Genomic DNA, 144,179 nt, shown 5'->3' on the forward strand with positions numbered 1-144,179 from the left:
TATATCACAGTAATGATGTATTTTATTATCTCTCATGTAATTTACAAACTTAAAAATGGAAGGTGAAAGGGCCTCATAAGTGGAATAGCCTAGGGCCTCTTTTCATATAAATCCGGCCCTGACTGTAAATGTGTTCAAATTTGGTATTCCATGTTTATACATAGTAGTAATACAGGAAATTGTTAAATAAAACATTTCATCTCGCAGTATTAAGATTGGTAAAGTAATGCAAAAGCAAACGATTAAATGTCAGCCTCTTAAAATGACAACGTTCTAAGCAGCAGAACCTCCATCATGTTACCTCTCGTTAAGAGTATTAACTAACTGCACATTTTAAACTCCCTGCAACCCTCTAATAGGATTAAGTGGGTTTGAAAATGCATGGATGGATGGACATCACCCAGCTTAGTTGTACTATAAAGAGGAATGAATACGTTTAGGAGTGTTTTATTACGAGCCATTCTGGATGTAATAAATGTAAACTCAGAAATACTACATTTTACGTTGCTCGTGGGCCCCCTAGCGTTAGATGGGATATAGAACAGGGTCAAAGTTAGGGTTGTTTAATTCATCTAGTAACATTTCCTACCAATTCCACTGTCTTTTCATAGATAGATAGATAGATAGATAGATAGATAGATAGATAGATAGATAGATATGCAATGTCCGATCGCATCCTATTTTCTTTAACTCCAGTCACGCTGGTCAACGTTAAAGTGGCAATAAAGACACATCAAATTCCCAGTCCTATAGGCTGATAACCATTTGAAAGACAAGTGAAGTGATCGTTTTAAGGGTTCAACCTACATCCTCATTCACACCTAAGGACGCGCACTTTGCCACGGTTCTTCAGGAGCGCTGACATCGGACATTCTCCGTTACGGACCGACAAGCGCGACGTTTATGTAGGATCTTAGCGGCACTTAGGTGTCAGCTCGTTGCGTCGGATCAATCCCTGTCCCTGGCTGATTGATCTTAGGATAGTTCTGCTGATTTGTTTTAATGTATAAATTAATATTTTTAAAATTACAATGCAACTTACCTTGGATAAATTATCTGCCGGACATATATATACAGTACAATGAAAAAATATATATCATTAAAAAAATGTTTGGACAACCAGTATATTAAGGATAGCCACGGGGCACCACCCTCGGGAAGTGAACAAGACAGCGCAGGCTGAGAGGTGCACCTCCTGCCGCTCTGTCGCAGCGGCTCAGCGTTTCACAGATCCTTCGTAGTTGCACTGTTCAGCACAATGGCCGAGATACTTAAACTCTTCTACCTCCTCTGAAGAGAGCAACACACTATTTTCCAGAGAAGGGTTCGGAGTTAGCAATTTTCATCTCGATGACTTCATGACCCCCTAACTGACAGACATTGAATGGGTAAAAATACAGTAATACTGACTGTTATATCTATGGACAATAATATTGTACCAATAAAAAGGAAGAAGACGGAGACAGGTTCAAGGTAATAAACTTTAACAGGTCCTTTTTTTAGATTATACGTTGCACAGTCTTATATTTTATGTCACTTCCTTTAAGCTCCCCAATACCCATAATTCCATATCACTATGGAATCTCCAAAGGTCCAGACTACAATATACTACACTGACAATGTGGACCTACCTGAGAATATCAATTCCCAGCCTTCTCTTAAAGACATCTTATCGAACAGCCAAGTCTTTAAGTGATTTGTCACAATTTAACTGAGACCATCCAAAAGTTACTCCTCTATGACTTTGCCAGACTGCAGGTCTTTGGTACCGCTACTGCTGCGCTTCATTCTTAAATGCGACAGGTTACTTTGGCATCTGTGTCTACAAACAGGACATAGGATTACTTCAATGACAGCAGCCTGATGTAAAAGTGAAGTCTTTAAACAGGATCTATTTAAACTCCATCTCCTTGAGGATCATCTGCCAAGGTGCACAGGACTCTCCTATGAAGATGAGAGTTGTACTCATCTTAAACAGAGTCACCCATAAGTACTCTTACTACTCATTTGCATCTCATGAGTCTATCCACCTGATGCTGCAATGATCTAGCTCAGCTGAAAAACAAGATCAACAAGGAACCACACAACCTATAGTAAAGAACCATAAATTGCAATTAAAGAACCAGCATTTTTAAGAGTATAGAACAGAGTGCATTGTGTTAGATGATAAGAAGAAGGATCTTTAAGACATGCAAGCCCATGTTAAAGGTGTTAAATAGAAAAGTTCTGGACACATCATTAGATGTTTTATGAAAAGATAGATAGATAGATAGATAGATAGATAGATAGATAGATAGATAGATAGATAGATAGATAGATAGATAGATAGATAGATAGATAGATAGATAGATAGATAGATAGATAGATAGATATGAAGGCACTACACACACTTATAAATAACAGGTCTTTAATGGCACTTTACTAGGTTGTATGTTTCCTTGTAGAACCATCTCTTTGTATATGAAATTGATTCTTTCAGATTTGAAAAAGCTCATTATGGTCAAAACAGTAATCTTTAATGCATAGTAAGTCACCTATAGGAATGCTAACAGATCAAGAAAACCTGAACTTAGTCTGAGTTATTGTATGTAGCAAGAGTCCTTTGAAAATCAGGGAGCAAGTGCTATTCCAAAATTTTGTTATCATCTATCTATTCAAGGAGCTACGCTAGATAGACATTTGAATAGAAACACACAAGATCACAGTTAAATATTTACAGCATTTATCTTTAGTAACTTCAAAATATCATTTGCTTGTTTCTTAATTTACTATTCCTGTTAGTCCTCCATTTGCTGGTAATAATTAGATATTTTTAAAAAAATTCTACATTTATTTGCTTAGCAGATGATTTTATCCAAATCTACTTACAAAAGAAATCAACATAATTGAACAAACCATCAGTCTTGGGGACTGTTTGGGGACAAGTCTTACAGGGCAAATTTACAAAATTGATAACTGATTTATATTTCTGTATATAAATTGTAATAATGGCATACACTAGTCCAGGGTTTCTTTTTAATTTGAGGTCCGTGGATCCTTAGGGAGTCTATGGATGGGTTTCAGGGGGTCTGTGAGGGTCAGAAAAAAAAATAACATTATATTCACTATACAGTTGGGTACTGTTGATTTAGAGTAGATGTAATAGTAGTAGTAGTAATGGTAGTAGAAAACGTGGCAGTAGCAGATCTGTTTTAATTTGCGCAAGAGGATTGTATTTCATAATTAAAATGAGCGGCCATTACTTTTTGCATAAAAGAGGTGTTTTTTTTTTTTAGACTGTTTACTTTAAAGTTTAACAATACTTTGTGTATGTCGTATATGTATGAGACAATCAAATTTCAATAAATAAAGCACATTATATTCATTGCATGCAAAGTTGTGTTTATGTGAATATTTCCAAGGAAGGGGAGGTCCATAGCTTTAATTAGATTCTTAAAGGAGTCCGTGACTCAAAAAAGGTTAAAAATCACTGCACTAGTCAATGCTGTTCTGATACCCCAGGTCCTTTCCTAACTGACACTTACAAATAAAATGCAAGCTTCAGGGCAGATGCGGATCATCAAATCCTGCTTTTAAGGTAATACTTTTCCTAAAAAAAATATGACCAAATTAAACAAATGCAGAGCAGGGTCACTATTAGCTAGGTGTTAATGTAAGTTTGCCATGTAACGGGGCTGGCGTCCAGTCCGGGTGTGATTTCTTGTCTTGCGCGTAATTCGTTCAGAAGAGGATGGGCACTGACTGCAACAACCAAACGTTTCAACAAGCAGGTTCATAAATCTAGTCGAAGGATTACTACATCTCGCGTACTTGCTAGCCTTTAAACCTGACCCGTGGTGCATTGCGTCAGTTTGCCCTGTGTTTTTAGACACTAAAAGCAGCCCTAGAGGTCACGTGCCGCGATCTATTTTAAACTGAAGGGCACGGAGTGCTTGACAGACTCACTCGACTGGTGGCAAGTGAGAGCAATCCGGCTAAAAAATCCTGACCTCCTCCTCAGATCTGGCGAGAATAAATCGAAGAAGGTCAGTCGATCTGTTTGTTTGTGCATTTTATGTACACGACAAGAAAGCTTAAAGGCACATGCTTTAAGTATCCAGAATTTAAATGTGCAAACACATTATACTAGTGTAGCTCCCGAAGACCGTTACTTTGGTAATATTTGGCATATGAGTTGCTGATTCATCCCCACGCTCATCACTGAGTTGACTCAGTTAAATGTCTTCAAGGTGGTTTAGATTTTTTTCAGATAAAGGCCAAAATTAAAAGTGGACATAAGTACTCACGTGTGCATGTGCGCGCTGAGGGGATGCATTTTAATATTAATATATGTAGTCATATCATTTTTGAGAAATTAGGTGAATAGGATTGGCGATCTTGTTGGGCTGAATAGCCTGTTCTCGTCACACTTGTTTTTGTGTTCCTCATGATGGGGATTCCACTTTGTAAAACTGCTTTCAACTGGCTAATTTACCTACGGAATCTAGAACTACAAAAAACTTGAACATTTATAAAGTGTTATGTTTAAGACAGTGTTCAGAGTTAGGAGTAAATGGATATGTATGCAGTGTATATTATACACACACACAGTAAGACATACAAATAAGAATTTCACATCACTCTGAACACATGATAATAATGACCCTATAAGTCTCTATACATTATATGCATTTATTCATTCTCAAATCCACCTAATCTGTTTTATGGTTTCTTGGAAACACACAGTTCTAGGTGCAGTTTCTGGGTGGTTGTTATCTATGTTAACCAACCTTTTTTTGGTTGCGATGTTTCTGTTCTATCTATCTATCTATCTATCTATCTATCTATCTATCTATCTATCTATCTATCTATCTATCTATCTATCTATCTATCTATCTATGTAATAATTATATATTGAATATTGAAATATAAGGAATCTGTAGTTAGATACAGTACTGTATATACCAAAATAAAGCTAATTCTGACAATCTAAAATCAGTTCTGATGTGTATATATATATATATACATATAGTCACACATTTTCCCATAAGGCTACCTTCAAGACTCAGTTGAGGTGAGCTGTTCCACCGTGGGTGAAAGGGTGCACTGTCACTGCCCACCATTTTCTAACCCCCTTAGTCCTGAACAGGTGTGTGCTGGAACCTATCCCTGTTAGCATAGGGTGCAAGGCAGGAACAAACCATGGACAGGGCACCAGTCCTTCACAGGGTGAACCCAGACACACACACACACACTGGGGCCAATTCAGTATTCATGTCTTTGGACTGTGGGAGGAAACTGGAGAACCCGGGGAAACCCCCACACAGACATGCAAGGGGGTCCTGGGATGTGAACTCTGGTCTCCTTATTGCGAGGCAGCGGCACTACCACTGTGCCACTATGCCACCTTCCCTGTATATTCCAAAATGTATTTTCATTTTTTACTGTGTATTATATACTGTATGTACATATCCTTGGTAAAAATGTTGAACTATTCATTTACAGGTGGTACTAATGTTCGCCTGTAATTAAAGAAGCATTTATCCATTACTTTAAAAATAATTTGGCTGATAATAATATGTTATGGACAGCTTAAATTACACTGTTCAAATGCCATAGTTATATAATTCCATTTGATTTTTGTCATTATATTCTGGGGCATCAGCAATGTTATAAGGAAAGAACAAACAAAAAAAAAATTGTAGGTGATAAATCTGTCTGACATTGCCCACCACTTGCATAACCATCAAAGACTCCAGACGCTGTTTGCGGTCACAGGTCATAAATTATGCTGCCTTCTCTGTGCTTCTTAAGTTATTGGTGTGTATACACAAGGTGAAAATTATTACTGTGGTCAATGTAAGTATATAATCTTTGGAATATATGAAAAAGAACAATATGAAAATGGAGTATAAAATAATGCTGAGGATGTGCATACAGGATGTACAGTAATGAGCATAGATAGAGTATGAAATGATAAATGTGTGGGCAGTTCCTGCTCAGAACTGATGCTTGACGATCAAGTGTTAGAAGTGCTTGTCTACACAGAGTGCTTGCTAATTTGCATCCTCAGTGCGGACCACCTAACCTTTTTTCTTGGCCTCTCTTTAATGATTACAAAGTGTTTCTGCACAACTTGTCTCCCGGGGCTTAGCTTCTTTTTTTGGATACATTTAAGCAATTGAAGGCATGAAAAAAAAATACTTACTGAGTGTTTCTAAGGGTAATTGCCTTTTGCCATTTTTATGTTTCTTTCAACCATTTCAGTCAGAATAAAACCGATCTAATAGAAATTCCGCATGATGGTTAAGGTAGGGCTTTCTTATCTACAGTAGTTGACATATACTGTAAATTTAATTCTAAATAATGGATCATAGTATTTTGAATTTTGCTCCTGGGAAACTTTCTGGCAAAACAATAAAGTGAAGCACACCTCAAAAATCAACAAAAAGGTGGCTGGATCTGCAGCTGTTTTTTGCTTTTACTATGTAAATCTCTGGATGTAATCATAATTGAAAACCTGTTGTCTAAATTGAACAAATATGAATCAATGCACAGGATTTGGAAGATTTATATATACAGGGAAGGTCTAAGATCTCTTCCACCGTGTGTTCCAACCTGGTTAAACATCAGAGAAAAAGCCAGAAGTCGTTGCACCAGATAGTAGACATAGGCAAGCCAACGATAACAGTGTACCCACCAGTGGTCAAGGGTCTGCTAGCATCCTCTCAGACAATAGTGGCACTTCTCTACTCCAGTGAAGGAAAATGCAATCATGGGGAAAACTCAAAGCAAGAAACTTCAGCCCAATCACTGTGTGAATGAAGTTTGCATGTTTTCCTTGCATCTGTGTGGGTTTTGCTTTCCACTTACCAGTGACCTGCATATTAGTTTCATAGTCGATTCTAAATTTATTTTGTGTGGGTGAGTGTGACAGTGGGCTCTGCTTAATTAAGTCCTGTCTTGTGCCCTGCTTCTGGATGAGCTCTGGCTCCAGCAACCCTGAATTGTATTAAGCAGTTTGGAAAACGTTATTTTCATTTGAGGTCTGCCATGGTGAGGTAGTGGATGGTGCTGCTGCCTCACAGTGCCAGAGTGCTAGATTCTTATCCAGCCTTTATTTTCTTTACATGTTAAGTCTGCATGTTCTCCCCATTGTTTCATTACATTTTCTGCATGGTACCCCAAAGTTTTCCTCCCACCACTCCAAAGACATTCTGGTTAAATTGACAGGGGATTCCAAATTGGCAGTCAAGGCTACTGAAGCCTGACATGGACTAGGAGTCAGTTTGGAGTTTTCTTTCCTACCCTATGGCCAAGTAGAAAGCATAAATACTCTACACAGACAATGATGGGTGCAAGATTCAAGCCCAAGATGCTGGATCTGTGAGCTGTGGCGCTACCCACTGCACCGTTACACCACCCCGTAACATAACATAGCAATCACAAACCAAGTAAGACAATTTGGGGTCTTGGGGAGTTGAAGTACAAGGCAGAAAGCTGCCCTGGATGGGATATCAGTCTATTGCTGGACCCATTTCCGCACACTGTCTTACTCTCACATTAGCAATTTAGAGAAACCAGTTACACTAACTCACACATTTTTTGAGGATATGGGAGAAAAACCATTACACTTGTAGAAAAACTCAAAAAGACATGAAGATAACCTGCAATCTCCAGATAGATAATGACTGGGCATGTTAATGGAACCCAAGATGCTGAAGCCATACGATTGCCCATAATACATATGTACAGTATATGATGTGTAAGTTTTGTTGTAGTTTGAGTGCAATGAAATGGAACACATTTGGAAATTGAAATCACTTGTTTGAGGAAATTCTGCTGCTAATGCCATCTTGATTTCTTGCAGAATATGAATTTCTCCATGGATTCCAGTTCCCTAAGCAGTATGTAACTTCTAATGGTGGACACCTGTCGCAGACTGCAAACCAGATCACCATGGATTGCAAGGTGAAGCACAGCCTGAAATTACTGGATGAAATCAACATGATGAAGCAAATGGACCAACTCACCGATGTGGTCCTATTGGCAGGAGGGACACGGTTTCCCTGTCATAGAATTGTCTTATCTGTATTCAGCCCATACTTTCTGGCAATGTTCACATGTGGGCTTGAGGAGTGCCGGACAAAGGAGGTACAATTAGTTGATACCTCAGCAGAGAGTTTGACGGTAATCTTAAATTTTATGTACAATTCTGAGCTGGAACTCACCAACTCCAATATCCAGGATGTCACCACAACTGCCTTTGTATTCCAGATGGAAGAAGTTTTAAAATCTTGTGAGAAGTACATGCTAGATCATATGGATGCCTCCAACTGTCTTGGCATCTACCATTTTGCCAAACAGATAGTTGCAGAGGAGATGTCACATCAGGCCAAGAAGTACCTTTATCAACATTTTGCTGAAGTCTGCTTGCATGACGAAATATTGGAAATTGAAGTCCATCAACTGTTATCCCTGATCAGTTCTGATGACCTTAATGTTTCACGTGAAGAGAGTATCCTGGATTTAGTCTTACGGTGGGTGAATCACAGTCGGGATACTCGCTCATGCCAACTGTCGCAGCTTCTGAGGCAAGTTCGGCTGATTCTCGTGAACCCCACTTTCCTCAGAGAAGCCCTCAGGAGAAACACGGCCTTGTTATGTAACTCAGTGTGCTATGAAATCATTACAAGTGCGCTGGATGCCATAGACAAGAAAAATCACCTTGGTACGCTACAGTTGCGATATGGGATGGAAACAACAGCACTCCTTCTTTGCATTGGCAACAATGGCTATGGGATTAAATCTAGACATGGAAGTTTTGCAGATGCTAGCTTTTGTTATGCACCCATCACCAAAAGAACATACTTTATATCATCTCCTCGGTATGGAGAAGCCTTGGGATATGTTTCCACTGGAGTAGTGACTGAGGATAATGATATTTTGGTTGCTGGTGAGGCAGGTGCACTTAAGCTTTCAAGACAGAAGGCCAAAAATGTGGAAATTTATAGGTATGTAGTCAAATAGAAAACAAGGCAAAGCAAGTTTAACAAGTTTTATCTATGATGCCATGGTGTTTTGAATTGTTAATTTCAAGCACACAGACATAGTTTTATCATTAGATGCTGGTCTGTCTCACTTGTAGCATTAGATTTACAGTCACAAAAAGAACAATGCAGGCCATTAACAGTCTTGAGTTGTCATAATGCTCCACATTTGCATTTCACTCATTCAGATTGCTAAAGCTATCAGGAACAGGTTTTTATTTTAATTGTTCCTTCTCAATAAGAGTAGCTGATCTGGAAAAAAATCAGGCGAAACAACAGTTTGGGCTGTCATTGTACAGTATTCTGAATCCCTTATTTCATTTTTTTGTAAATCAGTGATGTTATCATACTTTGATTTTATTATTGGCTGCACATCTCTGTCAGATCAGAAGGTGTTATGATCAAGCCAGAGCAGAGTATAACAGGCCATCTTTAATAATCTGGGCCATTACAATGCTGTCAATCTTTAGTTAAATTTACTGAGACCACTGATGCTATCAAACATTGATTTGAAAATTAAGTGTTGATCTTTGTCAAGACAGTAGTTCTCCCTAACACCCTCAATACGTGTAAGAACGTACTCCTTGTTCACTCCCCTAGATGACTTCATACTGTGCTGTTTTCCGAATTGGCTTCCAAACAGAATGTCTCTTAGTAATTCTTTCCTGTTGTTTTTTGACCTGTACTAGCAACCACTAGGTGGTGTCAGGTGTTTTTCCATTATAAGCAAAAACTCTAAAGACAGCCTTACATATGCAATGATTACTTCAAACATTAGCTATACCAATTTATACTTTTTATTATTGAATTTTCTCTTTTCAGCAATATTTTACGATGTGCTGACATCCTGTGACCTGTGGTTAACATAAGGTCAATGTCCCTCTTGCATGTTGCAAAAGGCAACTACAGGATGCTGGTGTCAGGGGAAGTATCTCGTTATAACAATTCCTGCCCCAATACCCCCAAAATTTGAGGGATAACTAGCAAATCTTAGTAAACGCAGGAAAAAAATCATTAAACTGGGAAAAAGTTATTTTTACAATGTGCTATAAATAGACAGCAACCTCCACAGAATCCACTTCCCACTCCAAAAAATGTACATGTTTACTTATTTTTTATTGACAATGTGCCATTCTCATTTTGTGTACTTAAAAGAAAACTTAACAAATAATACAAACAATAGGAAAATGATATGTCTAGGTTCAGTAGCATGTTCTGACAACATTAGTGTTGTGCAATAAGACTGTTCCCATTACAAGTCATAGCATATGGAATATTCATTTCACTAAAACTGAACTAAAACTGAACTGAACTGAACTATGACATTTAAGGGGATGAATTATTAATGGAAATTTTACTTTTAGTGCATATTTTTGTTTCTTTTTCATAGGTACCGTACAGAAGGTAGAGGCTGCTGGGATCATCTGTGCTCAACTGATTATAGAGAGATGTATGCCTTGGGAGCTGTGGGAAATACTTTGTACATTTTGGGAGGGCAAATGAAAATGAAGAATCAGTATCTGATCACCAACTCTGTGGCCAAGTTCTCAATGGAGAAAAATCAATGGAGGACTGCCTCGCCTCTGCCTGTCCCATTAGCCTGCCATTCTGTGGTGACTCTCAATAACAGACTCTACGTTTTTGGAGGATGGATGCCACAGGTGAAACAAGGCTTAGTTTGCACGTGAGTTTTGATCTAAATGGGACAAAAGAAAATGTGTTAGTCCGTAATTAGCATTGCATTTCTTTACAAAATAGAAAAATGCTAGAACATATTAACAATATAAGGGAAGAAGTTAGAAACTAGGAAAAACATTCACCTTACATTACAGCTCATCTGTTGTGTCATACTCTATAGACAGCCTGATAGCTAAATCCTGTGGCTAGGAGCGATGCAGCAGGGACAAGGGCAGGGCATAAGTCACTCATAAAAGTGCCAAAGCCACCACAAATACCCCCCATGACCAGGTATAATATTATTAACTTACCACAGGCACACTTAAATGTGATTTTCACATATTTTAAGGGAAAATTTGTTTGATCTAGATTAAATATAGCAAATATTTAACTTCAAACACCTAGTCTAGAGTGCATCCTTTGTCCCTATCCATTTTTCTCAGCCTCACTTATAAGTATTTCTGGTCCCCACAGCCAGTGATGCCACTGCCTGTGAAGGTCACTAACCAGGTTTTAGATACAGTAGATAGATAGATAGATAGATAGATAGATAGATAGATAGATAGATAGATAGATAGATAGATAGACAGACAGACAGACAGACAGACAGACAGACAGACAGACAGACAGACAGACAGACAGACAGACAGATAGATAGATAGATAGATAGATAGATAGATAGATAGATAGATAGATAGATAGTATCATTGACTAAGGAAACACACACCTCCACCAGAGAAATTTTGGGACACCAGCTGGGTTGCTCCTTTTAATAAATAAGAAGTCCAACAAAATAAACAGGCATATGGTGGCACAAACGTTGTAAAACAAAAAAAAAGGTAGCATCACCTGGTATGGCTTATTGTGGATGGAAAAAGAGCCAATACCACCAGCTCCCCCTTTTGTCCCATAGTGGTAGTGTGTACCACTATGAGCCCATTAGGTGACCCTTTGACACATGTGTGACAGTTGATATTGTAAAGAAAGCAAAGGGACAAAGATAAAGATTTTGGGAGTCCACCCCGTATAATGTAATAACAGCAAAAAAAAAAAAAAATCAACTTCAAGAGAGTAATCACGAAGGACGGAGTCAAACATCGACTGACTAACAGAGTGAAGGCTTAGGGTTTTATAGGTGAAGGACAGGAAGGGGTGGGATGTCTGTAGGAAGGCGTAATGTAGTAGTGGAAGTGGGTGGAGTCTTAGCTGGGTTTTTCTTCTAGTGGTCTATTGAGAGGGAGAAAAGGCATTAGTACCGTTCATCAACCCCTGGCTCTGCATCTTACTCCCAGTTAAGCTGTTAGACTGCCTCCCATGTGCATGTGTGTGACAATAGATAGATAGATAGATAGATAGATAGATAGATAGATAGATAGATAGATAGATAGATAGATAGATAGATAGATAGATAGATAGATAGATAGATAGATAGGGCACTATATAATAGATAGATAGATAGATAGATAGATAGATAGATAGATAGATAGATAGATAGATAGATAGATAGATAGATAGATAGATAGATAGATAGATAGATAGATAGATAGATAGATAGATAGATAGATAGATAGATAGATAGGGCACTATATAATAGATAGATAGATAGATAGATAGATAGATAGATAGATAGATAGATAGATAGATAGATAGATAGATAGATAGATAGATAGATAGATAGATAGATAGATAGATAGATAGATAGATAGATAGATAGAGATCTTGCTAAGGTCTCAAACAAGTTCTCAGACAGATGGAGTGATCCTGTGGGTGTCTCTGACGAGCCCTCAGACAGATAGAAGATAGATAAAGTGGTACTAGGAAAATACATTAAAGGAAAAGATAGTTGTCTTCCCAAAAGCACATAATTTATCTAAAGTTACTTTAGATGTTGGCTCTGAGTGCTATTTAAATTCATTTTCATCATCCAGTATGTGAGGAAGCAAATGTTGTAATATGTTCTCCATCACATACTTTGAATGTGTGACTTGGTGTATGTTCACAGAGATGATGTGCATTATTTCACTTCTCACCATCTCAGCACAACATCCGAATATCCAGGTTTATTCGAATACACTGTCTACTTATCCATCGTAATATCTCTACTAATGTCACTAAAGGACAGATGGCTATAGCAGCTGGCTATAGGTTAGGTGAGAGAAGTGTGCAACTAGCATTTACTAGCAGAGTGGTATCTGCTCTTGGGATGAATGAAGTCTGTTACTTCTATAGGTGTCTCCTTTATTAATATAGCCTGCCACCTACATGTCCTTCAAAGCCTTTGTAGAGATTTCACAGACTCTGTAGCCATGGAGTTAAAGGAATACTCTACCCAAAATGATATATTTTTTACATGTTCCATCATGTGTTTTGTAGAATAATGATTAATCTCATGTTTTCATGGAGAACGGAGATAAAAAAAAAAAAAAAGTTGATTACAGAATTGTGGTCTAAAGTAACCAAAGCTGAACCACGGCAGGCAATATTAAAAAGATCACAAAACTTTACTTGTGCCACATAATGCACATGTCAGTTATCCAGTTGTATGCTCACAATGTTCAAAATGCATGCATTGTTTTCCTGTAAACTTGTTAAATAAACACTTCCAGAAAAGTCAGCTCTAGGCATGAACAGGAATGGCAGTTCACATGGAATTGAGCTTTTGAATTGAAACTCCACCTCTCCCCCTCATTCATTAGTCAAGAGTGCTGATTTTTTTTATCATTTTATGATGGAGTTTTCCTTTAAGTAGTTTTTACACATTGAAAACAAAAAAGTGAAGAAAATGGATGGATTTTGCTGGGCAGTGGGCTTTTTGAACACACTACTTGCACTCTTTTCCCATCGATTGTGCACTTGATGAGCTTTTCTGAATCTTACAGCCTTATATATCATTCTTCCTTAGGGAATTTTAGGAACAAAATGGTCATCCAATAATAATATATAGTATAATCACACAAAGAAGGGCTGAATGGAAAGTTATAGATGCCCACTTTTTACAATGTTGTTGCAGAATACTTCTCTGAATATCTCCCGTGTGTCTATTCCTGCATTTGTTACGCCCATAGTTGTGCCATGTAACATCTTAATTGCTTCCAATTACTCCTATGTCCATCACAATGATTGGCTTGTTGCAATTATGTTCCTAGTTTAGATTTGAGAGACAGGTTGCTTAACCCTACTTTGTTCCTATCTCTTGGGATGTGAAACGGTTCTGTATCCTCCAGAGTACCAGTGAGACAGCTCTGTTAAAATACAGATTGCAGCAGAAATCCAAAGTGTCAGGAAATCCGTAGGGATCACTGTGTCTCGGTGAGAATGATGAATGTGCTCGTTTACCCCAAGTTCCTCTTCTCTGCTTTCTTTGTAATAAATTGCATGGTTGTGAGTGAAGAAAGCCCACTTCCCTAGCCCTCTTACACTCCACGTTATTTCTCTTTGCACAGATGGATCACCCCGATGATGAACCAGACCGTCTGAACAATCGCATGTTTCAGTTTGACCCTGGAAAAGACAAGTGGACAGAGTGTAGCCCCATGAAATTTTCCAAGTACCGCTTCAGCACTGCAGTGATCAACCGTGAGATTTACGTCTTGGGTAAGCAGACATACCCTTAGTGCCCTTTCATCTCCCCAGATTCTGTTGAATGTCTTTCTGAGGCAATAGAAAATAGTTTACGAAATATTCTTACATGCTAGAAATGCTCATAAAAATAGTCCTGGGTCTGTTTTTCACTCACATTTCCCTAGAGGAAATATCACACCAATTACTCTTTCAGCCTTGTTTGAAGCCAAGAGGATAAATTCAATTTAAGTGCTGCTTCTCAATGTGAAATTTTTCTTACTAATCATTTAATCTGTTTATTTTCTTTACCTGTTTTATCCTGATGGAGGTCTTCAGGGAGCTGGAGCCTAATAAAAGAATAATACACAAAAGCATTATTCAACGTCACTTACTTACGTTATTTATTATACCTGCTATGAGTGTCTGAAAAAGTCCGCAGAATGGTGAGTGTGAGGAATCATAAAAGTGGCACAGTGAAGGTTATGTTATATAGGTAGGACCTTTGTACTTTGACTTTTAAGAGGGACATATTCCTTGATCATATCAACTCCTGAAATACTTGTCATTTTCACAAGAGACCCAATACAATATTTTTGTTATGATTCTAACATCTTTTTAACACAAGGTAGCAAGATACAGTAGCTATCTATCATGAACCGTATAGGTTACTGCATTTCATGTGAAAAAATCAGAATGAGGAGCAGACATTCAGTGCTTTACGAATTTGTAAAAATGGAATGCTGCAGTTTCATTTTCCTAAAAGTCATGACTATATAGTTTTGCACTAGAGGTGTTTCAGAGTACTGATTTTAGCCACTCAGTTTGTAAAAATATGTTTAAGAAGCATGTGAAGACTCTGGTTTGGTGAATTTCTGGCTTACTGATGTTAGCTTGTAACTTATTCTGAGCTCTCCAGTTGTAATGATCAATTTGTAACCTGTTCTGTAAGTTTGTCCCCCAGACTGATATTTACTCAGTTATATTGACCTATTTAATAATAATAATGCATTTTATTTATAGGGCACTTTACATTAGCAGTAAATCTCAAAGTGCTACATAAAAAGATTAAACAAAGGTAAAGCAAGATAAAAACAGAGATAAAACAATAATTATAACATTCTTGTTAATAAGCTTTCCTAAATAGAAAAGTCTTTAGCTGTTTTTTAAAACAGCCCACAATCTGCAGTGTTCTTAGGCTCTCTGGTAGGGCATTCCAGAGTCGTGGAGCAGCGGCCTCAAAGGCTCGGTCTCCCATTGTACGAAGTTTGGTCACAGGGGGGCGAAGGCGATAGGTATTTGCAAAATGGAGGTTTCTTGTAGTGGATTGTAATATAAGGAGTTCCTTGAGATATTGTGGAGCATTTCCATGGATACACTGATGAGTGAGTAAACAGAGTTTGTATTCGATATGGAGATGGATAGGGAGCCAATGAAGTGACCGAAGGATTGGTGAAATGTGTTCATATTTCCGCACCCTCATCAGGATTCTTGCAGTACTATTTTGAATTTGTTGGAGCTTTTGAAGGCTCTTGTTGCGTATCCCGATGAGGAGTGCATTACAATAGTCCAGTCTGGAGGAGACAAAGGCATGAACCAGCTTTCAGCATCACAGAGAAAGAGGTAGGGACGGAGTTTGGCTATGTTTCGGAGATGAAGGAACGCAATTTTACAAAGGTGATGGACATGTGTATCAAATGATAGATGGGAGTCTAACTTGTCACCCAGATTTGTAACAGAAGGGTAGAGGGTAATGGTACAGTCAAAAAAGGAAATACAATTATATTTGTCTCTTTGGTTAAAAGCATCTGCTAAGCAAATACATATAAAAGGAAATGAGTATTAAGAGATACTAAAATGGCTCAGACCTGCACATTTCAATAAAGAGATCTTCATCCAAAAGTTCCCACCATGGAAGCATTCCAGTATGTCCAACACAATTTAGAGTTTGTTTCATCCATTACACTTATAAAAATAACTAAAGAACTTGGGATGTATATGCAGACATTTAGGAGATGACTATTTTGTCTCTTGCACTTCTATTAGGGTATTAAAATAGGAAAAGTGTGAGGAGTAGTTTTCACAGTCCTGCTGAAATCACAACTGCACTCACAACCAAAATCTAAAACCTAATCTAAAATTGATCACAGACCCACATCCACTCATAAATTTGTTTAAGGGCTTCCCTATGCTATTATAATTCCCAGATGTAAGACAGTTGCCGTGATCCTTATGATTTTCTACACTTTTTGTCCAGAAAGATGAAGAGGGATCCCAGCTCTCTAGTGACTGCACATGTGAAGTGCATTGTGCAAGAATACAAAGTAGTAGCAAACATTACAGTGGAGTGTGGAGTTGTGGACAGGTCTGAACTTCTGGTGTCCACCTGGACTTCCCCATGATGCAGAGAACTGTGAAGGTAGATGGAGGTCTGGATTGTAATTAGTCTTATAATAGTGAAATACATGCAGGTGGTCTGAAACAAGGAGGGCTGACTCCAAGATTGGTGCTGTAGGCTTTCATAAAAGAAGATGAAAAGCCGGAGCTTAGACTGACAGGCAAAAAAACAAAGAATGCGAAAAATCTTCATCTGGGTAAAATGACTTTAAAATTGTAAATTTGGCAAGAGTCAGAAATGCATTGAATTACAAACTAAGAAAAATACCGAAATCCAGAAAAAACAAAGTTTCAGGTTCAGATATAAGTTCAAGTTTAGGCCCAGTTCACATGGACATCGGAACTAAGCGTTTTTCTGCCATTGCTATGTGTACAGAGTACAGTGAACTTCTTATGTACATGTCTACCTCAGAGTATACAGTAGGACAATACCAAAAAGTGGACAGATAAAAAGACTGAGCAAAGTCTGGATGTGGACTCCTCTCCTGAAGACTTATCAAAAAATCCAGTGTCAAAGGGCCACTGCAAGGAAACAAAGATCCCTACTCAGCAACATAATATTACAAATTAAATTAAATTATATTAAAAATATTTAAAAATGCATGTCTGGGAAATTTTGTATGACATTATGCCTCACTTATAATTTTGTCAGTTAATCAGATGTATCAGAAATACTATGTAACTATGTATTTTCTTATATGCAATATACACACTTATGTTTAACTAGGGGCTAATATTAGTAGTTCACTGGAGCGCCTTATCTTTGCGTATGCTACATATATTTGCACCTGAGTACAACATCTGTACCGTAAATCAATTCTTGCTAGTCTTACTGACCGACTTTGGTTTTTGTTGATGGTCATTGCAAAACACAATTTTACACGAAACTGTATTCTTTTGAATTGATGACTCTGTGACCCTGAACAGGATTAAGCAGGTTTGATGATGGAAGGATAGATGGTTGGGTTCAGGAAAAGTAAGATTTACTGCCAGGCCAATCAGCTCTGGACATCGAGCTGTAGTATCTTAACAGAAATGATCAGATCTACCATCAAGGCATCCTGGGTGCACTCCCAGAGGCCATGAAGACAGTGGGGTCTTTTCACCATTCTCTCCTTCCCCCTGCTCGAAGAAACGATAGAATCTCTGCACTGAAATGACGAAGGAGAACTCTTCCTCAGCTTGATGAAATGATTGGGTCTTTGCATGCCAAAAGCAAGAGTGGGGAAAACACTGTATTAAATGACTGAATGTCCATGTGCTGCATTGTTACAAATATGATCAACTTTCTGTTAAGGAGCTAAGTCACCCAGGGGCTTGTGGGGGTCTCAATTGGGGACTGTATCTAAAGCAACTTTCTCAGTAAAATTAGGCATGTTATTGCATTTATCAGTGCTAAGTAATGTGCACACATTTTAGTTAAGTCTGTAAACGTGTTCATACTGATTTGGAGCTGGTGCCATGTCTGTGGTTGTTTTTGCTTTGTACCCAGACCTACTGGGACAGACCTTTGCTCCCTGTAACCCTGAACTGAGCAAGTTAGTTAGAAAAAATAGATATATTTCATACTGATAAATGTATGATCATATCTTGGAGATAAAACCTGCTGGTCTGCCCTTCCATACCCAATATTTACTTTTTTACCATTATGTAACCCTTTTATTCTGTTTTGTGCCTTACAGGTATAAAATCATAAGGCTCATTATCTAAAAATGTTTACTCAGGAGAATTTCAAACACTGCATTAGTGTAATATACAGGAGTGTTAACTTTATATGTCAAAAAGGTAATATTTATTTAACATAGCAGAATTTAGATTACTCAAGATCTTGTGAAAAACACATATCATAAAATAACAAACAGATTTTGCCATTTAGGGCCTCTTTTCTAGTCCTTTTCTTTGTTTTCATTGATTTCTCTGTCTGAAAGGAGTACCTCAGTTGTCTTTTATTGTTGGTTAGCTCCCTGCCAACAACCACCTTATCTGTACCTTCATGTTAGAAGAATCAGAGGACTAAGAGTGAAAACTAGAATGTGTAGATGAAGCTTACAGCAGGGAGACGCTGCACACTCCTCACAGTCTGCCCAGAAAACAAACCTGGGGCATAATAGTTATAAAAAGATATGCTATGCTGTCTGCAATACGCAGTATCATGAATTATAATGCTACTAGTCATTAAGCCCGTTACAATAACGGGCGCTAGAACAGTAGTGCATGCATAAACATTAGTAGGAACAGTCTATATTAAATGGCAAGGGACTTTGACCTCATTCTGTTTGTTGGTCGTATTTTTCTTTGTCTTTCAGCCTTTCTTTTGTTGATGTTTACTTGCTGAGCTGACCGTTCTTCGTGGGCTGCCGCCGTGTATTGTGTGTCTTTAATTTTCTGTGACAGTAATACAGTAATCCCTCGCTACTTCGCAGTTCACTTTTCGCAGATTCACGACTTCGCGGATTTTATATGTAAGCATATCTAAATACATAACGTGGATTTTTCACTGCTTCGCGGGTTTCTGCGGACAATGGGTCTTTTTACTTGCTTCCTCAGTTGGTTTGCCCAGTTGATTTCATACAAGAGATGCTATTGGCGGATGGCTGAGAAGCTACCCAATCAGAGCACGCAATTAAGTTCCTGTGTGCTACTGATTGGCTCAGCGACGGAGTGTTGCATTAACCAGGAAGTCTCATCTCACTCATTCATCATTAACGTGCTAATGCTTCAGGGGCCGTGTCCAAGCACCAACAGAAGATGCAAATGATTACAGAAAAGGTAAAAGTTTTGGATATGCTGAAGGAAGGGAACAGCTACACCGCTGCAGGACATCGATTCTTTTTATTTAAAAAGGAGGAAAAGCATATAAGATCTACGGCCGCAGTGTCCTTTAACCAGGGTGCAAAACGAGTTGCAAGTGGACGTGATAAGGCAGTAGTCTGGATGGAATCTGCTTTAGGAATCTTTGCAACAAGGTCGACGACGTCATGACCGCCTACAAGCTGCTAGGTGTACTTCGCTATACAGTAAGTGTAAACTTATCTACCGATTTCATTTTGCTCAGCAGTTGTCCCTGTTTTTAATAGAGTAAATGGTGGGTTATAAACAATACAGGGAGGGTTTAAAAACGTCCAAATACACGTTAAATAATTAAATAAATATAGTGTCCCTACTTCGCGGAAATTCAGTTATCGCAGTCGGCCTTGGAACCTATCTCCCACGATAAGTGAGGGATTACTGTACTATCTTGTACGTCCGCTGGCTTGTACGTCCGTAATATTCCTTTAATTTTTTCTGGCGGTAATACAGGTGTGCGCATCGGTAATATGCCTTTAACTTTCTCTGACAGTAATATCGCGCATCGCACCGTGCCCCGCGCATGCGCACTTCACCAGAAGACACACACACGGACACCTGGACGCACACAGAGATTTTATTAAAGAGGATTATTATTAGTGTAGTGACTAACAACTTTATCCAAGGCAACTTACAATAAAATAATAATAATAATTCATTTTATTTATAAGGCACTTTACATTTGTAGTAAATCTCAAAGTGCTACATAAAAAAAAAAATTAACAAAGACAAAACAAGATAAAAACAGAGATAAAACAACAATAATTAGTGGCATTCCTGTTAATAAGCTTTCCTAAATAGAAAAGTCTTTGACTGTTTTTTAAAACAGCCCACAATCTGCCGTGTTCTCAGGCTCTCTGGTAGGGTATTCCAGAGCAGCGGCTGCAAAGGCTCGGTCTCCCATTTTACGAAGTTTGGTCACAGGGGGGCGAAGGCAGTAGGTATTTGTAAAATGGAGGTTTCTTGTAGTGGATTGTAATATAAGGAGTTCCTTGAGATATTGTGGAGCATTTCCATGAATACACTGATGAGTAAGCAAATAGAGTTTGTACTCAATACGGAAATGGATAGGGAGCCAATGAAGTGACCAAAGGATTGGTGAAATGTGTTCATATTTCCGCACCCTCATCAGGATTCTTGCAGCACTATTTTGAATTTTTTGGAGCTTCTGAAGGCTCTTGTTGGGTATCCCGATGAGGAGTGCATTACAATAGTCCAGTCTGGCTGAGAGAAAGGCATGAACCAGCTTTTCAGCATCACAGAGGGAGAGGTAGGGACGGAGTTTGGCTATGTTTTGGAGATGAAGGAACGCAATTTTACAGAGGTGATGGACATGTGTATCAAATGACAGATGGGAGTCTAATTTGACACCCAAATTTGTAACAGAGGGGGAGAAAGTAATGGTATGACCAGAAAAGAAAATACAATTTACGGAGGAAAAAAGTTGATGGGGGATACCAATTAAAAGAGCTTCAGTTTTGGTGCTGTTCAGCTTGAGTAAGTTCTTGGACATCCAGGCCTCAATCTCATCCAAGCAGGACGAAAGGGTTGATGGAGGTGTAAGAGTAGCCGAATCCAGTCTCACATAGAGCTGCGTATCATCGGCATAGCAATGGAATGAAACTCCATGCTTGCCGATGATGTGACTCGGTGGTAGCATATTGTATAGATGTTAAAAAGGGTTTGCCAAAGGAATGGTCCTTGTGGGACCCCACAGGTGACAGTGTGGGTACGAGATTTAAGATCCCCAAGGGCCACATACTCAATATTAGTATGTATTGTGATTACCTAACTATCCATGCAGTATTTTACATTCAGAACAATAGATGGTTTACGTGACTTACTTAGAGTCATATGGGATGCTGGAGTTGGGAAAGAACCATCAGGTTTGTAGATTACAGTCCAAAGCCTTAACCACTGCACCACACCTTGTTAGTCTGTAACAAAAGAGCCATTCTAACTAAATGCATTTTATTGATACACAAACTTTATTTAGTTTCATTATTTTTTTATTTACTGGTCATGTTTCTTTTATGAATGATTGCACGAAGGCTGAGTTATTGTTAGCAGGTTTTTAGGAAAGGCTTAAGCCATAGAAAGCCATACCCAAGCGCCGCTGCAGTTTCTTACATGAAGCCAGCTCTGAGCAGCATAAAGGAAGCATTAACTGGGTCAAGTTGCAGTTTAAATTATTCATATACCATTGTACTGTATGCAAACACAGTTTTATCCCAAACAACGTGAAGAAAATAACATGCTGTTTTGTATTTAAATACATTATACATTATTACCACTAAAAACACATTTTCACACATACAACAGTAACACTGTATACTGAATGTGGTTGGACCCCATTTTTACTTCATAATTCATGTATGTCCACTTGAGTTTCAATTCTATTTCGTTTATTTGTCTATAGTGCTCTTCACAGAGTGTAGGCTCAGAATGCTGTAACAAGTTTACAAGTAAAATACTCATTTCACACTTTACAAATTACATGATGCATACACATAGAGACAGACACAATAAAATAAAACATTTCAGAACTAATTAAAATAATCCTAATTGAATGTTACATGATTAATCTTGCGATATGCTGAGATACTGTACATCATCCATGATGTTTCCCAGGGTCATAGGGTGTTTTGGGTCTTTTGAACATTGCACACCCTTGCCCGGAAAGGCTCAGCTAGGAATGATAACGCCCAAATTGTGTCTGTGCAACATTCTGCCACAGTTATGTCTGACTTATCCACAGTCATTATGAAGCCATCTCAGCCTCCTCTGTGATGTTTTTAATGGCTTTCCTCTTAAGGACACCAGTTATGCCCAGTTGACTAAGTGCCTTGCAGAGCAAATGCCCAGCGAACCCTCTGCCTCTATGGGCATACACTGAGCTCACCACCCATTGCTGTGGCAATCCTCAACCAATCCATGATACTTGGCTCTCATCCCTCCATCAAGTCTTCCCAGCTCATGCGTGACCACCTGTCTAGACGGCACTGAGAGTAGAACTATTTCTGGCCTTAGTGTGATTGTGGAGATAATCTCAGGAAATCTGAGCCGTTCCCCCAGGTGGACCTTCAGCTGGCAATCCCTGTTTATTCCTAAAATGCCTGATTGCTTCCACTGGTGATTACTTGCTTACCTCACAAAGGACGTGGATATTCTGCTCAGAGAGGATTGCTTACTTTGGGTTATGGCTCTACAAATGGTGACAGCTACTGCACCTGCTTGTGGCACCAACAATAATGCCCTTCTCCCAGGGCCATCATATAACATCTGACAAAGTACTCCAGCGACCCTGTTTTATGGCACAGTTGACAAACTGGTGATTCAATCTTTCCCCAGCAAAAATGATTTACTGGGCTTGCGAAGAAAGTCATAAACTGATTCTATCAGAAACCTTATGCGCTGGAGCTCAGCTTGCCACAACTCGCTTCAGGGGATGTTATGGTCCTCTGTCCTGTCTCATTTAGTGCATGCCTACATCCTTACTGGTCGGCAGCTTCTCAGCTCCAGCTCTAACCTGCTGCTGGACCCATTGGTGCTTCTCCTTGTCTCTTGCTTTGTTGCAGTCTCTAGTTAGGAAACTGCCAAGGTCTGGTCACCCTTTGGCCACCGTACCCACCAGTGCGTAGTGCTGCAGTCGGGAATACGAATGTTTAAAAGCAGTTTGTGTTCTCCACTTCCTTCCTGTCCTCACCTCAGTTCCTGCCTGAGAAAACTTGGGATTGGAGGGCTTCCTGTAATAGAGTACTTCGCTAGACCAAGAGACCAGCAACTCTTACTCAGGCCACTGGGAGTTCCAGCCTGCTGCTCTTTCTGCACAGGGCTATGCTGCTTAGACAGCTGGGAATATTCAGCCTTCCACGCAGGTGCTGGCTAATCATCCTCTCAGATTCTTCTACTCTTGACAGTGGGGCATCATAGACCAGTAGAGGCTACAATATCCTGATCAAAATACTGTTCTGATATTTCAAGCCTTAAACGTTCCTGGGAGCCCTGACTTGTTCACTGCCATTAGCCCTTTTTGCAGTTCTTCTCTGATATCTTTTATGTTACTGAAGGTTGTACAGAAGACCTTGCAAAGAAGTTTTTTTTTTAGAGTGGGTAGAGATTGGTCTCCCCCCAAAAGGTAAAATGGTACTTATCGATAACATTACCTCCAATGAGAAGTAACAAACTGGACTTCTTGGGTTTAAATGTCATCCATACCCAACTCTCTAGGTCCTGGAGGATCCATCTTTATCTTGGAACTGATGAAGGATTGATAGTCAAATCATTCAGAAATGCTTTAATGGATCGCTGGTGCATACCAGAACTTTACTTCTGCTGGTTTGGCTAGCATGATCATTACCAAGACAAAAACAATCACTGGTACTGTACATCCAGTGAAAATGCCCTGTTGCAGTGGGTGCCAAGCTGAAGACTCTCTACTTTAGTCTAGCATAACCATATTAGTGTTGCTGAATGAGAGATTTCAGCTTTTAATTTTTAATAAATTTACAAACCTTTCTAAAAACATGTTTTTATGTTGCCATTATAGGTTATTGAGTGTAGATTGATGGGCAAAAATAGGACATTTATGACTTTGAAAACAAATCTGCAACACAATAAAGTTTACAGAAAGTGAAGGGGTCTGAATACTTTTCAGATCCATTGTATATGGCCAGTTGACAATGGAGAAGAACAAAACAGCAGTATACCTACAGAAAATAAAATTCTGGAAGGCCCACAGGGTTGAATATAATGCAAAATCCAAAGACAAACTGAGATGCAGTCACTGTCCAGGAGGCATAAGCTAGTTGGTCATCCATTGTCTTCTGGGTATTCTACAATATAAATTTGTGCCGTGTGGCGGATAGCCGGAGCCCTTACCTGGCCAGGACACCCTGAGTATGGATGGACTGGGGGAGATAGTACTTCCAGGACAGTTTCTCCTCTCCCGGACCTATTAAGGGCAGCCCCCTTGGATTCTAGTGGGGCCACGGGTCATAAGCATAGAAGTTCAACCCTGTTGGGGCCTGATAGTGGGCGCTTGGACTTTTACTGGGCACTATTTGCCAGCACTTACACCTCACTCGGAAGTGCTGCCTGGAAGACGCTCGTTGGGCACCTGGACTCCTTCCGGGTGCCCCATAAAGGGAGCCAGTTACCACCACTCAAAGGCCAGAGTCAGGTGGAAGAGGATGAAACTTGCGGTGGAGGAGTGGCGGCGTGTAAAGGCAGAAGGAAGAAAAGAACCTGGGGTTCTGTAGTGAAGAGCTGTGCTGTAAGGGTGGGAAGCAGAGGGAAGCTTTTCACACATTAAAAAGAAAATAAAGGTGTGTTGCGCCTGCACTTGTGTCCGTGCCTGTCTGTGTTGGGTAGGGTGGCTGGTACGCCCCCTAGTGGTCCACATCTGTTAATCTACTATGACAACAGAATCTTTTCATCTTTTGACTCCAAGGCTCCCAGCATTTCAGATGTCAATCCCTAGGGAAGCAAAACAGCTTGGATATAGAGCAGTGGCACCACCTGCCACAGCAGGATACTGAAAAGAGAAACAAAATAGAGGAGGGTTAGTAACAGATCTTACAAATGACTAACAGACAGCAATGCACAGCTAATCAACAGCTCTAATCAGGCTATGCTAAAGCTTTGATTTAAAGGTTCATCCAGAAGTGTCGTCTTTTAAAAGCAGACAGATTATTCCACATCTTTTGGGGCCCTGTAACTAAATACTCAACCTCCTACTGTTATGTTATTAATCCATGGACTCCTTCGGGCTTTGGCCATCTAAGAGCTTTATATGTCAGTGGCGGGCCGTCAGGGCCTGCAAGGCCTTCTCTGCTGGCCTAAAAAATATCTGAATCACAAACTGATGTTAATTATATTCTGTCCATGAATACTTATTAAATAATTCCAAATAGTCTGTCCACTTCCTTTCATAGCTTTTCTGATGGTTGTGCTGCTTCCAGACATGTATTTTCGTATTAAAGCATTTAACCAATCACATTTCAGCCATCATTTGTTGCCAGGCAGGGTCAAAGTCAAAGAAGTCTGCCAGGAGGCCTTTACAATCCGTTCTGCAGGCCCTCTAACACAAAATAAATGTCGACTAAACTGTTGCTTCAACCAATCAGATTTTGAGTTGGTGTCACTAGGGCCCTCTAGCAGGCGTACGGCAACATCACTGTATTCAGACCCGTTGATTGGATAGGATGGTGCGGATGGTGTAATAGAAAAATCTGAATGAGAGCATCATGGGGCAGCTGTACACATTGGTATGTTTGGCGGTGACCATTCCCGTGTCCGCTGCTTCTGTCAAGCGGACATTTTCAGCCCTAAAGCGAATTAAAACTTATGCCAGAAATACGACAGGGCAGGTTTGACTTTCAGCATTAGCTTCGATGGCGATAGAAAGGGACTTTGTGATGGAAGTGAAGCGCACGGATAATCTGTACGACAGAGTAATTGAACTGTTTTTGAGGAAAGAGAGGAGGATGGATTTTGTTTACTAATAATCCAAATTTTTGGTGAGTAAAATGTTGCGATTTTCCTAAATAATATTGCAAGTTTATGAGTTATTATTGATGTTTTTTATGTGTGTCGCGGGCTGTAGCGGCAGTAGAAAGGAACTTGTTCACCACTGGTTTGTCTATTCAATAAAGGCATTTATTGTGGCTACAGGAGTTATCTATCTGCGATGCAACGGCTCTTTATACTGTACTTCTGCATATTAAGATGGTTTTTATAACCATAAATTAGTTTTTGAGGGGCGGGTTGATTCAGACAGAGCACTACTGAAGGCCTAGGTGTGAAATGCACGGTCCACCACTGAAGAACGAGGATTTTCAAATCAGCTCTAAGCTTAACTGGAACCCAGTTGTGGAACCAGTAATGACTTAAGAACAGGAATTACTGTATGTGGATGTACTTTCTATTTCTTGTAGTTATTCTTTCAGCAGCATTTTGCATTAACTGAAAGCTGCATACAATGATTTGAACAGCTTGTGAATATTGCATTCCAGTAGCCAATGCTAGAAAAAAAAGGATGAATTAATATCTCAGCATCTTCCATGATTAGAAACTATCTTAATTTTCCAACATTTGTGAATTAAGTGTAACAGGTTTTATAATACAGTATATGTTTTAAAAAAGATACTGGTATTAAAAATAATGCCTAGGTTGCATACTGATTCAGTAAAATTAATGTTGAGGCCTACTGAGTTAAAAAGTGACCGAATATTGTTGACATCTGCATCGTTCTTCCTATTAAATAACCATTGTGTTTTTTCTATATTCAGAATCAAGAAATGATCATCCATCCACTGTTTTAATTCACTGACACAGTTAATCAAAGACAGTATTGGAGAAATGTCATCGGCCTTAAAGAAAAGTATAGCTGCACAAGAGTGAAAATTAATGTAATGTTTTTAATGACAGTTCCCAAATGATGCATATAAAATGAAGACTGCATCGAACATAGTACTGAGCCATGCGGGACATGACATTTGACTTCATAATACAATCATGGAATATTCCCAGTACATTTATGTAAATACTTCAGTCTTTATGATAAATGTGAGCTAAACCATGCAAGGATGGCAATATTCCCACCAATGCAACAGAATAGAGTGGTCAAAGGACTAAAAATCTGTGCTTAAAATCCAACAATATAATTACTGTTGCATAATCTTCATCAAAAAATATTGGAATGACGAATGTTGTTGAGAAATTTGTTGTAAACTACAGAGCACCAAAATACATTCAGCTGGTTGACAACATGCTTCAAGCATACAAAAACCATAATGTTCAAAAAGTCTCTAAAGATTCACTTTCTTTGCTCACACTTTGACTTCTTCCCTGTTAAACGTTGTGCAGTCACTGAGTAAAACAATGAAAGGTTTCACCAGGATATTGCAATGATTCAAAAGCGAAATCCATCAGTGCTAACCAAGTATTGTTTGTTTGTTGAAGCAGGAAGCATCAGATGCGGAGTACAAACAAAAAGAAGCAGCAGCAAAACATTTCTAGGTCAATTGAACTAATTCAATGTGTCAGCATAATTAATCGATTAAACACATTAAATCCAATAAAGGTTAATGTCTTAATTCTTTAAATTCCTATATGATACAGTCAATCTGAAATGATATGTAACTTAAGAGTAAAGCTGTCTATCATAATCACCTAAAATTTTTCAAAGGGCAAAATACTTGAAAAGAATAGTTGTCCACTCTAAGAGATATCTTCATTTACTGAAGTAAAACTTAAATTTTGAATCTTGACTCTGCAAGTAATAACTAGGTCCAATGTGTGATTATGACAATGAGTTGGGCCATTAACAATCTGTCAAAATCCTACTGAGTTGAAGGTGAATAAAACATCTGCTTAAAGACTCAGCTTCTTAAGTTATGTGAATATCAAAATCCTTCTTCAACAATTCATGGTATTAATTTGCAGCTAGGACAGTTAAAAGGCTGCCAAATTCAACCATTCATCATTTAAAAATACGCTGTCAGCCTGGTTGTTATATCTAATGAATGGGAATTGCTTCAGGTCTTTTATTGCCAGATTCAATTCTACTTTGCATAAAATATGGATGAATGTTGGCGTGCTGATCATGGCATTAGTTTGGGTATGAGACCTTGAATTAGATAGACAGGTCAGAAAAACTGGATGGATGGATGGCTATGTATTTATATAGTAAACATGATCCCAATGCAGTTCACAAGTGCAGAACTGTTGTATGATTATTTATTTATATTATCTGTTCTGCTGTAATATAATATGAAAGCTATTTAAAGATCTTATTTTTAACTTACTTATTAGCTAGTTTTCTTACTGCACTTTCTGCAGTGACCTTCTATTATACCATTATAATCTGCACAAAAATGCATTCATTTTGTAGATATGGTTTCTCATTAGATGGTAAAATTGACATTTCTGAACATAAGAAATCACAAACGCACAATCTGATTCCAAATGTATTTAATAAATGGTAGCTTCATTTATTTATTTATTTGTTCACATCTGTTTGGTTCTTTGACAGCCTTTATTTCTATGAAGATTTGTGAGGGCTTTTTCAGTCTTACTGTTTCTGGCTGTGTTCCCATAGAATCAGCTGTTTAATATTCAGTCTCTTCATTTTGGTGCACAGATGCCAAAGACTTGCAAAAAGGAAAAATTCCTTTTTAAAAATTGAATGACACACATATTCTATTAGACTCTCAGGGAGAAAAAAATACTGACACTTAACTGGGGTGTTTGGAGGTTATTGATGTGCCTGCGTCATGTGGCGCTCTTCATCGAGTGCTAAGAGTCATCGTTGACTGGCCTCTTCTGGATCAAATCAGCCCTCTTTTGTGGAAAATGCTTCTGGAAAGCTTGCTTATATAATCCAGCAAAGCAGTCTGCTGAAGATTGCCTGGTGTCAGAGAGGTTTTAGGAAACTTGACTGAAGTGTTTTGTATAACCAGGAGCAGATATGATACTCTCTAAGTGATCTGTTTCTATTCCAAGGGAAAATTAGATGCATGCAGCTTCTGCAAAAGACTTTTCTTTAAGAATAAGCAAATCCGTGAACTCAAATACTCTCTCATGGGTGATAAATAAGAGATATTCTGTTGGATTCAATCCTCTTAGATTTTAAAATATAGGCAAGATAGTGGGAGTTACTTTTATTATTAATTATTTTTGAATATGGTGTCCATCCTCGTTAAAAACAATGCTAAAAAGCACTTTACCAAACAGTTAAGAACATATTTTCATAACAAAAAAATATATCGAATGACGCATGAATATAACAAATATTCATAAATAGGTTCACATATAGGCAACATGTTAGGATAGGTTTTCCAGAAATAATGCATCTTAGGGACTAACATACAAACTACTGAGGGAGTAAGTTGAGTCTCTCTATTATAAAAAAAAATCTTTGGTTGAGACGTGTATTTTCTCGGAGACACTTTACCGTCCCGCGAGACAAGGCAGTGAGACAAAAGGACAGCTGCTGCGCAGGCTTTCAAATGTTCGAGGCACTGCACAACATGCAGATCACGCAGCACTGCACAAGCAGCAGCAGCAAGCCAGCTGATCGAGCATAGAAGAGGTAAAAAAAATATATTTGTTTCCCATTGTATGACCGTTTAAGAAGGGGTTTCGGAGGAGCGACCGCATCTCCTTAGCGTTCATTCAGCCCCCCTCTTCGCAACACGAGAGAGAGAGATGCAAAGTGGCTGGTGTGGGCAAGTGAAGTGAGCAGTGGGCAAAGCCTCCTAGTACTTCTTAAATTTTAAGACCATTTCCTGAAGTATTTCATTATCTAATGTTTAATAACCCAGTTTAAAGTGCTTCTTTGTCGACTCCTTTTCTTTGGTGAAAAGCATCACCTGTCAAAAACTGAACAATTGATACAATAAATGGCAAATATATTTACTATTACACCCAGAAAATACATATCTCTCTATTATAATAAAAAAATCTTGGGTCGAGACATGATCTTCTCGGAAAGACACTTTGATGTCCCGCGAGACTAGACTTTACAACCTTTGGATGCAAGACCTGTGAGACGGTGACTTTTGTACGTCACACCCTACTTACAAACAATTTAAAAAAGATCAAGGACATCTAAGCTCTCAGTTGTTGGAATGCTTTTGGCAGACACACCTCATGTACTCCCAGCTCTAAAAAATTGTATACGTTCTAGATGGCACGTCAACGACTATGCGAAGAAGAAAGAGCAGCGAGTCGAAAAGAGACACAAAAGTGTTGGAGAGAAAAGAAGGCAAAAAAGAATGCACAAAAGAACAATAATAATCTATGTACCTGTATAAATTCAGAAAACAAAGAAAGTAATAATCAGCCTGGACCAAGTGGAATTGAAAACCTTGTAGGTCCAATCGGGGTCAGAAATAAAAGACTTCATAATGACGTTCAAAAACATTGGCGCGATACACATGCAGAGCAAGTTAAAGAATATGAAAGTAATAAAATTTGAAAGTATCAAAAAAAAAAAGAAAGTAAAGATTGCATTAGCACAAGCAAATGGAAATTATTACTTGGTGAAATAACGGAGCAGCAAAAAGAGACTGAATATATGGACATAAGTGATATGTCAGAGGTATGTAAATATTGCAAGGCTTTAAAGTTTAAGTTGGAGACTTGTAGATCGTCTAATTTGTGTTGCCCTCAGGGAAAAGTAATGTTGCCTCTCAATAAAGAGGCATATCTGCAAGAATTAAAAGATTTGTTGTTTGGTGAAAGTGAAATCCACAAACACTACAGGCAAAATATCAGAGTCTACAATAAACTTCTTGCAATTGCATCACTCAATGCTCAAAACATAGATTTACACAATAATGGACCATACGCTATGAGAATCTGTGGTCCCTCAACAACTAAAGCTACGAAGTTTAATTTTGAAGAAGCCACAATTCAGTCAGGTGTATATTTATGATCACGGAGAAGCGATGCAACATAGAATTGAAAGAGTATGTAACAATTCCTATGAAAATAATAATCTCTTTAAATTGTATTTCCGGTTAAACAAACCCAGGGATGGGCGAGCAAAGCGAGCAGGGGGCAGAGCCCCCTAGTGAATATTTAAAATCAGTATTAGAAAACCAAAAACAATTATATTAATACACAAAAATATAAATAAATGTAAAAATCAATTAAGTTAGTCAATCATTTACTTATTGACTTTTGTCACAACAAAGAGCATCCATGTCAGGTCACTATTCAGGGAATTGATGTAGAGGTGGTCCACTCCTATAAGTTCTCGGGGTCCTCATCAACGACAGGCTGGACTGATCTCATAACACAGAGGAACTATAAAAGAAATTAGTCTTAGGAGACTGCACTCTTTTAATGTGGGTAACAATATCTTTTACATCTTCTGCAACTCTTTAATGGCCTGTGAGATTCTCTACACTTTAATGAGCTGGGCTAGTAACATCAGTTCAAAAGATGCCCACTGAATCAACAAACTAAACTTAAAAGGACAGGCTCAGTGATGGGATGTACTCTGGACCCCTGGAGGTAGTAGCAAAGGCCATTATGAACAATGCTGCACATCCTCTCTCTGACACACCAACACTGAGCACTTTCAGCCAATAACTTATTGAGCAGAAATGTGTCAAGAAACTACTGGGACTCCTTTATGTTAATGGCAATATTTTTTATAGATAGAATTTCTAGGTGCAGCCATGGGATGGAGGTGGTCCAGTTTGGTGAAACTCAGAATCACATCTCCGCTCTTTGCAGATGATGTAGCCCTGTTGGCTTCATCAGGTGGTGATCACAGGTCTGCCAAGTTTGAAACAGTTAGGATGAGGATAAGCACCTCAAGTCTAAGGTCATGGTTCTCAGCTGGAAAAGGGTGGAGAGCTCTCTCCAGGTTGGGAACAGGTGCTACCTCAATCAGAGTAGTTTAAGTTTCCCGGGGTCTTGTTCACAAATGAGGGAAGAATGGACAGAGAGATCAACAGGAGTAGAGATCCGTATTAGCAGTTAGGCAGATGTCATACTGGTCAGTCATTGTGAGGAGAGAGCTGAACTGAATGGCAAAGCTCTTGATTTACCAGTCAATCTACTTTCCTGCCCACACCTATGACCGCGAGCTTTGGGTAATGACTGAAAAAACTACATACAAGCAGCAGAAAAAAGCTTAGTTTGTAGGGTGCCTGGACTCAACCTTAGTGATAGAGTGCGAAGTGCAAACATTCAGGAGATGCTCCTCTGCATCTAATGAAGCCTGTTGAGCTCTTTCAGGCATCTGATAAGGATGCTTTCTGGACACCTACCTGTGGATTTGTTTCAGGTATGTTCAACTGAGAGGTGACCTAACGGCAGATCCAGGACATGCTGGAGAGATTATGTCTCCCAGCTGGCCTGGGAACTCCTCTGTATTCCCCAAAATGAGCTGAAGGAGGTGGCGGGGAAAAGGATGTCCAGGCACCGTTGCTTAGACTGTTGCCCCCCATGACCCAGACCTGGATTAATGGTATAAACATGGATTGATGGATAGAGTCAGTGTTTCTTCTCATTCTCGTAGGTATCCTAGTTGTATTTCTGCTATAGTTAATTATAGTACTTCTGCTTTATTACATATTGTAAGCCCTGCAGTGAGACATGGTGGGTGGTCCATAAAATCACTACATACAGTTGCAATTAACAAAGAAAGTATCAGTGGCACACGATAGTTTTTTAAATCTTTTAATTTACAATAGTATAATTTTAAAACTGTATGTATATAAGAATTCTTATTCATTTTGATTGCTTTAGAAACAGGAAAGGCAAAATAAAAATAAAATATGCCAAATATCACTAAAAGATCAAACAATACATGACAAAAACACTGAACGTTTTCTTTAAGAAAAAGTAATTATTTATTACTAAACACCCACACACACACTACAAATTCCCTTATGTGTGTTTGAAAACTTCAATAATTTAAGACAAAAGGCAAGCCTGTATAGTAATATTATTAAGGTTGTTAATAAGAACTCTAGTCCAAAAGACTGCAATTTTAGAACCTTCTTTATTAATAATGTATTAGTATCTTGAGTAAAACCAGGACCACAAGTAAAGCAGAGTGTAAAAAAATCAATACTTTTGAGCTGTGGTGTTGGAGAACACTGCATTTTAGTTCATACACTACGCAGCAGACAAGTCAGTTAGTTTGAGATCAGATGAAATGGGACTGCACGGCCTGCTCAGCTCTCTCCAAAGCAGAGTGCCATCATCACTTACAATTAAGCACCCTTTGAGAGCAATGCTGTTTGTGAGCACAGCGACTTGACCATGCATGAAATTATCAGAGAATGAATTCCTTTTAAACAGACTAACATATGAAGTATGAACAATCACATTTAAAACTGAAAACAGTCTGATCACATTTAGGAATAAAAAGATGCAGGTTGTGATTTTACAGCAAGGGTACACAATGCAGGAAATCCCCATACCTCTACACGATTTGTAAGGATTAACAATTGGAAGGCATTTTTTGTGTTTTCATGCATTCGTTGTTTTAACCGACACTTTCTTGCTGCTTATCTATCTGTTTCTTATGTCACCTTTGTTGAATCCAGCTCCTTGTTGCTTATGATCCAGGAGCATTTCAGCTTAATCCCCAGGGTGCATGCATCTGAAGAGCTTGTTGTCTACTGGCAAACAGTCTATTATGATATGAGTGAGTCTTTTTTAGATTTATTATTTTTTCCTTTAGCCGACATAGTTTTACTTGAGTTTATGAACACTGAATACTCAAAAATATAGAGTTATTTTCTGTGTGGATAGTGAAATTCACATTATTTGGTGTATGTAGTGATGGGGTTGGTATAATAAAATCATGATAAAAATATGCATTTAGAAATAAAAAAACAGAACAGATTGTTTAGTTTACTGCAGGTTAAAACTAGTATAGATAAAATCTCAGGCCACCTGGCCTAAAGGCATACTGGTGGTCTGAGATGTAAGCCCAGTAACATGCCAGTACAGCATGTAATGGAAGGGATAGGTGGGTAGAATTTATGATGTCTCTTTCCCCTCCATGGACTAGAATGTGGGCTACAACTGGAGGACTGGGTTGTAACTACTTAGGACTGGTCACTGATTTGAAGGGCCACTCTGTACCATGTGATGGCCGGCCGGCCACAGACTCCGGTCGCCACCCCCAGGCTGCCAGGAGGAGACCTCCGGACAGCATGATCGTGCCCCGAGTTCCAGCAGGGCCTCATGGACTTTGTAGTTTGTATACACAGCCCTGCTGGATACCTTGGGGACCACCGGGAGTCGCTGTAGGGGGGCTAGTGGGCTCTTATGTGCCCTATAACCCGGGAGTGCGTCATCATCACGTGACAGGAAGGAACGACGTGCTCCCGGGCTGAAGAAAAGGACTGTTTACCCTGACCCGGAGGGAATAAGGACTTGTGGGTTTGAATGGGAACCACTTCCGGGTCAGGGGATATAAAAGGACTGTGGGAAAGCCCAGTACACTGAGCTGAGCTGGGAGGTAGGAGGGCGAAGTGTCTGGGTGAGGAGGATTGGTTAGAGAGAGAGAGAGAATTGTGTTTATATGAGTGTGGAGTGGAGGGTGCTTTGTGCACTGTGTATTAGTAAAATAAATAATTATTGTACATTCACCTGGTGTTCAGAGTGGTACCTGAGGGTTCAAGAGGTGGACCACGCCTCTATCTGCTACAACCACAACACCTCCTTGGTCCCTGACTTGGTATGAGTTTGGTCTTTCTGCTTCTTTATCCCTCTATCTCTCTCTTGCCTTTTCTCCACCTTGAAGAAGACCAACTCTAAAAAAATTTTTGTGAATTTCCCCTTGGGAGTAATAAAATATCTATCTATCTATCTATCTATCTATCTATCTATCTATCTATCTATCTATCTATCTATCTATCTATCTATCTATCTATCTATCTATCTATCTATCTATCTATCTATCTATCTATCATTATTATATAGTGCCTTTCATCTATCTATCTATCTATCTATCTATCTATCTATCTATCTATCTATCTATCTATCTATCTATCTATCTATCTATCTATCTATCTATCTATCTATCTATCTATCTATCTATCTATCTATCTATCTATCTATCTATCTATCTCAGCAGCCATACTGAGACAAACAGGCTGCTTGGCCCTATAGAGATGATGACCTGAAGAGAGCTGAGTAACTACAGGTTTATGTGCTAGCAATAGCAGACTCAACATCTCTACTTTGTGTAGTATCTTGGGTATAATACCTATAATACATGACAATTAAACGTGTAACTCTTTCTCGTGCCGGTACTTGTACTCTGGTTAATTGCCTGCAATTACAGGCATAAAAGGAAAAAGGTAGGGGGGTTTGCTGAATGGCAAGAGTGTGGGATTTAAGACATTCTGTTAAAATTTACATAATAAAGAGTATAAAGAGTAGGATAGGGTCATCCTAAGATGCTAGCATGACAAAACAATATGTTTATAATTCCTTGATGCATGTGCGTCAAAGTTTTAAAGCTCCGCTGCTGTGACACCACGGCCGGTTGCTGGGAGCGTGGTCCTGAAAGTTGTGTATTATTTTTGATGTGACAGTTTAAAAGCCAACACAGCATGTTTAAAAACATCCTCAATTGTAGATAATACATTAAAAAAATAAATCTGATGTGTTTTTTTCTTTATGAGGGTGGCACAGTGATAGCGCTGCTGCCTTGCAGTAAGGAGACCTGGGTTCACTTCCCAGGTCTTCCCTGTGTGGAGTTTGCATGTTCTCCCCATGTCCGCGTGGGTTTCCTCCCACAGTCCAAAGACATGCAGGTTAGGTGCATTGGTGATCCTAAAATTGTCCCTAGTTTGTGCTTGGTGTGTGTGCCCTGCGGTGGGCTGGTGCCCTGCCCAAGGATTTGTTTCTGCCTTGCCCCCTGTGCTGGCTGGGATTGGCTCCAGCAGACCACCGTGACCCAGTGTTAGGATATAGCAGATTTAGGGCTTCAACTTGCTGCTTTTCTTTTTGATTATGTTTTTAGGTTACGATTCAGATTAGGTGTTTTCCCTTTTAATGACTTTAATGGCTTTTGACTCTACAAGTTTTTCTAACTCATCATTTCTTGGTCCTTAATTTAATTGCCTGTATGGCCTGCCTTTTCAAATCATTTTGTCAGAACATACAGTAGTTAGCTTCTCTGCCCTATTTAAAATATCTCCATGCTGTTTTTTGAATGATTCCCATGTGTTATTTTGCTTTTCTGTGGCGTTTAGTTTTGTTTATTTTAGCGTTCTCTCTTTGTGGTATTCCTTTCTCACTTTTCTAAGTGTATTTTGTGTTATTTGTGGTGAGTTGTTTTCTCATAAATAGTGTAGTGTTTTTCTAGCCTTACTAAGCTAAAGTGATGATGGAAGTCCTTGCACATTGCACTGTAGAAAATTACAATTAAATTACAGTACAATTACAATTAAAAAAAGTAACTTCTCCCTTTCTCTGTGTTACTACTCTGTCCCTGGTCTCTGTTCTCTTTACCTGTTTATTTCTGTTTTATTTTTGAGTATTTTTGCTCACCATAACCAATCGTCTATGGAGGAGGAGCAAAAGCTTTAGAATTGTCATAAATTTTGATCTCCAGTTTTTGATGGATCTCAACATTTTAGGTCCTCTGATACCGAAAACATCAATATCTCGATGATGGGTGTGTGTCTGTCTGTGTGTGTCTGTGTGTCACAGTTTCTTGAGGAGGGTCTAGAGCTAAAACAACTAGACGGTAAAATACCAAACTTGAAACTTAAGCCTGTTATGAGATGACAATGTGCAATTTTGGTCTCTTCCATTGTTGGAGATGGACATGTAGTGGGAAGCTCCATTAGCAGCGGTGTTATTTTAGCCTTTGTTTATTAATATATCATTGTGAGATATCCTGTATTTATTCATTCTGAGGGGGATTAATAATACTACAAGTACAAGTAAGCATGAGTAGCAAACAAAGGGCTTAGATGGAAAAGTAAAAGGATAAGGCAGCAAAGGCCCCATCAAAGTCTAAACCAGCCTCAAGTTCACAGTTTGGCCTCCCAGAGACTGACTTGGAACAGATGGGCGAAGATACAGAACTGCCAGGACCTGACATGGCAGCATTGGCTCCAGCCAAAAGCATTAGTGGGACTGAAACTGCGAGTTAGGTGGGCAAAGAGTATTCGTCGACTCTAGGTGGATCATTGGAGCTAAGCATAGCCTTTTTATCCCCACTGTCAACTTCAGTTAATTCCCCCTACGACTCTGCCACATCATCTCCTACTGAACTCACAACTCCACCTACGGAGATGGGGGAAGATGAAACACACTCTCCGAACTGTAGGTAATGATTGTCGCTCTCGGTGGGGAACCTAAATGATATAAGGCGAGTTGCAAAGAAGAATAATAGAGAAATTAAAAATGACATAAAGAACGAAATAGAGGTCCTAAATGAGAAAAATGAGAAACTGCATCAGAATATAAAAGACCTGGAGTAATGTTTAAGTATTTAGTTTACGACAACCTTCACAGAAATGCTACGAAAAATTGATGAAAAAATACAGAAAAATAACAAGTCATTTAGAGGGTAAAATTAAAGTACTAGCTGCTCAGCTTTAAGATGTTAAGCAAACATTCATGACCCGTATTTAAATAGTTGAACAATCGGCTTCTGCCGCAGATAAAAAAGCAGTAGCTGCAAAATCAAAATGCAAAGTACCCACGGACAAACTGGCATCACTGGAGGACAGAAATAGAAGGAACAACATCAGAATTGAAGCTCTTCCTGAAAAATGGAATGTCCAAACCCAATAAAATTCATAGCTGAACTATTCTTTAAAATAATTTTAGAGGACTTTAAATCGAACATTGAGATCTCTGCAGCCTACTGTATACATGGATTGAATGCCTCCAAACCAAAAAGCCTAATTGTCCGTTTCGAGAAACTACATGCATAAAAACAAAGTCTCATGTCTCTTCTCAAACAGAAAGACAAGATTATTTTTAAAGATACCCACATTCATATTTTCCCAGATTTCTCACCTGCAACAGCTGCTAAACGTGCCACCATTAAACAGCGCCAATGTAGAGCTGAAATCAGACACAGCTGCTTGTATCCTGTCAAACTAAAAGTGGTTATTGAAGATCAGTACAGTAATCCCTCCTCCATCGCGGGGGTTGCGTTCCAGAGCCACCCGCGAAATAGGAAAATCCGCGAAGTAGAAACCACATGTTTATATGGTTATTTTTAGAATGTCATGCTTGGGTCACAGATTTGCGCAGAAACACAGGAGGTTGTAGAGAGACAGGAACGTTATTCAAACACTGCAAACAAACATTTGTCTCTTTTTCAAAAGTTTAAACTGTGCTCCATGACAAGACAGAGATGACAGTTCTGTCTCACAATTAAAAGAATGCAAACATATCTTCCTTTTCAAAGGAGTGCAAAGCAAGCAGTCAAAAAAAAAATCAATAGGGCTTTTTGGCTTTTAAGTATGCGAAGCACCGCCGGTACAAAGCTGTTGAAGGCGGCAGCTCACACCCCCTCTGTCAGGAGCAGAGAGAGAGTTAGAGAGAGATAAAAAATCAATACGTGCCCTTTGAGCTTTTAAGTATGCGAAGCTCCGTGCAGCACAGCATGTCGTTTCAGGAAGCAGCTGCACACAGCCCCCCTGCTCACACCCCCCTACGTCAGCGCAAGAGAGAGAGAGAGAAAGTAAGTTGGGTAGCTTCTCAGCCATCTGCCAATAGCGTCCCTTGTATGAAATCAACTGGGCAAACCAACTGAGGAAGCATGTACCAGAAATTAAAAGACCCATTGTCCGCAGAAACCCGCGAAGCAGCGAAAAATCCGCGATATATATTTAAATATGCTTACATATAAAATCCACGATGGAGTGAAGCCGCGAAAGGCGAAGCGCGATATAGCGAGGGATCACTGTATTCCATTTTTAGTTTTCCACATAAAGCATATATAGAGCTGAGAAAACTTTTCTTTTGAAACACACAATCATGAGTCACACCGTGTCCTGTCAAAGCAAAGAAGATTCTACTTGAGGCTTGCATTTTGGACCATTTGTAAAGAGATTTTGTTTACTTTTTACTTTATTTTATATTTTACTTCTTTTTTGGCCATCCCTTTCCCCCTTTTTTCTTAATTAAGCTGCAAATATTATATTGTCTCACAAAAACCAGACATAAGAGTCATAAAAAGGTTTGGGGCAGCCACCCGTATATTGGTATCCTGGCTGCAAAGTTGCAAAATGTATAACAGCACTGATGTGCACAAAACCGAGTCCAAAACAGGACTGAGGGAATAGGGTAAAGGTGGAGGCTTTTAAAGGGGAAGACAGGAATTGAAGTCGGGAAGTGGGTCGGGCTCATAAGGATCTTCAGCAATAGGCTTGAGCACGGACATGACATCAAAGGGGCCGGAGCCGACAAGGTCTTCCTTCTTAGGCTCGGACCCGGAAGTGACGTCAACAGGGCCAGGTGGAATCTCCCGTGGATGGTCTGCAGGAAAGCAAGAAAAAGAATCAGGGCACTCTGCCACATCCCAGTCTGACTCGGAATTGCCCTTACTCAAGCCCTTTAGCTGCCTCCCATGCACAAGTGTGTGACAAGGCTCCCCCCTCAACCCAGACCCATCGGGTTGGGCGACCCTGACTGAGAGGTTGTGAACCCGAGAAAGAGCATCGGCGTTGGCATGGAGAGAGCCCCGATGATAAACAAGCGAAAACTTGTACGGCTGTAGGTCAAGAAACCACCGGGTGACCCGTGAATTCGACTCCTTGTTCAGGGCCATCCACTGTAAAGGTGCATGGTCCGTGACAAGGGTGAATTCCCAGCCCAACAGGTAGTACCTCAGCTGCGTAATCGCCCATTTAATCACCAAAGTCTCCCTCTCCACCGCCGCATACCTGGTCTCTCGTTCCAACAGTTCAGGAACATGATCGGGTGTTCCACACCATCGACGCTTTGGCTCAGCATGGCCCCCAGGCCTGTGTCTGAAGCGTCCGTCTGGAGGATGAAAGGAAAAGAAAAGTTAGGTGCTTTCAAAATAGGTGCGGACATAAGGGCCAGCTTCAAGTCACTAAATGCAGTGCCTGTCTTTTCAGTCCATACCACAATGTTTGGCACCCTCTTCTTTGTCAAATCAGTCAAGGGCGCCTTTCTCTCCGAGAACCGGGGCACAAACCAGCGGTAGTACCCCGCTAACCCGAGAAAGGCTTGGACCTGCCGCTTGGTTCGCGGATGGGGCCATTTCAAAATGGCATCCACTTTGGAGCACTATGGCTTCACGGTACCCTGACCCACCAGGTAGCCTAAATACTTGGCTTCGCTCAATCCAAAGAAACATTTCTTGGGATTAATCTGAAGCCCGGCCTCACCAAGTATCCGCAATACTGCTTTTACCTGCTGTAGGTGTTCCGTCCATGTGCTGGAATAGATGACCACGTCATCCAGGTAGGCAGCACTGTATGAGTTATGAGGCCTGAGCACTTTGTCCACCAGACTCTGGAAGGTTGCTGGAGCCCTGTGTAACCCAAATGGAAGGACACGATACTGCCAGTGTCCGCTAGGGGTGTTAAACGTCGTCTTAACCTTCGCAGAGTCCATTAAAGGAACCTGCCAGTACCCCTTTGTCATGTCCAGCATGGTCAAATATTGTGCTTGTCCAAGGTTATCGAGGAGGTCGTCCACTTGTGGAATTGGATAGGCATCAAATTGGGAGACTTAATTAAGTCGACGGAAGTTGTTGCAAAACCTCCAACTCCTGTCAGGCTTAACGACCAATACAATGGGACTGTACCAGGGACTATGACTTTCCTCGATTACTCCTAGTTCCAGCATGTGCTTGATCTCAAGCTCCACTTCAGCTCTTTTTGCCTCGGGAAGACGATACAGATGTTCTTGAACTATAACCCCGGGCTCTGTCACAATGTTGTGCTCAATCAGAGAGATTCTTCCATGATTTTCACTCACTACCTCCGGGATGGACAGGATAACTGTTTCCAGCTCCCGTCGCTGACTGGGACTTAAATCCGCACCGAAGTTAAGGCTAGCTGTGTGAGCAAAGAGCGAGTGGGGCTGACTGGATGAGGGATTGGGATCCCTGTCCTTCCACGGTTTCAGCAGATTTACATGACAAACCTGCTCCCTTGGCCGACAATTGGGTTGACTCACCAAATAGTCGACGAGTCCTTTCCTCTCCTTTACTTCATAGGGACCTTGCCAATGGGCGAGTAACTTAGAGTGGGAGGTAGGTACTAGGACCATGACCCGATCTCCCGGGCGGAACTCCCGGAGAAACGTGCCACGGTCATGATATCGGACCTGTGCTGCTTGTGCCTTTTCCATGTGACTTTCAAGGAGGAGCCGAATTTTTTCAAATCTGTCAAGTAATTGAGTGATATATTCCAATATATTTGTAGAGGGCAGAGCCTCTTCTTCCCATCCTTCTTTTAAGATATCTAATATGCCCCGGGGTTGTCGCCCATACAATAATTCAAAAGGGGAGAACCCTGTGGAGGCTTGTGGGACTTCCCAATAGGCAAAAAGGACAAGGGGGAGGAGCTGATTCCAGTTCTTTCTATCCTCGTTGACCACCTTACGAAGCATTTGTTTGAGAGTCTGATTGAATCTCTCCACCAAACCATCGGTTTGAGGATGATATACTGCGGTCTTTAGATGCTTTATTTTAAGTAACTTGGCAGTCTCCTTGAACGTCTCCAAGGTAAACAGCGTCACTTGGTTCCTCAGGACTTCCTTAGGGATGCCGAGTCGCGCAAAGACTAATTCCCGTACGATGGCTTTAGAATTAGCTGAGCGCAACGGAACAGCTTCGGGGTATTTGGTAGCATGATCCACGAGGACTAAAATGTACTTGTGTCCTCAGGCTGAGGGCTCCAGGGGTCTGACTAAATCGACCCCAATTCTGTGAAATGGGACATCAATTAGGGGAATAGGAATGAGAGGAGCATGGTCCTTCCTAGGAATTTGTCGCAACTGACACTCCGGGCAGGAAGTGCAACAGCGACGAACCTCCTCATTGATTCCAGGCCAATAAAAGTGGAGTTTGATCCGCTCCAGGGTTTTCTCGGTGCCCAGATGGCCACCTAGGAGGTGGGTGTGTGCTAACTCACAGACCTGCCGCCGGAAGGTCCGCGGGATTAGTAGTAGCCGTCTCTCCTGCCTGTCATGCTCAGCTACACGATACAGAAGGTCATTTTCCAACACAAAGTGAGGACCCTTTGGCATCGACTGGTGAGTGCGCTGGTCGTTGATCAGGACCACTGCATTTTTGCCAAACTTAAGGGAATCGTCATTCCACTGCTCCCTTTTAAATTGAAACTGCAACAGGGAGAGAGGGTCCGGGCTGACCTCAAGGGGAGTGGTTTCCTCTCGTTCCGTCTCGGTGCTGGTGGATGATGTATCGGCACACGATGGTCCGGGAGTTGCCATGGCTGATTACACGGCGTGGAGGCAGCTTGAGATGGCTCATCCCCGTCTACAACTTGGTCTAAGTTAAAACCAGGAGTGGTATGTGTCTCACCGCTTTTAATTTTAGACCAGTCCCGCCCCAGCATAACCGGAGGTGGTGAATTTGGGAGGACCGCCACGGTTAATTTCTGTACCAATCCTCCGTAACTGATGACACAGGTGGCGGACCTGTACCAGCGGATTTCTCCATGGACACAGGTTATACTGGTCTTAATTTTTAACTACTGTCGCAGAAGCACAAACCGGCAGGCAACAATGGTTATGTTGCTGCCAGAATTGAATAAGGCTGTGGTCTTTGTACCCGTTTAGGATCACCACGCCTGTGTGTGGGACCACCAAAGGGTTAGTCAGAGTATACCAACCCCTTCTCCCCCTCCACCTGCATTCCTCCTCATTCTTAAGCGGTTTAGGAAAAGGTTTGGGGCAGCCACCCGTATATTGGTATCCTGGCTGCAAAGTTGCAAAATGTATAACAGCACTGATGTGCACAAAACCGATTTCAAAACAGAACTGAGGGAAAAAGGAAAAGGTGGAGGCTTTTAAAGGGGAAGACAGGACGTGAAGTCAGATCGGTCGGGCTCATAAGGGTCTTCAGCCATAGGCTCGAGCCCGGACATGACATCAAAGGGGCCGGAGCCGACAAGGCCTTCCTTCTTAGGCTCGAACCCGGAAGTGACGTCAACAGGGCCAGGTGGAATCTCCTGTGGATGGTCTGCAGGAAAGTGAGAAAAAGAATCAGGGCATTCTGCCACATTCCAGTCTGACTCGGAATTGCCCTTACTCAAGCCCTTTAGCTGCCTCCCATTTGCACGTGTGTGACAATTGATATTTCTTTCATTAATTATATGCACATGTGGGCCACTTATGGCTACATCTTGGCTAATTGGGTACCAAAAAGAAAGCAGCTATTGTTTAAGCTTCAATTATTATGTCAAATTTTCTTTCATTAATTATATTCACACTTTGTCTACCTCAAAGTAACAAGCTATTGTCTTATTGTTAAACTTTATTTAAGTAACCAGCCTTTCACCGTGTTTTTTACAGTTTTTTTTTCTTTAACATCATACCCTTGGTCAATTATACTTGAACTGTATCTTCACAAGATATCTCAGTTTTAACCTTTTTCACACTTGCTTCACTTGCAGAGGCACAATGAGGGACTGTGGGTGGAGAGAAACAGAGCAATACTATTTCTATTGTATCCGTTATACCCCAATAGCCATTAGTGACAACATAACAATATGCTCCATAGCTGTATTACTTGGTAATAATATAAAATCTATGTCAAGCTATTGTATGTACAATGTACTACCTTAGCCTAAGTCTACAATATGTTAACAAAGATTCAGAAGAAATATTTCCATGACCAAATAGTGAACTTTGTGAGTTGGATTGTCAAGGGTATCAATCATGAATTAAAGACAAAGAAAGTACTCTTGCACTTAACAAGTCTAAATGCTAAGATAGTATTTTTACAGGAGACTCATTTATTAAGCAAGGACCAGTTTTGGTTGCAAAGTGAGTGATCTGACCAAATTTTTCACTCTTGCTATACAAAGAAAACGAAGGTTGTGGGTATCTTAATACACAGAACTATCCTATGTGTAGTGTCAGATGCAATATCTTATTATAAAGGGTGATATGCCATGGTTACTGGCAATTTTTCTAATACTAAAATGATTTTGATTAATATTAATGCACCTAATGCGGATGATGGAGCTTTCTTCCAAAATGTATTTGCATCTATTCCTAAAGTGAACCCTCACAGAATTATAATGGCCTGAGACTTTAATTGTGTTTTAAATCCAGATCTGCATAGATCCTCAGATGCAACGGCAATAACATCTAATACTGCAAAGATAATTACACGGTTTGCAACAGATCATAACTTATTTGACCCATGGAGGTTCTTAAATCTTAACCTAAGAGCATGCTCCTCCTTCTCACTCATACATCATCGTTACTCAAGAACTGATTATTTCTTCATAGACAATAATTTTTTGCCCACTATCAAATCTTGTAAGTTCAACGCTATCGTTATCTCTGACCATGCCCCTCTGATTATTGAGCTTAAATTACTGCATCCTACACATTCCTCTTGCAGTTGGCATCTTAACTCCATGTCATTACCTGATGAGAACTGTACATAATTCATATCCAAGCAAATGGATTATTTTCTTGAGACAAATATATCCTCAGAGGTCTCAGCAGGCATAGTCCAGGAAACTCTGAAGGTATTTTTAAGAGGACAGATTATTTCATATATTTCTCATAAAAATAAACTGGAAACCAAAAAGACATCTGAGTTAATCAGATAAACTACCAGAATAGATCTAAAATATGCCAGGTCTCCAAATGAGGCACTCTATAGAAAAAGACAGGTTTTGCTATCAAAATTTAACCTCTTGACTACTGAAGAAATAGAACAGCTTATCTTTAAATTATGACATCATTATTATGAACACGCAGAAAAGGCCAATAAGATCTTATCCCAACAAATCTACAGGCAGGAAGTCTGTAATGCAATAACAGCAATTAACAGCACAGACAGATATAAGATTACTGACCATAAAAATATAACTTAAACATTTAGAGAGTACTATAAGTCCTTATATTCTACTCAGTTTAAAGAAAGTAAGACACAATCATTTCATTAGAGATTCCACAGCTAGATTTTCTTAGTACTGTGGAACTGAATAAATCTCTGACACTTTCAGAATTACTAGATGTTATAAACTCACGTCAAAGTGGGAAACATCCGACTCTGTTGGCCACCCAGGGGAATGTTATAAAAAATACTCAAGACGAACAAGAACCTACTACAATGTGCATCATACAGACCAATCTCTCTTCTGAATAACGATGTTAAGACACTCTTCAAAGTTCTAGCCAAAAGGATTGAGAACGTGCTTCCTTCTGTAATATCACAAGACCAAATAGGACTTATTAAAGACAGACACTTAACTTCTAACCTTTGATATTTGTTTAATATAACATATTCACCCATTATATCTAACACCCCAAAGATCCTATTATCTTTAGATGCAGAAAAAGCAGTTGATGCATTTGAATGGGACTACCTATTCACTACATTGCAGAAATGTGGGGTTGGTCCAAACATATGTGCATGGATCAAACTAATTTATACTAGTCCAGAAGCCACATTATTTCCGATAACTTCAAAGTAGAACATGGTACTCAACTAGGATGCCTCTTATCACCTCTACTCTTTGCAATGGCCATTGAACTGTTGTCTGTATGTTTTTGAAATGCATCAGAGGTAAAGGGGATTCTCAGAGATGAACCTGAACAGAAAATATCACTATATGCAGATGATATAGTACTGTATATATCGGGCCCACAAAATACTGTGCCAGCAGTCCTAGAAGCATTATCAGATTTTCAAAAGATATCTGAACTTAAAATCAATCTGAATAAAAGCAGGCTTTTACCAGTGAATTCTCTAGTGCGTAATATCGCACTGAACACCTTCCCATTTATCTTACCAAATATGTTTAAATATCTAGGGGTAAATATTACAAGTAAATATAAAGCTCTTTTTCAACAAATTTTGCAGTCTGCATAGAAAAAATTAAACAAGATGTGACTAGATGGTCAACCCACCACCTTACATTAGCAGTGACAATCAGTATTGTTAAGATAACCATCCTTTGCAAGCTTCTCTTCCTATTTCAAAGAATCCCCATATACATTAACTAATTATTTTTTAAGAAATTAGACTCAATCATAACTTTATTTAGTTGGAATTTGAAACATCCACACATCCAAAGGGCAACTCTAAAGCTGAAGGGGGCATGGCACTACCCAACTTTCAATTTTATTACTGGGCGGCAAATATACAAGCTATAAAGACTTGGACATCGACACAAATTGATGATTATCCACAAGCCTGATGTGCAATAGAAATAAAATCTGACAGTACTTCTTTATATTCCCTGCTCTGTGCCCCAGTTAATACAAAGTACCGTCATTATACTAAAAATCCAATTACCCATCATTCTCTCAGAATATGGAACCAATGTAGGAAGCACTTTAAGACAGAAAAGCTTTTATCTGTTGCACTTCTAAATAACAACCACCTTTTCCCATCCTCTCAAACATATACACTATTCAATGTCTGGAAAATGTATGAGATTAAAACACTTAGACACTTGTACATAGATAATGTCTTTGCATCCTACGAACAATTACACTTCAAATACAACTTCTGCATCAATACAAATCCTCCACTACTTTCAAGCTAGAAACTTTGCCAACAGAACCTGCCCAATTTTCCTCACCTTCCACCTCGTTCTATTCCAGAAGAATTATTGATCAGTCTTGTAGACTCAGATAGTATCTCTCCAATTTACAAAAATATTTTAAAGTCTCTTCCTTTCAAAGGCTGCAGAGTAAATTGGGGAAAATATCTGTCAATTAATATTTCATAAAAGGAGTGGAAGCCATGCACAGAATGCACTCAAGCGCCACATATGCAAAGTATTCAGTCATTCAACTTAAAATCTTTTATCGAGCACATTTATCTTATTTAAAAATGTCCAAAATATTTCCAGGGAAAGATTCAACCTCCGAATGTAGCAATCTAGCTTTAGTCTCACTGGGCCACATGTTCTAGGTGTGCACCAAATGAACATTTTGGACAAATATCTTTGCATGCCCATCAGACAGCCTCGATGTCATAATCACTCGGAGCCCATTAACAGCTGTGCTTGGTGGACTCCCAGACGGGCCTAAAGTGGAGAAGGACAAACAAACTGAAATTTCCTTTACTACTCTACTAGCACGTAGACTTATCTTGCTCAACTGGAAGAATCCCACCCCACCACTCTTAAGTCAGTGGGTAACTGATGTTATATACTACTTGAAACAGGAAAAATCAAATTCTTACCTAAAGGATCTGTTCAAAACTTTTTTAAAATATGTCAGGATCTATTCAATAACATTTTAGAATAACTTTCCATTTTTGGGAGAATTAATACAATTCTTTTCTTGCTCCTTTTATAGTTTAGCTTTGGTTGCTGGCTCCTCTTTCTTTCTCTTGAGTAGGGATTGAATTTTGCTTTGATTTGTTAAATTTCACTTGACTGTATGGAATGTTATCTGTTTCTAATTAATATCAATAAAAAATATATAAAACAAAAATGAGATATCAACATGCTGATTAGTTTTTGAGCCAAATCATTCAAGAGAAAGTGGCACTCTAGAGGAACCCTTAAATACTGTAATTCTGCAATTAATTATGAATTCTTGTCGTCAATTGCTGTCACAATGGCCTTTTTTATGATCAGAAAGATCAGCATCAGAGCAGTAAATAATTACTGAAATGTTATTGAATTGTTCGAGTAGCTTTGTTCTTAGGGTGCAAAGCCTACCGACACTCACGTCCGATTTTTTTGTTATTTGTCTGTAGTTCTGTACTTGGATATATTTGATAGTTTGTTTTGTTTTTTTAATTACTATGAACTGGTTAAGCATGCTAATGCTTTAGTAGTTCTCCCATTCTTGACCCTTTAGCCTTTAAAATTTTTGTTCAAGTTTTTAGGTTTGTTTGATTATAGTTTTTTTGTTTTTTTAACTTGAGACTTGTTTACATTTAAGTTGCTTCCTGCAGGCAAAATTTTGTTTCTTTCCAGAAATGTTTGCAATTTATTTGCTTTTGCTTTTCTAACCTTTTTGCTGATAAACTATATATGCTAAGAAACACAGCTTTGTTTAGTGAGCCATCTCCCATTTTTGGGATTTATAGGCCTTGGCCTGTTTTGAGAGAACAGGGAGCAAGCCTGATGTTGATATATGTATAATTCACAACGCTGTTTTAGGTATACCGGTAATCTTTTTGTTAAGAATGTAGTTTTGTTAATTAACCAGAGTTTTACAATATTCACTAAACCCTTGAGAAACAATCTTGAATTTTGTCAAATTTGGTTTTGTCTGACTTCCCTTTTGTAACATCCTGAAAGAATGTGTGCCACTTGATAAATAAAATGGTCCATCTAGATTTACGTTTAAGCATCTGATGGACACTATGGGACATTTCTGCTTAAGTACAACATGCCTTCTAGGAGAATTAAATAATTACAGTTGCCTTGAAACTACACATGTGAGGAGTAGCTAGAGCAAGTTGGAGATGAGGCTAAAGACAAAACCACCCAAGGATGATCTCAAACATGAATGCACACTGGAATTACCTACAGTCAGGCAGGAGGTAAAATATTTAATTCACATTTTTTAACCTCTCTATTATCATGATATTCCCATCTAGTTACCCTTTACTTGTTTTCTTCAGTGACTCATCAGATTCGTTAGCAGGTTGGTCTGCTCACGCATCTTAAGATTAACACATTCATACATAGATATACACATACACTAACACCCTAACCACAGAAGTACCCTATGAATGACGTATACACAGCCCATTATTCTCTACCACGTTTTATCCCACAAGTGCTGTATGAATAACACATGCATAGTCTGTCAATCCCTAGTACTTCAAGAGACTTACTTATCATAGGCATGAACAACGTATGATGTCTTAGATATATCTCAGACCTAAATATTACTTTTGGTCTCAAAGAATATATTCCAACATACAAAGCCACAACATCATTGGCTACAGGCAATTTTTCAAACATTGAAGTCTTACTTTTACGCTATGTTATGTGTATATATATATATATATATATATATATATATGGTAACAGTAGGGGGCGCTAGAGCTCCCTTGAACCCTCAGATACCACTCCAAACACCAGGTAAAACTATAATTATTATTTATTTTATAATAATGTGCACAAAGCACCCTCCACTCCACACTATACATACAATAATCACTTCTCTCTCTACACAATACTCTATCCTCCTCTCCCAGACACTTAGCCACCCTTCCTCCCAGCTCAGCTCAGCATCTGGGCTCTCCCATAGTCCTTTTATACTCTCCGACCCAGAAGTGGGTCCAGCCCAGCAGTCCACGAGTCCTTATCACTTCCGGGTCAGATTAAAAGTCCTTTTCTTCAACCCGGAAACACGTCGTTCCTTCTGGTCATATGATCATGACGTGCTTCCGAGTTATAGGGCATGCATAAGTCCTTGAGCCTCCCTGCAGCGTCCTTTGGTGGGCCCCACGGTGTCCAGCAGGGTTGGGAATAAAAACTCCATTGTCCATAATTCCCTGCTGGTCTTTGGGGCACTCCCATGCTACAGGGAGGGCTCCATCTAGCGGCCTGGGGGTGCTGGCCGGGATAAACAGCTGGCCATCTCCCACTATATATATATATTATGACAGTTTAAGGTCTCCGTGACCCCTTGAACCCTCAGACTACATGTCAGACACTAGGTAAAAGTCCAAATATTATATTTATTAGGACAATAAAGTGCACAAAGCACCCTCCACTCCACAATACTCAAATAATAATAATTCTAATAAACAATACAATAATCAATCCTCCACTCCCAGACGCTTTGCCACCCTTCCACCCAGCTCAGCTCAACGTCTGGGATTTCCCATCGTCCTTTTATATCCCCTGACCCGGAAGTGTTTCTGTCCAATCAGTCCACAGTTCCTTTTCCCTTCCGGGTCAGGGTAAACAGTCCTTTTCTTCACCCCGGGAGCACGTCGTTCCTTCCTGTCACGTGACCGTGACATACTCCCGGGTTATAGGGCACATAAGAGTCCACGAGCCCCCTTATAGCGACTCCCGGTGGCCCCCAAGGTATCCAGCAGGGCTGTGTATAAAAACTACATAGTCCATGAGGCCCTGCTGGAACTCGGGGCACGTCCACGCTGCTGGGAGAGCTCCTCCTGGCGGCCTGGGGTAGAGGGCCGGAGTAAAAAGCCGACAATCCTTCACAATATATATATATATATATATATATATATATATATATATATATATGTATATATACACGAGGGACATTCAAAAAGTTTCCGCACTTTAATATTTTCATTGGAAATGGTGAACAACAACAACATTTATTTATATAGCACATTTTCATACAAAAAATGTAGCTCAAAGTGCTTTACATAATGAAGAAAAGAAAAATAAAAGACAAAGTAAGAAATTTAAATAAGACAACATTAATTAACATAGAATAAGAGTAAGGTCCGATGGCCAGGGAGGACAGAAAAAAATAAAAAAAAACTCCAGACGGCTGGAGAGAAAAAAATAAAATCTGCAGGGGTTCCAGGCCACGAGACCACCCAGTCCCCTCTGGGAATTCTACCTAACATAAATGAAATAGTCCTCTTTGTGTTTATGGTCTATGTATTTGTATTTAGGACTATGTCTCTCGGCTGGCCTGGGAATGCCTTGGGATTCCCCCGGAAGAGCTAGAAGAAGTGGCCGGGGAGAGGGAAGTCTGAGCATCTCTGCTCAAGCTGCTGCCCCTGCGACCCGACCTCGGATAAGCGGAAGTGGATGGATGGATGGATGTATTTAGGTTTCTCACGGAAGGACTTGATGATGATGGTCATGCAGACTTCTGGCTTTTAATCCATCATTGTTGGAACATCACGGTGCTTTGAGTAGATGGTGGTGGCACAAGCCGCCACCACAAAGAAACCGGAAAAAGAAACAGAAGAGAGAGTAGGAGTTAGTACAGATTTTAGAGCCACCATGAATAGTTATAATGAATTGAATATACAGAGTATCAGGATTAAATTACAGTGAAGTTATGAGAAGGCCACGTTAAAATAATGTGTTTTCAGTAGTTTTTTAAAGTGCTCCACTGTATTAGCCTGCCGAATTCCTATTGGCAGGCTATTCCAGATTTTAGGTGCATAACAGCAGAAGGCCGCCTCACCACTTCTTTTAAGTTTTGCTCTTGGAATTCTAAGGAGACACTCATTTGAGGATCTAAGGTTACGATTTGGAATATAAGATGTCAGACATTCCAATATATATGATGGGGCAAGATTATTTAAGGTTTTATACTGTAAACCATAAGCAGAATTTTAAAGTCAATCCTGAATGACACAGGTAACCAGTGTAGAGACATCAAAACTGGAGAAATGTGCTCGGATTTTCTTTTCCTGGTAAGGATTCTAGCAGCTGCATTCTGCACTAGTTGCAAACGATTTATGTCTTTTTTGGGTAGACCTGAGAGGAGTGCGTTACAGTAATCTAGTTGACTGAAAACAAAAGTGTGAACTAATTTCTCAGCATCTTTCAATGATATAAGAGGTCTAACTTTTGCTATGTTTCTTAAGTGAAAAAATGCTGTCCTAGTGGTCTGATTAATATGTGATTTAAAATTCAGATTACAGTCAACAGTTAATGCTTAGCTTTTTACCTCCTTCTTTACTTATAATCCTAATGCATCAAGTTTATTTCTGATAACCTCATTGTATTCATTATTGCCAATCACTAAAATTTCAGTTTTCTTTTTATTTACCTTTAGAAAATTACTATTCATCCATTCAGAAACACAAGTAAGACATTGTGTTAGTGAATCAAGAGAATCGGGGTCATCAGGTGCTATTGATACATACAGCTGTGTGTCATCAGCATAGCTGTGGTAGCTCATGTTGTGCCCTGAGATAATCTGACCTAACGGAAGCATGTAGATTGAGAAGAGCAGCGGACCCAGTATAGAGCCTTGTGAATCACCATATAGGATATCATGTGTCTTTGAGTTGTAATTACCACAACTAACAAAGAATTTTCTCCCTACCAGGTAGGATTCAAACCAATTTAAGACACTGCCAGAGAGGCCCACTCATTGACTAAGGCGATTTCTAAGAATATAATGATCAATAGTGTCAAATGCGGCACTCAGATCTAGGAGGATGAGAACAGATAAATGGCTTTTGTCTACATTTACCCGCAAGTCATTTACTACTTTAACGAGTGCAGTTTCTGTGCTGTGATTTGTTCTAAAACCTGACTGAAATTTATCGATAATAGCATGTTTATTGAGGTGGTCATTTAACTGCATAATGACTGCCTTCTGTAGAATTTTACTTAAGAAAGGCAGGTTAGAGATGGGTCTAAAATTTTCAAGAGCAGAGGGATTGAGATTATTTTTCTTAAGTAGGGGTTTAACTACAGCAGTCTTAAGACAGTCTGGGAAGACCCCCGTATCTAATGACGAATTTACTATGTCAATAATATTATCAATCAGCACGCCTGATACTTCTTTGAAAAAACTTGTTGGTATTGGGTCAAGGACGCAGGTGGAGGGTTTCAGTTGAGAAATTATTTTATGTAAATCAGGTAAATCTATCCTGGTGAAAGAATTTAATTTGTTAAATGAAGGCAGGAGGAGTAGTAATTGGGTATTAAAAAGTTGGTACAACGCTGGGAAAATTGCATCACAAACAAAAGCGATTATGTAGAAAAGTGATGTAACTTCTTTTTGAAACTCTTTATAAACCGAGTTTTAAAAAAGTGTGTAAGCTTCTTGAACATCCCTCATATGTATGTATATATATATATATATATATATATATATATATATATATATACAGTAATCCCTCCTCCATCGCGGGGGTTGCATTCCAGAGCCACCCGCGAAATAAGAAAATCCGCGAAGTAGAAACCATATGTTTATATGGTTATTTTTATATTGTCATGCTTGGGTCACAGATTTGCACAGAAACACAGGAGGTTGTAGAGAGACAGGAACGTTATTCAAACACTGCAAACAAACATTTGTCTCTTTTTCAAAAGTTTAAACTGTGCTCCATGACAAGACAGAGATGACAGTTCTGTCTCACAATTAAAAGAATGCAAACATATCTTCCTCTTCAAAGGAAACAGAGAGTAAAGCAAACAAATCAATAGTGCTGTTTGGCTCTTAAGTATGCGAAGCACCGCCGGTACAAAGCTGTTGAAGGCGGCAGCTCACACCCCCTCAGTCAGGAGCAGGGAGAGAGAGAGAGAGAGAGAGAGAGAAACAAAGTCAAAAATCAATACGTGCCCTTTGAGCTTTTAAGTATGCGAAGCACCGTGCAGCATACTTAAAAGCTGCACACAGAAGGTAGCAACGTGAAGATAATCTTTCAGCATTTTTAGACGAGCGTCCGTATCGTCTAGGTGTGCGAACAGCCCCCCTGCTCACACCCCCTACGTCAGGATCACAGATAGATAGATAGATAGATAGATAGATAGATAGATAGATAGATAGATAGATAGATAGATAGATAGATAGATAGATAGATAGATAGATAGATAGATAGATAGATAGATAGATAGATAGATAGATAGATAGATAGATAGTCAGCGCAAGAGAGAGAGAGAGAAAAGTAAGTTGGGTAGCTTCTCAGCCATCTGCCAATAGCGTCCCTTGTATGAAATCAACTGGGCAAACCAACTGAGGAGAAATTAAAAGACCCATTGTCCGCAGAAATCCGCGAACCAGCAAAAAATCCGCGATATATATTTAAATATGCTTACATATAAAATCCGCGATAGAGTGAAGCCGCGAAAGGCGAAGCGCGATATAGCGAGGGATCACTGTATATATATATCCTCTTCAATAAAATCCCTATGTGCGTTCAGGTGTCCGTGTGTGTGTGTCTTCTGGTGAAGTGCGCATGCACGGGGCACGGTGCAATGCGCAATATTACTGTCAGAGAAAGTTAGAGGCGTTTTACGGAAATACAAACCAGCATTACTGTGAGAGGAAATTAAAGGTACACAATACAGTGACGCATATTACAGCCACATACAAGCCAGTATTACTGTCAGAGGAGATTAAAGGCATATTACCGCCAGAGAAAATTAAAGGTATATTACGGACGTACAAGCCAGCGGACGTACAAGACAGTATTACTGTCACAGAAAATTAAAGACACACAATACACGGCGGCAGCCCACGAAGAACGGTCAGCTCAGCAAGTAAACATCAACAAAAGAAAGGCTGAAAGAAAGAAAAATGCTTCAAAGGCCGCACAAGACAGAGAGGGCAGGACCTATAAAATATCGCACGGCCGATCCAATCGGATTTCGGTAAATCAGGTAAGACCTAAAACATAACGCACGAAAAATCCAATCGGGTACTGAGACGCGGAGACCAGCTTCCCCAAAGAGGTGGGATTAGTGTTTGTTGTGCAAGTGTTCACTCTAAGGATGTCAGATATGCGATTAACAAACTTGGCACGGTAAAGTGTAAAGTGTTTTCCTAAATATATGAATTTTCATGATATTACAATAGGATGACTTTTAAAAGTAGATTTATTTTCGCGCTCATAAAATCCGTTGCTGGGGAGACGCCATACATACAATAATCAGCTGCACACCAGCACAGATTAAAATACTTGCTGGAGAGACGTATTACTGTGAGACAAAATTAAAGGCACACAATACAGTGACGCATATTACAGCCACATACAAGCCAGTATTACCGGTACTGTAACAGAAAATAGATGGTCCTTTGACATTTAATATAGACTGTTCCTAATAATGTTTATGTACTACTATTCTAGTGCCCGTTATTGTAACGGGCTTAATGTCTAGTATATATATTGTGACAAGAAGGACACCTGACATTGCAAAGGTTTGGGGCAGCCACCCATATAATGTGTTCCTGGCTGCAAAAGTAAAAGGTTTGATAGCGAGTAATGTTTATAAGACAGAATCCAAAACAGAACTGCCCTCCAGAGGAAGGGAATGAGGTTTTATAGGGTGTCTGGGGGAAGGGATGTCATCCTCGGGGCCAGGACCGAAAGTGCTGTGTCCCAAGTTGAGACAGCGGCTCCTGGTGGGATTTCCCGGGAAAGGTCTGTTGAGCCCCCTTGGTTTCCAGCGAGGCTACGGGACATGAGAATAGAAGCTCAACCCTGTTGAGCCCCTTGGCCACCACCAGGAGGCACATGGACATTTGCGGGGCCCTATTTGGCAGCATTTCCGCTACAACCGGAGGTGCTGTCAGAAGAACCTCGTTAGGCACCTGGAGTCCTTCCTGGTGCCGTATAAAAAAGGGCAAGTCGCCAGCTTCCAACGGCCTGAGTCAGAAGGAAGTGGAAAAAGCCTTTCTGGAGGACTGGAGACAGCAGCAAATGGACTGTGTTGGTGTTTTACCTTGGTGCTGTAAACTGCACTTGTAAATAAACCGTGTGCTGTGTGGACTATAACCTGTGTCCTGTCTGTCTGTGTCGGGGTTAGGGTGGCTGTACACACACACCCATATATATACCTTATATAAAACCAGGCGTTAATATTTACCTTAATACTTAAATCGCTCTAGACATAAAGATAGATAGATAGATAGATAGATACTTTATTAATCCCAATGGGAAATTCACATTCTTCAGCAGCAGCATACTGATACAATAAATAATATTAAATTAAAGAATGATAATAATACAGGTGAAAAAAACAGACAATAACTATGTATAATGTTAAATATTAACGTTTACCCCCCCTGGTGGAATTAAAGAGTCGCATAGTTTGGGGGAGGAACGATCTCCTCAATCTGTCTGTGGAGCAGGACAGTGACAGCAGTCTGTCGCTGAAGCTGCTCTTCTGTCTGGAGATGATACTATTAAGTGGATGCAGTGGATTCTCCATAATTGATAGGAGCCTGCTGAGCGCCCTTCGCTCTGCAACAGATGTTAAACTGTCCAGCTCCATGCCAACAATAGAGCCTGCCTTCCTCACCAGTTTGTCCAGGCGTGAGGCGTCTTTCCTCTTAATGCTGCCTCCCCAGCACACCACTGCGTAGAAGAGGGCGCTCGCCACAACTGTTTGATAGAACATCTGCAGCATCTTATTGCAGATGTTGAAGGAAGCCAGCCTTCTAAGGAAGTATAACCGGCTTTGTCCTTTCTTGCACAGCGCATCAGTATTGGCAGTCCAGTCTAATTTATCATCCAGCTGCACTCCCAGATATTTATAGGTCTGCACCATCTGCACACAGTCACCTTTGATGATCACTGGGTCTATGAGGGGTCTGGGCCTCCTAAAATCCACCACCAGCTCCTTGGTTTTGCTGGTGTTCAGGTGTAGGTGGTTTGAGTCGGACCATTTAACAAAGTCATTGATTAGGTCCCTATACTCCTCCTCCAGCCCATTCCTGATACAGCCCACGATAGCAGTGTCATCAGCGAACTTTTACACATGGCAGGACTCCGAGTTGTATTGGAAGTCCGATGTATATAGGCTGAACAGGACCGGAGAAAGTACAGTCCCTTGTGGCGCTCCTGTGTTGCTGACCACAATGTCAGACGTGCAGTTCCCAAGACGCACATACTGAGGTCTGTCTTTAAGATAGTCCACGATCCATGCCACTAGGTATGAATCTAATCCCATCTCTGTCAGCTTGTCCCTAAGGAGCAGAGGTTGGATTGTGTTGAAGGCGCTAGAGAAGTCTAGAAACATAATTCTTACAGCACCACTGCCTCTGTCCAAGTGAGAGAGGGATCGGTGTAGCATATAGATGATGGCATCTTCCGCTCCCACCTTCTCCTGATATGCAAACTGCAGAGGGTCAAGGGCGTGTTGAACCTGTGGCCTAAGGTGGTGAAGCAGCAGCCTCTCCATGGTCTTCATCACATGTGATGTCAGAGCAACAGGCCGAAAGTCATTCAGCTCACTAGGACGTGATACCTTTGGGACTGGGGTGATACAAGATGTTTTCCAAAGCCTCGGGACTCTCTCCTGTTCCAGGCTCAGGTTGAAGATGCGCTGTAGAGGACCCCCCAGCTCCGATGCACAGACCTTCAGTAGTCGTGGCGATACTCCATCTGGACCCGCTGCTTTGCTGGCACGAAGTCTCCTCAGCTCTCTGCTCACTTGCGCTGTTGTTATTATGGGTGGGAATGTTTTTCCTATGCTGGTATCAGCAGAAGGATGTGTGGAGGGTGCAGTACTCCGAGGTGAGAGTGAGAGTGGGTTAGGGTGGTCAAACCTGTTAAAAAAGTTGTTCATTTGGTTTGCTCTCTTCACGTCTCTCTCAATGGTGGTACCCCGCTTCGAGCTGCAGCCAGTGATGATCTTCATCCCATCCCACACTTCCTTCATGCTGTTATTCTGCAACTTCTGCTCCAGCTTTCTCCTGTACTGCTCCTTCGCCGCCCTGAGTTGGACTCGGAGTTCCTTCTGCACGCGCTTGAGCTCATGCTGATCACCGTCTTTAAAAGCCCTTTTCTTCTGATTCAAAAGGCCCTTGATGTTACTTGTAATCCATGGCTTGTTGTTAGCATAGCAGCGTACTGTTCTTACAGGAACTACAATGTCCATACAGAAGTTGATGTAGTCAGTAGTGCAGTCAACAACTTCCTCAATGTTCTCATTATGAGATCCCTGCAGGATATCCCAGTCTGTAGTTCCAAAAAGTTCTCTCAGAGTATTCTCAGCCTCCGGGGTCCACTTCCTGAATGATCGTGTGGTTACAGGTAGGACTCTAACTTTTGGTTTATAGTGAGGCTGAAGCTGAACCAGGTTATGATCTCCTTTCCCAAGCGCAGGCAGCGGGGTGGCGCTGTATGCGTCTTTAACGTTTGCATACAGTAAATCAATAGTCTTATTTCCCCGGGTGTTACAGTCCACATACTGGGAGAATGCAGGCAATGTTTTGTCCAGCGTCACATGGTTAAAGTCTCCAGCGATTAGCACAAGCGCCTCAGGGTGCTGCGTTTGTAACTTAGCAACAGCGGAATGGATGATGTCACTCGCTGACTCCACGTCTGCCCGAGGAGGAATGTATACAGTAACAACAATGACATGTCCAAACTCTCTGGGCAAATAGTAGGGACGTAAACTTACGGCCAACAGTTCGATGTCCCTGCAGCAAGTGGAGATTTTGATGTTAACATGTCCAGAGTGACACCACCGTGTATTAACATAGAGAGCGAGTCCTCCTCCTTTGTGCTTACCACAGGTACTTGCATCTCTGTCCGCTCTAACTGTGCTAAACCCGGGTAGCTCCACGTTGGCATCTGGGATGGTGTTATTTAGCCACGTTTCGCAGAAACACAACAAACTGCATTCTCTGTAGGTCCTTACATTTTTCACCAGCGCAGCCAGTTCGTCGATCTTATTTGAGATTGAGTTCACATTCCCCAGAATCACAGAAGGCACCGAAGGCTTGAAACGCCACTTTCTCGCAAGCCGCTTCTTTTTTAGCTTAGTGCCGGCTCTGCTGCCACGATACCGCCTTCTTACCTCGTCGGGTAAATATGGAACCACACCGGCACTGGCATTTGTTCTCAGCGCCCGAAGTTGAGTACTTGAATAGGCGAGTCTCGGCGTGTTAAAATCCATGCCCACGTTGTAAAAGTAAGTGTGTCCAGGGAAGGAATCCACATAAAATAAAGTATTAGGAGTGATCAATAAATAAAAATAGAAAAATAAAAGTAGAAAAGTACACATACATATACAGTCATACACGGAGCTGCTGAAAAGGCTGCCACTCACGGCGGCGCCGGATGCATAAAGACAAAGTATAAAAAGTTAGTTGTCTGCCTATATATAATCTTTAAAAAAAAAGGTTATGAAAAAGTGTCAAAGATGAATGTCCTTTGGTGGCTTTTGATCTAGCAATCGAAATTGTTCCTGAGATGCTTTAGCTGATGATCAGATGAAAACAGTTGCACATCTCTCACCCTCCCCTGATGATGCTCTTTTTGTCGTCGCTGTTTTTATCTTCTGACATCGCTCTGTCTTTTAAAGTAAAGTGAAAAAGCAGAACTATCCAGTGGTGAAGTCTGTTCTGATCCTTAACTTAAATCCTCTATAAAACCATGGAAAACATAACTATGCCATATTGTCTGGTGAACCCATGCCACTGCTGAATCTCTTAATTCTGTGGGCTTAGGGTGGCACATAAATTCACCTAAAGTGACAGTTACATATGCACTAGCTATGGTTGTATGATGGTAGCTTATTGCAATGAAAAGCAATGTGAATTTTAGTACCTGACAGTACTATTCTTTTAATAGAAGCCTGTAATGCTAGGAAAACCTAAAAATGGAGGCAGGTATAAAAGAAGATGAATAGAAAATACTATATAGTCCTAATGGGTTCTAGTAAAACTCTGGAAACTAAAAACTTTATCACAAAAGCCAAAGGATGTCCGTCGACTCACCAAGAATTAATGTCAGAATGTCAGTGTCCCCTTTTGATCTGAGATTACCACATGTAACCTATAAAATAAACACAGGGACACTGTCAAAGGGTTGGGGATCTTCCCCATATAATATTGCTCACAGAAAAAAACAAATGTCTTTACAGACTGAGTTCAAAATAAGGATCTGCACAACAAAAAATGAGGGTGGTATATATAGGTGGGTTTGTAGGAAGTGACTTGTAGGAAGAGGCGTGATCTGTAGGCTTGAAATCGGAAGTGACGTATAGGAAGAGGCGAGATCTTGAGGGTTGGAAGTGTTGTTATTGAGTGGTTTCTTTCCAGGAAAAGGAAAAGAAGAATTAGAGGGCAGTGCCAATCCCGTTTGGCGGGTAACTACACCTATTTGAGCCCGTAAACTGTCTCCCAAGTGCATGTGTGTGACACAGCTCCCCCCTCAGCCCAGACCCATTGTGTTTGGTGGCCCTAACTGAGAGGTTATGAACCTGAGAAAGAGCATTGGCATTAGCTTGGAGAGTGCCTTGGTGATAAATGACCGAAAACCTACAAGGCTGAAGATCCAAAAACCACCGTGTGACCCGTGGGTTTGACTCCTTATAAACACAATCCACTGCAGAGCAGCATGGTCAGTAACAAGGGTAAACTCACGGCCCAACAGGTAGTATCTCAGCTGTGTAATGGCCCATTTAATCACCAAGGCCTCCCGTTCCACTGCTGCATATCTGGTTTCCCGATCCAGCAGTTTCCGGCTCAGGAACATCACGGGGTGCTCGACACCATCAATGTTTTGGCTCAGCACGGCACCAAGACCTGTATCCGAAGCATCATCTGGAGGATGAAAGGTTGAGAAAAATCAGGAGAAATTAATACAGGTGCCGAGGTGAGAGCCTGCTTTAGGCCACAAAATGCAGAGTCTGCGTCTTTATCCCATACTAATATATTGGGAGCCTTTTTCTTTGTCAAATTTGTCAAGTGCATCGCTCTCTCAGAAAAACGGGGCACAAACCGGCAGTCGCACTCTGCTAAACCGAGAAAGGCTTGGATCTGCCGCTTGGTTTTCGGACGGGGCCAACTAAGGATGGCATCAACTTTGGAACACTGTGGTCACACTGTACCCCTGCCCACTTTGTACCCTAAATATTTGGCATCGCTAACCCCAAAAAAACATTTCTTGGGATTGATTCGGAGACCGGCTTTACCAAGTTCTCAAAGCATAGCTCAAACCTGCTCTATGTGTTGCTTCTTTGTGCCGGAATAAATGACAATGTCATCGAGGTAGGCGGCACTATAGTAATTGTGGGGCCATAGGACTTTATCTATCAGACGTTGGAAGATGGCCAATGCTCCGTGCAATGCAAATGGAAGCACTCGATATTGCCAGTGTCCACTAGGAGTACTAAACATTGTTTTGGGCCTTGCGGATTCCGTTAAAGGAATTTGCCAATACCCTTTGGTCATGTCAAGTATACTCAGATATTTTGCACCCCCTAGCCTCTAGAGGAGGTCGTATACACGAGGCATAGGCGGAGTGGTGGCTCTGAGGCTAGGGATCTGCACTGGCAATTAGAAGGTTGCCGGTTCGAATCCCGTAAATGCCAATAGGGACTCTGCTCTGTTGGGCTCTTCAGCAAGGTCCTTAACCTGCAATTGCTAAGCGCTTTGAGTAGTGAGAAAAGCGCTATATAAATGCAAAGAATTATTATTATTATAGGGTAAGTGTTGAAATGGGATACTTGATTAAATCGACAAAAGTCGTTGCAGAACCTCCAACTCCCATCTGGCTTACTGACCAAAACTATCGGACTGGACCAGGGACTATAGCTTTCCTCAGTAACACCTAGTTTCAGAGATCTCTTAACCTCAAGTTCCACTTCTGCTTTTTTTGCTTCCAGGAGGCGATAGGGACATTCCCTGACTATCACTCCGGGTTCAGTGATGATATCGCGCACAATCAGCGAGGTCTGACCAGGTCGTTCACTAACTACCTCCGGGACTGACAGGATTGCTGTTTCCAGCTCCTGCTTTTGAGCGGGCATCAGATTAGGACCGAAGTTAAACAACAATTTACAAGCGTAATATGAGCAGGGCCGAGAGGAAGTAGGGGTAGCCTCCCTGTCTTTCCAGGGTTTCAGCAAATTTACCTGGTAAACCTGCTCGGCTGGACGTCGATTAGGTTGTTTAACCAAATAGTCGACCATGCTTTTACGTTCCTTAACTTCGTAGGAGCCTTGCCAATGGGCCAGTAATTTGGAATGGGAGGTAAGTACTAAGACCATGACATGGTCACCAGGGCAGAACTCCTGAAGGGATGTCCCCCGGTTATAACACCGGGCCTGAGCTGCTTGTGCTCTTTTCATATTTTATTTTAGTATAGGTTGAATTTTCCCCAATCTATCGCATAATTGAGCGATATATTTTAAAATATTAGTAGGTGGGAGAGCCTCTTCCTTCCAGCCTTCCTTTAGGATATCTAATAGTCCCCGGGGTTGACGTCCATATAATAATTCAAAAGGGGAAAACCCCGTAGAGGCTTGAGGAACCTCCCAATAAGCGAAAAGGACTAACAGAAGTAGCTGATCCCAGTTTCTTCCATCAGTGTTGACCACCTTGCGTAGCATTTATTTGAGGGTCTAGTTGAACCGCTCCACGAGACTGTCAGTTTGAGGATGATATACTGCAGTTTTTAAATGCTTAACTCTGAGTAATTTGGCTACCTCCCTGAATGTTTCCGAAGTAAAAGGCATCCCCTGATCTGTTAAGATTTCCTTAGGAAAGCCTACCCGTTCAAAGACCCCCACTAGTTCCCGTGCGATATTCTTAGAATTAGCTGTCTGTAATGGGACAGCCTCAGGAAACAGAGTAGCATAGTCCATGAGAACCAGTATAAACTTATGTCCTCGGGCCGAAGGTTCTAAGGGTCCCACAATATCGACCCCAATACGTTCAAAAGGGACATCAATAAGTGGAATTGGAATTAAAGGAGCACGGTTCCTCATAGGAATCTGTCGTAACTGACATTCGGGGCAGGAACTACAGAAACAATGAACCTTCTCGTTAATTCTGGGCCAATAAAAGTGGTGCTTAATTCTCTCCAAGGTTTTGTCGGCACCCAAGTGGGCACCCAGAAGGTATGGGTATGAGCTTGTTCACAGACCTGCCGCCGGAAGGTCCGGGATACTAGCAATAGTGACCTCACTTCTCCCTCATGTTCAGCTACTCTATATAATAAATCATTATTAATGACAAAGTGAGGTCCATTAGACATGGGAAGGTTAGTGCGTTGGCCGTCTATTGAGACTACTGCATTTCTAGCAAATTTCAGTGAGTCATTGCTCCACTGCTCCCATTAAAGGAGGCCAGCGTATGTCTAAACTGAAAGGTTAGTGAAGTCAGAGGATCGGCGGTGACCTCAATGGGCGGAGTCTCTAGCTGAGACAAGTTGTCGCCTGAAGATGACTCGGTTGCCTGCTCCATCTCAGTTTCAACTCCGTCACACTGAGTAACCACGTGATTCCTTACTGCCGGTGTATTACACGGTGTGGAGACAGTTTGGGATGGTGAATCTCCGTCCATAATTAGGCCCAAATTGTCTTGGAGAATGATGGTTGTGTTACTGCTTTTCCTGTTAGACCAGTCTCTTCCTAATATCATGGGAAACGGTGGATTTCGAAGGATCGCCACCCGCATTGTTCGGACATTGCCTGTGTAGCTGATGACAGACCTATACCACCAAGTTTCCCCGTGTATGCAGATTAGACTGGTCTTCCCTTTAAGCCACTATTACGGAAGCATGTACCGGCGAGCTACAATGAAAATGTTGCTGCCGGATTCTATTAGTGCTGTAAGTTTAAATTCATTAACCACCACTACTCCTTTACAAGGACACGACAAGGGGTTAGCAACTGCACAGTACCTTCCTCCCTTCACCCAGCTGCTGTCCATCAATTCCACGTTCAGTGGGCAGAGCGATAACACCCTTGTAGCAGTGTAGGACCGGGGTTCGTTTTTCTTTTGGCTTGACCACGGCCTCTAGATGACGGCGAGTAGGCTCGGACTGTACCACGCACCCTGTCCGGGTTTGGCGAGTGGACCTTTCTGAACGCTTAGCTTGGTGGGCCACCTGATGACGTTCTACAATCCCAGCCAGTTCATCCATGTCCTTGATAGGACCAGCTGGACAAGAAAATCCAGCAGGGCATTTCTTAAAAAATCACACGCCCCTTGCTCCACAATTTTTGGGGCATCATTTATGTTCGGTCTTAGCCAGCGGCCAGCCACTCCCTAGATCTCATATGTTTGAGGCCAGGTTGAACGCGCCGGATTAAAGCACCATTCATGGCATAACCTTGCCTGCTGGTCCGCTGACACGCTGTAGCGTTTAAGGACCTCGGCCTTAAGAACATCATAATTAGTGGCCTCCTCCGCACTAAGGTTGTAGTAAGTCCGCTGTGCTTCCCCATTTAGGAATGGGGCCAATATGTTAGCCCATTCATCACGTTTCCAGCGCTGGCATACTGCTGTTCGTTCAAAAATAAGAAAATAAGTTTCATTGTCATTGTTCTCTTGTAAGGGTAGGAGTACCTGGAAGGGAGCCCGCTCCCGATCCTCCTTGATGGCTGCTCTGGCTTGTGCCCTGGCTTCGAATTCAACGAGCCTGATTTGTGTTTTGCTCAACTGCAGTTTCACCCTCTGGATTTTTCAGGTCCTGTTCCTCCGACATGAGAACAAAATTCTGCCGACTACGCCACTGTAAAATAAACACAGGGACACTGTCAAAGGGTTGGGGATCTTCCCCATATACTATTGCACACAGAAAAAAACAAATGTCTTTACAGACTGAGTTCAAAAAAAGGAACTGCACAACAAAAAAATCCAGGTGGTATATGTAGGTGGGTCTGTAGGAAGTGACTTGTAGGAAGAGGTGTGATCTTGAGGGTTGGAAGCGGAAGTGTTGTTATTGAGTGTTTTTTTCACTTCTGCCAGGAAAAGGAAAATAAGAGTTAGAGGGCAGTGCCAAGCCCCTGTTCGGCGGGTAACTACACCTATTTGATCCCGTAAACTGTCTCCCAAGCGCACGTGTGTGACAAACCAATAATTAATAACTATCATATATATGTACTGTAGAATGTCCTATCGGCTAGGAGGTCCTTTGTCCATGAAATCCATTGAGATTTATTTTGTTTAGCTTCCACACTGTCTAGAGTTTTTGTTTTCTTCTCCTCCCTGTTTATCTGACCATAGCATATTAAATCAGATTCTGACTGACCTTTACCATTATAACCATCAGGGAATTACAAACTACCTGAATTAAATTGAAATTTAATTTGCATTAACCTTCTTCCAGTTGTACTTTTTAGCATTTTTGTGATTGTAATATTTTCTTTTAATATTTGTAAAGCACTCTGAGCTACATTTTTGTACACACGTAGACAACAGAAATAAATGTTGTTGCTGTTGAAGGAACATTTCAGCAGAAGGAGAGGCTTCAGTCCATTTCTTAGAAATGGTGGCATCTCTTCATTGTTCAGTGTAGCAGGATTACTTGTTTTTTTGTGTTTTTCAATGTTCTTCCTTTTTGGTTAATATTAAAACTCATTCTTTTTTTTCCTGAACTGGTCATACAGCAACATTAGTAACAAAATATGTGCTGTCACCCTGAGTAAATCAGATTGGTGTCCATGACCCTGGCAAATTTTTCATTTACACGCTTATTTGAAAGTTATTAGAAACTGTAATTGTCAATAAATTTGGTATTAAATTCCCCTGTCCTGAAATATATTTTTATTAGATTTCAAATTGCTTTTTAATACCTCTACTTGGTAAAAATATTCAAACATATAAAAGGCTGAATGAAAAATAAGGAGGCTATAGAATAAAAAGTAGATTCCCAGTAACCCATACTAAACACCTTTGGTCTTCTTAATGAAGAGCAAAGGGAGAAAATGTTTCTAATCCTGAGCTTGCCAGACTTTCTGAAATCTTATTATATTATTAGAAAGGTACAGTGCCTATAAAACAAGTATTCAATTCTCAGAGGTTCTCACGATTTATTGTTAGACAATTTTGAATAACAATTGATGTAATTTGGGTTTCTAACACTGATCCACAAAAAAAAGACCCTAAAGTGAAAACAGATCTGTGCAAAGTGGTCTAGATTAATTACGAACATAAAACACACAAAAAAAAGGATACAATAAGTATTCACCCTCATTATTATGACACTACTAAACCATCGCTGGTACAGCTAATTGGTTGTAGAAGTCACATTAATAATTCAGTGGAGATCATCTGTCTTGAGTTTCATTTCATTGTAGTATACTGTAAATGCACCTTATCTTTAATATTCATGTTATCAACTGCTCTCTTACAGCTGAGTTCATCTCAACTTTGAAATGTTTTAACTTGATACAGCATGTTGATTTCCCAACTCGTACTCACGGTCATATTTTTGATTTGCTTTGTTCAAAAGGCTTGAATAATGTCTCTGTCTCAGGTTCACTCTCTGGTATTTTTGATCATAAGCTTATCGAATGTAACTTTAGCATTATTACCTCTGTTGAGAAAAAGTCTTTCTCTTATCGCAATATTAGGTCTGTTAATACTGATTTGTTTTCTGCTTCCCTTCTGTCTTTGTCTTTTTTTGAATTGCACAGTCTTTCCTCTCCTGACAGCATGGTTTCCCTTTATAAAAACTGTGTTTCCCAACTGCTAGATAACTTTGCTCCCTTAAGGACTGGCAGGTTCCAGCCACCCGCTCCTGTCCCTGGTACAACCCAGGAGCTCAGAGCTATGAACAACAACAACAACATTTATTTCTATAGCACATTTTCATACAAATAATGGAGCTCAAAGTGCTTCACATGATGAAGAAAGACAAAAAAAAAGACAAAATAAGAATTAAAATAAGAGAACACTAATTAACATAGAATAAAAGTAAGGTCCAATGGCCAGGGAGGACAGAAAAACAAAAAAAACTCCGGATGGCTGAAGAAAAAATAAAATCTGCAGGGGTTCCAGGCCATGAGACCACCCAGCCCCCTCTAGGCATTCTACCTAACATAAATGACCTCAATCAGTCCTCATTGTATTCAGGGTTCACATGGAAAAACTTGATGGTGACGGTCACATGCACTTCTGGTCTTTAATCCATCAATGTAGGGACATCACAGTGCTTTGATCAGGTGGTGGTGACACAGGTTGCCACCACAGAAAACCAACAGAAGAGAGAGTAGGGGTTAGCATGGATTTTGGAGCCACCATGAATAGTAATGATAATTAATTGAATATGCAGAGCATCAGGATTAAATTAAAATGAAGTTATGAGAAAGCCATGTTAAAGTAATGTGTTTTTAGCAGTGTTTTAAAGTGCTCCACTGTATTAGCGTGGTGATTTCCTATTGGCAAACTAATCCAGATTTTAGGTGCATAACAGCAGAAGGCCACTTCACCACTTCTTTTAAGTTTAGCTCTTGGAATTCTAAGCAGACACTCATTTGAAGATCTAAGGTTATGATTTGGAGTGTAAGGTGTCAGACATTCCAAAATATAAGATGGAGCGAGATTATTTAAGTCTTTATAAACCATAAGCAGTATTTTAAAGTCAATTCTGAATGACACAGGTAACCAATGTAGTGACATCAAAACTGGGGAAATGTACTCGGATTTTCTTTTCCTAGTTAGGATTCTAGCAGCTGCATTCTGCACTCATTGCAATCGATTTATGTCTTTTTTGGGTAGTCCTGAGAGGAGTGCGTTACAGTAATCTAGTTGACTGAAAACAAAAGCATGAACTAATTTCTCAGCATTTTTCAATGATATAAGAGGTCTAACTTTTACTATATTTCTTAAGTGAAAAAAGTCTGTCCTAGTAATCTGATTGATATGTGATTTAAAATTCAGGTCACAGTCAACAGTTACCCCCAAATTCTTTACCTCCGTCTTGACTTTTAATCCTAATGCATCAAGTTTATTTCTAATAACCTCATTATATCCATTATTGCCAATCACTAAAATTTCAGTTTTCTCTTTATTTAGTTTGAGATAATTACTACTCATCCTTTCAGAAACACAAGTAAGACATTGTGTCAGTGAATCAAGAGAGTCGGGGTCATCAGGTGCTATTGATAAGTACAGTTGCGTACCATAGCTGTGGTAGCTCACGTTATGCCCTGAGATAATCTGACCTAATGGAAGCATGTAAATCCAAAAGAGCAGTGGACCCAGGATAGTGCCCAGGATGAAAGCCATTAGCTGGCATCTTGAGTGGCTTTATAAGAAAACAGGCCTCATAGTTCACTTACAGCTTTACACTGAGCACATACTTAAATATAGGGATACCCTTAACACGGCTCGCTCCCACTATTATTCCTGTCTCATAAATGTGTAACTCTAAGCCTAGAACTTTTCTTAGGACTGTTAACAAACTCCTCCAACCCCTTCCTCCAGCGTGATGCCCCAATACAGCTGAACAGTTTCAAGCTTTCTTGCATTTCTTTAATCCCAAAATTGATCAAATCTATTACAGTTCCCCCTCCACACCTCAATCACTCACTCATTTTGATCTGCCATCTCCATCATCAAGACTCACTTGTTTCTTGCCTGTTGACTCTCTTGCCATGTCTGAACTTATTAATAAGTCTAATTCCTTCTCCTGTCTGCTTGATCCTACTCTCAGTTTTCTGTTTCAGACATGCTCATCCATAATGAGTATCCCTGTTGCCTCATTGATAAATACATGTTTCGTTTCAGGTTCTGTCCCTATTACCCTGTGGCACCTGGCTGGGGTTCATGCCCGGACGGGATGCCCAGGAGGACCGGAGGAGGGCTTGTGCCTCCTCCAGAACACGAGGGGTCGTCCTCCCTGTTTGTTGTGGGGGCCACGGGTACAGAGCTTGGAAGCTCTACCCTGTGGGGGCCCGTGGTCACCGCCAGGGGGCGCCCCAATGCCTTGGGAACCCTGGACCTTAGCACTTCTGCCACACCCGGAAGTGCTGGGGGGAAGAGGATTGGGGACACCCGGAGGACTTCAGGATGCACCGCCAGAGCTTCCGCAACACAGGGGTGTGGCTACAGAAGCTCCTCGGGATGCACCTGGAGTCCATCCGGGACGTATAAGAGGGGCCGCCTCCCTCCAGTCAGGGGCAAGAGTCGGGAGGAGAAAGACGGAGCTAAGAGGAGAGGAGTGGAGGCGGACCAGAGACAGTACGAGACATTGTGTTGTGGCCAAGGACTCAAGGGGTGATTGGTGCTGCGGCACTGGGTTTGTGCTCACGAACTGTAAATATTATGTATAATAAACGTGTGTGTGGTGAAACCAACATGTCTACCTGTCTGTGTCCAGGCTTTTCCCCACAACCCTCAGAACTGCTGCAGTTACACCAATCCTTAAAAAACCTGACCTAGATCCTTCCTTTCTCTCCAGTTACAGGCCTATCTCTAATCTTCCTTTTTTGGCTAAGGTGATGGAATGCATGGTTTCTACAAAACTCCATGCTTTTCTTCTAGACAATACACTCTATGAGCCTTTTCAGTCTGACTTTTGCACTCAGCACAGCACTGAGACAGTTCTCTATGTACTTAATGATCTTCTCCGGTCTGCAGACTATGGTTCACTTAATATTCTCCTCCTTCTTGACTTAAGTGCAGCATTTGACACTGTTAATCATGAAATCCTCCTGTCATGTCTCTCCACTGTAGGGATCTCTGGCTTGGTCCTTCAATTGTTCACATCAAATCTTTCTAATAGGCAACAGTTTTTCACACTCGGCCGATATAAATCCTTCACCACACCCATGTCGTGTGGTGTCCCTCAGAGTTCAGTCCTTGGGCCATTACTTTTACTGCTTTATATCCTTCCTTTGGGTCAGATTATTCGCAGACATGGCCTTAACATCCACAGTTATACAGACAATATACAGTTATATCTTAGTACAGACTCCCCTACAGACTTGCCTCCCAACACACTCACTGACTGCATCATTGATCTTAAGATATGGATGGAAAATAACTTTCTCAAACTTAATGTCAATAAAACTGAAATGTTACTGGTAGGCCCAAACTCCCAACTTACTAAGGCATCCAACTTGTGTTGATGGTCCACTTGTCAAGCCTGCTCCTGTTGTCAGAAATCTTGGTGCTTTGTTTGATTCATCACTTAATTTTGAGCTACACATTAGGTCTCTGTCCAAAATTTCATTCTATCATTTCTGTAACATTGAACGCCTCTGTCCATTTCTGTCCTTTAATGATGCTCAGACTCTGGGTCATTGTTTCATGTCTTGTATTGATTACTGTAATTCCCTCTTCATCGACCTCCCTGCAAAATCTATACAGAGGCTACAGTACATTCAGAACTCTGCAGCCAGAGTCCTCACCCGCACGCTGAAGGTGGTGCGTGAGTGCAGAGGCCCCCGTTCCGCCCCCCACCCCGGCCCGCTGCATTTCTCTCTCGCATATAAATCAGTTCTGCAAGTGAGCTACGATTCTTAGCGTGATGAGAGAGTTTGCAAATCAGCTGGAATGTTCAAGAAATTTATAGAAAAAGACCTGATCTAAATCCGTTAAGTAGTTCTCTTGAACTCGTGAAAAGTGGACAGACATACAGACAGACAAACAGACAGACGGTGCAGGTGCAGACAAACTTTAAAAAGCATACTTTTCTGTTATTTAAATATCCTTAATGGTATTCATGTACTTTTTTTTATAATTCTGAAATTTTAAACGTGTTAATGTGAGACTTAAGTCATACCAGCTGCGTGTGGTCTTTGGGACAAATAACAACCCGAGGACTCCCTAACAGTTTTACTAAATTCATGATCTTGGAGAGGCATCCGCTAACGTTTAAGAATGACCTGGGGCAGAGGAAGTGGACCCACCTTGTGCTTGCTGCCCCACTGGCTTTCGTAAGAAGACACTGGCGATACCATATCTTAGCCGTATCACCGGCATATGAGTCCTATTAATCTTTGTCTCAAGAAAATACCTCCAGATAGACAAAGTTTGTAGTGAAAACTTCAAGCTTTGCCCCCTGTTGCTGAGGTGTTTCACTTGCACATTGTTGAGCCGCGGTGTTTGGTTCATTTAAAAAAATTTAAAAGTGCATGCATGCACCATCTAGTGGCTGCAGTTGAGCCTGAGCAGAACGGACTGCTCCACACACACACACACACACACACACACACACACACACACAGGTCTTTCATTTATATGTGTTATATTTTAAATTTATATTAAGGTCAGTTTACCATATTTCACATTGGGTGTGATGTAAATAGTATGTAAGAGTACAGTAGAGACTCTAAAATATGTAATTATTCTTTACAGTTTGTTTGGCTCTCCCATGCCTAAATGTCAAACTCTGACCATGCAGGATAGTCAAAACCAAAGACAGAATTGTAAATTGTTGTCAAGAATCATTGCGCTAGAATTGTTAACCTAGAAAACTCTCACAAAGTACACAGTGGTTAACCTCTTTGTTTTTCTCCACAAACTCAGATGAAAAGTGTGTGCTTGTCATGACCTGTAGACCTACTGTATGATCCCGTGATGCCACAAGGACTCACTTCTGGGTCATTTAACTATTGACACGGCACCAAATGCTTTACAAAATGCTGCCACCCACAATAAACAATATGGTGTCACAGAAATGACGGAAAAGTAATTCAGTTTTTTAACAACACTTTCCAGATGCAAATTAATGTCAAATTCACAATCTCTGGGTTAAAAACCCTAACTATATGCATATGTTTTCAGAAAACACAGATTGGCACAGAAATTAAAGAAAAATACAAATCACAAGAACAAGTAGACAAGTGGCTCAGCCACTCTAACTGTTACATTGGGTCCAAACCCCGAAAACATGAGGTAAGAGAGACCTGCAGGTTTGTTGAATTTTCAATTTTTGAGAATACTATAGTCTAGAATACTAATACCCATCTGTGCATTATTATTACTTTTTTTAGTTACTTTGGCATTATTTGAGTTGTGGATCAGCTGAAGAATTCTCCCTTAAGGCTGCAATCTTTTTTACAACTGATGCTCGGGGAGGTTAAATGACTTAACCTGATGTCAAATTATGCAACATCTAGTGTTAGATTTGTTGACTGCAGTCACCAGACCTTGTCGGTTTACACAAGTGAAACCTGCAGGACATGTCACATTTAGCGCTGGTGTGCCATCATTCCAGCATCTATTTCTTAGATCCAATAACATGCTGTCTGATGTAGCTGGAGCTGTATGAAGGGTTAACATGAATGGAGAGTTCAGCCACAATCCCAGCCCTTTTTCTCCATTCTATCATGGTAAGTAAAACATTAGACATCAGAGAGATGAGCTTCTCTTCTGTTTGTGAGGTCCAAAACATCTGCGTTTCTTATACCTCACCCCTGCAGTACGTGCACTGCACTTCTGGATGAACAGTCATTGGCTGTCAGCTTTCATACCTCACAGTCCTTATGACTAAAGACAACATCAAACCTGTTTGTTGGAGAAACTCGTAGTCAGGCTGGAGTGAATCACTGGAATGTCACATTAGGCTTTTACTCAATGTCACATAGTGTGCCGGAGGTGAAGCCTGAAGTTATCATTTTATGTCTTAAAAGTCCAATGACTTAGTTGATGCTGCCCAGAAATTGTAAAATAATGTCCTGTCAAATTTGACGTTTCTCAAACACTTTTCAAGATATCTCACAATGAATGCTTGCCTCCTATATAATGTATCAAATCTGTACCTTAAAATAGACAAGAAAGTAGGAAATTTTACAGGAAGTGATTTTAAGGTATCTTCTAATGAATAGAAATCAGTTTTGCATAAAAATGCATAAGAAAGGATGAAGAGTGCTTTTAAGAAGTTTTACATTGAATTGCTGAGATCTATAAACTTCAGCTTCCCTTTTATATATATCAGATTAATTCTGACATATTTTTAAATGTTAATTTTCCTTGTCAAGTGCAAATGATTCCTTCTTTTGTGTTCATATTAAAGGTTAACTGAAATGTTTGAAATGTGCTTCTTCTCTAATTTCCCCTTTAAGATGAACTGGCCAGACTGAGTGACTGGCAGACGTTTGTGCTGTAACCCCAACAGCTTAGATGACTAGACTTCTTGAAATAGAAACTTGGAATCATTTCTCGTCCACCTACTCCCCCTCTCCCCCACTAATACTTGGCTAAAATGGCTGTGGTATATTTGGAACTACTGCTTCTGGAAGCAACTGAGGATAGAGGGGAAACAGCAGAGGCTAGATACTTTCTCATTTTTCTCTATAAAGACATTATTAACTTGCACACTCAAATCTTTTTACTCGTGTTTACCATATTCACATATGTTTCAGCCATGTTATGCTCCCTAGCTTGTATTTGTTTTCATTTCCTCTGTCCTTTTTGTTATTGCTGACATATTGTTTTATATGTGCTTTCATTAATTATGTAAATTTTATTCATATCAGATCAAGTCAAATTTTTGTTTGTCACATACAATTCTACACATAGGGCAAAATGTAATGAAATGCTTAGTTACAGAAGATCAAGAAAAATATAAATATTCTAAAAACAACAACCCCCAGCAAACACACATACGATCTTCTGGCTTGGATAATAAAGGAGCTGCTGCTGTCAATGACAGGTTTTTAGGTGGCAGTTGGATGGTCAGACTTGTCCAGTGTCCTGGGGCCTCATGCATAACGTTGTGCGTAGAATTCGCACCATAACATGAAGTAAGCATAAAAGCTGAAATGTGCTTACGCACAGAAAAATCCAGATGCAGGAATCTGTGCGTACGCAAACTTCCACGTTCTTCCGCTTCATAAATCCCGATCAGCGTGAAAAGAAACGCTCGTGCACGCGCCTGCTGTCCCGCCTCAACTCCTCCCAGAATTACGCCTCTTTGAATATGCAAAGCAATATAAATAGCCCTTAAGCTCAGTGTTCTCTGAAAAGACAATTGGGAAAAGCAAGAGGAAAAATGGAAGAATTTCAGCGAATACCAACTGGAGGCAAGGGAAAACGTACTATTTGTTGGTTTAAACAGTGGTATAAACAACAAAAGGAAGCTAATCGACTGACATAGCGTGTCGGAGAAACTCGAAAGCTCAAGTTCACAAAGTTGCACAGTGCCCGAAATAAAAAAGAAGTTGTCAGATATCAAAGTTGCCGTGAAAAAGCGAGACATAGCCCACCATCTGAGTGTCATATGAAAGCTTATTAGGGTACAGAGAAAAAAGAGGCACACAGTGGGTAAAAAGCACGAAATGTCAACTTCAATCTCGAAATTTCCACTTTAATCACGTAGTTTATTTTGTCACTAAAGTAGAACATCATAAACTTCATCTTAAAATCGTTTAATTAACCAGTTTCTCAAATCACATCGTAATTAAAGTAGCACATTAAATACTTTGTTTTGTATTTGATCTTCTGTGTGCTCTATGTGTGTGAATCACTACCTGCTTCTTAAACCGGCTTTCTCTTCCTCTGACAGGACACAGAATCCATTACATTCATGATATTACAGCTCTTTGAATAACTAAAATACTGAGATGTATACTGTGGCACCTGGCTGGGGTTCATGCCCAGCTGGGATGCCCAGGAAGACCGGAGGAGGGCTTGTGCCTCCTCCAGAACACGAGGGGGTGACCGCCCTGGTTGCTTTGGGGGCCACGGGTACAGAGCTTGGAAGCTCAACCCTGTAGGGGCCCGTGGTCACCGCCAGGGGGCGCCCCGATGCCTTGGGAGCCCTGGACCTCAGCACTTCCGTCACACACGGAAGTGCTGGGGGGAAGAGGATTGGGGACACCCAGAGGACTTCCGGGTACACTGCCAGAGCTTCCGCCACACAGGGGTGTGTCAACGGAGGCTCCTCAGGAAGCACCTGGAGTCCATCCGGGGGTGTATAAAAGGGGCCGCCTCCCTCCATTCAATGGCAAGAGTCGGGTGGAAGTAGGACGGAGCTCAGAGGAGAGGAGTGGAGGCGGACCAGAGACTGAGAAGGCATTGTGTTGTGTGGCCAAGGACTGAAGGGGTGATTGGTGCCGAGGCACTGGGTTTGTGCACTTCGAACTTGTAAATAATATTGTAAATAAACGTTTGTGTGGTGAAACCATCATGTCTACCTGTCTGTGTCCGGGCTGTTCCCCACAATACGTGATATAATTTTCATGATGATAGGAGTTAAAGCACGTTATTAAACATGGGAACACTGTGGTGCAGTGATTGTGCGCGACCTTCGATGAAATAATTAATTGCAGCAGTACTCAGGGGCGACTCTAGGCTTGTGGCGGCCCTGGGCAGAGAAAGAATCGGTGGCCCCTTTGCCCGCCAATGTCAATATGGTATCTTATACACGGTGGATGGCCACGTCCATTGCAGACACTACATAGCTGCCTCTTGCTGATGACACAAGCATTTAACTTTTGCCGAAATTTGCTGCTGTGTTTTTAGCTGTGTCGTTATTTTCTCTTTCTGTTTTATATTCAATATATATTGATGTGGTGGCCCCTGGGATTTGGTGGCCCTGTGCAGGTGCACAGTTTGCAAATGCCTAAGGCCGCTCCTGCAATACTGTCTCTTTCAAACGTACTAACCTCCAATTCCTGTCCTTCCTTTTCTTTCTCCAAGTAACCGATTGCCACACAATCAGCTCTGTAATAGACGTTAAGCCATCTGTAAGTTTATAACACCGATTCTTCAAAACTTTTAAGGACCATTGAGATACCTTCAAAGTACATGTTTAATTATTCTATCGTTCACGCCTGTCCCAGTGAAGCATACAGTGCTTTTATCTGTATAATATAATAAACATATTTTGCTGCATTTCATCTTAAAAATGATATCGTCATCATATGTAAATACGCGCTTTATAAAGTGCCTGAGGTTGTGCAATATTATAACTGTAGTGCAAGTTTACAGTGAGGTGGTTGTACTTATAAGTCCAAACAGGTCTACAAGGAGCAGTTGATGGACTGATTGGGTGCGTTTAGAGCTCTTGGGATGAAACTCTTTCTGAACCGCGAGGTCCGTACAGGAAAGGTTTGAAGTGTTTGTCGTGTGAGAAGCAGTTCAAATAGGTAGCATGGCTTAGGCCGCGTGTGCTAAGCCGATACTAAGCTAAACTGTATACCGATAATTCTCTTTCCGATCAGCTGCTCCGAGTGGTGCAGTGAGAGTAATATGGAAAAAGATGATCTCTGTGGCAACCCCTAACAGGAGCAGCTGAAAGAAGAAGAAGAAGGTGCAGTGAGAGTAACAACGTTAAAGCAGTTATGGTATTTGGAATAGTTTGACCATTCCGTGGACCATTATATTGTTACTGGTTAATTACAATCAGATGCATTGACTAATAAACAATATGCCGTTAATTTCAGTGTATTTATAAAGATGCGTCAGGGACTTGGATCTGAAAAAGAATGATAAACCACACAGGAACAAGAGCACTGCTTTGACGCTGGGTGCCGCCCGTCTGCAAAACAGTTCTACAAGGAGCAGTTGATGGACTGATTGGGTGCGTTTAGAGCTCTTGGGATGAAACTCTTTCTGAACCGCGAGGTCCGTACAGGAAAGGTTTGAAGCGTTTGCCATGTGAGAAGCGGAGAACTTGCATACGACAGGGTATGAGGTACCGTGGAAATTTGCGTGGCTTTATGCGAAGTTTAGGCTTTATATATCGCGATTTGAACTTGGAAACGTTCTTACGCAACATTTCTGTGCATACGCACCATTTATACATGAGGCCCCTGATCTGGGCTGAATTTTATGGACTTACAGACTTTTTCTATATTAGACACTATTTGGGGGAACCATCATTACTGTCTCATCCCACATTTCTAGGGTGTGGTCTCCAAGGTTGTGACCTCATGTTCATCAGCACAATGAGATAAAAAGTCAGTGTTTGCACTAAGCCTTCTCTAATCTGTGAGTAAATTCTTTAATCTTTAGAACAAACTCTGTCTTTGTTATTGATATTCTTTGTTATTGTTTCGAATTCTTGCCTGATTTTTGTCTGTGATTCTTGCCTGTCATCTGGGTTTCAGTCGCTTTGCTTATATTTTATTTGTTTTATAATGCCTTTTGTATTCATCTCTCAGTTCGACTCAATAAATTATCTGTTTCCTGCCAAGCCACCACACCTAGTTGTGCCACAGGTTTACATCTATAGGTATTGAGATTTGAACAGAGCAGGTCCAGCTTGATGTGTTCACAAATGGAGCATTCTGATAGAAGTCTGTTCCTTTCAAAGTTCCCCTGGTTGAAGTCACCAATATTCTTGGGTCAGAATGACTCATCATTAGAGTGTTAGTAACAGATTGCATTATTTCTGTTGCAGACTTAATAAACATCAATCAGGATGATGTAACTGATCTTCTTAGGCACTAAGGTGGACAAATTCACTCAGTATCTCATTGTCTGAATAACATATTTTAGTTTTAATTGTAATATACTTTCTCTTTTACTATAACTCATTCACAGAAATCTTTAGTTCACCTCTTGCCTCTTCCTCTCTGTCTGATCGTATCAGATGAAGCCCATCCAGAACTACAATAGCATCTGAAATAAGACATTTGAGTCATTTCTCTAAAGTATACAGAATGTTACAGCATCAGAACTCACTGTGACTTGCCATGAAATGTAAAAGTTCTTTCAAAAGGGATCAACTATTCTACATTTATGGAAACAAGTCAGTCCTTAATTCTTTCCACACTATTTTTATACTTGCTCAGGATCTTCACCCTTTCCATCCTTAAACAACTTTTTTCTGTGATAATTTAGAGCAGAGCTCCACAGACGGCAGTGATTGCAGTGCTACCAGCTGAGTGCTGGAATATTTGATATATCCTACTTAACTTTCCTTACAGTTTCTTATATTCTCAGACGTTATAAACGTAAGGCAGCCTTCTGATCCTTTTTGCATACCATGTGCCATCTTTCAAGTTCGCCGTTCATCCAAAACGCAGTCTAGATGGGCATCTGCAATGACTGCAGCATATCTTCAATTTAAAAATGGATTGCAACAAGCCAGAAGGCAAATTGTAACATTATATTAATTGATTAATAATTATTAAAAAAAAATGAGAGAGCTCCTGTATAAGGCAACCACCTGGGCAGCACCCAGAAATGTTCAGGTCATCATTTAGTTTCTATGTATTTTTTGATGTTCTTCAGTGTTTCTTGTGCTTTGAGGCTGAGGAGTAGGTCCTTTAGGAGTTTATTGATTATTGCTGGTGTTTCTAAAAATTGCTTTCTTTGATTCTAGTTTCTGGATACCTTGCTTCTGGTTATAGGATTTCTGGTTACTAGATTATGCATTGGACTTGTCTGCTTTGAGTTGCATTTTTAGACAAATCCTTTTTTTCCTGGCCCAGTGTTGTTTCTCTTTGTGGAGGCCATTTCCCCTTTTGTTATTATTGAGTGCAGAAATCATAACAACAGACTCAACTCCTCAAACAAGAAGAATGACCTACTCATCCATTAAAATCATCTAGATTATATTATTAGCGCACTGTAGCCATCTCATGCATGTCAAAACAGCAATAACAACAACAAAAGTAAGCAGACCACCTCATAAGACACAACCCACTAACCACATTGTGATCTGTGAGAACATCTTCATAAACAAGAGCAAATCACTTGTAGTTTTATTTAATTATGTTACTTTAATGGATGGTATTTGGGCACAAATAAGAATCGTGGGACAAATTAGTGATGATCAATATGTTTAATATTTATTTTTCGATAAAACATAGACAGGTGATCTTGATTGTGAACATAAACTTCTTAAATAAGGCTGTACTAAATTGTTTTTAATGAAAAAGAGTCTTTATAAAAGTTAAAGTTCTGAAAAGACATAACTGCAACCCTTCACTCTTCAGAGGGCATCTGATAGGTCATCAGCTAATGAAAGTGTGATATTGCAGCAGAAGCAGGAACATGTCAGTAGACACAGATGCAACTCAATTGGGCTCCAAGACACCACAAAAGAACACATGCAATAAGCACAAATAAATGTAGAAAAACCAGCTAAGTCAGAAATGCATTATAATCTAATAGACTAGCCCAAGCTAGCTAGAGATTATGACAACCAGACTCTAAAATGTTAAATCTAAACCAGTTAGCTATGTTATTGGCATAATAATTGATAGTTACAGTATAATTTTGTGGTATAATGGGTTCGCGGCTCAGAAAAGGCAGCCGTTTTAATAAATAAATAATTAATTGGCAGGCCCAATCATCATGGGTGTACATGCTCACGCAGCTATCCGGGGGTTGGCGGACTAATTGGGCTGAGATGCACCTGCATGTGTCTCAATTGCTTCATTAGGTTCCTTCAGTGCACGTTGAGACTCGACATGGCATATAAGAAAGAGCCGGCCTGAGAAAAAGGCAAATCGCAAAGAAAACAAAAGGAATAACAGAAGAAAAAGAAAAGAGGTTAAAGAAAGGAGTGAGAAGGCAGGAAGCAGAGTGAGCTGGTGCGAGTGAACGAGAGAGAGAGAGAGAGTGAGAGACAGAGAGAAAGGCGATACTCAGGGGCAGAATTGAGACCACTTCTGTCACACGATCAGAGAGCTTGGGTGACCAAAGCGCTACTCGGTTGGAGTGACTCTGTGTAAGGCAGTTAGAGCTGCAGGGGTAATGGAAGACTCAGTGATGCGTCCCGTGGGGAAGCCGTGGACCACCGGGACGTGAGCCTCGCAGCAGGAGTCAGAGGCCCAAGGATGGTGCCCTGCTGGGAACCAGAGGCAGCTACAGGGGCCCGAGCCTAGGATCAATGCGGAAGGTTGGCTAAACTGCTGGTTAGGTGCCTCCTTAGCTACAGGGTCCTGCTTAGGGTTAAGCCCAGGTGATGTCAACTTTTAAAGGGGTGCATCAGAGTTCATGTTTTTAAAGACAACTTCCTGTGTTTTTTAATGTTATTTTAATGGATTATTTATTTGACTGATTTTAGCACCTTTCAGCACCTTTAATTTTATGGATTATTTATTTATTGAAGAGTTAGAACTGCACAATTTTTGAACACTGTTGGTTTTGATGGTTTTAATAAAAGCATTGGAACCTTTATGCACCTATCCCTTGCTTTGTGTTTTATATCCTCATCTGCTAGGCTCGTCCCTCGGGTACATAATCACGGTAGCAGGTTCAAGAGGCTCCCCAGAAGGATCCAGTAGCGTGGAGCCGACCCACACCAACACAAATTTACAAAAAACATTTCAATCTGCTCTTTCTTAACTGGTGGTGCTAGGCTGTTTGTTCTCTGATGTAGAGATGTTTGTGACTTGGGCACATACAGGGTGTGGACAATAAATGGCAAAACAATATAAAACAATAATTGCAGTGGATCCAGGTGGTTATTTTAAACTAAGCTCTTGAACTCCTTTAGTTGCTTTTCACAATCTGCATGAAGTTATGGCAAGCTTATTCTAATCACAGGTACTATAGTATAGAAAATTGTATTATGAGATTTTTCAGGAAAGGAAAATGGAAGTTTCAAGGTAAGGTTGTCCAGCTTACTAATCATGCCAGAGTGTGCCAGCACGTTATGTGTTGATTAATGCAATGCAAATAATAATTTTAATGTACTATACATGTGACAATAATGACCCTAAAAACCTATAAACTCTATAACCCTATGACAAAGTAACTAAATCACAGTTACAACTGCATCCCAAAGGTAAATGCCAATTAGCAGTATGTGTCAGCCATAAGAGTGTGACAATTAGCACTTTGATATGTGAGTTTACAAAGCAACATGAAGAAGCTAGCAAAGTTCTAAAGATACCAAATAGTCAGTGCTCAAGTTGCAGATGCATTTTTCGGAAACTGCAAAATTATTTAATGTGTCAAGGTGATTTGGTCTATTAAATAACTACCACATTTGACAAACACGAACAAACTGCATTGAAGCAGAGAAACCACTGTCACAGGCCAAAGCTCACTGGAGACGTCACAATGCAGTTGCTAAATGCTACAAAAGTTCAGTCTCAACAATCAGGACAGAATTGAATCTGCTTTGCTATGACCCAGTCCCAACAGAAACTGCTCTTTGTGAGCTTCCCAAAGCTGGAGTTTGTGGCTGGGCCATCATTCAGGGACTACGAGTTTCAAAGTCCAGTGCACAAAGATGCATGACCTTGAGTAAGGAGAACAAAACCTGTGATACTGAGCAAAATAAGTAAGTAATATTGTTTGCTAAATCATCTTCCTCCCTGTTTCCCTCATTCCGGACACGTATATGTTAGGAGAAAGTCAAAAGAATGCTTTCAGCATGTAATTTCTTCATAATTTGAAACAAATCAATTATGTCCCCTCTTAATCTCCCTTTGCCTGAACTGAAAAGGCTTAGTTCCTTCTATCTTTCCTCACCGCTCATTCCTCTCCTCTCTGTCCCCTGTTTCCCTGATGTTGCTCATCTCTGTACTTTCTTTAGCACTACTATGATTTTTTTATGCAATATTGAGCCCAAAAAGTACACAGTACTCCAGGTGAGGCCTCACCAGTTTGTTAAATAACTTAAGCATAACTTTCCTTAACGTCTACTCCAAATGTTAGGCTGTATAACCTAATATCTTATTAGCCTTCTTAATGGTTTTTGTCTGGATGTAGAAAGTGATACGTCCAGTACAACTCTTTGGTCTTTCTCATAAGGTCTATGTTCAAGTTTTCAACCTTCCATCCAGTGGCATAGCTGGGGGGGCAGTCAAGGGGGGACATCTGCCCCCGGGCGCAGCATCCAGGGGGCACCAAATTGATGTTCCTTTCCCTTACCCATTGCATTTTGGCAAACAGAAGGGGGCACAAAATCTTCAGTTGTCCCCGGGTGCTAAAAACCCTAGCTACGCCTCTGCTTCCATCGGGTATTCATCTAAGTCTTTTAATTTTTACATGTAATACTTTGCACTTACTATATTTACCGTATATACTCACATAAAAGTTGGGTCTTGAAACCTGAAAAATTGATCATAAAATCAAACCCCAACTTATACGACCGTTCAAAAATATGACACTTTATTTTTTTTTTTTTACATCTTCTTGTTTCCTACAATCTCGCCCCAGTTTCTCAGACGCATAGAATTTTTTTGCAGCAGCACACTTACCAATTTCTTTCGCTACTTCAACAACTTTAATTTAAAACCAGCTTCATATTTTCTTCTGATCGAATGCTCCACCGTAGATAAGGGATTCTCTTACGATAAAGGTGTATGAGGGTGTGAGATCCAAAAAACACAAATCAGTGCAAACGTCGCTTCGGAATAGTTCGGGTATTACCGCGTAGTCACGTAGGCACAAATACATAGAAGAAAAAGGCAGTGTGTTCTGTGGTTACTCTCTCAGGTGGGTGTTAGCATATCATAATCTCTTGGACCAATAGCGTGAGTTTTCCACATTCGACTTATACGACCGACATTAATATACTGGAAATTATATGGTAAAATCAAGCCCCAACTTACTGTATATATGGAAGAACTTAAATGCGAGTATATACGATATATTACATTTCATCTGCCACAAATCTGCCTAAGCCTGTGTTCTGTCCAGGTCCCACTGTAATAGTTCTGCTGATTCTTCATAAAATGCCCTCCAGCCAGTTTGGTATCATCTGGAAATGTAACCAACTTGCTATTGATATTCTTATCAAGGTCATTTATGGATATTAAAAGAAAATCAGCAGCTCAAGCACCTGTGTTAACATCACCTAACTGAGGTTCCTTGGACTTTAACCCATGGCTTTTGATGTTAAACTAATTTTGGACACATACTGAATCGTGAATTCCAAATTCTTTAAAACTGAACCCTTGGCTCACATGTGGGACTTTATCAAAAGCAATTGGAAAATCAAGATCAATAACATCATTTGCAACTCCCTGATCATATGCTGTAGTTACTTCTTGAAACAATTCCGGTATGTTAATGAAACATGTTCTTCTCCTTCTAAATACAACTGACTGCTCACTAATACTCCTGTATGTGACCAGACAACACATGAAAGTCAAATTGGAGTTTGCAAAAAGGCACCTAAAGGACTCTCTGGCTATGAGAAACAAGATCCTCTGGACTGATGAATCCAAGATTGACCTGTTTGGCCTCTATTCTGAGTGTCACATCTGGTGGAAACCAGGTACTGCTCATCACTTGTGCAACACCATTCCAACAGTAAAGCATGGAGGTGGAATCATTACGCTGTGGGGTTGTCTTTCAGTAGCAGGGACTGGGAGACTAGTCAGGGTTGAGGGAAAGCTGAAGATAGCACAGTACAGCGATATCCTTAATGAAAACCTGCTCCAGTGAACTCTGGACCTCAGACTGGGCCAAAGGTTTGCCTTCCAGCAGGACAATGACCCTAAGCATGAAGCAAAGACAACATAGACACAGCGGTTTTGGGACAACTCTGTGAGTGGCCTTGAGTGGCCCAGCCAATCTTGAACCCATTCAAACATCTCTGTAGAGGCCTAAAAACAGCTGTCCATTATTGTTTCCATCCAACCTGACCAAGCCTGAGAGGATCTATAGAGAAGAATGACAGAAAATCCCCAAATCCTGATGAGCAAAGCATGTCACGTCAAATCTAAGAAGACTCCAGGCTGTAATCACTGCTAAAGAGGCTTCAGCTAAGTACTGAGGGAAAGGTCTGAACACTTGTGTGAATAAGAGTTCAGTTTTTTTATTTGTAATAAAATTGAAAAAATGTCTGAATTTTAATTTGGCACTCTGGAGTATTGAGTGTTGCTTTATGAGTGAAAAAATCAATGTAAATGATTTTAGCATAAGGCTTTAACAAAACAAAATGTGAAAGAAATGAAGGGGCCTGAATACTTTCTGAAGGCACTGTGTGTGGGCCTCCAGGGAGCAGACCTCCAGAATGTTAAAAATCAAACTGAACTTGCATTGTACTGCACTCGTTTTTAAAATTTAAAAATTTGCTTAGTCTTTCTTTCAATTAAATAAAAGTTTAAAAGAACAGCATTACTTGTTGTTTAGTACCCACTGAAGCTCTGTGAGTGCCTCGATTTGCTCTTCACCTTCTTCTTGCTGTTCCTCACTGATGCTTCACCACCTGCTAAATACAGTATGTCTTTATTTGTACTGAACTTTCCCTCTGATCTGCTTTTCTAGGTGACTTCCTTTCTAGCCGAACTCAATACCTGTTTAAATGCCCCCTTTGCTTCGAATGTGCTCTTTCCACTCACCAGTGAAAGCCCCCTGCTCACGTCTGGTGTAACTGACATAACTACAATTCTTTTTTCTACCCTTCACTGTCCACATAAGTCTCCACATTGAGAAATGAGTCATTTTTTTTTTTTAAATAATAGGCGGAATAAGCAACAAGATGAGACATCCATTGACTTCCAACAGATGTCTCCCAAAAACACAGGAGGTGTTACCCTCAGTAAGTCTGACACCGTCTGTCCCCCCAACGAGAGCCACAGTACGACTTCTTTAAATGCATTAATGCCCCAGCTGACTAGAATGTCTTGCACGTTCTCAAAGGTGCTCAGAGTAGAAGCGCAGTTGTGTTGAATTTGTCTATTTTTAGACAACAAACATGATCTTTTGCTTTTGTTTAAGTGAGAGTTTTCCCAGCAACTGAACTCGGCTGCATACAGTGAAATCTAAAAGGCCGTATTGTGTGGTGAAAATACAGAACCAATTCACTCCAACCTGGAGACGGTCCCAGCCATAAAAGGGCACTTTCAGAATAGTTGGCTTGGTCTGTCCTAATAAAACTTCCTCAATTTAAAGGAATTGCACTGCTAACACAAATTCTTTTCTAAATTTACAATAAACTGAAAAGCATTTTTGGGTTTGGAGAGATAGAGGTGGGGTGAGAAGGGGGGTGATGAGATGGAAGAGCCGCAATCCTTAAAGTTCGCATTTTCTGAAAACCCTTTTGAATGTGTCATTGTTCAAATAAGAACTCCTCATACACAGTGTGACTGTTGTGTTCGGGTAATTAGACCCTGCATATTAATTAAGGCTCAGGCCCGTTACAATGATAGGAAAAATAATAGCAGTCAAAAGCCATGGCTGAATCACCGACGCCGCACTTGAAAGGGGACACAAGACAGTTTTTTTTTGTCTTTCTGACATTTTTCCATTCACATTAAGATGAAGATTTGTGTTTTTTGTGCACCCTGAAGCTGAGTCATTAGAGTTTGTGTCTCATTGGCTGACAATTTAATTGCCTTTGAAAAAAACTTCTATGAAGATGTTGCATGAAAGCAAAAGTTTTCTTTTTACCCTTCAGGCTATAGAAATTTATGAAAAATCAATAGAATAGATGTAAAGTTTGGATGCTGAACACCAGCTCTCCAAATCAGTGCCCCTATTTAGAAAGAAATAACAAAAAAAAAACCCTGTAAAATATGAATTCTGAAGAAGTAGAGAGACTATGTGAGTAACAAAAGTAAGCCTTTCTTTACATTTACCTTTACTTATTTAGTAGACACAACAGATCCACAGAGGACTAGAAAAATTTTCAGTGTTGGTGATGTATTGGAATTAGTCTGCCATGGATAGTCAGCAGAATACATTACTAATAAAAGCATTTAAATAAACCATTTGTCTGTTTAAATGTCATCATCAGTACCACAAATGTAGAAAATTAAAACAAATCACAAACACCAAGTGGGCAAATTATTAGTCTTATCCAATGCAGTTATCTCATCAGCCAGTCATGTGGCAGCAGGTACAAAATGAAGCAGATTACAGGTCAGGAGCTTCAGTTAAACTTCACGTCAATCACCAGAATGGGGATAAAATGGGTATCCGTCAATAAGGGAGTGCACATAAAGGCGACCTTCAAAAGGGCGACCTCAATTGGGCGCGGCGAATAAAAGCGCACATAAATAAAAGCGATCTTCAAAAAGGCGACCTCAATTGAGCGCCGAATAACTGCACGCATAAATAAAGGAGTGCTTCAAAAGGGTGACGTCAATTGGGCGCAGCGAATAAAGGCAAACGCAACAAAATTATTACAGAAAATGTATTAGATAAAGGCAATGATTGAACGTATAAAAAGGTGAAAGCAAGAATATTAAAACATCCAATTAATTAATGCATGAACTTCTAACGAACTACTTCTAATGAACTATTTCTAAAGCTCTCTATATTTCGTTGTTTTCAAAATTACAGAAAATTAGATTAAGGCAATGACTGAATGTATAAAAAGGTGAAAGCAAGTTACACTTGAAGCTGTAGATTATGTGCAATGCCACGTAGATATTCGAGATGCGGTCTATTAGCATAATCAAGGACAATTAATTTAATTCGCTCCGAAGGTCATCCTTTTGAAGCTCGCCTTTATTTACGCGCACCTTTATTCAGCGCTCAATTGAGGTCGCCCTTTTGAAGATTGCTTTTATTTATGTGCGCTTTTATTCTCCGCGCCCAATTGAGGTCGCCCTTTTGAAGGTCGCCTTTTTGTGCGCGCCCTTATTGAATAGAACCGATAAAATGCCATCTCAGTGATTTTCACCATGGCATGGTGGTTGGTGCCAGATGGGCTGGTTTGAGTATTTCTGTAACTGCTGATCTCCTGGGAGTTTCACAAACAACATTCTCTAGAGTTTACTCAGAATGGTTTGAGAGAAAAAGACAAATTCAGTGAGCAGCAGCTCTGCAGACAGAAACATCTTGTTGATGAGAGGGGTCAGAGGAGAATGGCCAGGCTGGTTTGAGCTGACAGAAAGGCTACTGTAACTCAGATAACCACTCAGTACAACTGTGGGGAGAAGAAAAGTGGGGACTGCACAACACGTCAAACCTTGATGTGGGTGGGCTGCAACAGGTTCCGTTTCTATCTGCCGAGTTCAGAAAGCTGACGCTGCAGTGGGCACTGGCTCACCAAAACTGGACAACTGAAGACTGGAAAAATGAATCTCGATTTCTATTGAGGCACACAGATATTTAGGTCAGAATTTGGTACCGACAGCATGGATCCATGCACACCAGGTTGCTTGCAGTGGTGGTGGTGTAATGGTGTGGAGAATGTTTTCTTGGCACAGTTTGGGCAAGTTAATGCCAAACAATCACCACTTGAGTGCCACGTCCTATCTGTTGCTAATCGTGTGCTACTTCCAGCATGATAATACTCTATTCCACAAAACAAAAGTAATCTCAAACTGGTTTCATGAACATGACAATGAGTTCACTGTTCTTCAGTGGCCTTCCCAGTCACCAGATCAAAATCCATTAGAACACTTTTGAGATGTGGTAGAACAGGAGATTTGCAACATGAAAGTGCAGCAGACAAATCTGCAGAACTTGTGTGATGCAGTCATATCAGCATGGACCAGAATCTCAAAGAAATGTTTCCAAAATCTTGTAGAATCCATGTCATGAAGAATTGAGGCTGTTTTTAGAGCAAAAGGAAGTTCAACTGAGCATTAGTATACAGCAGTGGGCCTAACAGTTTCCTCAGTAAGTGTAAGTGGACCAGCACAGTGGTGCCCAATAGCTTCAGAGGTCTGGTCCACTTCTTTGCTCAGGCTCTATCTGTGTGGAGTTTGCACATTCTCTGTGTGCATTTTACCCAAAGAGTCAGGTAGTTGAGAGACACTTTGAATTAGTACTGAAAAGAAACATTAAACTGATATATTTTTATATGTTACTTACCCCATGTTGTTTGTCCAAGAGATAACAAAAGTTCTGTCAGAATGGCTGTCTATGGAGACTTAACACTGGGCCACAGCAAACAATATTAAAATGTCCATGAAAAAAATCTCATCTTATTCATGTCACATAATCCGCATGTGAAGTTATCCAGTCGTATGCTTATGTTACCGACCTCAGGCCTGGGGGAACCATTTCCAGGTACAAGCCACTGTTGCTACAGGGTGTAGCCACAGCAATATGGTCAAAAAGCATAAAAGAAACAGGCAGTCGTCACAAGTCCCAGACCATACTTCTGTTCTTTTTTATACTCCTTTACCCAGAAATATATAAATGCTTCAGTTTCTGCATAGATCAACATGGCAATCAGTGAAACAATGGTGCAAGCCAATTTCCTCTGCATAACAAATAGTGTAAACACATTTACTTTGAGTACTTGATTAGAAACCAATGTCCCCAGAACTGGTTAATTTTCTAAGGAAGCAGACAGTTCTGTATCCCCACATTGTGTGTAGATGAGATACTAAATCAAAGCAGTCTGACTATTTAGCAAGGCAGGTAAATATTTGTGTCCTGTAGATAGCCATCAACAATAACCTGTAGAAGAATTTTCCAGAAATTCTGTCTTTTCTTTAAAACACTGGTTTATAGCCCATTACACTAAGCCAGGGGTAGGCAACGTCGGTCCTGGTGAGCCGCAGTGGCTACAGGTTTTCATTCAACCCAATTGCTTAATTAGAAACCAATCATTGCCAATCTCAGACCTTATTTAATTTTATGGCTTGTTAGTCTGTGCAATGTAAGGCTTTTATATCGTAGATTTTTTTCCTTTCCAAGGATATCATCCAAATGATTTGAAGCCTAAAACAGATCATTTTCAGTCTGTCACATTTTTCTATTAAGTATTTTATTAAATCAAACCGTGCATGATGAACACACACAGATGTAATTGGAAAAAAGCTAGCTGGAGAACTGCTGGCTGCTTTGTCTTTTACATCTTATTGCTAATAAGGAGCAATTAAAAACACTGAATGCAGCAGTTTAAGATTGAAATAAGCAATTAAGGTTGGAGAACCTTAACAAGCGAGACCACTAAAATGAAGCATTAAAATGTCACTTAAGCAATATGTGCTTCATCAGCAATAATTGAGTTCTCGTTAAAGAACTGGGTTGGAACAAAAACCTGCACATACTGTGGCACTCCAGGACCGACGTTGCCTACCCCTGCACTAAGCAACACACAGAAATGTCATTTTCTTTAAAACACTGAATTCTAGCCCATTACACTTACAATGGGGGATACGCATGTTTGTTTGTTTTTTTTTTAATTATATTGAATTATTATCTCTGTAAAATCAAAGCAGTGCATACAGAGAAACCACAGTCACATGGGAACAAGCTTTTGAATTGACCAATGAATAAGGGAAAGAGGTTGGTCTTCAATGTCCGTGTCACTTTGCTTGTCCCAGGACACTGTTTTTGACTCACTGCAGAAATTGCCACATCAAATGGCTAATTTCACAAGGCACATTATGACGACAATTTACAAGATCTGGCCCACTTTGCTCAAGAGGAAAGGGCAGTCTTTTAGCGTGTTATATTTCCAGGGTGTCATTTATGGCTTTTTTTTCGACTGTTAATTATCTCATAATTAGATTTAGAGATCCTAAAACTCCTTAGACCAATCAATGTGAATATTTAAAAAAATATATGCCTCTTTATCCAATAGTACCTGGTGCTGTTCATTGTATTTTCAGTTCAAAAATCTTCTGTAGTTTCATTAGACAGTATATCAAATCTTAATGTAAGATTTAATGAGACTGTCATCCCAGCATCTAAATGACAGAAAAATTCGACAGTATGGAGTGATCCTTACACGGGACCCATTTTTTTTATATTAGGCAGATTGTGCAGAGTGCCGCTGTTAAAATGTCTTCGACAGAGAATTACACGGCTCTGCAGCCGATAAACCAACCGCCTGTTGTGTTGGGATGTTTGGCAAATCATATCTGAGAATCGTTTGGACTGTGAAAGTGTTTATTATCAGTTCAAGAGTAATTAAAACCTTGTCAGGGTGTTTTCATGGTTTCCATTTGCTGATTTATACTCCTTTGCAGTTTCATCCGCCCTCACCAGATCTTCTAAGACAAATGTGACACATAAAGAGGAAGCAGGAGGAGGGGGACGCTTGGTGACATTTTCCACCCTTTCCTGGTTATTCATTCTCCTGCGGACAGATTTTTATTACTTAGCAATTGTTCATGCTGTCTTTACTCAGTACCTGTGTTGTAACTCTGAGGTTTTTCAAGTTGAAAAACAAATTTATGGCTTTATTATTCAAGGAATATTTTGCTTTGGGACACATTTCCTTAAATTGAGCATTATATTTATAAAGTCATGTTGCTGTCATTCTGTTTGTTATTTGAACTTCAACATTGCCATTTTTTTGTTTCTTGCAGGGTTGCTTTTTAAAAATTTTGTATCTGTTCCAAAAGTATACAGTACAAAAAAAGTTTATAACATGACAATGAAACATAAGTTCCAGTGAAACAAAATTAAGAAATGTAAAGGTCACATCAATTAGATAGATAGATAGATAGATAGATAGATAGATAGATAGATAGATAGATAGATAGATAGATAGATAGATAGATAGATAGATAGATAGATAGATAGATAGATAGATAGATAGATAGATAGATAGATAGATAGATATTTATTTGTCCCCAGGGGGAAATTTTGCTTTTTACAGACTTTTTTTAAATAAATAAATATATATACACACACACTATGGTATGAACACACACGAGAATGGCTAAAAAGACGTATTTCTGTTGGCATAAAGAAGCCCCCCAGTCATGTTTCTTGACACAATTCCCCTGAATAATTTGTTGTCTGAAAGTCCTCAGTGTTCGTGTGTCAGAGAGAGGATGTGCAGCTTTGTTCTTGTTCTTCTGCTGATGTTTCTCCCAGGGCCAATACACCATGAAGCCCCTGAACTGTTGGAGTCTCTGGAGTAACTTCTTAAAATAACCTGCAAACTACCACTCAATCTAAATAAAGGCTTAGGGGGCAATGTGCATTTTTTGGTCCTCATCCATAAAGGTGCCACATGTACTTATCTTGTCTTTCTAAGGACCATGCAGAACAACAGAAAGAGCTAAGAATTGGTATTAATTAATGCACAGTACATATTACTACCAGCATTAGTAGTAGTATTGTCACATATATGGAGTCAACTGAAATCCTCTGACCATCATGCAATATGTCACAAATATAATTGTGTTTTTAAATGATTGAGAGTGATGAGCAAAACAAGGAAGCTTCAATTCGCACAGCTTTTTGCAAAACACTAAAATTCCTTTCACTTGAGATTTCACAATTATAAAATGCAAAACTCACTATAAAAACTTCTTGCAGGGTTTAAAGAATTTTGTGGTAGAAAACAAGTAATGTTGCTCCCTAAAGACTCATTCACACAGCAGAATAATGGAGGTAATCACCGGCGCACGCATCAAATCAGTTCTGTTTATATATCTTTGAGCTCACAATGTAATTTTTAAAAATGTCACATACCGAATACGAGGTGAGACACAAAAATAACTAGATTGGTAAAAAAAAAAAAATTATTGATGAATTGCAGCATTCTAAACATTGTCACCTTCTATATATTCCCCCTCCTGATCTCAACACCGCTCCATACGTATCTTCCATTGATGAAACAGTGCTGGAAGTCTTCTTGCTTGAGGCTGTTCAACAGGCTTGCCATTTCTGGCTTCACTTCATCCACTGAAGAAAAATGTGTTCCCTTCAGGTCACTTTTGATTTTCGGGAACAAGTAAAAATCACAGGGAGCTAAATCAGGCGAATAGGGAGGATGATCGAGGACAGGAATGCATTATGTACGGGAGCATTGTCTTTTCTTGTTTCACTGTTCGAGTTTTTCACCTGACATTGTTGCTGAAACTCGTGTAGCGATTCCTGTGCACATACTGACTGGGCTATTCACAGGATATACCTAGCCAGTCAGTGGTGTGAGAGGGCGTGTAGGAAGGGATATAGTTCTATGATTTACATCCAGCCGACCTCCAGACTATTTTCCAGGAAAGCCCCAAGCCCAGTCCGGTTATTTTTGTGTCTCACTTCACATGTTCCTCACAAAGACACACCAAAGGGCACTATTGTGCTCACTACCATTTTCTACACAAGAAAACTCAATTCATGGAAAGCCGCTTGCTGCGCTTCCAGCCATTAGCTTGCAACTGCCCTTTCATGTTTCTTGACTTCTGCAGGTGAGGGCTCACACATGGTGTGCTGCTGCATGTTTCAATTCTGTCTCTGATGCATCTTTAGAATTGCAATCACCAGAACTGTCATTATAAATGGCAAATTGCATGTCCTGTTACCAGTTTGTTACCAATATGATGGTTCAACAAAATATCTACATGTGACAGGAAATGAGTCTGGAGTTTTTGCTTCTATTTTTCATTAGAGATCTTTACTTAAATATGAAATAACAAGAAGACACATGAGGACTATATATATATATATATATATATATATATATATATATATATATATATAATAAAATACTAAGGTCTATCTGTCACACAATTACTCTGAAACTACTGGGGCTAGAACCTTGATCTTGGTCTGACTTACTGAAATGCAAGGTAATGTCGGCCTTGCCAGAGTAATCTGTACTGATGAGATTCTCATGGCAAAGTACTAGGCAAATTAAGCAGCATGGTGGAAAGAGAACGAGGACCAGCGACATCTGCTGGATGTCAAGCAAATCACAAGTGCCAATAAAGTGATGAGGAAGATCATAACAGCAAGAAAAAAAGGGATCTGCTAAGTGTCAAATGTGAAATACATAATGTGAGAATAAGGGAAATGGAGAAATGCGTGTGACAGGGGGTCCGCATGTAACTTCTGTGGCCATAACCTTGATCTTGGTCTTGATCGAAAGATTAAGGCCTGATAACACTTAATTCCCCAGGACCCGCTACATACATGTTCAGAAGTATTGTGTTTATTGATCATGGAACATGACTAAAAAACTCTGTAAAAGGAAAAAGTAAAAAGAAGATCGGCAATATTTGCTGAGTGTCAAGCATGACACAGAAGACGGAGCAAAATTATTATTATTATTATTATTATTATTATTATTAAAGAGCAGCGGGAAGGCATGAAGAGTAAATAGCATGCATGGCAAAGTGGTCACTGTGAAGATGTGTTTTGCATGGTGAAAACAAAAGACTGTTTTGACAAAATGGAAAAGTTCAGCTTGCTCTATATAAACCAACTTTATTTGAAGGCCGGACGCCTGCATGTTTCCTAATTAACAACCTAAAAATGCTTGCAAATGGGAAATAAACGCCTTTTTTCTTGTGTCAATGTCATGAATGTTACAGGAAGGGAAGAATAATCTGTTTTGTAAATTGATCTGAGAATGGATTATCTTCTTCATCCCTACTAACATGAAAAAAATAAATTACAAAAAAAAGGTACTGCCACTGGCACTTGGGACAAGAGGAGTTCTTGTCCAACTTCTTTGGTGTCACTCTCTTCGGCGCCTTCAGGTGAATCACTTCAAGGAGACCCACTACAGCCACCTGAGTTTCTCCTCCCATTGGCATGTCCATTTGCACTCACATTGCCAGGGCGGGTTTACCTCTCTTATCTTATAAACTGCCATTTTGATGCCATTTGTACCAATGGCAACCCTTCCCTACAACAGTACATACATCAAAATAAAGTTTAAGGATGTTATAACATTCTAGAAGACATAACAGAACAAACTGTGAAATCCCTGAAAACCGTAACACATACATTAAAAGGAAATGACATTTTCCAGGTGAGTTTCTTTTCTGTGGATGCACGTCACTAGAATCGAAAGTATATCAGAAATGTATTGCTGACCTTTCACTTAACTGGCATTGACCTTCCTGTCACAGAAAGCATATTGATTTCTCAGCTAAGTGCATTGTGAGGCACAGATTGGATTTTTGCAAATAAAAGCGCCCTTTCATTTCCAGCTAACACTGACCCTTTCTCTCCCTCGCTATAAGTGAAATGCTATAGACCAAAATAACCAAAAGAGCAGGGAAATAATAAATTGAATCTCTCTGTTGACAAGTCGTTTCCTTTCTCTCATAGAAAACAATTTCCAGAGAAGCGGTGTGTTAGTTTTTCCACTGCAGTGCCTACTAAATAAAATCTGACTGGGATGATGATACGCTTTGTGCCTTTGAAAAGGTGCTGTGCTGTGTGAGACAGCTGGAGACCTCAGTGGAAGTCAATGAGCGGGGCTGTCGATTCTTCCTGATGTTTATTCTGTCTCACACCCCTTGTTTGCCGGATTATATACTGGAACTACCATAACTGCAACTTGAGGTGAATTCACTTTTCATCACAGTGAGTCAACGGAGTGAAACAGGCTTTCCTATCAGTCAGGCCTCCATAGATATTCAGTTTTAATCCATAAATGTATCCATTTTCACATTTTCCTAACCCAACTACAGTACTGGGGTGTTGTGCCGTGTTAGCCATTATGGATAAAGTGAGAGGTTTAGCAAAATGACACCTTTTATTGGCTAACTAGAAAGATTATAATATGCAAGCTTTCAAGGCAACTCAGACCCCTTCTTTAGGCAGAGATGAAATACAGAAACTGGAGGTCCCTGTGTTTATATACACACTAGGACAAGTAACAACATTGGAAAACCTTTAGGTGAGACACCTTAGATGTAAATAAATTAATAGACATCTCCAGGCCAAGATTCATTTAGCAAGAGAGGAGAACAATGTATAGTCAAGATTTGATAAGATAACAGTCCAGCAAAGTCTTTGGAAGTTTCTGATGAGTTTTTCAAAACAATGTGGATCTGTAGTCAGGTTGTCGGTCTAAATGAATCTTAGCCTGGAGTGGTCTATTAGTTTTTTACTAATATGTCTCTAAGGGATAAAAAAAACACAACACCAATGTGACTTTAAACTATTTATTCTGCATTTATGGGTACTAGTCCAGCTTTTTTTTTTCTTTTTTTTTTTTGCTGTGTTACAACCCTCAACATTATCAGTAATATATGAAAAGTTGTGCAATTCTAGCCAATAGTCCTTTGAAAGTCTTCTAGAATCAAAATCTAAAATCCACCAAAAAATACTAATTCACTGTGTTAGTTTCTGTGTAACAACATTTAAAAGTAGGAAACTATGGGGTAATGATGACTTTGGCCAGAGTTACCAAACCATCACTGGGCCAATGAGGGGCTTACTGAACTTACACTGCCAGGCATTAACCATTGCTGTGCAGGAGGGTGAGTGAGTGCTGCTCTGCATCGGCAGTTAAAGTAAGCATACCCGTAATCATGTCAGATCCACAAAGCCTTAAGCGCAAACACCTGCAGCCTTTGTGACTGACATATGGCAGCCAAACAGCCAGTCCCAAATGGAGCCATAAGTTAGCATATGGATAATTTATGCTTTGTTAATAGTCATCTATTTGTGTATTTTTATGTTTCTATGTGTAAAATCACATTCACTTATGTCCCTTGTACTTTGTGAGTGATACCCCAGGGGGCAGGGCCGCCCTGACATCACCAGTCCTGATACCTCCTTCTGGCTATTTAAATCAGTTGAGAAGGTTCAGGAGCTGGTGGACTTTTCTTTATTGTGGAGTTCTGTAAGTATTACTATTTCTGTTTGGATTTACTGTTTTTTTTTATATACTCTTGACTTATTTTCCTTCTTCTGGATGGTGTATTGGGACTTGTTTGGTTAGGATTACCTTTTAGGCAACTCCCTTTGTCTCTTTTTACTCTGCCCTTTCAAAAATTAAATATATTGCAATATAAAAATATGTAGACCTATATTACAATATAATGAAAAATATAAATAGCTCAAATATATAGTTTTTATATCTAAAATATATTGAAACATACATTTCCCTTACTGTATTACAACAAACAAATTTCCAAATACATGGTGAATAGGACATGCAGTGTACTGTGTGCTCAACTCTCTGTTTCTGAAAGATCATTCATGGCTTATCTTTTAACTTGGTAAAAGTTAAACACAAGCTTCCCATAGATTCCAATTTATTTTGAACGCCCTGTAACTCACAAGATGTTGTTAAAGTAGGTGGATATGCCAGCACATGTAGATTGGCATGTATTCCATGGTGAAATGTGTATGATATGCCTGATGATTTTGACATTCGAAGAAAAATTGTTAAAAAACATTACAGTGCTACTAAGTTCCTGAATTTGTATTTTCTCAATATTAGTTTTTAAAGAGGAGTAAATCTAAGAGGAGGAAAGCTAATATACAAAGATAGCAAATATATATTTAAATATACTGAAGTATCTATAGTCTTCAAAATATATTGTGTAGTATATTATAACTAGAATTTACATTCTATTTAAAAATAATGTATAATATTTGTGCTTTACAGTATATTATTACTACTATTTTAAAATATATTAAGCAACACATTTTTATACTTTGGAAGATATAATGCAATATACAAAAATAGTTAGTAATTTACATATTTTACAATATAATTCAGTATACTGCAAGATATACTATATTCATATACATAGTAATCAATTTTTAAAATATATTTTAAGTTTATTTCATTTTCGTAAGCATTTTTCTGTATTTTTCTATTTTTGCTGAATAAGTCTTCGATTTATAAAGATCACTTGCTTTTCCCCTTTTGGTTCAGAGGCCAGGGTTCAATGGTAATCCTCCCTCTTGTGGGGCTTTTTGATATGTTTGTGGACATTTTGTGTCATTTTGCCAGCCCTCCATTCCTGGGGTCTGCTCAATCTGAAGACAGCAGATATTCTTGAGGGCCTGGCTGAGTTTAGGAGAACTTCTACTGGGTAGATTAGTTAAGGCGTGGAACTGCTTCTTTAACTGTTTTTGGATTTTTCATGCCTATTTTGCCTCGTTCATTTCTTAACAAATTACATCTCTCTATTATAAAAAAAAATTTTGGGAGGGAGACGAGACGTGATCTTCCCGCGAAACAAGGCAGTGAGACAAAAGGACAGCTGCTATACAGGCTTTTAAATGATTGACGCGCAGTGTGACAAGCAGAACACGCAGCTCGCTAGCAGCAGCAGCAAGACAGCTGCTGATCGGACCGCATCTGCTTAGCATGCATTCAGCAACTTCACAATATGAGCAGCGCTACACGTCCCGCGAGAAAGAGATTTAACCACACCCAGGGCCGGAAATAAAGGTCAAAGAGTAGATGACAAAGTAGAACGTCGTAAAGAATTAAAAAATGTTGGCGCTGTACACATACACAGCAGGTTAGAGATAATGGAAGTATGAAAAAAAAAAGGATAGGAAAGATCACATTAGCGCAAACAAACGGAAATTATTACTTGGTGAAATAACAGAACAGCAAAAAGAGATCGACTATATTGTTCGATTTAAACTTTAAGTTGGAGACTTGTAGATCATCTAATTTGTGTTGCCAGCAAGAATTAAAAGATTCCAAAAACGTTGTTGTGGTATGAAGTCCAGTGAGACGGAGACTTTTAACATGAGATTCTTTCAAGTCACACCCTACTTACAACGATTTTCAAACAAGACCACTGTCATCTAACCTCAGTCGTGTGAATGCTTTTGTCAGACACACTTTTTGCGCTCTCAGCTCTTATAAATTTTATCAGGACAATAATTTTATACGTTCTAGTTGACATGTCAACGGCAAAGCGAAGAAGAAAGAGCATGGACAAACATTTGAGAAAGTCGTTTTATTTATTAGAGAGAAAGAAACGATATTCAATCTCAGGCAATTATACGTTGCATTGTCACGATGTGAGTCCAAACACAGAATCAAACTTCAAAGCGATCTTGAAGAAAAGTTCATTCCAAATATTGTTTATGCAAAAGTTTTAAAGTAAAAGTGAAAATAATGCAAATGTAACAATTACCATGAAAATAACAATCTCTTTAAATTGTATATCTGGTAAACCAAACCCGGGGGTGGGCGAGCGAAGTGAGCAGGGAGAGGAGCTCCCTAGTATATTATATATTTCCAGATAATGGTTGTGTTTGTATATTGCAGTGTATTGTAAGAATAAAAATATAATCCAATTGATATGTAAGACACATTACTTAAACTGAAATATGTTATAGATCAGACAGCACTGTGACACAGTACAAATTCTAAACCTGTTATTAAATTGTATAAGTAACTAAAAGGTTATGCTGGAAGAGCAACCGACTTCAGCTACTGCTAGTGAGTTACAGGATGTTCAAAATGCATTGGCATCTTTGGGACAATTGTGTTTAGCATTTTCAAGGTGAAAAGATGAGGCACAAACGATAAGATGAGATGAGATGAGATGATCTATCTTGGCTCTTATACACGATATATTAATAAAGATGTTTGTTGCCATATATTAAAGGTTATATTTTTCCTTATATTGTATATTTAATTTTAAACAATTTGAACTACATATACAGTATGTTACATTATATTGAAAGATATGTTCCCATATTTTGTGTACATATTGCAATATATACAATTTTTGTAATTGTAAACCAAGCCAGTTAGGAGTTGGCAAACATTGAATACAGTAATCCATCCTCCATCGCGGGGGTTGCGTTCCAGAGCCACCCGCGAAATAAGAAAATCCGCGAAGTAGAAACCATATGTTTATATGGTTATTTTTATATTGTCATGCTTGGGTCACAGATTTGCGCAGAAACACAGGCAGTTGTAGAGAGACAGGAACGTTATTCAAACACTGCAAACAAACATTTGTCTCTTTTTCAAAAGTTTAAACTGTGCTCCATGACAAGACAGAGATGACAGTTCTGTCTCACAATTAAAAGAATGCAAACATATCTTCCTCTTCAAAGGAGTGCGCGTCAGGAGCAGAGACTGTCAGAAAGACAGAGGAAAGCAACAAATCAATAGGGCTGTTTGGCTCTTAAGTATGCGAAGCACCGCCGATTCAAAGCTGTTGAAGGTGTCAGCTCACACCCCCTCCGTCAGGAGCAGACAAAGAGAGAGAGAGAGAGAGAGACAGAGAAAAACAAACATCAAAAATCAATACGTGCCCTTCGAGCTTTTAAGTATGCAAAGCACCGTGCAGCATGTCGCTTCAGGAAGCAGCTGCACAGAAGATAGCAACGTGAAGATAATCTTTCAGCATTTTTAGACGAGCGTCCGTATCGTCTAGGTGTGCGAACAACCCCCCTGCTCACACCCCCTACGTCAGGATCAGAGAAAGTCAGCGCAAGAGAGAGAGAGAGAAAAGTAAGTTGGGTAGCTTCTCAGCCATCTGCCAATAGCGTCCCTTGTATGAAATCAACTGGGCAAACCAACTGAGGAAGCATGTACCAGAAATTAAAAGACCCATTGTCCTCAGAAATCCGCGAACCAGCAAAAAATCTGCAATATATATTTAAATATGCTTACATATAAAATCTGCGATAGAATGAAGCCGCGAAAGGTGAAGCGCGATATAGCGAGGGATCACTGTACATGAAACACATTTAAACTCCACATAGATGGTCACCAGACTGGAATTTAAATCCAAGTCTCTGTGGAAGTGAAACAGAAGTGTGAACAAATATGATGACGCAATCAACATGTTTCCCTTTCGTGCTCACTTTTGCTATAATTTACCTCTCATCATTGCACAAAGTGGGTCATCATAAATGATTCACATGCTTTTATTTCTAGGCGTCATTTACTTAAGATTTTTTTTTTCTTTTCACACAAAGGTGGAATTGGATGCGTAGGGTCAGATCGCGGCCAGGCAAGAAGATGCCTTGACAATGTGGAAATCTACAACCCTGATGGTGACTTCTGGAGGGAAGGGCCAACTTTGCCGTCACCTCTTTTGGCTCTGAGAACTAATTCTACCAATGCTGGTGTGGTTGAAGGCAAACTTTACATCTGTGGATGTTACTATGGAGCAGGTAAGGAAGATAAAAATAAAGTTTGGTGTTTCTAAATTTACTGTAGAGATGATCAAGTTTAAAAATATCTCTCTATTATAAAAGAAAATCTTGAGACGAGACGAGACTATTGCCAAGAGATTTTTTCAAGTTGGTAGATGGGGTCCAGCCCTCCTCTCAACCAATTCCGGGTAACGGCCCACGCCCACGGTCATCTCACCTCTCATTCGTGTGAATGCTTTTGTGGGACTCGGCTCTTATAAATTTTTATGTTTTCCTCACTTCCCAATAAATGAACACTTATTATTTCCAAATCTTATTGAAGAATTCTATTCCGAAGGGTTATCAACAGAAAAAATGAGTACATGGGCAATCTTAGCATCAAGAAACAATGAAGTCAAACAAATTAATGCCAAAAATGACGATCGGTTACACGGCATATTGGTTAAATGTGTATCAATAGACTATGCTGAAGCAGTTGGTGGTGATCATGCGGAAGATGCAAACATCAACTTACAATATCCCGTAGAATATCTACAACCGTTAACACCGTCTGGTTCTTCCACTGGCCAGATTACTGTTGAAAGAAGGATGTATCGTAATGTTATTGCATAATATATGTATGAGTGATGGGCTATGCAATGGGACAAGATTAGTTGTATTGAAAATTGGTTGAACAATTCTAACATGTAAAATTTTAACAGGCAACAAGAAAGGTAATGTAGTACATCTTCTGCAAATAACATTAGACACAAAGGAGATCTTGATATGCCATTCGTATTAAAACATTTACAGTTTCCCGTTAGAATAGCTTTTGCTATGACAATTAACAAATCTCAGGGACAAACATTCAAAAAAGTCGGTTCATTTATTAGAGAAAACGATATTCACTCACGGGCAGTTATACGTTGCGTTGTCACGATGTAAGTCCAAACACGGAATCAAAATTCAATGCGATATTGACGAAAAGTTAATTCCAAATATTGTTTTTACTGAAGTTTTACAGTAAAAGTGTAAGTTTAAAAAGTATTTGCGTGTTAATTTCAAAGCCAAACAGAACAAAAACGTATAACGCAATGAATACCTCTAACGCAACATGAAACATAATTTTCTTTCAATTTATTATGTTTTACTATTTTTTACTATGGTTAATTACTCACAGTAATGTAAAATAGTTAGTTTTATTATGCATATGTAACAATTCCTATGAAAATAACAATCTGTTTATATTGTACTTCCGCTTCCCCATACACGAGCTGCAGAGCCGCAAAGTGGCTAGCCAATAGCACCCACCCAGGGGTTGGTGAGCGAAGTGAGCAGGGGGAAGAGCCCCCTAGTAAAATAACAAAAAATCCACTGCTGCACTATTCTTTGCAAATTAGTTAATGTCACTGTTTTTAAAATTATATCTTAAATATCAGTAGTTTTAAAAGGAGATTGTTCTCAATTATTTGCAGCCCATAAATACAGAATGTTGCACATTTCATGTCTAAAAAGTAGTAAGGGTCCTGGATTTAAATCCTGGTTTGTCTATACAGGTCTGCGTGTTCTCCCCACATCTGTGTGGGTTTTTCTCTGGGGTTCTCTTTTTTCTTATACTTCCAAAGACATGCATGTTAGGTTAATCTACTCAGTGTGGGTATGTATACCTTGTAATGTACTGGTGTTTGATGATGCCTGCAAAGCTTGTAGCCCCCACGACTCTGCCCTCGATTAAACAGGCTCATTTTTACCTCTAATGTTTACATTTTCAGTATGAACACTTGTGTTTTTCCAGACATTTGTTACTGTCACTATGGTTCAGCATACTCTTTAACTATATGAAAAACTTGCTTGGCATGGAAAAATACAATATCCTGACCGGCCAAACTGTTCTCGATCCACACTCGGAGCAGAATTTTTCAACTAGTGTGCATCGTAACAGTGGCGTCTGAACCTGAGAGGCACAAGCTCCACAGGGGGTCAAGACCTGTCTGAGAAGGACAGGACTACTTGGAGAAGCTAGCATTAAAGCAGCTCTGCGATCACTGTGTTGTGTCTGAAGTGCTCCAAGTGCTGTGTCTACATCTTCAGGCTGCTAGATGCCATCTGCCTGGCTGTATGGTCACCAGTGAGTCTCATAGGGCCAGGAGATAGTGGGCATATGAGTGGCCTCTGAGCCTGAGATTGGCGGGCAAAGGGACAAAGCAGCTTAGAGAAGCCCCCAAAGTGCTCACTAAGTGCCGTGTCTGCGAACGCTGATCTTGGCGCTGCCTTTTTACCAGCTTCTCCGGCCATATGAGTGGCCAAACAGTCCATAAGTCATATATTTTTGTGTGTAATCTATTGGTTTACATGTGTATACTATCAGGTTGCATGCATGCTTCATTGGTTTCCATGCTTATAGTATTGGATTCATCCATATGAAGTTGACATGTGTGAGATAATATACAAGGGAGGTTTAAAAAGTTTCCGTACTTTTTTTTAACTCTATTTATTAAGAATTTCAAAAACAAATGACATCACTTTTCTACACAGTCAACTTCATTTGCAATGCAATTTTCCCAGCATCATACCAACTTTTTAATGCCCAATTACTACTCCTCCCGTGTTCACCGTTTCTAACGAAAATATAAAAGTGCGGAAAATTTTTGAACGTCCCTCTTATGTTTGTTTTTAGTAAAATAGTGCTGTGCATTGGGATGTTTATGGTTACAAAAATGTGTACCACCCCAGAAAAAAAGGTTGGGAAACACTGCTCTAGAGCCAGACGACTGAGGCCGAAAACCACTGACGCAAAACTGTCTCTGATGCTGCAAAGCATGTTATTGAGGGAAATCCTTTCATCCTTTAATTTAATACAATTATAAGGTTCTGAAGACATGAAGCTTACCCTGGTAGCATCAAGTGCAAGGCTTGTAGTGGAGCCAAATTACCATCAGTAGTCTGCATATTCCTATCCAGTGATAGTCGATGAAATAGTCAGGGGGAGTCCTCCATGAAGATAAAATGTAAATTCTCTCAATACAATGACAGTCGATCAAAATGCAGGGGTTGCAGGGTGTAATCCCCTGTGAAGATTCCTGCACCGGTATGCTAAGAAAAGATGCTGGTACTCTTTGTTGAAACTGGAAGAGGTGGCAGAACTTCAAGCACTGGAAGGAACCAGCCCACTTGACCAGTTTATCATCACCTTTTATAGAAGAAAAACATGCAAATTATACACCGAGACTTTTAGTCAGCCTGAGATTTGAATCCAGTGTCTGGGAGTTATGAGACAACTGTTATAACCACTGCGCCATCCTGCTAGTTTTTCAAAGGAAGCGGTATAATCATTATGTGTGGTGTCTGATTATTTTAACACCAGTCATTTTAGACATTACTTTTACTGTATAGAAATGCCCTGGCCATGCCTTCATACGTCAAACATGAAAGACCACTGTGGCCCCCATCAGAATAATTGATGACACTGTTCATTCTTTAACCAAAAGACATCCCTATCTGTGTTTCCATTCATTGCACTATTTTTGTGCGCTACAAGCCTGTTCTTTTCATTTATCTTTAGATGAAAACTTTTTTTGTTTTTTGGCCATCATTTAAATTCCAGCAGTCTGCGCTGCCTCCTTGAGATAAGCTAAATGTACTACATGGACTTCATTACATTTTCCAGTGTATGCTCAGAATAGCAATGTCCCACAGATGTAAAACTATGTAAATCTACAGTGGGCTAGTCAAACTGTTTTTGTATAATGGATTAGGGCAAGAAGGCAGATATTTATGTGCTTTTCAAATGGTGATTGTTTTGTCATTGCTGCTTGAAATCCTAGTGTCCCATCTGTCATCTACACTACAATTTATCTACTCTCATGAGTCTGTTGTGAGGTGGCCCGATTTTAAAATTTTTCTTGGTCTTATTTATTACCATTTTTCCAAAGGTTGTTGTCGACTGAGGGAACACAAAGCCCTCCAAAGAAATGTTGGGGCACCAACCATGTTGTCCGTTTTAATAAATACTGAGTCCTAAAAATAAACAAGTGCTCGATGGTGTGAATATTTAGAACAAAGCAAAAGAAATATAGCCAGGTAGGAATGAGAGTTCTTCAAAGCCCTGAAGAGTGGTCATTTATTTAGGTACGAGCTCCGTCCTGTCATCTTCTATTCCCGGAAAGGAATGATGTGTGCTGAGGTTGTTTCGGTTTTATTGTCATTGGAGTGAAAGGGGCAGTTGCTCTCATTGGGTGGTTTCTCTGGACTGTGGGTGAAAGAAGAGATAATACCATCAGTGCCAGCGCCCACCTTATGTCCCAGAATGGTAGTGCTTACCTCTGGTGAAACTGAAATGTGACCCTCAGATGTGCATTTAAGAATTTTTTAGACTTCAGTAGTTTATTTTTTTATATTCAGTTTAATGTTTTGAAATTTATTCTATACCATGCATAATTATCATTTGTGCCAGGGTTAAAAGCATCATTTTTTGGCCATTTTCTTTTTGAGTTTGCAGATATGTCCCCCCAAGAGTACCTTCTTGCCTTTTTGGTTAATGATGTTTAGTTCCCTTGAAAGTGCCACTATATATATATATATATACTAGCAAAATACCCATGCTTCGCAGCGGAGAAGAAATGTGTTAAAGAGGTTATGTAAACATATATATACATATACATATATATACATATCTACATCCATCCATCCATCCATTTTCCAACCCGCTGAATCCAAACAGGGTCACGGGGGTCTGCTGGAGCCAATCCCAGCCAACACAGGGCACAAGGCAGGGAACCAATCCCAGGCAGGGTGCCAACCCACCGCAGGACACACACAAACACACCCACACACCAAGCACACACTAGGGCCAATTCAGAATCGCCAATCCACCTAACCTGCATGTCTTTGGAGTGTGGGAGGAAACCGGAGCGCCCGGAGGAAACCCACGCAGACACGGGGAGAACATGTAAACTCCACGCAGGGAGGACCCGGGAATCGAACCCAGGTCCCCAGGTCTCCCAACTGCGAGGCAGCAGCGCTACCCACTGCGCCACCGTGCCGCCCTCTACATATACATATATATACATATATACATACATACATAGTGCGTTGTAACACGGGCTGTGATTGTTACATGGGAGGGAGACGACAAATCACAGCTTCCCGCTTTCTAATCGGGCCTGTGATTGGTGCTTTGACTGATGCCCAGATCCCACAGTATCTCCCCTTAGGAGAGGCGTTAGGCAAGTGTAATTGAATAGCGGTGCTGCAAGTTTAGCTTTACACCTGTTTTTAAGGCTTATTGACTGAAAGGGGCTTTCATGAAAAAAGTTAGGGCTTTGCTACAGGATACACCCTCCACAAGTTAAGGAAGTAAAAATAAAGGTACATATTTCTGTTTTATTTAAACCTTTTAAGTTTGTATGCGGGTGGTATGGTGGCGCAGTGAAAGGTGCCAGTTAGGAGACCCGGGTTCGCTTCCCTGCGTGGAGTTTGAATGTTCTCCCCGTGTCTGTCTGGGTTTCCTCCGGGTACTCCGGTTTCCTCCCACAGTCCAAAGACATGCAGGTTAGGTGCATTGGCGATTCTAAATTGTCCCTGGTGTGTGGGTGTGTGTGGGTGTGTGCGCCCTGCGGTGGGCTGGCACCTTGCCCGGGGTTTGTTTCCTGCCTTGTGCCCTGTGTTGGCAGGGATTGGCTCCTGTATTTAGGATATAGCGGGTTGGATAATGGATGGATGGACATTTGTATGCATAGCCCCATTTGCCTGTTTTCGTTTTTTTTCTTTCTTCAGTAATATTTCAGCAAACCCGGAGCTTGTCAGTTCAAATCCTGGTACTGATACCACTGTGTGACCCTGAGGAAGTCACTTCACCTGCATGTTGTGCAAAAAACAAAAGTAATGTAACAAATTGTACCTCAGATGTTGCAAGTTGCTGGAATAAAGGCATAAGTCAAATAGATAAATATGTATTATACACATAGGAACTATTCATTTATTTTCAGTTAAGTCATCTGCAGCAAACCTTTATAAATGAGGGTTTCTCCTTTTTAGATAGTGCAAACTGTTTCTTCTTCATTGAGGTTTTCTCTTGGAGAGCTTTTTTCATTTCATTATAAGGACAGTACGTTATAAATTAAATGTCGGCATCTAAGCGAAGAAGAAAGCAAAGCGGAGAAAAGAGACTCAAATGCGTTGGACAGTAAAAAGAGCAAAAAAGAATAATCGAGGTGCAAATTCAGAAAATAAGGAAAGCAATTATCAGCCCAGAACAAGTGGAATTGAAAAAAAAGCAAGTCCAATCTGGCTCAGAATTAAAAGACAATGAGTAAAAGAAAGTAGAACTTCATAAAGATGTTTACAAACGTTGGCGCTAAACACATGCAGAGCAGGTTAGAGACTATGAAACCAGGGAAATTAGAAAGGCTCAAAAAAAAACAAAAAACGGCGCTATACACATGTGGAGAAAGTTAAAGGATATGAACGTAGGAAAATTAGAAAATATAAAAAAGTAAAGATCGCAGTAGCGCAAACAAACAAACTGCCTTATTTAACTATGCACCAGTCTAACTTTGGTTTTGCACAATAATTACTACACTATTGCACCTTAACACTTAATTCTACCTTATTCACATAATTTTAGATAGATAGATAGATAGATAGATAGATAGATAGATAGATAGATAGATAGATAGATAGATAGATAGATAGATAGATAGATACTTTATTAATCCCAATGGGAAATTCACATTCTTCAGCAACAGCATACTGATACAATAAATAATATTAAATTAAAGAATGATAATAATGCAGGTGAAAAACAGACAATAACTATGTATAATGTTAAATGTTAACGTTTACCCCCCCGGATGGAATTAAAGAGTCGCATAGTTTGGGGGAGGAACGATCTCCTCAATCTGTCTGTGGAGCAGGACAGTGACAGCAGTCTGTCGCTGAAGCTGCTCTTCTGTCTGGAGATGATAATATTTAGTGGATGCAGTGGATTCTCCATAATTGATAGGAGCCTGCTGAGCGCCCTTCGCTCTGCCACAGATGTTAAACTGTCCAGCTCCATGCCAACAATAGAGCCTGCCTTCCTCACCATTTTGTCCAGGCGTGAGGCGTCTTTCCTCTTAATGCTGCCTCCCCAGCACACCACTGCGTAGAAGAGGGCGCTCGCCACAACTGTCTGATAGAACATCTGCAGCATCTTTTACTTATTTATTATGTTCTACTATACTGTTATCTTTCAATCTATGACTTTTTGTTAATCTAACTGATATTCTTCTAACTTTGCACAGTTTTTGATAAGTGGATCAGGATGCATTTCACTGCATGTTGTCCTGTATAACTATGCATGTGACAAATAAAGAATCTTGAGAATTTCAAAAACGGAGTTTACCGCACATGCATTTATTGGTTACTTTGTTCATGTATATATATTTATCTGTCTGCTTATTTAAAAAGCTAAAATTACCCCAGGAGTCAAAAATGTTCTGTCTACTAGCCCTTGTACAAAAACCTGGACAAAAGCTGGAGTATCTCCTTGGTAACCCCATGTACCTTTGGAACTGTGAGAGGAAAATAGCACGACTTTACAGACAGGAGTCCAATGTGGAACTCTACTTACTTTTTTACTTTGTAAAAAAAAATTATTAACTGTGGATGATGTCGATCATTTTGTCTGTGCTGAAATTCCAAACAGAAAAACCTGACCTGACCTCATTAAAAAGATTCAGCATATTGGGACTCGCAAGATTACAAATATTGTTTTTACAGAAGTTCTGAAATAAAAGTGAAACTAATGAAATAGCAACAATTCAAAGAAAAAAAATCTTAAAAGTGTATCCGGATAACCAAATACGGGGTTTGGCGAGCGAAGCGAGCAGGGGACGAAGCCCCCTAGTGTATATATATATACAGTGATCCCCCCACCTATCACAGAAGTTACGTTCCAGACCCACCAGCAATAGGTGAAAATCTGTGATATAGAAAGACCACATTTTTTTTATAGTTTAAGCCTTAAAATACCCCTCCCACACGCTTTAAACACATGTAAACTTATTAAAACACACTTTGGATACACACATGATACACGGATGTCGGGCTAAAGATATGAGTAACATAATAATAATCATCATCAGTTTTACCTTCTCCTGTATGGTCAAGGTCTTCCTCTGGCGCTTAGGCTCACTGCTACCAGAAGGCTTACAAGATGCAGGACACTTGGGAGCCATCATAGGGCTTAAAACAAAACGAAAAGTTCACAAAAGTTTGCTCAGAAAAGTCGGACCACAAGCAAGGTACAGGTCGGGGACCCACGCTCACTGTTCTTGCGAGATTACACCAAATTAGCAGCAGCTAATCAGAGCCCAAGAGAATAAAATCTGCTCTGATTGGTTGAGTCTCCTCTTTCAGCCAATAACGGGCTTTGTAAGAAATCATCTGGGTGCTGTAATGCGAAATTCTTTGTCTGCTGAAAACCGTATGCTTTGTTATGAATTGGCTGCAAAGTACACTACAGGTAGGATGTACTTATTGAATTCTTCCGTGATATAGCATGGGCGCGATAGCTGAACCGTGATAAAATGGGGGATTACTGTATATATATTGTGCCAGACGGCTGGGGACCCTACCCAGCCAGGAAGCCTGGACGGTCCACGAGAGGGACGATACCTTCCCTGGGCCACGAGAGTGCAGCCACCCTGGTCTGCTTGGGGGCCACAGGAACAGAGCTGGGAAGCTCATCCCTATGGGAGGACGTGGCCCCCGCCAGGGGGCGCCCGGACGGTTATGGAACCATGGATGGCAGCACTTTCACCACACCAGGAAGTGCTGCCGGAAGAAATCCAAGGGGCACCCGGAGTGCTTCTGGGTGCTCATCTGACACTTCCACCACAACAGGAGGTGTCATCGGATGGAGCACCTGGAGCCCATCTGGGTCATTATAAAAGGGGCCGCCTCCCTCCAGTAGACGAGCCAGAGTTGGGAGGAAGGAGACGAAATTGTGAGGAGGGGAGTGGAAGTCAGAGAAGGGGAAAAAGAGACAAGAGACAATTGTTGGCGATAAGGCATTGTGGTGCTTAGAGAATAATAAACGTGTGTGTTTTGGACATTCTGGTGTCTGTCTGTCTGTGTCCGGGGGCTGGCTTACCACAATATATATATAATATATGTATATATTAAATTGACCCTTTTTATAGATGGTTGCATGATGACAAAATGTTTCTTAACTTTAGAGGCCTGGGCTCATTTCGTCACTGAGTCACAGGCTTGGGTGATGTTGCATATTCTCCCCATGTCCTTGTGGATTTTCTCCTGGTACTCCAGGTTTGTTTCCACATCTCAGAAACAAGCAAGATGGATTACCCGGTGACTCTAAATTTGCCCTGTGTGAGTGAATATTGCTGCACAATAGACAAGTGTTGTTCCTTTAGGGATAAGTTCCAGCTCTAATGGTACTGTAATAGAAAAAGCAAGCTCAGAAAATGGGTGGATGGATATTTCTCTAGGACATCCTCTAGTCCTTTACACGTTAAGCAATGATTCCCTTTATCTACATCTGGAATAGTAGCAGGTGAGGTAATTCTGAAATGTCAAGTTAGACTAGATTAGATTGGATTAGATTAGGAATACGTTTATTTGTCCCAAGGGAGAATTAAAACTTCAGAAGCCCAAAAGAAGCAAAAAGTATATACTGTATATATCAAACCAACAACAAGCCACCAAACACACATATGAACTTCTGGCTTGGATAAGTTGGTCCTGCCAATAACAGGCTTGCAGGTGGTAGTAAGACGGTGATTGAACTGAAAATTTCGAGGTCTAAATTCCAAACTAGACCATGTTGCCAGCCATGATTAGAGTACTTTATCATAATTATACACTGTAATGTTTTTGAGGTTTGCATTGACATATGTGTGCATATTTATTTAAAATAAGGAAGACTGAAGTTTTGTGGTAAGATTATTATACTCACTAATCTTAGCGCTGGAGCGTTGCAATATGTTTAAAGGTAATTAGCACATGAAAGTAAAAATTTCTGTCCACTCTGTACACGTGGAACAAAACTACAGTGAAATTCACAAGGAATGCAAATTAACCTGCTTACTGATAATGAATCCACAAAGTAGAAAAGTAGGAAAGTTAATACAAGTAAATATACTTAACAAATTAAAACTGTAGAGGATTAATCAAGCACTGAGTAGAGAAGAACAAGTATATAAACAGAAAAATATATAATTCTACTAGTCATGCAGTACATACAGTATACCTTGAAATTATATATATATAAAATATATATAGAGATGGAAACCAGGGCACCAGCGAGCCCAAACCCTGACACAAACACACCAAAATCCTTTTCTCAGTTGCCAAAGCACAAAACACAGGTTTCTCTCTCCAATATACACAACATCTCTCTCCTTACAACTCTTACCACCACACTGCCCTTCTCCAGTCAAGTGTTGCCTCTCCTCTTCTCAGCCCCGACTCGTCTGGCCAAGGCAGTGCGGTCCCTTTTATTAAAGACCCGGGAGTACTTCCAGTGCCAGTGCCACTGCCCGATGGAAGCACTTTTGGGTCATCACAGCAGGGATCTTGTCTCCCTGCAGCGCCCTCTTGTGGCACCCAGTGACCCCAACAGGGCTGCTCTGCTGGACTATATCTCTCTGCATGCCCTGCTGGCTTTCCACTGGGCACCGATATCTGGAACTGCTGCCATCTAGCGTGCTGGGGGAGTAAAAAAAAAACAATGATATTTTTTCCTTTCAATGGGCTGTCTGTCCATCTCTTCTGGTTTTTCCTTCCGGGTCTGCTCCCTTTCTTCTCCCCAGATGGGATGCTTACCTGTCCATTAGGAGTCTCCCGTCTGGGCAAGGAACCATCCCCTATCCCCTGTCCGGGATGCCCGTCAAGCCCATGTGGCATCTACATATAATTTATTGTAAAAGAGAAACCAATTTTACATAAGAAAAAGCATACAAAAACCAAAACCTGATTAGCAGCTCCTAATGAATTCCAATGAGAAACATGTAATAATTAAATCCATCAACCATTAACATATATTTATATAAGGTTCCAATAAATTGATAAGATGAAAATTCCCACTTGACTTTACAATACAAATTACAAAAGTGACAAAAAAGTGAAACAATTGAAAAATTTTAATTGGCCTGTAAACATATCAATGGATACGGAATAATAACCTTCAAATATTTTTCATAAAAAACATCCATCCATCCATTTTCCAACCCGCTGAATCCGAACACAGGGTCACGGGGGTCTGCTGGAGCCAATCCCAGCCAACACAGGGCACAAGGCAGGAACCAATCCCGGGCAGGGTGCCAACCCACCGCAGGACACACACAAACACACCCACACACCAAGCACACACTAGGGCCAATTTAGAATTGCCAATCCAGCTAACCTGCATGTCTTTGGACTGTGGGAGGAAACCGGAGCGCCCGGAGGAAACCCACGCAGACACGAGGAGAACATGCAAACTCCACGCAGGGAGGACCCGGGAAGCGAACCCAGGTCCCCAGGTCTCCCAACTGCGAGGCAGCAGCACTACCCACTGTGCCACCGTGCCACCCATAAAAAACATGAGAAATGAAAAAAACAAACAAGTTGTCCAAAACTAGATACAAAATTAATATAACAAATGAAAAACAGTGCGAGCCAACTAAATGAAGTGATCGATCCTGGGTTTAGGCCTAGAGGAGCCTGTAGCCTTGAGCAATTGTTTCACTGGATTCCTGACCCATCCATGTGATACAGTGTTTTGGCTGATGCGTTTTGAGGAAGGACCTCTTCTTCAGGGCACAATGTACCAATTTAAAACTATTGTACAAGGTCAGGTGCTCATTATAGTTGATCTAACCTTCTACCAAGTAATCAATTCTTCTTGATGTCCCTGTTGAATGTGTATGAGGTCTTCATGTGCGTATGTGGGTTTTTCTCTGAATACTCCAGTTTGCCTTCCATGGCAAACATGCTATATAAATAAATTATATTATTAATTCCAAAGCACATGTCCATTAGATTGGCTGTAGATTCTGTGTTGTTGCAGCATGGGTGTAAGTGAGTGAATGAACATCCTAGGATTAACTGACACATTTGCGCCGATGTGTTGATGTACTTCATTCTCTTATTCCATAGTTTAATATGTCAGCTTATTTAACCAGGCTGGGCAATAACGGAGAAAAAGTGCTTACTGGGCAAGGAGAGAAACATATTTCCTTCTGGGCACTATGTTCACATTACTTGGTTTTGATTGGACCTCTCAGGGGAGATTCTGTTCTTCTTAAGCTGATGACAGGCTGTCAGTCTGCAGTTTAGTGTGAAGCGAGATGTCTCTTTGAACCACACAGGACTGTGTCTCACAAAGGAAAATCATTTAATCGTCAAAGGGGAAAAAAAGGGAAAAAAAATAAAGTGTAATGATGTTTCAGAGACAGACACAAAGTAATTATTTATTCTGGCAATGCAATGTTTTTGTTAACGTATGCCAACCACATCACTAATGTATTTGCTCTTTATTTTTGTGTTAATGAATCCACAGATCGACATGAGGTCATCACCAAAGACATCTTGGAACTGGACCCTTGGGAGAACCAGTGGAATGTAGTGGCTCACAGAGTTCTCATGCATGACAGCTATGATGTTTGCCTTGTAGCCAAACTGAACCCCAGAGATCTGATACCACCTCCCTCAGACCTAATGGACGAATGAAGAGAAAGCCATTCTGTGACCTCGGGAGTGCTGTGAGAGATGGCGATTACCAGTACCAGACAGGCAACTTGTCTTGATAATGTTTTACACTATAGTGACATGAATCGGGCTCTGTGATGTGTTTAAACAATCTAGAAAGTATTAGCTATCATGGTGGATTTTAAAATGAATGAATAGAGTGATAGAAGAAAAAGGGCATTTTCTAAGCTGCATAAAACCAAAAATCCTGTCAGTATGGTATGTTATGTTTAAAACAGATAGATAGATAGATAGATAGATAGATAGATAGATAGATAGATAGATAGATAGATAGATAGATAGATAGATAGATAGATAGATAGACTGAACTTTATCTGTTCCGAGGGGGACAATCTGGCAATGAGAACAGATTTGTGTATCCTAAAAATTATAAATGTAGTATATTACCAAACCTTATTTCATATTTAATATCATATGAAACTTATTTAGGAAATTGTGATGTGTGCTATTCAATAAATATCCTCATTATAGTACTGTACAGCATTATCATATAATGGTGGATCAGATAAAAAAAGAATTGTGTAGAAGCAGTTTGCATTGGCACCCCTGTGTTAAACGCAGACATGAGTGCCAGTTTATTGCAGGGTACCAACACCCTGGGAGTTACGGCATAGGAGAAAATTGTAGCTGGAAGCAGACTCCTTACACAAAGAACCACCATGCACCTTACTTCATATTTATTACATTATAATTAATAGGAGGATTCAGAACCTGACAAATGTAGTTGAACCTGAGCTCTAGGAGTGTAAGGCAGAAGCTCCAACCACTACATCTGATATAGTTCATTCATTCTTTCCTTTTCTTTGAATTCACTTATTCCAATACAAGTTTTTGGGGATCCTTAGCCTAACCTGGCACCAGGAGCCAGGGCTAGAACTGATGCCAGTCCATTACAGGGCTACGCTCACTTACATACTCACACTCACTCACTGATTAAATCCAAATTCTGTGGTGGATTTACAGTGCATACAGTGGATTCAGAAAAATATTCAGACACTTTCTTGTGTTGTAGATTTAATTTTAAGAAGATACATTTGCCATTTCTGCCCATAAATCTACATGCAAAATCCATAATAACAAAGTGAAAACAAGTTTTCAAAAAGGTTTGGAAATGTATTAAAAATCAAAAACGGAAATCTCTCATTCATATAAGTATTCAGACCCTTAACTGAGTACTTTTTAGAAGCCCCTTTGGCAGTAATCACAGCTTCCCGTGTAAGTCTCTGTAAGCCCTGCATACCTGATCTGGTCAGTTTATCTCATTCTTCCTGGCAGATTCTCTCAAGCTTCATTACACTGGATTGGAATCCTCTGTAAACTGCCATCTTCAGGTCTCTCCACAGATGTTCTATGGATTTTAAATCTGGACATTAACTGGGCAATTTAAGGACAGAGACTAGTTCCGAAGTCACTCCAGCATTGTCATGACCATATGCTTTGGGCCACCGCTGTGCTATAAGGTGACCCATCATCCCAGTCTGAAGTCACATGCACTCTGGAGCAGGACCTTTCTATATTTGGCTGCATTCATACTTCCCACAATTCTTACCAGTTGCCCTGTCCTTGTGACTAAGAAGCAGAAGCTCCCACTAACATGATGCTTCCACCAACATGCATCACCTTAGGGCAACTAATGAGCAGTACCTGGACAGTAAGTCCTTGGAGTTCTTCTCGTTTAGCTCCATTTTGGCCTCATCAGACCAGAGAATCTTTTTCCTCATCCTCTCAGAGTGTTATAAATGCCATTTGGCAGATTCCCAGTGGGAGTTCGCCACTCTGCCATAAACGCCTGATTGATTCTGAGTGCTGCTGAAATGATTGATCTTCTGACAAGTTCTCCCAACTCAGCAGAAGACTTCTGAAGCTTTGTTAGAGTGACTATTGGGTTCTGAGCCCATCATGCCTGGTTACTCAGTTTGGTCAGACAGCCAACTCTAGGTGGAGTCCCAGTAGCTCCCGAGTTATTCCATTTTCACAACTACTCAGGCCACTGTGATTTTGGTATAACCTTGATCTGATCTCTGGTTTAGCACAATTTGATCACCAAGGTCTACTGAGAGTTCCTTGAACTTCATGGCTTTGTTTTTGTCCTGATATGCAGCGAGAATTGTGGGACTTTATGTATTCAGATCCATGTGCATCTTTCTAAACAATGTCCTATCAATTCAGTTTACACAGGTGAACTCCAATGAAGTTCTCAACACAGCTCAAGAGTCACAGCAAACAAGATAACATTTTTACAGGTTAAGAAATCGTTCTGTTTTTTTCTACATCAGAAACAACAGCAAGATAACAATTTGGAGTGTCACAGCAAAAAGGTCTGAATGAGAAATTTCAGTTTTTGATTCTGAATAAACATGTTTTTGCTTTGTCATTTTGGGTTATTATTGTGTTTATTTGACAGACAAAAATGTCAAATTTATCCATTTAAAATGAAATCTACAACACAGTAAAGTGTGCAGGGAGTGATGGGGTCTGAATACTTTTTGTATCCACTGTAGCTGGAAAAACTGACAGTCTCTCTTATTTGATGTTAGTTTAGAGAAGTCTACTGTCTGTGGGAGGAAATCTAGAGTGAAAACCATATACACATTGGGAGAACAACAACAACATTTAATTATATAGCACATTTTCATACAAAAAAGTAGCTCAAAGTGCTTTACATAATGAAGAAAAGAAAAATAAAAGACAAAGTAAGAAATTAAAATAAGACAACATTAGTTAACATAGAAAAAGAGTAAGGTCCGATGGCCAGGGAGGACAGAAAAAGCAAAAAAAAACTCCAGACGGCTGGAGAAAAAAATAAAATCTGCAGGGGTTCCAAGGCCACAAGACAGCCCAGTCCCCTCTGGGCATTCTACCTAACATAAATGAAATAGTCCTCTTTGTATTTAGGGTTCTCACAGAAGGACTTGATGCTGATGGTCATGCAGACTTCTGGCTTTTAATCCATCAATGTTGGAACATCACGGTGCTTTGAGTAGATGGTGGTGGCACAAGCCACCACCTAAAGGACACCGGAAAAGGAAACAGAAGAGATAGTAGGGGTTAGCACAGATTTTACAGCCACTATCAATAGTTATTATAATGAATTGGATATACAGAGTATCAGGATTAAATTCACAAACAGACTGGGAATTGAACCCCAGGTCCTTATGGAAGCAGTGCCATCAATATACTACTTTGCTGCCTTAACATAAATTTATTTAACTGAGACTAATTAAAGTATGTAACTTCAGTAGATTTAAGATGACCACTATGAAGACCAGCACTGATATCCAGCATGCATTTCTTATTTTTAATTATTTGTCATCTGAAAAAGTCAAAGAATCATTAGCCTAGGCTAGGCTGATGCATGAAGCCATGTTCAAATCTCACTTCTGATTTAACTGTGTGACCCTGTAAGCAATTCATTTACAATTTGGTACTCCAGATGTAAACCCATGCATGTCACGGTGAAAGCATTTAAAACCATAAGGGGGCAAGTTTAAATTTGATCTGTGTAGCTACCAATTAAAACCACCAGGGGGTGAATTTAAACTCAATCACCAGTTCATACCTAAGAAAATCACTACACTTGCAAGCTGTGTTAAAATATACAGCACTAGCTGTCCCCTGCAGCTTCGCCTGCGTAGAAGTGAAACTGAACAACGAGGAGGGCCCTGCCCGGCTCCCTACTCCTGATGTCACGCTTCTTCCTCCCCTTGGTCTGCAGGCTCAATCTCAGATTAGTGCAAATATATTGCTTCTACAAGCAAACTGTGATTCTTAGTGTGATGGGAAAAGTCGTAACCAGAATGTTCAAGCAAATTATAGAAAAAAAACAACTAAATCCATTAAGTGGTCCTCTCGTTCGCTAGCTAAGCGGATGTAAGATACGCCCTGAAGCTGGCGCATGAGTGAGGAGGGCCCCGCCCCCTTTCCCTCGGCCTGCTGCGTCTCTGTCAGATTTGCAAAAATAAATCAGTACCGCAAGCAAACTATGATACTTCACACGATGAGAGAGGTCGCAAAATCAACCGGAATGTTCAAGATAATTATAGAAAAAATCCGGTCTAAATCCATTATGAAGTTCTCTCGTGAAAAGCGGACAGACAAACAGACAGATAGACGTTGGATTTTATATATATAGAAATGTCTCAGGTGCAACTGTATTGAGTTGAGGATGTGGAAGGCACTATATAAGGAAAGAAGGATTTCTTACTTTTGAGGCTTCTTTCATTTGTTATTACGATTCTTTATCTGGACATGGAGTTGCACTTTCTGTTTTTGACTCCAATGAGGCAGTCTGTTTCTTTCACATTTTATTTTTAACTATATTCTAAAGTTATCTTGTGGAAAGTAATATTGGTGTTTTAGGTGTATTTTCTGTGATTGAGGCTTTAGGGCTTGTCTTCAATGAAATTGTATAAACACATTTGCTGATTCTTTGAAAAGTCCAGTAGTTTACTGGAATCAGTCTTGAATAAATAAATAGATAAAATCCACTGCGGACTTGTGAGTTATTTTTTAGCCATCACGCTGGTGCCAGCTGGAGCCCATGTCAGTGCACACACTTCAGCAAAGGTTCAATGAGGTGGACTAATGGTCACTGAACCTAGCAGTAATTAAAGAAAGAGTGAGGGAGAAAAACAGGAGATTATTGAGCAGAGGGCCATATAGATAGACTTGGATGTGAGCCTGGCTTCACTCTAAATGATGTGAGAAACTGCTGTGTATTGTCTGCACAAAGAAAGAAGCATCTTAGTCTGGCCCATTGTTTTTAACATATTTGATCCAGATTATGATTCCATTTGTGCATTAGTTTGCATGTCTGCACCCATGATAACTGTTCAGCCAGACAGGTCAGCTCTAAACTGTTGTAGCCAGGCACTTTCTTATCCTCATGTGCAGAGCAGATTAGAGATCGAGCACTTCTAGTTAGCCGCTAGTGTGGGTCAGTGAAATTCACCAAGTGAATATGCACTGTTCACCGGTGACCTTGTTCACCCGAATATCTTTCTGGAAATTTGTTGTACAACTGGCTTAGGTGATCATTTTTTTTGTTTCCTCCAGTGCCCATTGATGCTTTGCAAGGCCAACATGACATCACAGAGCTTTAGCTTCCACGGGCCGAACTTTCACACATGCACATTGTAAGATCTTTGCTAAATTGGATTTCAATCCAATATGCATATTAAAAAAATTAAAACTAGTATTTTATTTTCAGGGCGGCACAGTGACGCAGTGGTAGCGCTGCTGCCTCGCAGTTAGGAGACCCGGGTTCGCTTCCTGGGTCCTCCCTGCGTGGAGTTTGCATGTTCTCCTGTGTCTGTGTGGGTTCCCTCTGGGTTCTCCGGTTTCCTCCCACAGTCCAAAGACATGCAGGTTAGGTGGATTGGCGATCCTAAATTGACCCTAGTGTGTGTGTGGGTGTGTGTGTGAGTGTGTGTGCCCTGCAGTGGGCTGGCGCCCTGCCCGGGGTTTGTTTCATGCCTTGCGCCCTGCGTTGGCTGGGATTGGCTCCAGCAGATCCCCGTGACCCTGTAGTTAGGATATAGCGGGTTGGATAATGGATGGATGGATTTTCAAATCAGGCGTACATTAGCTGACCATAATGAGTACTGCCATACATATATAACACTAATTATATAATATATATATATATAAAATATATAACACTGAGTATAATCAATGTGCAGCTCCGCATGGCTAATTTGCATTCATAGATAGCCATGTGCCCAGCTCTCCTCATCAAAAAAAACAGGAGACCCCATTAAAAAATAATAACTAAAAATGTATTTCTATTTATAAGGCTTTTCTTTGTTCTTGATAGAACTGCACAGACACCCAGGAAACAAAAAGACACTCCAGCTGTGTAACTTCAAATGAATAAAACAAGCAAGTCTCACATTGATGCTATGCGGCACAGCCAACATGTACCCCAAAACTGAAACTCTCTGAGGGTAATGATCTATATTTTATTCAGTTATTGCTTATATCAGCGTGTCTGTTATGTTGTATCCAAGATTGGATTATAGTTCTCAAAGCACTTGCGACCATTATTTTAATGCTTTTCTGGTTTAAGACTGTGTGAGGGATGGTCAGTACTATATTTACCCGGTCAGGACACCTCCTTAAAGGAAGGATGGAGGAGATGGCTTTTGAAGGATGCTATCTCCCCATAACTACTACTTGGTAGGCCCCCTGGGTTGCAATAGCAACTCGGATTCCCATAGGGCTATATGGGAATTACTATTTGTCGGCACAGCCCTGCTGTGTTCCGTTAATGGTGCCATGGGGATCTGCGGCAGCTGCAAAGCCCTACTTTAGGCTTTCGCTACATCTGGAGGGTAATTCCAGACCTCCCTAACGAGTCACCTGGAGTGCTCCCAGGTATGCCTTAAAAATGAGCCAGCTGCCACACAGACATGAGCCAGAGTTGAGAGGAAGAGGGATGAAGCTTGTCAATAATAATAATAATAATAATACATTTCATTTATATAGCTCCTTTCCCATGCTTTAGGAAAGGAAGGAATGAAAGAGAGAGAGACTGAGGAAGAAAGAGAAAACAAGAAGTGGTGTGAGCTGTATTCTTGAGTTGTACTGTAACTGATGCTAGTGGGTAACGGGTGGAAAATGTTTCCTACTAAATAAAAGCCTTTAATTTAATGGCACTTATGTTTGTGTCTGTCCCCGTGGTGGTTCACAACTGATTGTTCTGAACGCTCAACTAGGATTCTTGTCTCACAACTGCTCTGATGAAAAATTAGTATGATACCTGATTTTTGATCTTCGCACGTCTCTAGATTATGACTTTTTCTGGTCCTTTATAAAAAAACAATTCTCCTAACTGTGTTTTAGAGAGACTAGTATAATGTATCAGAAGATGTAAAAACCTGCTTAATAGAATACTAGTGTACAGTGAAAGCTAACTCACAGATTTTGTTGTGTACTCTCAGGATCCAATGGCCATTCTCATAGCATGTTGTAACAAGGGTCAATAAAATCATTTTGAGATGAATAAGGTAAACCATTTAAATAACAGGTTCAGAAGTGGAGCAAAAATGTTGTATACTAACAAGTCCCCTTTCACTTCTAAAAAACCCACAAAAACCTACTCTGTAGTCTACAGAAGAGCCCAAAAGAGCTTGCAAGAAAAGAGCAATTCTATTGAGGCTGAAAACAAGTGCCTGTCTATAATAACTAGTTCTTGGGAGCAAAGAAAAATAACAACACCATGGACTGTAGTCAATAAACTGAATACAGGTATCTGAATATTTGCCAGATGTCCAAAGCAACAAAAGAATTTTAACAGATGCTTGTAACAAAGTAATTAGCAACAGCAGAGTCTGCTGCTTTCCAGCTTACATTAGGATGAGCAGACCTATCTATTCAAATGCCACCAAAAATTTAATTCACTGATATCTCCGTGTTATTGTAGATGACAACTAATTGACCGTCGTATTCAATAAAAGTTCAGTGCAGTGAAAAAACCTTGCTGCTTTGTACAGGTGTATGAACCAATGGTATAACATTATAAAACATTCGTTTAAAATACATCTATAATGTTATTATTTTATATGATGTAATTTCAGAGTCTCAGACTTAAACATATTGAGAAAATGGAGCTGGTGGATGTGCAAAGGGCTATCAAAACTAAAAGCAGAACAATTAAAAGACATTTGGAGCAGGCCTTTAATGGTTTTAGTTTTTAGATGGAAAGGAGCTGGACTGTTTGAGCTGTGAAGAATGTGGAAAAGTTTTAAGGTACAATGAACAAAGACGTTAATCTTACTGCGACACGTTTGTTTAAATCTGCCAGCCAAATCAAACTGTATTTCAAAGAAAAGCAAGACACACTTCCTGCTAGCATTAAGCAAGGAAACACACTGAATTGTGCTGAACTTTTATGTGTAAACGGTTTTATAGTTTGTAAAGGCTATATGCAGCTTGATTACTGCTTATTGACACAGCTCTGATATACTGCAGATTTACTTTATTTTACAAAGATTCTCTGCTAATGGATTTTAAATGACCTTCCTCATTTATTTACTTTAGGGATCTGGATCAAGTTGATTTGAAAAGAGTTCAGTGGCTGGGAGCAGTCAGAGTATCTGTAAGAATTGGTGGGAGATAAAGAGTATCTGAAAAAGTGAGCAGGCATAGGATTAACAGTAACCCCATGCACAGCTCTAGTCGATAGACAATGACGAAGACTATGGACCATGTCAGATAGTCACGAGAAATAGGGCCAGCTATGGTTGATCGCATGTGCAGAAGCGTCTCAGAAGGAAAAGGGTGCATCACAACTAGGACAGTCAAATCTGCAACTCTCTAAAGGAGAATTTCTTTAGTGAAGAGTTAGACATGGCGACTTGTAATCCCAACGTCCTGGGTTTACACCTCATGCTGGCTATGCTGGCTCAAGAAGGAAAAAGAGAATGAGAGAATGCGAGTGTCACCTCTGAGCATTTTCTTGCTATTAACACCGCCAGCCTGAAACTGTCTGGAATTTGATATATCTTAAACTACCAAGCACATGCTGTTTATGTTACTAAAGAACATTACAAGAGAAAGCACAACTTGTGTTGTTTGCCAACAAGATTGCACCCACAATGTTTCAGTCTACAGATTTACTACAGTATTATCTTACTAATGGGTTTCCAAATTGATTAATTAAATGAGGTGGACTGATAGCTTGGCCTCCAGGAAACCCCAGTCCAGCCCCAATGAATGTTATCTTGATATGGTGTGTAATGCTTGGCCTATGATGCAAAGGTTGTATTTTTTTGTGTAAAGACCAAATGGATGAAGGCATATGCAGCTAGGCCAACTTATGAAGGAACTTAAACATGCGGAGAAAGACATTGGAATGTTAATGAAATTCAAAAACAAGTCTGGAGTGGTAGAAAGACTTGCTGCCATTTTTCTTACTCTTTTTTATTCTTCTACAGGTTAGGGCTGTGGTTATTTATTTCAGTAAAATATTTGCTAAATTATTAACTTAATGTAAACTGTTTTATTCAAATTGACAGTTCTGCTAAAACTGTTATGTTCTTCTTTTTGCTTTGTTGCTATGCAAACTAATTCAAATTCAATAAAGTGTATGCTTAAGGAAGACCTAGATGTTGTCCTTCTTTTAGCTCTATGGAACCCCAAATAGGTCGCATTTCACATCAGAACTGTTATACTTCCCTAGGATAAAATGTATTGTCATAATGTCATATACATGTGATACATGCAATGTGTGACATGTGGCATCATCACTTTCATGCTATAAAAGATGACCACTTGCAACGACCAGAATCTGAACTTTGTGATAATACAGAGAAGACTTTGCATGAGTGTAATGGAGAGTAATACAGTAATCCCTCGCTACTTCGCGGTTCAGTTTTCGCGGATTCACGACTTCGCGGATTTTATATGTAAGCATATCTAAATACATAACGCGGATTTTTCGCTGCTTCGCGGGTTTCTGCGGACAATGGGTCTTTTTACTTGTTTCCTCAGTTGGTTTGCCCAGTTGATTTCATACAAGAGATGCTATTGGCGGATGGCTGAGAAGCTACCCAATCAGAGCACGCAGTTAAGTTCCTGTGTGCTGCTGATTGGCTCAGCGACGGAGTGTTGCATTAACCAGGAAGTCTCATCTCACTCATTCATCATTAACGTGCTAATGCTTCAGGGGCCGTGTCCAAGCACCAACAGAAGATGCAAATGATTGCAGAAAAGGTAAAAGTTTTGGATATGCTGAAGGAAGGGAACAGCTACACCGCTGCAGGACATCGATTCTTTTTATTTAAAAAGGAGGAAAAGCATATAAGATCTACGGCCGCAGTGTCCTTTAACCAGGGTGCAAAACGAGTTGCAAGTGGACGTGATAAGGCAGTAGTCTGGATGGAAGCTGCTACGTGTACTTCGCTATACAGTAAGTGTAAACTTATCTACCGATTTCATATTGCTTAGCAGTTGTCCCTGTTTTTAATAGAGTAAATGGTGGGTTGTAAACAATACAGGGAGGGTTTAAAAACGTCCAAATACACGTTAAATAATTAAATAAATATAGTGTCCCTACTTCGCGGAAATTCAGTTATCGCGGTCGGCCTTGGAACCTATCTCTTGCGATAAGTGAGGGATTACTGTATCTAGCATATAGGTTGATTTTTTATTAATGTCTTATAATATCCATCCATTATCCAACCTGCTATATCCTAACTACAGGGTCACGGGGGTCTGCTGGAGCCAATCCCAGCCAACACAGGGTGCAAGGCAGGAAACAAACCCTGGGCACGGTGCCAGCCCACCTCAGGTCTTATAATATTTGATTTTAAATACAGGAAAGCTGTATTAGCCTGTCCTTTTCAGGAGACACTTACGAGATACCATATCTAGACAAGACTTTTGCATGCAAGTATCTAGCCTCAAGTTGAAAATATCATATCTGAACAAACAGGAACAAACTGCTTGCTCATCCATGCTGGACTGGGGAGAGTGGGGACTGAGTCTGCATGAGCTGGCACCCACTAGTCTAAGAGGTGGGTCAAGGATTGGATACATGAGGCCTGTAAAGATATGCTTCTGTCTCTGCCATTTCCCATCCCGAGAAGAGCCCAACGCCCTTTGTGTCTCTCCACTGGTCCACCCATGGAGGAGGCCAAGCATCTTTCTTTCTCTATTCAAAGGCCATACAGTAGCAAAGACCAAGCTGGACCACAGGGCAATCATCATACTAAGACAGACAGCTACCTGGTAGTACGCATACTGGATGCAAGATGAACTCATATTATCAAGTTATATTATTTTACCAACACTTATTTTATTCTGCCTGTTTATACCTATTTACATTTTGGTCAAATTTACAATCCTTACATTAATTTATACATGAATGGTTTAAGAATGTGTAACTTTCTCTCCTGCCTGTTTTATTGTTCTATCTAGTTGTCTAAGGCTATAGATATAAAATGTAGTGTAACATATGAGGGCTATAGTAGGGATTTGGGGCATTTTGTTCAGGTCTATGTAATTCAGAGAATATACTGGGCAGAGCATGGTCACCATCAGACCCTACCAGGACCAACAATGAGAGATCTTTGCTTAAACAATAAATACATTTAGATTGATATTCCTTTTGCATTTCACCTTCAAGTTTAGTATAGTCCTGTGTATTTCTAAATATACAGTGTTGTACTGTACTACTCTTCGTAAAAGCCACTATGAAAGACAAAATGTCTGCCACTGTCAATAAAATCAGTCTGAGAGGACTTGTCTGGATAGTTCTCATCAGTCACAGATTGGAAGAATGCGCTGATAGCACGTAGCCGCACCCACAACACCTGGATTGGGACCCGAGTGCAGCGGGTGACACCTCAGTACCACACCAGAACAGCGTGAGTTTTTTTACAGTGGCTGGAGTGCCAATCCTGCTACCAACCTCCTAGTTGTCCATGTAAGTTGGAGGTCCTGCTTGTACAACAGTTCCCAAATTTTGTTATACTGATCTTTGAATAAATACAGTAACTAGTCCACTACATTGGTTTGGAAATAGCTGAGTGATTCTGGAAGCCCCCTTAATTGGCAGGTTTCAGCATCCCATGTGTGAACAACCCGCCTTGGCCATAGTGGCCCTGGGAACGATATACGTGTGGCTGCTACTGAATGAAATTTGTCATGTCCAGTGGTGTCTCCATACTGCTCCCCATTCTTAGCAATTTTATAAAAATGAAATAATAGTAAACTTGTCTCGATAATTTAATGTATTGTTAAAACACTTATCAGCAAACTCAACTTGGTTGTCATATTATTTTTTTCAATTTCCATGATATGCTCAGTGCAATTTCTTATTAAGAAAAATGTTTCTTTTTGGAGTTTGGTTGATTTTCTTTGTGTCCCGATGCTGCTAGCCTGTTTCAGGATGATTAGGTAGGCCCTTTGACCCCACAGTACTTTGGCATACTTTGCACATGTCCATATGTGAAGTCTGAACTTTTAAGTTCCGCCTTGGGTCTTGAAGCCCATTCAAGCAGCCATTGTTTGAATTTTCAGTAACACAATTTAAATGCTGCATGAACTTGTAACCTTCCTGTACTGGAATAGCTGTATTCAACTTTATTATGAATCACATCAATTAAGTACAACATGATTTATTGGCCACCACTACAAACGTTGCAGGGAGAATAACAGATAGAAGAATGGCCATTTTTAACTAAATCAAAAGGCAGGAGAGATTCATGATGAATTTTCAAACACTATAGCTAAGAATTATTTAATAGCTTTCACTAAGGACATGAATGACAGAATCTCAGCATATTTGTTTGAAAATAGTGGGCTTAATCTGCGTTATGACTGAAATGGAAATCAAAATATTTTGTTTATTTATTATTACCTAAAATGTATTTATAATACTTTATATAAAAATGATTTTATTTGATTTTTGTTATTTTGGCTTGTATTTGTTTATTGTTTTGCTATTTGAATATTGATTGGTGACGACTGTCATAATGCACATTATTTTTTATAGTTTTTATTGTTTGGAACCCATTTGGGATTAATCTGAATTAATTTTTTTTTTGTTGTTGTTTCTTACTTATGCGATGCAAATTACAGGCCACATGACCATGATTGTCATGCTTTTTGATGTAACCGGATGTTCCAGTATAAATATGGCCATGGCACGATTCAAGATTATCCTTCATTTGGTTAAAATATAAACAACAATATTTAGTGCTAGTTTGTTTCCATGCTAAGCAGGCCAAGTGCAAAGTTTGTTTCAGTTTTGATCTTTTATTTGCCTTGCATTTTGGTTTTTGCCCCAAGTTGCTCAATGTATGTTTAATCTCCTGGTTTTCATCTTGCTTGGCACTGACTATGAATCCGGTTTATGATTTTCATGGTCCTTTCACCACTCACAATAAATCCAGAGACTCTGTCTCATCACAATGACATGTTCATTCCATCATTTGGGATTTTGCTGTGAAATTGCACATCTCTACTAGGTTAGGCCCATGTACTGTGTGTACAGTATGTGGCGTCACAAGGGGTGTTGTCACATGATTTTGGCAGTCGTCTTAAGTAAGAGTGAACTATTTTCAATTGTGAGAACTTTGTTTACAAAGAGAAGGCCTTTTTATTAGCATGAGCCAAAGTAATTTCTCTATTAATTTTTTACATTTTTTGACCTTTGTTTTTTACTCAGTTTTGTTATTAGGGGTTATTTAATTCACCCTTGCTCTGTCCAAACACCTCTTCTTGAATTGACCCAAGTAACACTTCTGCCTCATTTAACAGCTGTTCTGACCTAAACAGTATTCTTTTTATAGTAAATAGATGGAATCGGACACAAACACCTCACAATGTTTGAGCAAAGGACCAGACGTGGTCCATCAAACAAGATCCCCTGGCCTGTGAACAACACAAGCCTGCCTGCCCGCCTGCCCTTTCTATAATTCACATGAATTAACAGTTTTTAAGTGCATTAAATTAAAAATTGTCAAACATCAAGTAGACGGAAACATATTTTCAGTAAAAGTCTGTTGGAGCTTCCAGACACATAATCTAAATATGTTGCCTATTCTAGAATACCAGTAATGGCGCACTGCATGATAACGTGCAGTGAGTACACTTGACTTGAGCATTCCTAGTTTTCCTCCTCTTTCTCTGTATGTTTAGCATTTGTTTGCTCAGAGGTTGATGCGCTTGCTGCTTCCTGAGCAGCCCTTCTTTTCTCCACCCTAGTGGCCCGCTTCTTCTCTTCTTTCGCCAACATCTTTTCACGTTAAAACTGATTAAGTCAGTGTTTGTGTTGCAATTACTTAGTACGTTTTCCTTAATTTTTCACTTAAGCTGGCACTTAAGTCTTCAATCTGCCTCAAGAATGATTTGAGATATGAAGAGTTAGGGGAAGTGACGGCGAAGGTGGTAGGGAATGAGAACGGCGCACATATGCAGGTGCCACACAGCCGCCCTGCTGGCTGCTGCTGAGAGTTGATTCTGCAATAAAATAAAATAAAATAAAAATAAAAAGATCATTTGTGTACCAAATTTCAGGTCAATAGGTCAAACGGTTTGCGAGCTACAGGTGATTTAAAATCCTGGACAGATAAACAGACAGCCACTGTAGCATATTATATAAGAAGACATGGTGTCAGAATGCCTGCACTCATTAAGATCATGTTCAATTTCAAAATTAAATTTATTTTTAGGTCCAGTGCATGCATAATACTGACAGCAAGTGGCGTATAACAGTGAAAATATTTAAATATTTATGTTGTCCAACATACCACTGCCATGAGTTTGCAGAGAAAAAGGAAGACAAACCAAATTAGTAGTTGACCAGGAGAAGAAACATCAAAAACATAAGAAAAACATTCAATACTGAGAATCAGTCCTATCAAATCTGAATATTAAACCAGAAATCAAAGTCAAAGCAGGAAAATGAAAAATAAGAACACAAAAAGCAACAGGCAGGGATTTTTTTTTAATTGCCCTCAAACTTATTCATCATCCACAATGCCTCTCTATCAATGTCTCTGCTCTCATGAGTTGAGATTTTGTTCTTTTTCAGTCCGATTGGGTTCCAGAATTGTTGTAATACCTTGCTGGGTTGTAATCATGAACACGGTCATGTCTGACTTTTCCTTTAAGTTCAAGGTGGACAGTTTGGTGTGTTTAAATTATGAAGAAAAGACGGCAAAGCAGGAGTTAAACAACAACCCTTTGATTCTCCTTTGTGTTATGTTGCAATTCCACTGTTGTTCAAAACTCAGCAGCATACAGCATTGTCCATGTAGGTACTATAGTGATAAGCTCTGGTCAATTTGTTTGCTACAACAACAACAACATTTATTTCTATAGCACATTTTCATACAAAAAAGTAGCTCAAAGTGCTTTACATAATGAAGAAAAGAAAAATAAAAGACAAAATAAGAAATTAAAATAAGACAACATTAGTTAACATAGAGTAAAAGTAAGGTCTGATGGCCAAGGAGGACAGAAAAAACAAAAAAAAAGCTCCAGACAGCTGGAGAAAAAAATAAAATCTGCAGGGGTTCCAGGCCATGAGACCACCCAGTCCCCTCTGGGCATTCTACCTGACATAAATGAAATAGTCCTCTTTGTTTTTAGGGTTCTCACGGAAGGACTTGATTATGATGGTCATGCAGACTTCTGGCTTTTAATCCATCACTGTTGGAACATCATGGTGCTTTTAGTAGATGGTGGTGGCACAAGCCGCCACCACAAAGAAACCAGAAAAAGAGACAGAAGAGAGAGTAGGGGTTAGTACGGATTTTAGAGCCACCATGAATAGTTATTATAATGAATTGAATATACAGAGTATCAGGATTAATTTAAAGTGAAGTTATGAGAAGGCCATGTTAAAATAATGTGTTTTTAGCAGTTTTTTAAAGTGCTCCACTGTATTAGCCTGGCAAATTCCTATTGGCAGGCTATTCCAGATCTTAGGTGCATAACAGCAGAAGGCCGCCTCACCACTTCTTTTAAGTTTTGCTCTTGGAATTCTAAGGAGACACTCATTTGAGGATCTAAGGTTACGATTTGGAATATAAGATGTCAGACATTCCGATATATAAGATGGGGCAAGATTATTTAAGGCTTTATAAACCATAAGCAGAATTTTAAAGTCAATCCTGAATGACACAGGTAACCAATGCTAGTCTGTCTTCAGTCTGTTAGGTTGTTTCACTTGCTCTGAGCCAGTAGATGGCACTGGTGTGCAAACTGGTGGTGCCCAGAAAAAAACAAAACACTGGGACCTCCAGGGTCCGAAATGTAGGTTCCAAGGTAGTGTGTCTTGTCTGTATGGTTCTAGATAGCAACTATGCCAAATTTGGTCCACATCGGTCAAAGGATATAGGATTGTATAAGGAATATATAAACAGACAGACCCACAAACATTCTATTTTATATATATATCAATTGTATGCACAGGATTTTTCTCCTTTAAATGTTACATAGCTGTTCTATTTGGCAAACAGTACAAGTGAAGCCGTGATCTGAGCAGACCTCTAATGTCACATGAGCAACCTGACAAAACATTTGTAGCGGGGCTACATAGTTAGTGTTGTCAAATGTCAGTACTAAGTGCGTCTCGTTTCCATTGTCCCATTTGCTGTTTATGTGTGTGTATTAGTAAATGCCGCGGATGATGGAAGAAGACCACAGCCTCAAACCTGGAAAACACCTGTTCACTATTAATCAATTACAGCCGTCACAGGACTATTTAAGCCGTCAGGAGGGAATAGCCGAGGAGAGGAGAGGAGACTAGACTAGACTAGACTAGACTAGACTAGACTAGACTTTTTCATTTTCATTTTCACGACCACGAGCCATCTATACCTGCTGTATTCCACATCGCGCATTTCATCCAGTTTGTTTTTCAATTCGCCGGACTTACTTCAATACCCTCATCACGAGAGACCCCGGGGTCAGACTTAATCATTCACCACGCACCGAGGATTCACGGTGAGGCTGTTCCATTTTGTTCTGGGAAAATCAAACGACTCATTTATCATTAGTTCAGTCAACCTTATTCAGGACAGTTTTTATAACCGGACTCAACTTCACGATCATTTCCATATCTCATTCATTTTTTATTATTCGTGTTGTTCGTTATGTGTTACAGGGGCAAGGGAGGGTTTTGTTGTATTTATATATAGTGGTGTCTCGTTGTTGGTGTGGTGGAGGGATATTTATATTTATATGTTTCTTTCTATTTTTGCATTTATCTTGTTGTTCCATTTAATACATTTAATCAGTATAATTTTACATATCTGCTTTTGTGAGTTTATATTTACACCGGCGATTGTGGGGAAAAGTGTACTTTGTTAGAGGTACGGCTTGATAGTTAGATTCATTCTTAGTAAATTATCCAGGCCACAGGTCTTGGAGGTGTAGCTGCCGGCTGGGTAAGGGGTCAGCTGTTACACATTTAACAAACAAAAATGTCTCTTTTATGAAGTAAATAAAAAATGAAATGCTCCAGCTTCCAAAGTAATTAACCCAATCCCCTAACAAACCCAAATGGCACATCATTGGAACATTTCCAAACTTGTTTCAAAAATGTGCTCGTTTTGTCACAATTACATGAAGCAAATAAAAAAGTTGAAAAGATATTTTCTAATCCATTCAATTATCATTAAGTTACTTGTGTAATTTCTGCATAAATTCAAAGTTTTCAATGTGTTAATTCACGTGAGATTTACTTTATACTGTAACTTTATAGTATGAACCATATATGATATTCGACTTGGAATATGATTTATCAATGTAGCAGTAAGGTGGTAACTCCATAAAATGAAGTTTTTTTAAAGGACTGAACCCCCCCCACCCCACCCCAATATGAACATCAAACTCTGCCCGTGTTTTTGATGCACCCGCCCTTTTGACAACATGAACCTTTTAAACATGTAACACTTGGTGTCATTGTCAGGTTGTACTTGTTCATCATTACAGTAAAAAATTTGGAATAGGTATTAGGAACCTGTGCATTACCTGGAAAGGAGCACGTGACTTGGAGGGCCAATAAAATCTAAAAAGGGAGGAGCTGACCACACCTAAAAGGGTGAAAGTTCAGTGGCAAGAGAGAGTGGAGAGGAGAAGCAAGGAGCAGCAGCAGAGGAAAGTTGTGTATATCAGAAGAAAAACTGTGTTGCTTACAGGAGGAGTCAGACCAACCTGAGTTCACTCCTGAAAGGCAAGACGATATAAAGAATCATTTTACCGTTTTATGGAGAACATGGGAGAGGGCCTGCGTGAGGAGGTCTCCCAGTATTGAGGTATGGCTTGGTGCAGCCCTCGCAATAACAAACATTAAGAAAAAAAAGGAACAGTATTTCTATGGATGGATATTCAAGGAAGATTTTCTCATTCGGTTAAACCTTTAAGATAATTGTTGTTTGTGTATTCATGTTTTTTCAGTGGAGCGTCTTGTATTGTGGTCTGTCAGCGTGTAGGGTGTGCTGAAGTGTGGGATTTGTGTAAATAGCTGATTCATTTGTTCACAATAATAATTTTTATTTCAGTCATCATTCTTCTTCTGTTGGTGTGCTCAGTTTTATGGTTAATAGGGATGTAGCGTTGATCACTCAGCTCTGGCTCATTCATTTATTTATTTTTATTTTTGTTGCCACTCTAGGGATTGGTAGCGCATATTATAATCATGCCGTTCCAGGGTGGGAAACGGGTCTTGAGGAGCGGTACAGACGTTGTGTAGTTTGTTCTCTGAAGCAAGACTGTGTTATTTATCTGATTTTGCTCTGTTACAGTGCTGGTCCATTCAATAATGACAACGTTAGATGAATCTTTGATTGTTTTTTTCAACATTGTCACTACAGGTCCTCCATTTATTGGTAAAGTTGTGGTGATGATTAGGATTCTATCGTTTCTGTATAAAAACAGATACTCGCTGAGCTCTGAACCTGCAAATGGTGCTCTCACTGAGACCGGACATGAAACTTTGAATCATTCTTCACTTTTTCTTAACCATATTTAAAGAGATATTATATTTTAGAATGCAAACATTGTTTTCAGTGACCCTGTGCTGAAATAAAAATATGCCCCAACTCATTCAAAGAACATCCCCAGCTGTGCAAAGAATTATAATGCCAAAAACAATCCTCTTCATACACGCATACACATGTTAATATTTACCAGGAACAAACTGTCCAATTCCAAAAACAGAAGAAATTAATTATGCAATGGCATACCTCAAACATACCGCCTCAAAATTAGTGCTCACAATAATTAAATTCATACCATCATCTTCTGAGCCGCAAAATACAAATGGTACACAGTTTAAGAATTCTGATTACAATCCTTCAATTCCACTCTTAATTTACTAAACCAATGGTTTTCAAACAAAACAAGCAAAAAAAAGGACTCTGTCAGGCAGGCTGGCATGTTGAAAGGGTCACGTCTGTAGCCTCATTGTCTGTTCCCAATCTGGCTCTTCCTAATGAAACCACAGTCGGAATAAATTAGTGTTGCCCGAAAGGCATTGCATATCCAATAAACTCAATAACCTACTCAAATCCCAAAGTGTACACATTTAATTCCATACCATATAGCCTACAGGGTATACTTACAGGAAAACAAGTCAATTAACTTTATTTGGAAATTATAGGGTGAAACATTACGGGACTGTAGTAGTTTACATCCATTCCCACCATTCCCATCTTCAGCTAATGTGTCTACATGTGTCCTGCCCAAAATGAACAAAGGTCTGATCAAAATAAAAATATAAATCACTGGGGTCTGGATTGGCATTTTTAAAGTTCTTCTAGTGACGCCACTTCATTGATAATATCATCTCATCTGGATTAAAACCTGAATTCAACCATCGATCCATTTCCATTTAGTTTCAAACCTTTATTTAAGCTTGAAATGCATGAAGGAAAACCTTTATTTGCAATGTAGCTGAGTAAAACAATATTTCAAAAAATGATATACAAATATAGAAATAAAAAATAATAAAGTAAATGAAGTTAAAAATATGAACTGTCCTGTCTTCCTTCCTGTTCACCCACTACAAAACAGACTTTCAGACAATACCAGTGCTTGCCACCTACAGATATTTTCAGATGACTCCTCCATCATAGGCTGCATTATTACTGGAGTTGAGTCGGAGTACAGGAAAGTCATGGAGGACTTTGTCTTGTGGTGGAGGGACAACAACCTGCTACTCAAAATCAGCAAGACAAAAGAGCTGGTGGAGTATTTCTGATGTGCCACCAAGAAGCCTCTGAGACCAGTCACCATTTGGGGGAGGACACCAAGTGGTACAGAGCTACAAATACCTAAGGAATGCCCATAAACAACAAACTGGACTGGTCTGACACTGTGGTGCTGTACAAAGTGGGCCAAAGCAGACAGGACTTACTGTGGAGACTTTTCTGGAAATGTTCTACCAGTCCATAGTAGACAGTATATTGTTCTACGCTGCAGTCTTCTTATCAGGAAAGCCTACTCTATCACAGGGCAAGCCCTGGACACACTGAAAGCTACTATGGAAAGAAGGTGGTGGCAAAATTGGATCCTGTCATGAAAAATTCTCTCCAACCCCTCCCGGAGGCGCTGTCTTGGAGCACTTTTAGCCATAGGTTCATTCCACTATGGTGTGCTAAGAAATGCCTCTGGGGGTCTTTTCTGCCCACTGCTATCAGGCAATTCAGTGCTTCCACCTAAAGTATTTATTAAATTTATTATTTATCAATTGATTGATTGGCTGTATTATCTGTCCTGTGAGTCTGTATGCTTGTTTATCATGTTTGAGTCGCTGTATGCTTCTGAATTTCCCCATAGGATTAATAAAGGTTTATCTAATCTAGTCTAATCTAATTAAAACAATTGGCTAAGACAATTACAGAACTAAAGAAAGTTCATTGAAATTATGAATTTAAATTGTCCATTTCATGCATTAGAGCTGAGCTTTAAAGCCTCTTGTACATTATTCCAAGTTATTAGTGCACAATAACTGAAGGGAACCTCTACAGAACCCATAGAGTAATGTAGTCCATCCATCCTCCATACCTTCTTATCTGGAAAAGGAGCCCATCCCAGTAAGCAATGGGCAAAAAGCAGGAGTAATCCCTGGACAGAATGCCAGCCCATCACAAGGTGAATACACACACATAAACATTGGGAGCCAATTTTAGCAAAGCCAATCGGGCTAACCTGCATGTCTTTGGACTGTAGAAGGAAACTGACATACATACTCCATGCAAGGAGCACCTGGGATTCAAATCAAAGCCTCCTTGTTATCAGGTAACAGGTAACCACCCACAAATACAATCATTGGAACAAACTTGATAAGGTCCATTGGTCATGGTCAACATAAACGTGAGAGGTGAAAGAAGGTGAAAGTTGACCCCTGATGGCCTTATAAATAAACAAAAGCCAATGGATGTCTACTCATTCATACGCATTTTGATCAAAATCATCTTTATGTAATCATTGTAAAAACAAGAAATGATTGATTGTATCAAATGCTTTTAACAAATCAATAATATATAGATATATACATATACAGTAGTGTAACATTCAGGTGCATTTAAGGACTCTGCAGGCACTGTAGCTCTCAATGGGCTGAGTTCAGTACGTTGGTTGTGGAACCTTTTCATTCCATCTCAGGGTTTCAGGGACCAAAGACTATGTCACCACGATTGGACAAACAACAGAAAACAGGCCTGAATAGGACTCTAGTCCATCACAGAGATTACTCTCATTCAGACACACACACCCTATACGTTTTATGTTAAAACTGGGACATTTTGACATTCTTCATTTATATATTGAAACACATAGCCTGAAATCAGGATTGTCCCTGTCACCGAGACATCTGGTCACCCAAGTAAATTATACTGACAGAGGAATAGTCAATTATGAAATCTGCAGATAATGGAGCTGTGAGGTTGGTTTATTGTAAAGTTAATACTGAGTAAACGTTTATTTGCTCTGTGTACAACAATTTACATGCCACACGGCACTTCATTGATATCTAGATAACCCTTTGTTTTGTTTGCATTTTAAACCTTTATGGTTAGGAAGATCTTTTTACTTACCTGTTACGACTTAAAGTGTCAGGAGGAGTGAGATGGTGAAGCACTGGCTCTCTTTTGTTTGGTCTCAAGCAGCTGAGAAACCTTTATAGAGCAGAGACAATTTACTGATGTAGAGGCTACCACACACGCCAACAGGACTTGCCAATAAAGGATTGCTGGCTCATGCGAGCAAGCAGCCTGTGACAGCCAGTAACTTCCTACCAGCGCATGTAGTCTGCTGGTGTTTCATTAACCTGTACTGGCGATCTGTTTGCCATCAGTTGTGGCCATCAGAAATAAAAAAGAAGAAAATATACAAAAATATACAACTTGGTGTAACCACTGTTAAGGTAAAATTGAAACAGTGAACTTTAATTTGTAGTTGAAGTCACCCAAAACATTTCCCTGTTTTAAGTAGCTAGGCGCAGTGGTAGCTCTGAGGCTAAGGATCTGTGCTGCTATGTGGATGATTGCTGGTTCAAATCCTGTTAATGCCAGAAGGAACTCTACTCCATTGGACCCTTGAATAAGTCCCTTAACCTGCAATTGCTCGAGGGGTACTATACAATAGCTAACCCTGTGCTCTAACCTCAAGGGGTATGCAACAACTAAATTTTGTTGTACTTGTACAATGGCAGTAAAGTTGAATCATCATCATCAAGTTAGATGACTTCTCAAATTCACCAGTACTTTTCAATGGAAGATTTGGAAACTTTAAAACTGTCTACAGAACAATCTGTTCAAGATATCTCAATGAAAATTGAACTGTCTCACGAAATTTCCTTTTAAGAATAAGTGTGCCACATTTCAACAAAACTGAACCAGGATCATGAGTTTGCTGAGTTGTTTCAGACAGACAGACAGACATGGCTATTACAGTAGGTGCTTTGTGTATTATATGCGAACACAACTAAAAAGAGCAGCACTATGTTTCCTTCTGCCTCCCACTGTAATAAGATAATATAAAACTAAAGTAGTAAGAGTAACAGTAATATGGCTTCTTTTAAAAGCATATTTATGAAGGCTCATGACTGAGTTCACTGAAAGAAATGATTTATGATAATCATTCATTAGGGACCAGAGGCGATTCTACTTGTGTTCAGTTTTGGGTATTGTATTTATCCCATTTTTTGACACCCATTGCATACTCAACCTGAAATGGTGGGGTTGGGGGGGGGGGGGGGGGGGGTCTCTCTCTCCCTCTCTCTCTCCATTTTATCCCTACAAGATATTTTGGAAGTTTCTTCTTGTCTTCTTAGTTAGTCAAGGCTACAGTCAAAAAACAGGGCCTATGAAAGCCCATTGAGGCATTCCTTGTGTGATTTTGGGCTATACAAGAAATAAATTGATTCCAGGGACTCTGGTGGCCCTTGGAAAAAACTCAAACTTCAACACATGCTACCCCAAGTTGCAAAATTTTTACATTTATTACCATTAATTTAGTGCAAAGTCTAAATTAATAAGATCAACAGGGAGAACTGAATATATAAATTTGTGGAAAGCAGATTACATAAAGCATATAAATACATTTGTTTAGAAAACAGAAAAACAACAACAGTAGAAAAACGTATATTTTAAAAATCTAAATAAATGAAAAAGTTGAAAAAAAAAACAAATACATTTTTGGTAATAAAAATACAAATTGCACATCATAATATTTAAAAAAAACAAATAAAAATATGCAATTAATAGAATATAGGCAAGCAAAAATAAGCTCACAAAGGTAATATGGTAAGATCCACAATCGCTGTTTGCAGACTTTGGCTACAGCAAATACAGCCACAAGTTCAAAGGCCTTTGGACACTGTGCTGTTTTGAAGTTAGAGTGTGGGCTGAAAGACCCTCCTGACACGTGGTACATCTCAAGTAAGAGTTAATCAGCTTTAAAGGTGAAAAATGTCTGTCACCAGAGACAACAGTGATAGGAAGAATGAGTAAATTCTGACTTCTTAGACTCCTGTCTCACTGTTACCCTGTAGCTGAATTGCTGCTGCTGAATTTGGCCCCTGGAGAGACTGACTGTCTCCAAATCAGAAATGGCCGAATTGTCTAAACAAACTGAGTCAATCCAATATGTTTGTTCCAGGCATGTAAATCCTCTTCATGATTTATGAAAACAGCCCAGACATTCATCACAAACTCTATCGCACCTGAGATTGAGGCCCCCTTTAGAAAGGGTTTCCAATTGTGTCATTGTAGTGTCTCGATGCTGCACTTCAAGTGAGGTTCCTGCAGATTTGTTGTTGCAATATGTATCTATGCAAATGGACACCCGTGTGGGGTACCCCCAGCAACTGCCCACCTTACCTGTCCAGCAACTGCACTTCTGTGAAAGACTGTAGAATTTTCGCTAGATATACTGTATATACTCACGTATAGGTCGGGTCTTGAAACCCGAAAAAATCGATCATAAAATCAGACCCCTACTTATACACCCGTCAAGAAATGCGACACTTAGATTTTTATTTTTTTTACATCTTGTTGCCTCCTCCAATCTCGCATCAGTTTCTTAGACTCATCAAATTTTGTTGCAGCAACACATTTACCAATTTCTTTCGCTACTTCAACGACATTTAATTTAAAACTTCCTTCATATTTTCTTCTGATCGAACATTCCATTGTAGATAAGGGATGCCCTTACGATAAAGGTGTATGAGGGTGTAAGATACAAAAAACACAAAACAGTGCAAACGTTGCTTCGGAATAGTTTGGGTATTACCGGGTGGTCACGTAGGCACAATAGAGAGAGAGAGAGAGAGGTTAGGAGCATGTGCTCATACAGCGCATTGCCGCACCCACATAGAAAAAATAGGCCGTGTGCTCCATGGTTACTCTCTCAGGTGGGCGTCAGCATATTATAATCCCTTGTACCAATAGCGTGAGTTTTCCACATTCGACTTATATGACCGACATTATAAAATACCAGAAATTATACAATAAAATCATGTCCCGACTTATGTGTGGGAGAACTTATCCGCGAGTATATATAACAATTTTGCCACTTTCCGCTGCCACTAGTGATTTCAAATTATCAAAGTGTGTGCACGAGTACATTCTACCATGGACTGGTGCCCTGTGCAGGTCTTGTTCCTGCCTTTTGCCCAAAGCTGCTGGATAGTCTCTAGCCCCCCTGAAATCCAACATTAGATTAACCAGGTTTGAGAATGTTATCTTTTGAAAAGACCCCACTGTTAAACATATCAGATACATACACAATTCCTGGTGCTTTACTTTTGAGAAAATTCCATAGCTGACTTTGTACAGACGTCTCATTTGTGATGTTCCCGTGTAAAGACTTTACTTTAAGACCCTCATTCTTTCTTTTTACATCAAAACGATGTTATAAAACCAGGAGTCTCAAATCAAATGAGCAGCAAGGAAATGACATATTTATACAATGATTGTCCAATTAATTTATCAAAATATATACTAAATGCAATACATTGAAACTAAAAGTCTAAATGCATGTAGCGAAATGGCGGCTTGAACAATGTTTCATATAAATCACAAAGTAAACACAAGGGGGTCTCAAAGTCTATTAAAGATACAGCCCACCAAATTCCACTACTAAACTTGAGTTAGACCAAACTAGGCAACTATGCCATCATCGCTATTTCCCTCATGCCACTCCTTTCTGAGTAAAACAATCAAAAATCTGTAAAAAAAAAATAAAATTCCTCATTAGATTTGTAATCCAAAAGGATAAACAGCAGTTGTCTTTGTGGCTCATGACCTCAGTGTTTTATTACTCACCCGTGTTTTCTCCTCTCCTTAGTATTACCACCATCTCCAGCCACAAACCACCACCAACTGCTTATGGGTCTGTGGTTGTGCTTATACAGACCTGAGGGAACAGACATCAACTGCTGGCATAGACAATGTTCCTGAGTTCTACATTCAGTGTTCATTAAACATAAAAGCCTATGGGAAACATTTCTGCACAATACAGATATCAATACAAGATCTGTGTGTATGGCTTATGCGTATGTCTATTTAATGTGTAGCTATTTTACAATAATTCATCACTGAAGGCAGTCAGACGATACTGATGTTTGCAGCTTTCACTTCACTGGGTGGTGATGACTGAGTCAGCCGCGTTTCGCTCTCTAGTAGAAGATGAAACTGTGCAGAAGCAGTTGTACAGTGCAGCGCATTTAACAAAATGTTTACCCACTTTTACTGAGCAGAGGAACAACGTTCATTTCCATTTCCCATGTCTCCACGTAGCCACTGCCCTATTAACTCAAATATAAACAAAACTAAAATACTGATTGCTCTGATTCACACATCCGTCTCTGACCAAACTGGCATGTCTTGAAGTGTGAGGTGCAAGAGGCCAACTTTCTGAGGAGCCGTCTGCTTCTGCAGGTTTCCTGTTTTGAAATTTTACCTAATCCCCTCGTTTTGAGATCTCATTCATTTGCTTGCTGACAGTTATTGCTCATCAACTTTCATGACAGGTGCAGGCCACGTCCCTTTGTGCCAAGTTGTCAGCAGGGATGTGCCATCTCGAGAGAGCCTCCTCTTGACCATTTGCTTGTTCTGGCCTGTGCTGTAATCTGCATAGTCGAGATGCCCAGTACCTTTGCACTTTCCAGTGCTGTAGTGAGTTTGTGTATTTTTATTCCTTTAGAAATTAAGAAAAAAACTCAATTACTGTTAGAAATTATAAATAGTATAATCTCTTTAAAAGGAAAAGCTTCAGTTTATTGAAATTTTTGGACCTGTTGTTCCTCCCACTTTTGGCAATACTGGCAATACATGACTTGATAAGACCCATCTGCCACACGACCTTCTGTTAATCCTTACTGCAGGACCTTAACACTACCAGCGTCTCATTCTGCTTTTTCCATAAATGTTATATTTTTCTTTAGTGTACATTTTGTTTTTTTTTAACTTGTTATAGCATTGCCATTAAAGATCAGATACATATGAGTTAGTGTTACAGACACAGTTAATTCATCCATACAAGGTATGTGGAAGCAACCCTTGAGGAAGACAGGAATAGTTCAATCAATCAGTCGTTATTCAGGCACCAGTGAGTAGATGGATTCATGTGTTGCAAGGCAGAAGAGTGAAGTTCCGCTTTTCAGTCGGCTTTTTTATACTTTCTTCCTCCCCCTTCCCTTTACTTATAAAAAAGCATAATATCGTTTACCTAAGCATTTCATTTTATATTGAGCAAATCAGCCAACCGTTTCTTTTTTGTGTATATGTCAGAGGGGCCCTAAAGAAAGAAAGATCATCTTTCTTGTGTCTAACAGACGTTCCTAAAGAGGAGGTTGTCCTCGGTCAGCTTAATGCATCCTGTCTTATGACAGATGCCTGTATGAATAACCTGCCGTTATAGCAAAACAGCTTTGTCAGCTTTTAATCCTTATTAGCTTGCAAACAGTTAAACTTTCTTTCACAGGTACAATCTAAACAAATTTTTCTTATAAAATGTAATTCAGTAGTTCACCAGAGCAATTGTCTGGGTAGTGGGCCAGGTGGTAATTCCATGAAGTGAGCTAGGTGATTTATCTCACATAAATCAGAACTAAAATGGACAACCCTTAAATAGCTGTGTTGATGATGTCATAGCCATGCTGTCATAGTGAATTATGGGAAACATTATCTAGGTTATGAATAATGCAAAACCCATAAAATAGGGATGCCAAGGTCCAAACAAAATGGTGTCACAAGATGTCACTGCTACTAGGTCTGCCTTCTGACTTTATATTGTCAGCCAGAAGCGAGACTCGGCAGTGGTACATTAAGTTGGTACTGAATTGCTAATTCATTAGGATTTTATGTTTTTTTATTTTTTTGCTTCTCTTTCTGAATTCTGCTCTCCAGATATAGTTTCGGAACTTATTAGCTTTGATTTGTCTTTTAGGCAACTATTTTCTACTATTTTGAGCATTTTTTGTTACATTTGCCTATGTACTGTATGCCTACATTCAATTCACGTTTCCTTTCATCAAGATTCTTATGAGTATAAGCCTTTTGATTATAAGCCACAGTTTTTATGGTTTCTCTCCCTTGTATGGTGCCTTGTGAAATTTGGGGGTTTACTTCATTTTTTTTTTTTACTTTTAAAGGCAGCTCCCCATTTATAGACCTGTCTAGGCCGAAACCTGCGGGCAGCAGTTGGGGAACTGACTGGTCTGGGTGAGCCTCTTCCAACAACCAATAGGTTTATAAAAGTTTGTTAAAAACCTTTAATTATTTAAAGTACCAATCCTAAACCAGTAAACATCTGACTTCTAAGTACCATCGAGATGTCTTTAGTAACATCATGCACAAGAAGGAAATGCTGCAAACCAAAACAGTTTAGGATTAAACATGGAGTGCTCCTTTACTTTAAATCTTTTTAAATTTGGAGGTCACATATGTAAAGCTTTTAAAATACCAGAACAAATAATGATTAAAAATAAAGCCTTGTGTCATTTTTAGTATACATTGATGAGCAAAAACATTATGACAACTCCTATACGAAATGAAAGATGCAGAAGATATAGGCAGCTGTGAAGACCTGAGTGACTTTGATAAGGCCAAACTGTTATGGACAGATGATTGGGTCAAAACATTTCTGAAATGGCAAGGCTGGTGGGATTCTTATACTTTGCTGTAGTCAGTACCTACCAACAGTGGCCTAAGGAGGAGAAAAACTACAAACTATCGATAGGCCTCTTATCAATGCAAGAGGTCAACAATAACTATCCCATTTGATACAAACCAACAGAAGGGCTACTGTGGCACAAATCACAGATAATTGTAATGACAGCTTAGAGAGTAATGTGTCACAACATACAGTTCAAACCCTGCTGCTTATGGAATTGTGTAGCTGCAGACTAGTCAGAATGCCTATGTTGATCCATGTCCGCACTGAAATTACCTACAATGGGCATGTGAGCATTGGAAATGGACCTTGGATACGTGGCAGAAGGTTGCCTATTCTGGTAAAACCTGTTTTCTGTTGCATCAGGTGGACAGCAAGATGTCTGTGTGTGTCATTTACCTGAGGATGAGATGACACAAGGATGCACTGTGGGATGAAGAGATGCCTGTGCAGGGAGTGTGATGCTTTGGGTAATGTTGTGCTGGAAAACCCTGGATCTGGACATTCATGTGAATGTTAATTTGACATGTACCACCTACCTAAAAATTGTTGGAGACCAGGTACACTCCTTCATGGCAAAGGCATTCCCTGATGGAAGTGACATCTTTCAGCAGGATAATCTCGACTGCCACACTGCATTAATTGTTTGGGAATGGTCTGAGAACATAATGAAGAGGTTAAGTTGTTCCCCTGGCCTCCAAATTCCCAAGATCTCAGTCCAATGTAGCATCTGAGAGTTGTGTTGAGACAAGTCTGATCCATAGATTTTGTTACTTATGCATTATAAATATATAAATGACGCTCTTATCAAATGCCATCTTATTGTAAATCTCTGTGTAACTGTTTGTAATGTTTACAGTATGTCTATTTCTATGTCTTCTTTTTATCTACAGTATACTTGGCTGTAAAGGAAGAGATGTCAACTAAATTTCATTGAACAGTAGTACATTGATAATAAAGCTCTCTGACTCTCTCTCTCTCTCTCTCTCTATCTATCTATTGTGGCACACGGCTGGGGGTGGTACCCTGCCGGGACACCAGGAGGACAGGAGGAGGGCTCATGCCTCCTCCGGACCACAAGGGGGCGACTGCCCTGGTTATATTGGGGGCCACAGGTACAGGGCTTGGAAGCTCAACCCTGTAGGAGCCCGTGGTCACCGTCAGGGGGCGTCCCCATGCCTGGAGGACTTGGGACCCCAGTACTTCCGTCACACCAGGAAGTGTTGGAGGGAAGAAGAAAAGAGACACCCGGAGTGCTTCCGGAGAGACAGCCGGCACTTCCGCCACACAGGGGCGTGTCAGCGGAAGATTGCCGAGAACCACCTGGAGCACATCCGAGTGACTATAAAAGGGGCCGCCTCCCTTCAATCAACGCTGGAGTCGGGTAGAAGAGGACGAGGTCTGAGAGTGAGAAAGATAGAGGAGAGAAGGAGGCGGCCTGAAGGCATATTGTGGACTGTTGGGGTGATTGGTGCTGCGGCACTGGGTTGTGCAAGCAATTGACTTTGTAAATAGTGTAGAGAATAAACGTGTGGTGGACTTTAACATGGTGTCTGTCTGTCTGTCTGTGTCCGGTCTATCTACCACACTATCTATCTATGTATGGTGTCTCTAAGGCTAGGGATCTGTGCTGATAATTAGGAAGGTTGCCAGTTCGAGTTCTGTAAATGGCAGAAGTGACTCTACTCCATTGGGCCCTTGAACAAGGCCTTTGACCTTCATTTGCTCCGTCCTGTGTATGACGTTAACCTGCATCCAGCCCTGCAAGCAGGTCCTTCAACTTACAGTGAAAATGTGGAGTTGGTGACAGGATTGGCACTCCAGCCACTGGAAAAAAAAAACCTCATACTGTTCCAGTGTGATGCTGAGATGTCACCTGCTGCAATTGGGTCCCAATCCAGGTTGTTCGTAGTGTGGTGGGTGCTGCAGTGCGCTATCAGCGCATGCTCCCAACCTCTCTGTCTAAAAGGAACTTAAAGGAGTTAGAGAATCTGCTGGCAACATCCTGGTGCCTGATACCACAGGACACCTTCAGAGGTCTTATGAAGTTCATATCTCAGTGGGTTGGAGCTGTTTTGGAGGAACAACAGCATATTAGGAAGGTGGTCATAATGTTTTGGCTCATCAGTATATATGTCATGACAATATTTAAGGTACTGTCTAATAATAAAGAGCAAGATATTTCTAGAACATATCCATGTGTATATTAAGTAGATTGTAATGCACAGCTCAATAATGAATTTAATAGAATCTCTTTATTATTCTTTTTCATAGTCTATATTGTTTCCTTTTCACTAGTAAAACAGCACAGAGAAAAATGTTTTGTAATTGAGTATCTGTCAGTAAAACAGAAACACTCATTGTAAAAATTGGCTGTTATGGTCTGGTACTCCATCTTAATGAATTCATACAGATGTTTGTGGTTAGATCCAGTGCATAAAAGGTCAATTACTTTCAATTACACTTTAGAATGAGCCATGGCCAGGCCAATCTTTAAAAATCAGTTGGATGAGTGAGTTGGTATTGCACGTTAGACTTTTATAACACCAGTACCAAGACTGTTAAAATATAGGACAGACTCCTTGGCATTCCCTGACGACTATCCCTAAGAGAGAAATACATTTGCAAAGACCAGCATTATATGCAATTAGATAATATATTGCCAAGTCAAATAGCAAATGCCTGCACTGTTTACCTCAGTTTGTGCTTCTTTTCATCTGGTGCATTTCTTTACAGTGTTTTTAAAGCAGAGAATTTTGAAAAGGCATCTGAATTTTGGGGGGGTTACATAGTATGCCTTGCACTGAAGCTGTTCCTTAATATTTTTGTGTTTTTTTTCCTGGCCTTCATAATATTTTGTGCAATAAAGTTGGTTTTCTATGAAGATGTTGGTAAGTGAAACTATGTAAAACCATTTATCTTTTTCTTCATTTGCATAGAAGCAAAGGTAGCAGAGTGTTTGAGGGTGGCATCAAAAGGTCTTGTGTTCGGACTTTGAAGTACATGTAGGGTGCAAGGAACTGTGCAGTGGAGGCAGAGAGCAACTTAAGCTGTGTAGAAGCAAACAGGACAAGTGATTACATAATCAGCTTCACAGTGACTAATAGTAAAAAGTAAGTGGGTTTTCTTAGTGAGAAGAAATTATGGTGTAAAAAGAGTTACTAGATACAGTAGTACGTTCCACTCTTACCGAGGAGTGTCACAGCTAACAAGAGAGTGAAGGCATAAGTGTGGATCCATAAAGAGGAACACATTTATTTTATGTAAGATGTAGGCTTTGGCAGTGGACTTTAAAGCAAGAAAACAGTTGAGGGATATAAATTAGATAGACAGCCATTAAAGGTGGGTTGGGGGGGAGAAGGAGAAAGGAGAAGTTTAGTAATTATAAACAAAGACACACAGCAGGCCATCAAGGAGCTAAAGTATTACATGACCTTTAAGGGGTACTTCTATGATTCAGATTTTAATAATAAGACCACTATAATGCAAGCCCTTTTTTGGTGTTGGACTTTTTGGAGGTTAGCTTGGATTCAGTCTCCCTCCAAGATGCCTAAATCTGCAGGAAGTGCCAGCTGATCCAGCACCTCGAGCTCTTAAGGAGGAGATAGCTAGCCTGCACTGCAGTAGAGAATTGGTGGATATTGCTCAGAAGTCTATTACCAAGATAGTGTGCATCCCCAAGGTGGCACAAGAAAAGACTCCAGTCCAGAGAGGTACAGATAGATGAGTTATGGTCAGACATAAATGCAAAGTAAGAGGTGCACACTGACCAGGGACGTGAACTCCAGAGTTGGAGGTGTCTAATGGTTTTCAGGAACATGAAGAGTTGAACAATTACTCTGAGATGGTAGACATATAGGGGGTGATCCCCAATGAGTCATCTTAAAACCTCCATACCGAAAAAAATATGTAGTGATAATGGGGGACCTAACCATCATGGGGACTCCAGTTGTCATTTTCAATGTTGAAGCAAATGACATAGTCAAGGACAAGTTGTCAGTTCATCAATTCCGATTTAAAGAGTTAGGTGCCAAGCTGAAAACTAGAACTGATGAGGTGGTCTTCTTGAAAGTTCTGCCTTCTGCCTCATGCAAGTCCAGGTAGAACTGAGGAGATTAGAAATTTGACCTGATGCTCAAATCTTGGTATAGGATAGGACGACATACATTTATGGGACATTGGGGCTGTTTCTGGCACATATGAGACTTGTTCTACTGTGATGGTTTA

The 144,179-nt window shown here is 40.0% G+C and overlaps 1 protein-coding gene across 2 annotated transcripts; it reads left to right on the top strand.

The window, feature by feature from the left end:
• The first annotated feature begins 3,925 nt into the window (after positions 1-3,925).
• Positions 3,926-112,272, top strand: kbtbd12 (kelch repeat and BTB (POZ) domain containing 12). Of its 2 annotated transcripts, XM_051921160.1 has the most exons (6): positions 3,926-4,025; positions 7,850-8,993; positions 10,420-10,690; positions 14,150-14,300; positions 98,898-99,095; positions 111,604-112,272. In XM_051921160.1, exons 2-6 carry the CDS (start codon positions 7,939-7,941, stop codon positions 111,771-111,773), a joined length of 1,845 nt encoding a protein of 614 aa, XP_051777120.1. In that variant the 5' UTR covers positions 3,926-4,025; positions 7,850-7,938; the 3' UTR covers positions 111,774-112,272. The 2 variants fall into 2 exon arrangements, with proteins under 2 accessions (XP_051777120.1, XP_051777121.1); XM_051921161.1 differs by lacking the exons at positions 98,898-99,095; positions 111,604-112,272 and adding an exon at positions 72,575-72,775.
• The last annotated feature ends 31,907 nt before the right edge of the window (positions 112,273-144,179 follow it).

The sequence above is a fragment of the Erpetoichthys calabaricus genome, chromosome 18 (assembly GCF_900747795.2).
Source record: "Erpetoichthys calabaricus chromosome 18, fErpCal1.3, whole genome shotgun sequence".
Lineage (NCBI taxonomy): Eukaryota > Metazoa > Chordata > Cladistia > Polypteriformes > Polypteridae > Erpetoichthys > Erpetoichthys calabaricus.

Coding starts and splice junctions, on each gene's coding strand:
- kbtbd12 (XM_051921160.1), top strand. CDS start 7,939: ATGGATTGCAAGGTGAAGCACAGCCTGAAATTACTGGATGAAATCAAC. Junction 8,994..10,419: donor AAAAATGTGGAAATTTATAG/GTATGTAGTCAA, acceptor TCTTTTTCATAG/GTACCGTACAGAAGGTAGAG. Junction 14,301..98,897: donor CCGTGAGATTTACGTCTTGG/GTAAGCAGACAT, acceptor TTTCACACAAAG/GTGGAATTGGATGCGTAGGG.